Below are 123,041 nucleotides of genomic sequence, written 5' to 3' on the forward strand. Positions count from 1 at the left end.
TAATGAGACCCTATTTCATTAAACAAGATAGATGCAGCGGTGTGTGCCTGTAATCCCAGCTACTTGGGAAGTGGAGGCAGGAAGATTGTGGTCCAAGAGCAGCTCAGACAAAGTATAAGACCCTATCTGAAAAATAACTAAAGCAAAACGGTCTGGGAATGTGGCTGAAGTGGCAGAGCAAGCACAAGGCCCTGACTTCAAAACCCCAGTACCATAAAACAGGGTACATCATCAGCTTTACAAATACATTACGGACGTTATCCTGTATCTTTGACTGTTATAAAATCCAGCCTTATAAACATTAGCTATGAAATGTTGGCTAAGTTCCATTTGCATATGGTCTGGTACACTATCTCTTCATTATTGTCAATCTGTCCTGTAAAGTCACTCTGTGTTAACCATGACTTTGTCAATTCAGTCTCGAGTTTTAATTTGTTTTTACTTTATCTGTTCTAATAATTGCATTTTACACATAAGGGTTCATTGCTCATATAGATTTGTAGTGAAATTTACTTTCCACCAATAAAAAAATAAACCACTTGAAACTGCTCACACTCTAATTTGATACTAATATTGCCTCTGCATTTCAGGTTTTATTTACATTTACCTCATAGGCCTTTGTCCAGACCACTATTTTTCCACTTTTCCATATTTTTTTATTTTAAATGTAACTCTCACCAATAGATTTTAATTTGACCTTGTTCTTCAATCAAAACTGGAAGTCTAGCCAGGTGTGGAGGTACACACCTGTAATCCCAACACTTGGGAGCCTGAAGCAGGCAGATTGCAAGTTTGAGGCCAGCCTGGGCTACACAGAGAGACTGAATCAAAACATGACTGAAAGTTGTCATGCACACATATAGCAGTCTCTGAAGTGCTTCTTTGTTGTTTTCTTATTTTTGCTGAAAAATATTTTATTAGCTCCTTTTTCCTTCAGTAATTACAAAGTGTGAAGCTTATTTTTACTCCAAGTATGGTTATTTTTACATTCCTTTTTTTTCTCAAAGATCCTTTTTTTTTTTGAACTCATGGCTTCACACTTGCCAAGCAGGCACTCTACAATATGAACCATGTGGCCAGCCCTCAGTGTCTCTTCCCAACTAAAAAGGAATTTTAACACACATCTAACTCTCTTCTGTTTTATTCACCAACTTTTACTTTTATTGTTCAAGGGCTAAACCTGATAACTAGATCTAAACTATTTGCTTGAATCATGCATTTTTGCTCTCAATAATTTTGTTTTGTGTGAGGGTGGTTTTCAGTTATATAAAGAACTGTTCTCTAAAGTCTATGTGTTTTTCTATCTCTGCTGTTTGCCTCTTTCTTTGTGCTCATTTCTCCATCCTTCCATGACTGGCTACAATGTCTTCCATATACTCACCAGGAAGGCCACGTGACTGGTTTCTAGTTCAAGTTCTTTGCAAATCTGAGAATGTCCTTCACTGTATTCTATCCAAATCAATGTATGAGATATGTGCACCCAATGTGTGTCTGACACTTCTGAAGAACTGCAAGAATCTTGGAGTACCAGACACAATACATAGAACTCGAACTTCAACTAGATCAGGAAATATAAGTCAGGCATCACTAAACATTGTTTAGTGCATTGTTAGATGGTTTTATTGTCATGTGCACATCTCTTTCCAGGGGAAAGAGAATTTAAAATACGGCACAAGTCTTTGCAGTCCTTACCTTGGGGTTTGCAGGCTAACTAGGCACTACCTGACTGTGTGGGTAGAGAGTGCTTAGGTCAAATTATTTCTATAGAAGCTGCAAGCATTGACCGTTGTTAACTTATCTTTATTATTGCAGAAAAGTCGCTCAGCTATCCAATTTGTCTCAAGGTGCAGATTATCATGGGAGATGGAAGAACTGAAATTTTTCACAGATGAATAACTAAAAAAATAAATAAAACCGTTGAAAATCTTAAGCAGAACTGAATATGTGCTGTGTGTCTCAATATGGATGAAAACAGAGTTGTACTTCTTGTAGGCAAAAGAGACTCCTTGCATTTTGAACTTTGTTTCTTTGTAGTGAGTTGTTCTTCAGCCTGGATGGACACAGTCGAGAGCCCCAAAGTAACCCTCAGGCAGCTGTGGCCACACACATGCCATGGTGGCCTCACCTGGCTGCACTGCCTGGTGGCAGAGCTGTCTTCGTTTGTGTAAGTACTGTCTGTGACATGCATATGACAAGAAAACATGAATTTCCTAGAACATATCACCATCATTAAGTGACACACGACTTGCATTTCCTTTATATTTGAAATTCAAGTCCCACAAATTGTGCCTGGTATTCCAAGATTCCTTGTGACTTCTTGGTAAGGGCCTGTGGCTCTTTTGGGTTTCATACATTGACTGGCTCTCTTGCCTTCCATAGCTCCCGCTTTCTCCTTCATCATTTTATTTATTCCATTTCTTTGGTCATCTTCAACCTCACTAAATCAATTTTCTATAATCAACTGTCTACAACGCATTTTTAAATTCGAAATTATTTGTTCATATATAGCTTTTGAATGTCTTGCTTTATCCACCTTTAAAAAAATGCCTGGTCTGACTTTACTGGTACAAGGTCTCCGTAAATCTTGTTAAAAACAGGAAGGAGAAATTTTCTGGAATTTTCTACTCCTGTTCCTTTACTTCACAGAAGATAGTTGCTGCTGTGAGTCCTTCGAACTGCCTTGTCGGTCACCGTCCTCCTCCTATTCTTGTGAAGGAAGATTTATTTATTTTTGCCTATTGTTGAGTGATCTTGGGTCTGTCACTAAACAAATATTTTAGGCACAGAATAAAGGACACAGGGGAAGAGAGAGTTTCTTGAAACACACTTGCTAAGATTATTCACCACACAGTGCACAGAGAAGAAGCAGAGTTGGGGCCCTTCCCATGTAGGAACCATCTTTTGTTTGAAAAGCATTTGGGTTTGCTGGGAACCTCAGTCTTCCCACTCTCTGCCTGGCATGGCTGCTGTCAGGGTCCACCTGTGCTCTCCTCTGTCCCCAGCCCTGCCCCCTTCTGGCTAGGGTGCAGCAAAGAGGTTTTGGTGAGTCTTTCTGAGTTAGTTCTCAAAGGAGCTTTCCTTCCTTGGCAGGAAAACATGCTTGGGGTCAGCCCTTCATTCTACATTGTCCTGTCTGTAGAAAATGCAGACAGATGTCTTGAGATTTCTGTCTGGGCACTACTGCAGTCTCCAGCTTCAACTTTGGGTCTTCCCTACTTTCACACATTTCTGGTCCTTTCCAGGGAGTCTAGGTAGTAAGAAAGGGCAAAAACAGCAACCGTGAGACTGCCAAGGCACCCCCCAACCTAGCTGAGAATGAGAAGGTACTGGGTCTGTCTGGAGAGAGGAGGGGAGGTGACTTGCTGCCCAACTGCTGTTCCCCACCCCCATGTAGGAAAGGCCACTGCTGTGCACCGGGCCTGGGCAGGTCCTGCTTCCACCTGGCCCACCACAGGGGAAGCACAGTCCAGAAGCAGCTTGGCTCAGTTCTTCCAAAGGACGTCTGAGGAGAGCACTCCAGCCTTTGCCCCTGAGGTCCTTCCTGCTTCCAGTGCAGGGGCCCTAGCTCTCTGACCTCAGAAAGGAAGAAGCAGGAGTTAACAGGCTCTCTGGCAACACCTTCTGGCCAGATCCCAGACTCGGATAACCACCCTGGGCTTCCCCAGATCACTGGGCCCTAGAGCCTAAGTCAACAACCAGGTTTTCCTCATCTCTGCAGGGAAGGCCGGTCGTGCTTTATTAGGAAACAATTTTCCTTTAGCCTTCCTTTCTGACTCAAGGAGCAACAGAAGGCAAAGATGTGCAATTGTCCCGTGACCGGGAAAACAGAATTTCCTTTAGACAGTCATCAACATCCTGAGACCAAGCAGGTAAATATGTACTTCCCCCGCCCCCTCTGGTCTGTACCTTTGTTTTTGAGAGGCCCCTGTTCTGGCGGCTGACAGGAGCAGTGTGTGGGAACGCCTGTAAGTCTGCAGGCCGGGTGGGCTCCGAGGGCAGCTGCATGCTTTGGCTCCCATCGATCGCCTCTAATGAGCACCGTGCAGCTGCGACTAATGGTGCTCGGTCTGGTGTTAAGGGCAAACGTGGGAGAAGATTATCAACCCAAGGGGCTTAACGGTTGCTGGACGGCCTGAGCCCTCGGGGCAAGGATGCACTTGAGAGGTCACTGAATCAAATGAGGGGAAAGATGCAGTGCCCGAGGAAGACATGCAGCAGGACTCAGGTTTGTTTTTTTTTTTCCTTCCAACAGAGACTACAGGCATCAACAAAACTGTTACCTTCTGCTAGTCGTTAGTCCCTGACCCTTCGCCCGATAAGAGGGCTCCTGCTGGAGCCACCTCGTCCTAATTATGACTCATCAGACAGCAGCAATCCCACCCAATTAGTGGGGCTTAAGTGAGGGGCTCTTGATGGAACAAGGTCCAAGCCCTGTGTGAGCCAGGGACAGACGATGCCTGTGCCAGTGCCCTGCAACCTGAACGAGCTGCTCCTTACCTGGGGGCCAGGATGCCATTTGATCTGATGCGTTTGATATTTCATTCACCCCCCCCCCCCACAGAGATCTGAGAAGGGCCAGACGAGTGGCCATAAGAGGTGCGGAGGCCAGTGGCCTTCAAGGAACATCTAACGGCAGATCCTATAGAATGCTTGCAGTCAAATGTTAGCACAGACAGGGAGCCACAGGTATTAGACAAGATAAAAAAAAATGACTGGCAAATGCCTTCAGGGGTCGAGCATGTTGCATGTCCCAAACTTTAATAGCATAATGGAGTAATTGCAGCTGGGAAAAGAACCCAGGCCCAGTAGAAAAGAAGAGGATGCTGAGGCTGGGAAACAGGGCCTCTGGGGAGGAACAGGAAGGGACAAGACATGCCCTCTGCTTTGCAAAAAAAAAAAAAAAAAAGCCCCAACTGCTATTTATTTTAATGCTGTAAATAAGCAATTTAAATATTATCCTAGTTCCATAATAAGTAACATGGTAACATGATACCCTGCGGTTATAACAAATTATTTATTAGGCTTTTAAAAATTCTAAAGCAGCATCTTTGGAACCAGGAGATTTCTGTTGGGTGGGATCATTAAAAATAAGAGTATGGGTGTACCCCAGCCACACCAGGCAGAGAACATGATCTCCAAAATGTGACTGATGGCCACATTTTCTTTGTCACTTTTTCTATAGCTGCAGAAAGGTCTTTAAAAGTGGATAACCCACAAAAAGGTCACACACCCCCTCAGAAAAAAAAATAAAGTGCATCCTGCATGCTTCCTTCCCACCCTGCTTCAACATCTGACAGTGGGGACAGTCCAAAAGACCAGAGCTCATTGCCTGACAAACCCTTAGGTTGTAAGCCCTGTGTGCACATTAAAAATAATGGCTCTGAGTAGCAATGATTGCAAGTTTGTTTCTCGTGTTCCTGAAACAAGGTCTGGAGGGCAGCTCTAGCGAAGTCTGTGGTCAACTTTTCTAGGTAAAAAAGTCACAAAGAGCATTCTCTTTGACCAGGAAAACATAAAAGATGGCCATAATGAATGGGAAGAACAGTCTTAACTGTTCAGTCTGTAGCAGCACCCTCACGCATCTAGCTACAAGAACCCATTCCCTAGCCCGATGTGAGGTCTTCCAGATATTCAGAGAAAGAGAAGTATGAATCTGACCTCAGAGGTTTGGACAAAGTCACAGAACACGACAGGCCAGTTGTGATTAGGACCCAAGGGAGAGGCAGGAATGGAGCTACAGACACTCAGAGGGAGAGCCTTGCACACCACGATGACCAGGGAGGAAGGGCTGCAAGCACAGGTCCAAGAAAAGTGAGTTTTGGAGCAGGAAGGAGGGCACTGAGGATGGAAAACAATCCAGGTGGTAGCACAGAACAAGGAAAGGGACAAGGACATTTAAACAGGACAGTAGATAGTACATGAAAGCTGCCACCAAATACATTGACAAAAGTACACATCCACGGTTAGATAGATCAAAACCTACAAAGAAAAATACCGAGCAAGGTCTTTACTCTGTGTATTTTTCTTCATTTCTAAGCATCCTATAGTGAACATATCTACTCTTAGAATGAGAAAATTAGCCAAAAATCCTGCAGTGTAAACTGTCAACAGACATCTAGCTGCATGGGGATGACAAAGACTGACTGAGGCCACAGGAAGGAGGCTCAGAGCATCAGAGGCCAACTCGCAGCAGTGCCACATCCTTTCTGAGAGACAGGCTCACTGTCACCCAGGCCCAGGAAGTCCCACACAGTGAGACCCTGTTGAAGATGCAGCTAGTTTCAGAGGTCACCGTCTCCTCCACTACCCTGCAGGTGCAGAGTGACTTGGGTTCTATCTGCCTTGTTGCAGAGAGAAGAGACACAGACAATGGCTAGAAAGCATGGGATCAGTGGGGGCACACTGGTTAATACCTGATCAGTACTCAGAAAGCAAAATCAGCTTCAGGGTCATCATCTATGCAGAGCATCTCCAAGGGCCCAGCCCTGAGATGAACAGGGAAGCTTGGATAGGGGCCCAGATAGCCTAAGAAATTTCTGCTCCAGGCCCCTTCTGTTGCAGTGAGCCAGGTAAGCCCCCTTGTTCATTCACATCTATAATGGGACACTTTGCTGGCTGATTTGATTCTCGTCTGCTAGAGCTTAAAGTTGCCTAGGGCCCCAAGCATCCCTTGACACCCAGGTGAATCCTCCTGTGGCAGAAGATCTATCATCTCAGAAGTTCTGGAAGACTCCTAGGTCCATGGAGGGCACACCATTTGCAGTTGACAATAGATGCAACATGTGGTCTCATGATGAACGTAACAAGGCTGATTAGAAGACACAGTCTATCCAACAGCAGTCCTGCAAACTAGGAGACACAGCTGTGCAACAAGAAAGAGTGCTTCATAGGGCCTCAGGGGAGCTTGGAGCAACAGGCACCATTTAGACTGAGCCAGCCTACCTGGGCTCCTCGTGGTCTGCAAGTAATACATTTTTGCCGGTGCTGGTCTAGAGCTAAGATTCCTTCATTCCCTATGGTTTTACAAGACCACAAAATGAAAGGCCAAGAATAAAATGATAGCAGATGTATTCTATTGCTGTGAAAATTGTGTTTCATAACAGAAGGTCCTGTGCACAATGGAGTCCACCAAGTATCTTGGAATCTGGCTGTCTTCTTGACCAAGACAAACTCTGGTTACAGTTTTTAAAGAGTCCTCCTTCCCTGGCTCCTTTACAAGATGGATTCCCTGTGGGGAAATGACAGTCATGGCACTGGGTCCAAACTGTTGGCACTAACCAGACTGTGAGTCTCCTGAGGGTAGGGATAGCCTTTATTTATTTATTTTTTCCTACTTAGCATCCAACAGATGCCTAGTCTGTAGGAGATGCTAAATAACTGGTAAATGGCTAAAATAAAGACTGGCATATATTAGGGGCCTCCTGTATGCACATGACTCATTTAGTCTTTAATAGCAATATGTAAGGTTTGCATAATTTGCATGAGAAAATTTCGGCTCAGCGATTAGAGACAGTTGTGCAGAGCTGGTGCCTGTGGGGACAGGTCAGGGTGGCTATGGGGTACAAAGAAAGAGTCTTTAGGACAGGATCTAGGAAAGGTTGTAACAAAACTGCCCGCTTCCTTACAACAGATGCACCAATTTTCAGGATCCCTGATGAAATGCATGATCTTTTTTTATGATATGTTATTCTGAAAAGATGGCCAGAGAATGGTACAATCTAAAAATAACTACATTCCATGAACCATTTGGGTGCAAGCAAAAGAAAATCAATAGTTTTCAAAGAATGTTCATTATACTCCATTATTACTACACATCAAGTTAAGCAAATGTGAATGGTCTGTAGCCAAATCGACTGACAGGTGAGGAGCAGGCTGAGGGGAGAGATACTGCATTTCAACACAAAGAGATCTTTAGTATATATCAGAATAATGACCAACAGACAGTAAGATCAGTATAGATAAGTCGGAGTGTCACTTCCGCCCAGACATGGAAGTTGCTGTATCCATCTCCAAGAATATAACTGTGGGATCCCCAGCAGGTCTCCAGCAGGGTAAGGCCCCTGTGGTTCTGGGAAGGAGAGGGGAAGCTAGAATGCAAATTTTGACACCTGAAATCCTATTTTTGCATTGTCTTTCATTAAAAAAAGTGCTTGGTCCCCAAACAGTGACAAATCACATTTAAGAGCACAACAAAAATGTTTAAAGATTTTATTTTATTTTTTTTGGTGTAGAGGTATCATTGTAACACAATTATCCTATATTGTAATTGTGATGATCGTGGCACAAATCTGCAAAATGGCTTGGAACTAAACACAGAGACAAAGAAGTGCATGTAAAACTAGAAAATCTGAAGGGTTCATGGTGAAGGTCAATGCCCGGATGTGGTAATGGACAATAATTATGCAAGGTGCTACCACTGAGTGAAGGGTAGACAGGCTCTCTCTACATTGTTTTTTATCACTGGCATGAATCTGCAGCTATCTCAGAAAACTGGATTTTTCTGAAAAACCAGTCCTTATGCAGGTTAGGATTCTAGACACCAGAGTGCAAGGGACAAGTCAACTGAGTTTCACGTCCATGGCTATAATTGGTCATAGCCAAAGAATTGTTTTATTGTATATTGTACCCTGTGGCTCACTTCCTGTTTTTCCAGACCTTCCCTCCCAGGTTGTTAATGGATGCACTTACTCTGTAGAGTCCACCAAGTGTGAAAGCCAAGGCTAAATGGCCAAATCTTCCTTCGAATCAGGGCAGCCTGGGACACACAAAAGCAATCATGATTGAAATGAGTAGACTTCAGTGTACTGCATATCTTCACTTCTAAAAAACTAGTACCATAGGAGTCAAAGAAAAAAACCATCGTGTTTTTTAAAAAATTCTTGGAAGCGTCACCATCCTGGGGGTGTCATTTTAGTCATTCATTTTACTTTCTCTTCCTTCTGTCCTATCACTCCATATCTCAGACCCAGACCCCCTAAGTGCAGAGAGAAAGGTCCATCATTGAGCCTTTCTCTGCTCTGTGCTTTTTCTCCTCAGCCTGTGACAGAAAAGGCCAAGTCTGTATGTCAAGGACAGAACAGAAATAAATGTGAGAATAACCATGACCAGTGTCAGCTCTAGCATTCTTGAATAGTGCAAGTCACATATACCTCAGTTCTATCAACCTGTAAGTAGGAGATGGCACAGTGCCAGAACTCAAGGGGGCTTCTGTTTATAATCAAATGACAAGTCTGGTCCCTCCGTGGACTATGCTTCCAATTGCATGGCAGCTTTTTATGACTTGCGTGTTCATAAGCTAAGTGTGCACCTTAGTGAACAGATACTCAGATCCTTTGTCATTTCCGGTGCAAGTGCCAACTGCATTGGCTTCTCTTACAATCTTCAGAGTCTCTAGGCACTGCTCATGCTTCTGGAACATTTCTAAACCTATCGTTTGAATCTTCCACCTACTTTTGGCAACGAAATAATAAAAAAAATTACGCAGTGCATCTCACATGCAGCAAGAAGGAGTGGCTAAACCCACAGCTCAAATCAGCAAACATGAGTTCCCAGACTATCACAGACTATAAATACCATGACTAGGGTTTTTGGGAAAAGTTAGGTGTTATGGTTTGGATCTTAAATGTCCCCCAAAAGCCCATGTGTTGGTGACTTGGTGTTGCTAACAATGCAGCAGTGTTCAAAGGTGGCATCTTGGGAGGTGATTATTTCATGAGGGCTCCAACCTCATGAATGACTTAGTCCATTGATGGGTTCATAGCTTACTGGGCTATTGGGGAGTGGTGAAACCTTAGAAGGTGGGCCTAGCTGAAGGAAATGGGTCATTGGAATGTGCCCATGTATTTTGTCCCTGATCCCTTCTCTCTTCCTCTCCCTGCTTCCCAGCCACCACAAAGTGAGCAGCTGTCCTCCTACCATGATGTTCTACCTGAGATGAGTCAGGCCCAAGGCAATGAGGCCAAGCATCCATGGCCTGAGAGCTTTGAAACCATGAACCACAATCAATCTTCCTTCCTTTTAAATTGATTGTCTCAGGTGTTTTGTCACAGTGATGGAAAGCTGACCAACACATTAAGTAAACACTAAAATGGCTCCTAATCACAATGTAGCTATCTCTTTGGATCACAGGTAAGAGAGTGGCCCCATCGCCTTAAATAACAGGAACTCTCTAGGGGTAGAGTCAGGACTGAGTCTCATTGGAGCCTGAGGGCCAGTCATCAAGATCACACTCACCCCTCTGACTTTGCTTCCTTCTGCTTGGCTTACCCTCAAGCAGATCCCATCCTAACTCCAGGCGTTGGACCTTGGAGTTTATGACCCTAGAGAAAGTGAGCATCCTCCTGACAGCTCCAGTACCAGCCCTGGAGGACTCTACGGTGCCCAAAGCGGCCACAGGCCCATCTTAAGGCAGCCCCTGATGCTGTTGGTTGGAGAACTCTGATTAACCAGCCAGAATCTGGGGCTTCCCAATTGGAGACCAGAGAAAGAGAAGTGTCCCTTGGCTTCAGAATCTGAGCAAGATTATTTTAGGATGAGAAAATGGCTGGGTTTTCTAAGAAAAGAATATTGAGCAGACGAAAGAACATATAGATCTAGTAAGCACACTTACAATTCCTGAGGGGCGAAGAGAAGACTGATTTATAGGCTTTTCACATGTGGTTCTATTTTGAAACTTAAAATCTTCCAGTTTTGTGGTTCAAGTTCTGATTGCATAGGAAAAGAATACAGTTTCAGAGAGCTTAGTTTGCAAAATAATCACAAAGGAAAAGTTGAGAACCAATGCCACCTGCTTTTAGCTTTCAAGTGATACGTCTGGGCATCATGGTAGCTATCCTTACCTGTGAGGATTTCAGTGCTATAGTTATTGAAAAAAAGGAATATCTTTTCTCCCAAGCCCATTTATTTTACTCCTAAAAAGGAAGCATACCCAAAATACCAGCTGTGATTCCTCTCCCGTGTTTAAGAAGTTTTGTGTCTATTTGGAGATAAAATATTGCAAGAGATTTACTTACAGATCACTTAATGATGCAAATTTCCTCATTTGCAAAGAATCACATATACATTTGCACATGACTAACTCAAAGGACCAATTTTTTAAATATTTTATGGAACAATTCTGTTCACAATGCTTAGAGGGACCACTTAGCGCTTGAAGAATTCCTTATCTTCTGGACCACAGAAGTCTTCTCTTTCTGGAATAATACTTTAAAAGTGAGGACTCCTTAAAAACTCAAACTTTCCAACTTACTATAGAATCTTGGGATTCCTTATTCACTGAAGCCCTTGGTAACAATAACAGACAGAACTAAATCAAGCTGGTAGACAGAAGAGAATGCTTGATGGATGAAATTGAGAGGTTGTAGGGGTGGCTGGGGACAAAAGATCTAAACGCTTTGTAACCATCAGTTCCCTCCCACACTCTTTTATACCCAGGTTGGCTTTGCTCTCTCAACTAAGCTTCTCTACGAAGTCAGGACCAGGGCTTCTGGAAGCTTCTGGGCCCGTATCATCCCAGCCCTACAACTATAGAACAGATTTTCTTTAACTCTCGCAACTTTGATTACACTCAAATTAGACTTTACCACATGACAACACCCAAACCAATCAGGTGACCAGAAGAATGGAGTACGGTGATTGGTCCAGCCTGAGTCCCAAATCCCTCCCCAAAGCAAGGAGGAAATGATATGTGGAATGGAAGGAGGTTTGGTCTATGGCCTGTTGATCCAGGAAAGCAAACAGGCTCCATCCAAATCAGAGCTCAGCATTAGACGAGCAAGCCCCAGGAGGCACAATCAGGGGGATCCAGTCAGAGCTTCTGTCCGGAGGCCTGAGCAGCCCCTTTGCCAACCTGGGCTCTCGCAATGCAATGCTAGCTCTGGATTCGAATTTGTTTTCACAGTTGACGCTCAGGATCTCACCTTGAGCTCTCCTCTGCTTTCAGTCATGAAAGCCCCTCATGGACCACTCCGGAGCCATGCCAGAAAATTACCCTTGCTAATTACAATGAAATAAAGAGACACTCTGCGCCAGGCAGCAAGCCTATGCTATCTCTACAGCAACTGTCAGGAAGAAAGCAATCCAGAGTCACATTAAAAGAAAGAACTGAAGGTATTGTGCTCTCTCAGGAAATGCAAAGAAAATTCACATCTTTACTTTGTCTGCCAACAGATGTCTTTACCTTGGAGGATGCCCTTCCTGCCTGCAATGGGTCAGGCATAGGAGGGCTGCCTCATGCCAGAAAACCCACTTGGATTCCCTGATTCTTCAATCTCTCGGAAGAATAGTTAATCCTAATGATACTTCCTGCAGATAGACATTAATTCTGCATTGTTCCAGTCACAGAAAATGCCATGTTCGTGGACCACAGTATTAAGTATTCATGCCACGTCTTTCCGTTCTCAGATTGAGTCTTTCCTTTGTTGGGGACCCTCCTGTGTTACTGGTACCCCCACCTTTTTCAACTTCTGGTCTCTCACTGGGCCCCAGCATTTTCTCCTGCCATTACCTGGTGGCTGCCAAAGGCTTTGCTTCGCTCTTTTTTTGCCCATGGCATTACGGTGGCTCTGGTTGTACCTCATGCCAGCAGCTGGTTCCACTGGCTTGGTGCCCCCCAGAATGGCCCACAGCTGCCCCCTTCTTCCTAAGGGCTTTGCAACAGTCAGAGCCAATCCCAACAATTTTGTTCCTTTCTTAGTTCCTTTCAAGGGCCAGAGACAGAGAGAAAGAAATAGCACAAAAGTCTAAGACCCACCACGAGGTGGTCTGAATCCTCACTAACCAATTCTCAATTCTTCCTTTCTGGTATCTCAACTGCTTCAGGGTTTTCTCTCAGCCAGGAAGCTGTTCTGTGCAAAACAAGAATCACAAGAAAAGCATGAGGAACAATGCGATACAAAGTAGCAGTCAATGAACCCAATTTGTATAAAGTTCTCTCTGATAAGAAAGCAATACTTTCCTCATTTCTCAAAATCATTTGGAATAGAAGGCTGCCTGGAACAGAAAATCAAGTGCTGAATCATGAAAGGCAAGGGATCAAGGTCTTTCATCTAGGAAATCTTTAGCTAAAAAGAGAGCTAGCAAGAGAGAGAACATCAATCAGATATTATTTCCAATTATTTTTCAAATTGGAACAGAGAGAGAAAACACACACACACATAAGCCTGACATGGTGTTACTCGAGTTTGTTGCTGGAAGGAAAGTCCTTGCTTATATTGAAGTAAAGTTCTGAAAATAAGCAAAGAACAGATTTATTGATTTTGGGGGAGTCTGAGTGTAAAAAAGAGAAAGAATAAAGAAGTGCTCTTTGCCCGCTCTGTCCAAATGACATCCCCAGTGGCCTCCCTAATGGTGGGGGAGGGGAGGGGGCAGGTGCCTACCCGGGCACATGGACAGAACTGCCCTTAGGCTAGGGCTAATGGTATTGGCTGAGCCTGCTGTAAGCCTCTCTTTTCTAATAGCCAACTTTCTATGTGCGAGAAGACAGACAGATATTGATTGGTCCAAATGCCCTTGAGTTGACAACATCTGAAATGAAAATCCACAAGGCCAGTGCAAACTTTCTGCAAGTTCAATTTCTGGAATCTGATTATGACACTGGGTTGGAAAACCACTCACACATGGAAGAGGCCTCTCTTTTTGTACCCCCTTTTGGCACCTGTAATTGGAGGGAGTTAAGTGGCTTCATCAAGCTTGTTATTCAAATGTCCAACAGAAAGAGGCAACTGCAGGCTGATCTTGGGGTGACTGAAGGAAGAAATGTTCTCTCACTGGCACAGGGATAATGTCTGCAAACAAAGTGGACCAAGGCCTCACATTGCTCCCCACCTGAAATGGGAATTACGCACAGCTTAAATACACATTGTGTGGGGAGCTAATGCATAGAGCTGCTTTTGGAAAGTTACTTGGGACCAGCAATGGACAAGAGCCCTGATTTCATGACTCAGGCACACAGGGGCATGACAGCCTCATTGTTTGGTCTCTATTACTCTCACAATTAATTTTTTCCTTTTCTTTCCTCTCCCAAATAAGATGCTGAAGTTGCAACTCACAATTGCTATCGTCCTGGGAATAGCAAGGCTTGTGGCACTCCATCCGCTCTTATTAAAACACGCCTCCGTAATCTACAAATTCCTCCTGGTCAATACAGCGGCTGCAGGATACATCTTTAAATAAAGCGCACTGTACCTGAAGTGCACTCTGTACTTGTCTTAGTCAGTTATTTAGAAGCATATAAAGGCAAAACCTTTTGAATTGACATGGGGACCTGTGTGCCAAGGAACCTGCAGATGGAATATGCATTAAATGCATTTAGTCATTGATTGGAAATGCTGGTTCATTATGGCTTCGTGTTTCTTTCCTCATTAATCTTGGTTAACCCTCTCCAAACAATGCCAGCTTTGTCGCTCTGACCATCAAAAATCCTCCAGGAGAGAAGGCTGCTTTCTAAGAAGGTTTCAGTTCCTGGCATCTACAGATCAGTCAACACCACCCCCCCCCCCGCCCTTAGGAAATGCTTCTGCTATTTTTTAAAAGAAGGAACAACTTTCTGCTAGATGAGGGGGTGGGGGGAGGTAAGTGAAAGGCAGAAAAGAGGAGGAGACGCAACCCCAGCCAGGTGGACAGCCCACAGAATGGCCCTGCCTCAGCCAAGGAGATGGGCATGCCAGCTCATGGGGCTTCATGCAGCTCCTTTGATGGCAATTCACTGTCAGCACAGGCCCCATGTCACCTATAACCAGAACCAGGTGACATGTCTGGTGACTGCCACAGCTCAAGAGGACATGACTCCCAATCCAATATGTGTATGGAGTCTGGGGACCATACGCAACAACTGAAAAAAAAAAAAAAAGAAATACTCTCAGACACAACAGTTGTGTTCCCTACACTGTAATTTGACTGACTTATAGGAAAGTGAACTTTCCATTTTACTACCAAGCAGAAAGACCAAAGTTATGTGCTGACATGCCAACAGATGGCCCTAAACTGCCTTGCCGCCCCTGGGAACAGGCCACAGCAGCCCCGTTCTTCCAAGGTTCGCCACAGCCACCGTCCGTCCCAGCTTTTCTGTGTCTTTCGCTCTGGTCCCTCTAATGAAAGGCAAAGAGAAGGAAAAATGCTACAAAAACTTGAACACAAAATCTAAATGCTTCTTATTACAAAAGAAATGCGAAGTGCCTAGAAAGAAGTATTAATAATCACTACCTACTGCCATAGCTAAAATTTAAAATATTTCACATAGAACCCTATGTGAAACCCTATCTGCCCCATGAAGCACACCAAAAGTCATGAATGGAGCTCGGGAATGGAAAAGCCTTTTCTGAATTCATGAAAAGATCAACATCTGAATATATATTAAAGATAAAGTCTAAATACTTCATAATAGGCAGAAAAACACCAGCTGAACTTCCAGTGGGTGCAGGGCCACTGTTCCTAAGGGAAGAAGCAGAACCCTGGGGAAGTGTGTGCCCTTATTGCATCCAAATAGGCAGGGCTTTAAATGGCAGACTGGCTTATTGGAAAAACGTAAACCTCTCAAGCCAGCAGAAGATGAGATTTCAGCACAAAAGGGGGAAAATAGCCCATATTGAACACCAGGACTTTCCAACGAGAAACAAACGAGTTCTTCAGTCCTCAGGTGACTTTTCTCTAGGACTCTAGAAGTTTGAAAAGAGCTGTTAGAATCACTCCTGAGTGCTAGGATTTAGCACAGCCCAAGTGTCCAGAAGCAACCCTTGGCACAGGACAGGAATGGCATAAGACCTGGAACCGACTGGGACACAAGCATCATGTCACTACATGTCACCACCAATAGTCTACCATCTCATGAGATCTGTCAGACTTCACCCCCATCCAAAAGCAGGTTGAAGAGCAGTTAAAGTGACAGCACTGGCTCTGAACTTGAACTTGGCTCTGCTGTTCTCAACCCCAATGACAAGTCCTCAAATCTCTCCACTCCTTTACTCATGCTGCTACAAAGTAGAGATCACCATGTTAGGAGATGTAAAGCCAGGCTCAGAGGAACAAAAGTTGCATATTTTCCCTCCTATGTGGATGGCAAACCTAAAAGATAAATGTATATGTAAATACATATGTGACCTACATGCATACACACACACACACGTGTGTATATATAAAGAGAATATGATTGCAATAGTGGTTCTGCATGAGGTGGGCAGCCAGCTTCAGCTCTGTCACTGTCATCAGGAGGGCCTGGGGTCTGCACAGTCACCCTCAAATAGCATCTCCCAAAGCTGGGCATGAACACGACCAGCCTTTCTCAGCTACTGAGCAGTAGTGGTGGTGTGACCAGCTAGTCTGAAAGTGTGTCCATTGTGCCCTTCATGCAGGGTCAGCTTAGTATGGGGACCAGACAGTTCACAATTGGCTTTCTGCAGAGGAAGAAAATGCTTCTGTGACTGAGGACTGAAGATCCATTGAATGCAGCCTTTCTAATTTTTTGTGAGCTGTAGACAGATGGAGAGAAGAGCCAGGGTGTGCCTAACCCTCCTGCCTCTGCCCTGCCTCTGAGGCACCTCCCTTCTGACTTTTCTGCCAAAATCAGGCAGGTGGGTTTTTCTAACTGTTACAGTAATATGGGAGTGGGGGGGTAATACTCATAAAAATACAAAAAGAAAATAAAATTTCAAAATAGCTATAATTATCATCATCCTTTCCAAAATAACCATGATTTGGGGTATATTGTGCTAAGTTTTCTTCTAATCACAAAAGAAAAAATTTCATTCTAATGTCAAGAGTGTGACTATACATAGTATTTTGTATAACCTGATTTTTTGGACTTTATCAGCATAATATGAACAGTTTTCAAACAATTAAATATGTCCCTCCCGTGTCTCATGAAGAATGCAAAGCTGTAGCATCCTGAATCACCCAAGCACCCCTGGTGCCCATTTTGACAAACACGCTGTGAGGACCATCCTCACCTGGCTGAATGTTTGCCATTCCCACAGCTACTTCTTTGGAATGAACAAAGAAGATAAATGCAGATGCAACTGACTTAGTTTAACCACCCTACTTCATTTTTGTTTAAAGAAAAATTCTTTTATAAATCAAATGTGCGCCGTAAATAGCTGCTTTGTGAGTTAGCAAATCGCCACATGGTTTTCAGGGCATGTTCCCCACCGAGTTCCTTGATTTTGCCTCTACCCTCTTTGTACTACCTTTCCCAGTGTGGCCAGCACTCTTTCTGCATCTCAATATGGCAGGAACCACCATCAGCAATGCCTTCCACCTACGCACAGTCTCTGTTCTCCAGTGCCAAGAGGAGAGGGCCACAGCACCTAACAGGAGGGGACACTTCTACAGTTGTCATTGCCTGCCTGGAGTCACTTTCCCCTACATCCTGGGAAGTCCACTTCCAGAGCTGCTGCTGATGTCCCCAAAGAACATATATCAAACTAAGGGTGGGGTCTGAGAAGGTGGTCAGGCTCCTGAGTATTTAACTCAGGCGGTGGAAACTCAAATTAGCATGTCTAAGCCTTCTCCCCTTGGGGCTTCCTCTTCCCTGAGATACTTTTCCAGTCTTCTCTCTCTCTCAGCAACCAATGGCATGATTGGTTACAAAGTCTGGTGACTCTGCTGTGACTTTCCTACAGGTGCCATGACTCTCTGACAGGTAGAACGCTTGGCACAGGTTCTGGCAAAACCATTTCCCGGATTACATGCCACATCGTACCCACTCACTGCCACACACAACCTCCTCTGATAGCTCTCCTGCTCCAGCCTTACTTTACACAGATCCCAGGTTGGGGAGAGGCATACAGAGAGTCTTTTAAACTATCTGACTGCTTACCCCGACTGCTGAAACCCTTCAGCAGTTCCTGTCATCACCCACCAGAGTCCCCTAGCACCCAGCATCTCATAACCTCTCCTCCATCAGGATCAGCTCTACTTCCTTCCCCACTCTATACTCACTACCACTGTATTAGTCTATTTACAATTGCTGTAACAAAACACCTGAGACTAGGTAATTTGTACAAAAAAAACTGGTTCATTTTGCTTACAGTTGAGTTGGTCCAGCAGCATAGTGTTCACATCTGCTCAGCTCAAGTGAAGGCCTTCTGACCACATTACAAATGGCATATGGCATCATGGTGGGAGACAGGAAGTAAGAGAGAGCAAGCCAAGACAGCCAAACTCACTTTATAACAACCTGTTTTGCAGGAACCAATTCAATCCCATGAGACCCATATCAATCTGTCCCCATGATCTTATCTTCCACCAGGCCCACCCTCTGACACACCCACCACCATAACATCACCACAGTGGGGGCCAAGCTGACCAGACATGAACAATGGGCGACAGACTCAAATCCAAACCACCTATGCACACTGTGCCCTGGAGAGGAGCCGCTGGCCACTGGCATCCAGAGTTAAATTTATATTAATTTAATTGAAATTCATTCATGAGATTAAATCTTCAGTTATTTGTTTGCACCAGCCACACTTCACATGCTGCTGCCATCTTCAAAAGCACAGACAGAAAATCTTCCCGGTACACATGTCCTACTGGACAGCCCTGCTACAAGCCTGGAGCGCATGGCTTGAGCTCTCCAAAGAGCAGTCTCTCCTGAGTTCTGCCTCCACAATAGGGGGATCTGGAAAGAAATCAGTGACTCAGTTCTCAGGATCACCACATAACAAATTTGTAAGCATCATTCTTCTTAATGTATTGGATAAATTTGTTCCTGAATCGTTTCATCTGCTCTTGGATAACAGATGCCTGGTGTGATAAGCTGATTACCCTTAGCTGGCCTGATGGCAAATTCTAATTTCCTGCATGTTTTCTAAAGGAAACCTCCCTCTATCTTCTTAATGCCCCAGAGTCTGTCTTTATCGGCATTCCCGTGGGTCTAGGGGCTGAGTAAATCACATGGGGGCCTCATCTTTCTGAATACCACATGGAGTCCCATAATTCCCAGTCTCTTCCCTCATAACACACTTTGTAGCTGCAGTTAGAGCAGCAGGGATGGGACCAGTCACCTCCCATCCCATCAACTAGATCACCCTTGCTGAAGCCAGTCCCAGAGCAGGCACAGCTCAGTGGGATACCCATGGCCATCCAAACCTTGAAACCTGGAAAGGAGAGGAAGTCCAGAACATGCCCAAGTGGCATGCCTGAAGTTTCACAAGAGGTGGTCCCTCTTGTTAAGACATGAAAGGCTCTAACAAGTATGAAAACGAAGAAAATGTGATCTAGGAATGGAATCAAGCCAGCAATCATCATGCAGTAATTCCTAATTGCCAATTGGCACAAAAGCTCTTGATATCAACATGGAGAGGAGATAGCATCAAGGTTCCTTTGGTGAGCAAGAAGAAAGAAGAGGGAAGGGTAAGAGGTAGAGGGAGGAAACTCCAAATCCACCAGCTGCCCTTGCCCAGTGACTCCCAAAGCTTCTGGATGCTTCTCACCACTGATTAATCAGCTCCCAAATGGACAGCTTAACAAACCCCAGAAGTGGACGGGAGGGTCTTTCTCATCCCTCTGGGAAGAAAGTCAAACTACAAAGAGCAATACTAGGGAGTCATTCCTACCCACGTCCATCATCACACAGGATCACCTGGCAAAGGATCCTATCTGCATAGAGGATTATAGGGTCACCCCCACTGCCACCTGCACTGCCCTCAGAACCCCAGGCTGTAGCACATCTGGTTCTGAGACTCTCTTTACCTTCACTTTCCAGCTCTATCTATGCCCATGATATTGGAATAAACTAAAGAGGAACCTATTCGCAGGCTTTAAGTACTAATAAACATTTCTAAAACTAAAAACACTGTAGGATAAGAGAGCCTGTGTACCTCTCAGTCTGTAGCATTTGAGCCAGGGTTACATTTGGGTTTGATTTAAGGGTAATCTGTACAAGAGAATTTTTTTAAATCCTTAATCTGGAGGGCTGGAGGTGTGGCTGAGGTGGTAGAGCACCTGCCTAGCATACATGAGACCCTGAGTTCAATCCCCAGTTCTGCCAAAAATCCTTAATCTGGTTTAAATTGTCAAGATGAAAAATTTCCAGAAGTAAAGATTCTTTCTGATTATTCTAAGGGAATGGGGAGACAATGAAATTGTTTAAGCAAAGGTGCAGCACAAAGATAAGCACCACACCTCACTCCGGGAGCCACCTTGAGCTCCAAGGACACCCCAGCCTGCTAATGCAGGATGGAACAGACAGAGCCTATCCTCAGGGGGCTTGCACTCCACCCAGGAAGTAGGAAACAAGCAAGTGTGGGAGTGCTGGGAGGAAAATGTGGGATGGGCAAGGGGCCACCTGCCCTGCCCAGGGTATGATTTAAATGACAGTGAGGGGAAGGGCATCAATAATCCGGTTCCCTTCTAATACTCTGAACTTTTACTCAGGTGTGTCTCTACCTGTAGGGGCCACCAGCAGGGGGCAGAAGAGGGACTGAAGTGGAAAGACCTCCGTGCAGTATAGGCTATGGGTCTCCAGGTGACACAGTTAGGGAGAGCAATAATCTGAATAGAACAAAGGCCATCACCTTCAGATCTGCAAGGCAGACCACAAGTCCCAATATTTACAGCCCACCTCTCCCGTGGCTCCCCTCCCACCTAACCTGCACACCCATCTCCTGGAGTCTTAGGAGTCTTAAGACGCCACAGCCCTGTCGCCACTGCAGGTCCTGGCTCAGGTCAGTGCCAGCCTGTCCCGCAGGCAACCTGTCAGCCATTCATCTGAAGATGTTCCCTGGACATCAGAGGTGTTAGGCATTAGGGAAAGGAGATTCCTGGGAAGAGCAAGTGCAGACCTCTGTGCACACATTGAGGTACTGTAGGGTGCATACAGTCAGCGAACCAAGGAGGGTACAGTGTGTAAACAAAATCCAAATTCCAAAATCCAAATTAGAAGACCACAGAAAGTTTCAAAAAGAGATTACACAGGACCTTGGGTTTTGAAGAATGAATGAGAGTTTTTCAGGCTGAGACAGAAGGGCATTCCAGACGGGAAGAAGCACAGATGCAAAACCACAGAGGTAGGACGAGTCCAGAATGACTAAGGATGGCTCAGTCATTCAGCGTGGCCGGAGCATGGTATGTGGGAGGAAGAACAGAGATGAAGTAGTGGAGGGTTGTGGGGACTGGATGATAAGACCCTTGCTGGACAAAGTAAGGCCCCGGGCCCTCCCCACAGGTGGTAGTGTGCAGGGCAGGTGCTATGGGAAGCAGCCATGGCCCTTCCTGGCTGTCACCCTGGCCCAGAAACAAGTCTCTACCCTGCATCTATCCGTGGCTCTGCCAGTCCTTGTAGACATACGCAGAAGCTCCCCACCACCTCTTGGTAGCATCTCTCTGACACTCAAACGTGCCCAAGTCACTGCAATCAGCAGCAAGCATTTAGATTAAGCTTTCTTACATGGTAAATGTTCTTAAAGTGCTCTCACCTCACCTGTTTCTCTGATTAGATAAAAGGCAAAACAAGTTGCCAAGCAAACTAAAGGTCATTTTCAACCACACAGCCCAGCTAAGTATTTTAGTATGTCCTGGCATTATGAATCCCAGCTGTTGGATGATGGGGAGGTAGATAGAATTACACACTCAGGCCTGGAAGGAGCCTGGCTAGTCCAAGCCCTAATTAGAGAGATGAGAACACTACAGCCCCCAGAAGGGGTGTGACCTGCCCAAGGTGAGATGGCAGGCAGCTGAGGGCCCCATGCCTCTGCTCCCCCAGGCTGCTCTATGTCTGATTAACTCATAGCTGAAGGCGGAGCTGTTTCTCAGACACCTGACAAAAGTCGTTTCCAACGAAGGGTTCTATTTAGTCCTTACACATGACCTGTGTATTTTCTCTCCTGGAATTTGATATCTCGGGAAACCTGCCAAGCACTATTCACCAGGGAGGGTGAGTATGTAAAAGAAAATCAGAGCGGGGAAGGAAGGTGCTGGCAGAGAGTTGCAGGCTGGATGGATTTCTCACCCTGCCCTGGAAATGGGGCCTTCGAAACTGTGCATGACCCCAGGGTTGCAGGCCACAGGCTTCACCCTGCCCAGTCCCTACCACGGAGGTGGTCTTGCTGGGTGGGGCGGGGGGGTCCTCCTGTCCCTCTCCCTCCACCCAGGAGTGTGGGCCATGTCCACTGGCTATTTCTAATGTTATTTAATGTTGTTTTAGAAGCAAATTTTCCAAACTCATCAATCAGTAAACCGATGTCCAGAGTGATATTAATAGCAATTATCACTATCAAGGCCCTTTAATTTTGTTCCGAAGGATGACTTAATCTATTACACTGTCGTGGATCAGGATGGAAGTCACTTATCATTTCTGAAAACTACACGACACATGTAAAATAACAATAAAATGTGAGACAAGGCCCTGGCTCAGATTTATAGCTTGCCTTTCTCCATCCTCTCATTTGTTCCTTCCTTCACTCGCTAAATGCCCTGTGGGTACAGGACACTAGGGCCCAGGTGGCCATGACAGCCCCCTTCCTCCTGATGGCAGATAATAGCAAGGAGCTTGCTGCAAATGTGGGTCCTGGGTTCACCCCACACCCTTGGGTCATGAATCTTCATCATGTCATTTTGTATGCATCCCTAGTGAAGGCCCGAGATGCCCAGACCTTACCACTAGGAACTGTGAAATCTGCAGGCGGTACGCTCCAGAAGAATAGAGACAGGCACAGGGAGAGCAGCATTGCCCAGGGGGGAGTAGAATCTGAGCCATGATGAAGGATGTGGAAGAGTTGCTGAGTGGGGAGGACAGTCGGGACATGCAGTTCAGAAGGTCCATGAAGTGGACCAGAGGAAACAGCAGACTGGGGTGAAGAGATCTCACAGGACAATGGCCAGAGAGTGCAGAACAAGAAGGCAAGGAGCTCCCGTCAGGTGGGCCACAGGTGCCATAAGCACACGCAGGGCTGACCACGGAAGTCAGCATTTGTCCTGTTTGGTGTCTGCTGTCTGGAAGAGAAGACAGAGAGAGGCAAGCCGAGGGGCAAAATGGCCTCCCCATGTGCCACTTAACCAGTTCCCTTATTTCTTGCTCCAGTTCTCTGTCTGTTGCTGTCCTGAGCCAATATTCCCATCAGAAAACAGAGCCATCATAAAGCCATTTCTACAACTGAGTTTATTTAGCATGGTCCAGTCCCAAACTCAAGATCCAAGGAGACACTTAAGTGAGTCTCCACACAGAACCCAGCAGGGCACGAGCCAGAGCGAGGCCCAGATCCCCCGAACATCCCCCAAGCTGGTTAATTTATTCTACATACAATCTTCTCCCAGTCTACAGGGAATCCAGCTTCATGGAGGTCCTAGTAGCCAGGATTTATCAAACCAGAGTACAAGCATGGTATGTACTGAGATCCATTATCTAAGCTGTTGGTTTTAGTCAAAATGTCAAGAAATGATCTAGTATAAAATCCGTCACAAAAGCATTTATTAAAAAAATCTTTTGCTGCTCTTCATCTACAAACATTTACCACCCTGCATACAAATGTCAGCGGCTCGGCCTAATATACTTCTTCATTTATTTACTGTTCACTCCTTCTGGATAAAAGCCAAATGCAAGGTCCCCCATGGACTGCAGCATGGTGCAGACTAGAGAACACACCTTCCCACCTGATGTCATCCAAGCCATGTGACTGGGGTGCGCTTTCACAACAGCTCCCCATCTGAAGGTCTTGCCTTCGATAAGGAATAGAGTCCTCTTCGTATAGAATTTTTTGCTTGTAGATGGAGACTTAATCAATATATTACTAGGATTTTCCAGAGTAAATAAACAAATTAAGTGAGGACAGGAAGCCAAGTAGATCCAATTATGTCCAACATGCTCTTGTCCAATTGTGTAAAAAAAAATTGATTTGCTAGTTCCCTGCCTCCATTGGTCCTCCTGAATGGTCTCCAGTGAGCTCATCTGGTGTTGACCAAAGTCCCTAAATGAAGGCAGTTCCATGGCCTCACAGAATGCCATTGTCAGGAAAGAGGTCATCCGATGATCCTCTCTCCTTTCACAAGGAGAAACCTGCGAGAGCTCCAGAGAGCCTCGGCCTGTCAAGGTCACACAGCTGGCTGGTGACAGGAACAGCCCCAGAACCTTGGATTCATGGTTTTAGATTAAATGGTTGTCATTTGGCCCGGCTGGAGGGGAGCGAGAGGGGATTCCAACAGCAGAGAGAGCAGCCAAAATAAGCAAACAAACAGAGGCAAGGGAGATCGGCGGGAGCTTGGATTTCAGAGCCTCAGTGGTAAGCATGGAAAACCGCATTTCACCTCCACGTAACCCTCATCTGCTTTCCATCTCCCAAATCTGCACTGTCACGCCATCCTTCCACTCTATCAATGCCTTCGTTAGGGGACCCAGGTACTCTAAATTGGCAAGGCAAACCTCCAGCTGTTAAACACACTCCGAAGAGGAATGGATCACTGACAGCTTGCTCCAACCTGAAGGCAGGCCAGGCAGGCTGCCCAGCTTGCCTTGGCCATGGGGACTTTGGCTTTGATGTATAAATGCACCTCCAGGGCCAGCTTTGCAAACCCAATGGTAAACAAGCTCTTGACTTGAGCAACTGCACTAGTGTGCACACCCCAGCCTACCCCAAATCTCAGCAGTTGGGAGATACCTAGCTCAGTGTACCCATGCCCAGCTAGGTGCACCCTTCAGATAGGTGTGCAGAGCCAGGAGAATGGTGCTACTGCAGAGCCAGAAGGACCCAGGCAGTGTCCCTGGCCCCAGAAAGCTTCCTTGATGTCTCCCTGGATGAGCTGGAGTAGAAGAGTGTGGGGCTGGGGGAAGGCTTGGAAGGTAGAGGAAGGCAGGCTCTAAGCATGTGAATAAGGGTGGGGAAAAACCCCAAACCCACCCTCTCGCCTCACCAGCTCCTGGGTTCCTACCTTCACTCCTTTTCTCTGGTTTCATATTTTGCTTTTCTTCCTCCTCCTTCTGCCCTGCGTATTAAAGACAATGATGATATCACCAATGACAGGAAGAACAATGGCCACGCTACAGCCTGTGGTAGGAGGTGCTAACTTACATGGAGCACACCTCCACCCTTTGTGGGGCTCTTTGCTGTAGGAGCTGATTCAAGGCCCCCAAGGACCCTGGGAAGCAGACACAGTTGTTGAGCACATCAGCACTTTCCCCTGCCCAATACTTCTATGTACTCCTTGACTTCTTTGCCGGCTGCCTCCACAGCCAAAACGCAAGCTCAGTAAACCAGACCTCTGTCTGTCCTATACACAGCTGTGCCCCAGTGCCCAGTGATCCCCAATAAAAGCTACTGAAGGTAACAGTGGCATCCCATGTCACAGATGGAGAATGGAGGCCCTGGAAAGTGGCATGCCAGGAGGTGGTTTCAGGATGAAACTGCAATGAGGTTAGACATGTCCCTGCTTCTCTTCTCCTCCAGGGCCAGCATGCCCCCAGCCTGTCTCCCTGGCAACTCGAATCCCACACTCACTCTCCTTGATATTGGGGAAGACAATTCCCAGCTCCAATCATGAATGAGATCCCAGCCCTTCCCACCCAGTGTGTTCTGGATAGAAAGATGTCCAGGAGTTGATGCTACCCTTGTGGCAGATGTGCCCTGCAGCCATTCCTGGCTCTTTCTCCTCCATGCTACAGCATCTTGGCACCTCTGCCACAGCTTTCACTCACAGGCTTACTCCTAGCGTGAAGTACATCTGTATCACTTAAAGGGAGCAAGCTCAATTATTTAACTCTACCTAGATTTAGTTCAAATATGAGAGTTACAGTGTACATCTGAGACTGCTGGGAAATTGATTTTTCTGCTTAAGATCATTTCATAGGGTTTAGCATGAAAACCAAATCGGGCGCAAACTGATCTCCTTGTAGATAGTGAGCTTGTTTCCTTTTTCTTAAGAACTGCCAAGGCCAAGGTGCCGTTCCACCCCCACAGTGCCATATGTGGTTCATCGTCTCACAGACCACTGACAGGACCCACCAAGAGCCATCACCGGAACAGCCACACCAGCATCTGTCATCATGGCACTATGGGGTTGGCCGAGCCCAGGGATGTGGAAGGGTGGGGAAGGGCAGTTAGCGCGTGGCCAACCTTACATCTGCTGGAGCAGACGGGCCAGAGGGTGGGCAGGTTGTTTCCAGTTTCTTCTCATTCTCAAGAGAGCTCTTTAATTTCCTCCTAAGAGTAAAGCATTGATTGACCAGCAATTTTAAACTGAAACCTCTCACCAGATAGCACCGTGGGCAGCTCTGTGACGGAAAAGCATGCGTGCAGCTCATCTTCATGTTTTAAATGAAATCAGTGGTCACAGTTCAGCAAAGATGCTCTGTGTTTAACGTGAACTGTTTTCAAATTCCTCTGAGGGGAAAGAACCTGCCTGACCATATGAGAACAAAGTCTTAAAGAACTTTCCAAGTCAGGCATGTAATCGTAGCTACTCAGGAGGCAGAGATCAGGAGGACTGTGGTTCAAAGCCAGCCCAGGCAAATAGTTCGAGAGGCCCTATCTCGAAAATACCAATCACAAAAAAAAAAAAAAAAAATAGGGCTGGTGGAGTGGCTCGAGGTGTTAGCCCTGAGTTCAAACCCCAGTACTACAAAAAAAAAAAAAAAGAAGAAGAAGGAAAAGAAGTGTTGAGCTTTTAGATGGAGGGTATCTGTGAGTCCAGAAGGAAAAGTAAAATCAAATGCCATTGACACATCATCAAAGAAGCCAAGTCTACAGCACACTCATCCCTGAGTGACTTTCTGTGGGGAAAACAGCCTACATGTTAAGACTAAAGAGCTATAACTCCCCAGTAATCAAGGACACATGAGATGGGCAGCTCCAATGTACTTGGGAACCAGCTTTGAGAGAATGCAATCAGAATGGAGTCCCATTACTACCATGGGCCACCTGGCAGGTGCCACTCTGGGCCTGAGGATTTCAGTGGGTGGGGAGAAGCACTGTAAGTCCTGTCCCCTGGTGAGGGGGCAGCAGGGACACACAGGATAAACACAAGGCCTGGCACAGAGAAAGCACCTGATAAATAATTACTATTTACTATCATTAACACGTGTAAAATGTGCAGCACGTGTAAAATATGACTGGCATTTGTGCATAAATAAAAGAAACAAATGCAGCTCCCTGTCATCTTCCTAAGTCCAATGAAAACTAACAGCTTGCCAAATACGCTGGGTGACCAGTGCGAGGACCTTGACCTCATAATTAGCCACACAGATGGGGCTCAAGAACAAGGCCAGGGGATTCCAGGACATTAAGGACAATGACAGGTGTCGCTCATTTGGCCAAGGCAATGTGGACATGCTTGGAACCACGCTGGAGAGGAACTACACTGGGGAGGAGCAGAATTTTCTGCACTAAGTAGAATATTCCCCTCCTGTGCTGACCAATGGGGCAGCCACCAGCCACAATGGCCGTAAGTACTTGAAGTGTGGTGAGAAAACAGAGGAGTAAGTTTCATCTAATTAATTAGTTTGATGAATTAATAATTAATCAATTAATTGATTCTTTTCAATAGCTACACATGGCACATGGGAGCAGTACTGGACATCACAGGACACACCCACACTGTTGCCTGGAGGTTGGCAGGGCCCAGGCCAAGGTGGTCAACAGGTGACTTGAGTCTTGACTGAATCTCTTGTCCCCCTCCTTCCCTCCCACCACAGGCAGACCTCCTCTTTCTGGACTCCTGCACACACAGACTGCCCAATCACTGCACCCCCAGCACCTCTTGCTGGGGTTAGCCCAGCCCTGGACAGAGAGCATGGTGCACTCTCACCTTCCATGGCTCTGGCTTGTCACCTGGGCCTTCTGTGTGTCCCCTGAGCAGCTTCTGCCACCTGTACTGCTGAGCTGGCTACTCCTCCATTGTCACAGGGAGCTATAAGGACTAGACACAATTTCACTCACCAAAGGACAGCACCCTACGTGTGCAGAAGAAATAGTCTGATAAGTCACTTGGGGTGTGCAGATGAGACCCCTAAGTCACCACTCACGTGACAAAGAGGGTATGAGGCTTCTAGAGGTCTCTTCCTTCCGCTGAGTGCCAGGGAGTGTCTGTAAGCTCCAAACAGGAGGTGAGGCAGAGCTGAATTGCTCTGATTAAGGAGAGAAGACTCCAGATGCCCAAGGATGGCCCTGCAGAAGGAAAAGTTACATGAAGAAGGGTCCAGAGAGAAGCCTTAAGAACAGGAGGCAGGAAGAGGATTAGGGGAATGTAAAGTTGTTCACTAGGACCCAAGCAAGGCAAACCCCATGCATCTTTCTTCCCCAGGTGAGCACCTACCTGACGCACCAGTGACAGTGTGAGATGGATTGTTCTAGAGACCCTGAGGCAGCTCTAAATGTCTGGGTTTTGCTACAAGGGAAAAACAAGGACAGGTCTAGATACAGAAGCCATGCAATAAAGGAACAGCTGACATCTGGACACAGTCTGCTCACTCAGCTGCCTATCTGTTGTGGGTTAAACTGTGCCTCTCAGAAAGATGTGGCCAAGTCCTGACCACCAGTACCTGTGAGGGTGACCTTGTCAGAATATAGGGGTTTTATGGAGATAATCAAGTAAAGACTTGGATGGGGCTGAATCCAGTGATGGGGTCTGTATAAGAGGTGGGGCACAGACACACACACAGAGAACGCCCTGTAAAGGTGGAGGTAGAGAGTAGAGTTAGGCACCTGCAAGCCAAAAGATGCCCTTGGACACCAGCAGCACCAGCCACTGAACGAGGTGTAGGACAGGGAGAATGTGGTCCCACAGAAGCTGGAAGTGCAGACTTCAGCCTCTGGAACTAAGACAGTAGGTCCCTGCTGTTTTCAGCCATCCTGGTCTGTGCCTGTCTGTTTTGGGCATCACAGGAAGCCAGTACCCTGCTCCATCAGCTCAGCATGGGCTTGTTTCCCTCTTCAAGTTTATTTTCCAATGTCTGGCACTGGCCAGGCATATGCAATAGGTGCCCAGAAATCCTATGGAAAAGAAATGTGCGTGTGCATGAGGTAGGGAGAATGCATGCAGTTCTGTAGACACACTCATCAGGCTGAAAGTGCTCCGACAGCTCTGTCTCTCACTTTCTGAGCTGACAATCTTCAAAAAGGGCCTAACCTTTCCGTCTACCTTTGCTTGTCCTTTTCCTCAGTTTCCTCTTCCTCCCCATCTCAGCCCAGTCCACTCCAGCCACTTAGCACAGGGCTCCAGATTCATTCGTATGTCATAGTTTACATCCAGAATTCATTTAATCCTTTGATTTAAAAAAAAAAAAAAAAAGTTTTCCCACTATCTGAAGCCTGTTGTTGAAACTTCCAAATGAATCATCCTAGTAAATGGTCAACACTTGCAGCCTGCTGTAAGGCAAAATTCCAGAAATGGCAGCCAATGGTCCTTATCCTTACACGACCACCCCCTGTGAGTGGGGTAAGGACTGTGAATACAGTGAGATATGGAACTCAGTATTGTAGTTCATGGCAGAGCAGCAGTAACTTCATAGATGTGATCAGCTGACTAATATAGAGAGACTCTGGGTGAGCCTGATCTAATCAGATGAGCTCTTTTAAACTAAGAGCTTTCTCCGGCTGGAAGCAGAAGTCAGTTAGGTAGCAGCTGTAACTAGGATAGGCACCCTTACTGTCCTGAAGATGAAGAGGCCCCCAGCTGAGAGCCAGCAAGGAAGCAAATCTGAGTCTTCCACTGCAAGGAACTGAAGTTCACCAACAACCAGGGTGGTCTCAGAGCAGGTTCCTCCTTAGGGCCTCCAGATAAGAGCCCAGTCCAGCTAACACCTTGACTTTGCCTGTGTTACTCCTAAGCAGAAGTCTCAGCCAAGCCCACTGGACTTCTAGCCCACTGCACTATGACATAATAAAAAAGCCACTAAACTTGTGGCAAATTGTTATTCAACAACAGAAAACTAATAGAAGCCTAATATTATCTAGGAAGTTCCAAATCTGTAAAAAAAGAAAGAAAAAAGTTTCTAAAGAAAAGAAAAAGGCTTTGTTCCCTCCCTCCAACAAAAGCAGCACTAGAGTTAAGAAGCTAGAACGGCCAGGCTAACCTGGAAAGCAGGGTGGGCGAATTATAGCCTCAGGCCAAACCCAGGCGCTGGCTGCTTCTCTACAGCCCACAAACTAAGAATGCTTACTACATTTGTAAACAGTTGAAAACAATCAACAGAACAATAATATTTCATGACACATGAAAATGATAGGAAAATATCAGTGCCCATAAATAAAGTTTGGTGGGAACATGGCACTCTCTCTCACTGAAGGTTGTGAATGGCGGCTTGCTTTCTCCATCAGAGACAGTGTGCCTGTGAGCCTAAGGGACACACCCTCTGGTCTTTTATAGAAAAGAGGACTGACCTTGCTTTAGACCAGCTAAAGAGCTTTCCAAAGTCCCATTGTGGACCCAGAGACCCCGGCTATCCATGAATGTTAGGAGTCAGGAGACTCCTAACGTCTTCTTGTACCGTGTAGTATACAGTTAAAACAATTCACACACACACACACACACATACACACTACTCTCCCATAGAAGAGAAAATTAAAACTATTTTATGGCTTCTAAATTACAAATGAACTTATTTTCAAATTAGAAATATCAGAAAAAGCCTCTGGATATTTGGGACTCTGAATCATGATCTCTGTCACAGAGAGATTTCCACACAGTGTTGGCATTATCTCGGGGAAAGCCACAAAGTCACTTCAGACAAAAGACCTGGGAGCCCATGGGGAAAGACCAAGGGCTGGAGGGGTCTCCTCGGACCACCAGACAGCCACGAACTCCACCCAAGAAAAGCATGGACAGGAAACAAGCAGTTTAAAAACAGAGGGTGAAACACTCGTCAAAGGGACTCAGGACAGTCCAGTAGTGTTTCTTTACATCTTTCTGTTTTATTATTTGACCACAAAAACAGAATCCCGAGGGGTCAAATCAGGCGGATAGATCAGGAGTTACTTTCTTTTGCAATCTGAACAAAAGGCATTTCTAATGGAGGCAAGCAAGGAGGGGAAAGAAAGTAATCCAGATAGATAGAGCAGTGCACACATAGACGTGCTTCATGCAAAATTTCAAATGGCTTAGTGACAGCTCTGAGAACCTGTGTAGGGATAATTTTCTGGAAAAGCAGTCACAATGATATCAATTAGGAAAGCAAGAGGATGTATGTTCTGTCACTTTCAGTGGGAAGATGGCTGCTTGATTTTCCTTGGCATGCTCCTTCATAGCCACTTTGAAGACCTCTCAACTGAGAAGAGGAACCCTCATTCTGACAGGTTTCCCCACATTTCTCCCATCACTTATACCTTCCTTCTTTCATCCTCTGCTAAGTGGGGCACTCTGAACATGTGTTGGTGCAGGGAGTAGAAAGGCTTGGTGCCCTGCCTTCCCCCAGAGCCCTTGAGGTATCCTTGAGCAAGTCTTATCACCTCCTTCCTCCTGCCTCAGCTTCCTTATCCACACAATGGGGATGAAACCCAGCCTTTCCTTCTGCATGGAGCTTTGCTGAAAGCCATTAAGGAGGTGAGAAACAAAGATGGATACTGTCTCTGAGCTGTAGCAAAATGAAGCCCAAAGCAGGTGGGAAAGCGTGTGTGTGTGTGTGTGTGTGTGTGTGTGTGTGTGCGTGCCTGTGTGTGTCCACGGCAGCCCAGGGGCTCTTGTTAATCTTAATTACTTCCCACATGGAAGCCAGGGCTATGAGAGTAAGACACGCACACACTGAGCACCTTCCTGGTCACCGATCCCCCAGGAAAGTGTGAAGGGTCTAGAGTCTGTGTGATTCTGTTTTCCTGCTGTCTCAACCCAGAAAATGCTCCCAAAACAAGAAAGTTACATTGACAAAATCCCCATGGTAGAACAAGAGAAAGATTTTGATGGGGAGACAAGAGGAGAATGTGCGATCTTCTTAATGGCAAAGGTTTCTATCAACTGAGTGTCTCCAACACACAGTTAGAAAGGCAGCACTGGAACATCGCCTTGTTCTTCATGTTGTTGCAGGCAGGAGAGTTTGTTGGCCTGGCACGTGGAGGGGCTCCCACCTCCGAAAGAGCAGCCCAATTCTCAACTGGCAAGTGCTATTGTGAGCTAACACGAGCTAATATCGTATGAATAGAGATGTTTTAAATGTATTAAACATTGGTCCTTTTTCTTTTAGAGATTACACTGACAGAGTCTTCCTTAAACATTATTTGAATAAAGCCTCATTACTCACAGCCCGAAGAAGGTTCATTAGGAGGAGATGGCTTTGGAAAGGAATCAAGGAGCTTGCCTTTCTTCTCAGCAGTGAATTACATTAGCTACTTCCTAGTTATTTAAATCTTGAAATAAAAGATGTAAACGCTACAGTGACATCTTAAGATCATTGCGAAGGCAGGTCTTGCATGCACAAAAATGCCCAGCTGGTCTGCAGATAAAACAGATTGATAATTAGTTGCAAAATGTAACATTTCATCAAGAATATTTTGAATAATCCAATTTATCTTTGTCAGATATGCAGCACATATTTTTCTGGGGAGCAGCTTTGTTCTTTAACATAATATTATAATTTCAGGCTGCTAATGAAGGCGCCCGCCGGCCGGCCGGGCCTTGATGTGCGGCGTGGCGGGGAGCGCGCCGCGGCCCGGGGACCCGTGCGCCCGAGCGCGCCGCGCCCCGCTGCCGCCACCTGCCCGTCGCGGCGCGGGCTGCGAGCTGCGGGCCGCCGGCCGCGGGCGATCAAAGGGCCGGCGGGCGGCGGGGAGGGCGCCCCTGGCGGGCGGAGCGCGGGCCGGTGGGCGGGGGCTTCACCGACTGGGCTTCTAATTAACCGAAGGAAAGGCGCGATCGCGCCAAGGGTGGCGATGGCAGAGGCGGGCAGGCAGCGGGCGCGCGTGTAGGCTTGTGGTGTGGCTGCTGGGCCTTAGGCTGCCCCAGGGGGCTCTCCCGGGTGCACCCCGCTTGGTGCAATCTGGAGAAGTAAAAGCAGGTTGCAGAGCACTGGAGTTGCTGCACTCTTGAGCCCCCGGTACCAGGAGACAACTAGGACCCACGTTGCTGGTCCATCCTCTCTGGGGGCAATTTATCATTTTAAATGAGGTCTGTTTGTTTGCTCCTTTGCGCGACAGCGACTTGGCATTCCTCTGGTGAGCTCCAGGCCAGCCCATGACCGAGCCTCCACTTACCTGTGAGCCACCCTCAAGCTCTGCCAAGGACCTTGATTGAAATGCAGAAGCCTCTCAGAAGATCCTTACCTCCAGTGACCACTCCTCCCACACACTCGAGCTAGACTGGTCAGGGTACAGGGTATGGCTGAATGGCGGAACAATGGTGGCACAGTTGGAAAGTTGCTCTTCCCAAAGAGAAGAAGTTCGGCAAAGCAGAGTAAGCTCCAATCTCAAGAATGCCCTTGTTGCTGGACGTGGAGGTGTGCAAGGCTATAATCCCAGCACTTTGGGGTGGAGAATGGGGGAGTGGCAAAAGCAGGAAGACCGCCAATTCAAGCCCAGGCTGGGCAAGACCTGTCTTAAAAAAAAAAAAAAAGAAAAAGAAAGTCCTTGTTTATATCTTGTGCAAACAGCCATCAGGTGTAATCCTAGCTACTTAGGAGAATCAAGGTTCAAAGCCAGCCCGGGGAAATAATTCGAGAGCTCCTATCTCGAAAAACCCTTCACAAAAATAGGGCTGGTAGAGTGGCTCAAGGTGACAGCCCTGAGTTTAAGCCACAGTGCCACAAAAAAATAATATAAATAGTAAACTTCAGTGGATTCAGAAAATTCAGAATACTTTAAAAACTTGACCTGTTGCAAGTTTTTCTGGCTTTAAAGATTCCTACATAAGCAAGGCACCTCTTCCTATGGTTGTTTCTGCTCCTGCCATGAGGGGCTTCACCCCCTTTTCCAAATACTTCACAATTCCAAGGACATAGCCCATTAGGCTGAGCATATTGGTTCAAACACTTCCCCATCTGGGCAGCTCTTTAAATCCACTGGGCTGCGATTCTGCCTCAAGTGCACATGCTCTTGACAGGGGTCCCGGACAGTGGAGTAGTTCTGCTTTCATTTCTTCTAGGTGATGTCACAACCCCTCTATGTAAGAATTTATCTTGTCCACACTAAAAGGTCAGGCCAACATGACCACACACCCAAGCCACTCTATTCTAGGTCAACTCCAACTGTCTGGGCTTCCTCTGGGCCTCCTGTCCAGCAACATTACCCTTTGGACTTCACTTTATCTTCTTTCCTCTCCTTTCTCCATGAGCTACCAAGACCTCTGAATCATGCACAGTCCTGGCACAGGATGGCCAGGAAGCCAGTGTGCTCTCAGGCTTCCCTCCTGGCTCACCTGCCCTGCAAGCTGTCATCCTGTGTCTTTCCTTGCAGGCCTCTCCTCTGAGTTCCAAGGAGGAGAAAGGACCAGGGCCCATCTCAGTCAGTGACACCCTGTACTGGCTCTTAGCAGCAGGCTGATACTTTGCTTCTCACAGGACTTGCTGCTGACACAGAAGTGTTGAGTGGCCCACCCAGGACTCAGCCACCTGAGCCGAGACATATGGGCTCCTCAGGACTCTGACATTCAGAGGATATCAGAAAGACAGGAAACACCCAGGGCCATTCAAATGACCAACTGTCCTCCAAGAGTCAAGACTTGCTTTAGCCAACATGTGAGAGCAGTCCTGTGGCCCAGTCCCCTGCCTCAGAAAAAGACAAAGGCCCTGAGGTGGCCACCCACTGGTACCTAGGCCCCTTGCTATCCCACTGGACCAGGGTTGATGCTTCACAGCTGAGTGTCCCTCTAGGCTGGGGCTGAGGTCACATCCCCTTGTTTCTGATTCCCCTGGGCTCAGAACAGACCCTTAATAGATGAGAACTGACCAGAACTGCACTCCAGAACTGGACCTGAACTGACCAACAGACTCCAGGGATGGACAGAAGCTGGCTCAGCCATGTTGCCTTCAGGCCAATCCACACCAGAATGGCACAAATATGAATCCTGATGGTCCATGGGCTCCTCTGAGGAACACTTACTTTTGCCCAACACAAGAGCTACATGCTCTCTGCAGGACCCTGTCACCAAACCAGCAGGTACTGAGGGGTGGGGGGATGGCTGCTCACTGTGGGTTTTATTCCTCCTGCCCAGAAAGGGTGCCACTCACTCACAAAGAGGCTTCTTAGCCCTTCTATCTTCCTACCCTCTTCCCCAGAGTCTTTCCTTGTGAAAGTCCTAGTGACTCCCCAGCTAGAGTCAAGGACCCAAACACTGCTGGCCCTTGTCACCCTTTTTTGTTGTCTCCCCTAGACTTAGATGAACCCTTGCTTGAGAAGAGCTATTACCCCCGCCCCCACCTCTATCTGCAAGTTCTCCACCTTGCTATGTCTCTTCTAGCTCTCAACCAATCCACGTCCTGCTTGTTCTTGAAAGCCAGGTTCATCTTTCACAAACCTGAGAGTCTCACCACTGTCACACCCCTCAGCCCTGGCACACAGTGTGAGTCTGGTTGATAACTTGCTCTGGTGCACAGAGCAGGTCGTGCATGGTGATGCATGCACTCCACCCCCTTCACCTGGTACGTGTACAGAGTGGCCCATGGCAGACATTCAGTAGTGTACTCTGTCTCTGACCTCCTTGGTCAGTGACCAGCCAAGGGAGGCCCAGCCCATGCCTCTGCGGATCCAGAAAGCAATGACTGGAACAGTGAAGTCTGAGGCATCTGGCTCAACCATTGGACCCAAGTTGAGCTTGGCAAGTCTTCAAACTGGAGCTTGAACCTGGGAAGGGAGGAGGTCTTCACTGTGCTCATCAACTATGCTTATGCGAAAAGGTGGAAGAGACCCCATCACCGAGAAACTCAGAATATGTGTCCCATTGCTCTTGATGATGGTGCTGCTAAGAGCTGTCCTATCTCAGCCAGGGAGTCTGGACTGCTTCTCTGTGGGTGTGATGACCCAATGTCGAAGAATAACCCATCCACTGGGCTTTGGTGTCAGTTGGGTGTGATCCAGCAGCCCTAAATAGAGCCCAACTGAATCAAGCCTCCCAGCTCATCACCACTGTGGGACCAGTGCCAGTAAGAAGGAGGCAGTGCAGACACATGGAGCAGATTAGAACCTGAGGAAGCGAAATCCAGAGCAGGCTCTGTCACCCCGTGGGTCCTCAGACTCCTCCCTCTGCAGCCTGTGAGTGGGCCTGGCCTCTCTGCTTCCACAGCGCCCGGCACACAGGAAAGGCTTGATGCCTGTCCCAGGGGCCGCGTGGGTGCCAAGGAGGGATGAGCAGGGCAGTGAACAGGGTGAGTCCTGGCTTAGGACTCGCCCCAGTGCATGGGGCCTTCCCTTCTCTGAGATGTGCATGTCAGTATGTATGTGCATGTATGTGTGTGTATGTGAGAGAGAGAGAGAAAGGAGAGAGAGAGAGAAAGCATGCTAGATAGAGAGAAACACTCCTTGGCCCATCATTGTCCCTCTCTTTTCTTAATGTCAACTGTGTCCCTAAACCAAAGCTCTCTCTTATACCCCTCTCCCTGAGCCCTAATGACTCCCTGTCTACTATCTCCCACCTTCTTCTCAGGTCCTGGGGATAAAGTTAGGGATAAATAAATGAAGCCCTGTTCTATGGGTTGGGTGTGGTTTGTCCCTACCAAAATTCACATTGGGGTTTAATTCCCTGATGTAACAGTAGTGAGGTCATGGGGGCATTAAGAAGCCTTTGGGGTGTTAGGCACCCACCCTCATGGATTAATGTTCTTCATAGAGATTGGCCAGTTCTCTCAAGAAGTTTCACGCGACTTGATTAGCATGAGAGTAGGTTCTTAAAATATGAGATTGGCTATTTCTGCTGCCTCTCTTGTTTTCTGTCTTGCCATGTGAAATCTCTCTCTCTCTCTCTCTCTCTCTCTCTCTCTCTCTCTCTCTCTCACACACACACACACACACACACACACTCATACACATGAGCTCCCACCATGTGACACCATCTGCCATATTTTAATGTAGCCAGAGGGCCCTCACCAAGATGGAAGCACCATGCCACTTGGACTTTCCAGAACTGTGATCCAGACAAACCTCTTTTCTTTAGAAAGCACCCTGTCTCAGGTATTTTGTTACAATAACACAGAACACCACATCCCTCAGCCTAGCCCTGGGGCCCTTCCCAATCTAGCCCAAAACTATCTTCTGAGCCTTGTCTGGAGGGAGCCTCCTATCCCCGCCTGGCCTTAGCCACACTAGGTTCCTGCAGCTCTGCATCCTCCCTACCCAGACCAGGGACCTCTGCCTGCAATGCCATTGTTCCTCCATTCTCTGCTCCTTGATATCCTACCCACTGTCAGTACCACTTCATCCAGATAGGCTCCCAGGAACTCACCTGCAGGAACTCATCGGCCCTCCACAACAGTTCTCATCAGCTACTTGGCTCTTACAGCCTGTCTCCTACTGTAATTATCGGTAGGATTTTCTAATCCCCGCACTGATGTCAGCTCCATGTGGGCAGGGAACAGGTCCCTGCTTTCTTAGCACACCAGGGGCTCAGTTAACACTTACTGGAATATTAGATAACTTATCTAACAAGTGAAAGCCTTGAGGCCAGTGTCATGCAAGGTATCCATTTGCATCAAACAATCTCTAAATACTAAATAAGAAAGAAAAATGCAAAGTGTTTTGATAGATCACAAAAATAATAAAATGCTGAACTCAGGGCCTTCACCTTGAGTCACTCCACCGCCCTATTTTTGTGAAAGGTTTTTTGAGATAGGGTCTTGTGAATTTCTTGCCTGGGCTGGCTTCAAACCGTGATCCTCCTGATCTCTGCCTCCTGAGAAGCTAGGATTACAGGAGTGACCACCTGCACCTGGCTAAATGCCTGAGTTTGGGTATAAAGGTGAACATGATTTTTCTTTTAATGAGAACTAGGTAAAAATATTTTTTTCTGGGATACCATGCAAATTCCACCAGAGATTTCCTTGGGAAGCCCAATATCAATATACTAAATAATAACTAGCAGACTAAACCTTACTGAGGGTTTCAGTTTTTTCCTTCTGAACATGAATTTCTCAAGATGATAGGCTGGCATGACACGTCTGTCAGACAAGGTCTCACAAAACTAGTTAATGAATTTCTGTGTCTCCAAGATGGCTCTCTGCCCAGCATAGGAACCCCCCTCCATATGTGGTGACTTGGTAGGGACCACCAGGGTCCCTGGCTCCAAGGCCTTCTGCCCTTCACCTAGGGTCCTATTGACCTAGAGTCACAGGCACTTCATGGCCAAGGCCTGGAAGACTGTCACATGCATTGGCACTTTTCACAGAGCCAAAAGCAGAAGAAAACCTCGGGGAAATTCTATAAAGGCTGGCGAGTGTTGAGGTTCTTGTAATGTTCCAGAAGGTTTCAAAAGTAAGGGACCATCCGTATGTAAGCAGTTTGCTTTCCCCAGTGATCCAAGCCCATTGCTCCTCTGCACTTGCACCTAGCACTTCCTCTCATTTTCCTTCTAGTAAAATCCACTCAGCCTCCCATGCTTACATCAGATTCCACCATGACTGGGAAAACTCCCAAAATGACTCCTTCCTCTGCACCCCAAAGAAAGTTTCACTGGGCCCCCTGAGCATGGGTGTGTATCAGCAAGGTGTCACCTCAGGGACTGACATGGCAGTTGCCTCGGGAACTAGATGGAAGGGCTTTGTGGAGACGGGGACAGAGATCCAACAGTATGTGATTCACAGCACATGCTCAGAAAACATGTCTGCCATAAGAGAAAAGGAATTCCTCACTCATAACAGACTCTTTCTTCCTCAGTTCTATGTAATTCTTGTTTATCTAGCTCTGAAATTTTTATCTTATTTTTTAATCCCTAAATTTTATTAGAAGCAACAAGAAATTTTCATAGATTTCTGTTCTTTTTTAAAACAAATTAGTATATTTTCTTTATTTTTTAGATTGAATGTATTTGTATTTTCTCTAGGAGAATGCTATATAAATGATGAAAATATTTAGACTTCCCTGCCCCTATCCCCAACTATCCACAAAGAGGTGACACCCAAACATCTAGTCTTGAAGTTATTAGAAAAGTGGACAGTCACAGCTTGTGCACAGGGCCAAGCCGAGACAGTATTAACGAGGGTAGGCCAGGTGCTGGGGAGAAGGGTGCAGCTCAGGTAAGTGAGCGGAGACAGGAAAATGGGGCGTCTCAAGTCAACCCGGAGTGTGGAAGGCAGGAAAGAAGCAGGACGGTGTCATGGTGTGCAGGATCCTAGGGACAAACAGGTCAGCATGAGCTCTGGTGCCCCCAACAGTACACTTTCAAAAGAAGAAAGGAGAGGGAAAGGACCGGCAGGCCAGTGCTGACCAGGGTGGCCTGGGAAGGGGGAAGAATTCAGTGTTGACTGAACTCCTGTGACTCACGCTCTGTCAAGGCTGGGATTCATCCCGTTTCCCTGCTGCCCTTCCCTGCTGCCCTTCCCCCAGGACTCCTTCTGCTGAAGAGAAGCAGAAATGCTCCTTAACAAGGAGGACTGGGGCTCGCGGTCTATGCTTTCCTGCTGCCCCTCTGAGATCCCCCACAGCAGGGACCCTGTTTTCTCTTGTGGTGTGCCTATCACAACTGACAATTGCTTATGCATATGATTTTTGCTTCCTTTTCCAGCTCTCTCTCAATCCACTGTGAATCCACTGGGTGCAGAGGCATGTCTGTCTTCTCTGCCCTGCTTTGTGCATAGTAAGTGCTTAGGAGCTATTTACTGAAAGGACTGCAGGGCCACATTAACTGGTGTCCCACTTAGCAACCTGTGCAGCAAGGGACAGGGAGATCCCAGAGAGGATTAGGTGATGGCTCTACCATTCAGAAAGAAATAGAAGCAAATCCATCCCTCTCGTGGACAAGTAATTTCAGCCTATCTTTAAAATAGACTTTTCCAAGCTAGGCATGGTGGTTCATACCTGCAATCCCAGCTAGTTGGGAGGCAGAGGTAGAAGGATCAAGGTCCAAGGCGGGCCTGGGCAAAAGCCTAAAAGCATAAAGGTTGAGGTTGTGACTCAAGTGGTAGAGTGCTTGCCTCGCAAATGCAAGGCCCTGAGTTCAATCCCCAGTCCTGCCAAAAATATATATACATGCTATTCTTTTTCCAGATACCAATTGGTAATGCTGTATACACAGACTCTGTCAGTTTCCCCACAGATGCTGAGAAAGGAGTTGATAAGAGCTGCAAGTCCCTAGGAAGGGGGGGTTCATAGATGACATAGAAGTCACCCCCAACCAGGTGACTGGTGAAGCATTACTGGTTATGCAGGTCTTCCTCTAAGTAGAGAATTACCTTGATTTCCTGGGAAAGCTAGGGCTCTACAAACCTACTTACAAACAGCTGGATGTACGATAAACAATGCATAGACAGCCACAAACACCAAAATTAAAGGACTCTCTCTTCCCAACAATTCGGTCTGCAGCTCGACCTATCATCTGGGGATAAATCAATTTGCAGCAGCTGTAGACAGCCATTTCCGCGCAAGTCCTGCTCAGCTTAACCAGAGAAGCGTGTTAAAAGTCAAAGGACCTTCATCACATTAAGAACACGAATTTTTCTAACCATAAATTTATTTCACTGGATTCCTGAGCTATAAAGTCACCCTACACTCTTCCTCATAAATCGGGGGTGGGGAGGGTAACCCACTTCCTGATGTGTGCCAATTTGCTGTTTTTCCTGTAATTAGGAAAAAATGCAAGTCACTAGAGTTACAAGCCCCAGAAAGGGCACCAGACTGAGGTGGTGTTTAATATCTGCCTTGATTCTATGGGCATGTCAAAGGCTAACACATGAATTATTATCCAAACACACGATGATGAGACCCAGATCAGACAGGGTGGTCTTTTCTCTTGGGGTGGCAAACCGAGACATGGACTTGTGCTCCCCGTAAGGGGAGGGTGCAGACCTTGGGAAAAATAAGTGACTGAAAACAAAACTAAAGGTTCTGGGAGGGAGGCTTTGTCTACTTTCAGGTGTGTGAGAAAAACTCGGATTAGGACTTGAAGTCACTGCACCAGAGCATCACATGGGATCCTCTCAGCAAAGCCATCACTGGATCCACAACACTCTTACACGGTAGGAATTAGGACACACCGAATGCAGGAGAGGAGCCACTTCACAAATCCCTAACTGCAACTACTAACAGATCTCCTCATGCTGCTTTCATTTTTCTTTAAAGTGACAGTGGTTTGCATGTATCAATTTTTTTTTTCTTTTGGGATATACCCCAAATTCAATTTTGTGGTGATACTGGTTTCAATTTTGAAAATATATTTTTCACTAAAATCAGCTGTCCACATAGGGCAGTATTACATATTGCATAAACAAGCATGCTATTTTATACTTTTGATTTCAATATAGGTGTGATTTTATAGGAATTCTTTCCATTGTTCTTGAAAAACACATTGATATTCATAATTAAAATAGTCACAAAAAGATAAAAGCAATAAGAGCTTGTGGTCAAAATAGCCCTTTAGCAATTTTTTAGTACATGGTGTGTGCTCAATAAATATTTGAAGAATTAATTTGAGATGAATTGAGTATCAGACTTTTTTAAAGGGGGGGTTATAATTCCTACAAGTAGAAAATATGCCTATTTCCATTCATCTTTTAAAAAAACCAAAGCAAGAACAACAAGAAAAGCCAAAAATATTCCTTGACTTTTAAGCAGGAGATAGCACAAAGCCATTTTCTCAAGTGCCGTTTTGAGGGAGGTGACATTTCCCGTTAGAGGAGGTCTTCTTCTAACTCTCACTCCTCAACTCCAATTTCAGCCACCCAATAACTCTAAAGGTGAACAAAATGGACCCTTGTATCTAATCATTGCAATGACCCTGGCCTATGTGAAATGTCATTCACAGATAGTTTGGGGCTGGCAGCTGCTGGATGGAAAAGAGCAATAAATAATGCTACCACCATTTGCACACAGCCCGCCTGCAGAAGCCGCAGGAAACGCATTTCAGCAGAACACCTTGGGACCCACTATTGGAATGCCACCCCATTTGATGCCAGGCACCCCGCACATCAGCTTTTAGGAGGGAAGTGAGGAGCAGCTTGCCCAATTGGAGTTGCAAGGGGATTTAGGAAGACAGAATGTAATTACCTGAACTGGAACCCGGCCAAGGCACTAGGGCTGTTAAAAAAAAAAAAAAAAAAGTCAAAGAAAAAAAATAACCTTAATTCTCTTAGCTGATAACAAAAGCCAAATGTGAGCTTCTTTCTGCTTATGCATTAGCAGTGTGGGGTGTTTAAATCATCACCGAACAATAAATAAAAATAAAACTTGCAAATTTCCAGCAGCCCTTTCTGAGACACCAGTGTGCCACGCTGCTCACAGCAGATGCCTTTGTCCGTGCGGGGACGGTGTCTGCTGAGCACCGCGTGGCAGCTTCCTGTTCCCGCTCTACACCGCAGCCTCTGCCCACTGGCCGGCCATGTCAAGCTCTCCAAAAAGCAGACACTTTATCCAAGCCCACTGGGAGGAGGAAAAGTTACTGTTTTAGCTACTTGCACAGCTAAGGAGTCTCTTCTAAGTCTGGGCTTAATTCTGATGCAATGAAATAAATAAAATAATAACATCTCCCCAGGGGTGTGAAATTCTATAAGGACCTTTAGCTGGGAAGAGTTTTGGATTCTTTTTTTTTTTTTTTCCAAGAGGGAAAAGAAGACATGGACAAAGAAAGAGAGAGAAATTTGCCTCCAACGTTCTGGGGGTCATCCAAAATCTTAAACTCTCAATCAGTTGGCTACAGATCCTGCTCAAGAGGACATAGTGCCAATCCTGTACACGAGCGTGCAAAGACAGTCTCCCAGGAAGATTTGTCACGCCCCTCACTCCTTAAAGAACAGAGGCCAATGTCGGGGCTGTTTTGGGGACTCTCAGCTATTTTATCTGCTTCCCTTCCTGCCACAACAGTCAACTGCTAACGATCTGATGCTCTCACAATAGCAGGAAGCCATCAACACAAAAAAACCAGTTCGGCTGTGACTTATGTTTTTCCCTAGAGGGGCAAACCACACAGTCCAATGTGACACCCCAGACTTTTAGGGGTAAGTACACAGTTGTGGACCAGTATAGCAGAGATGTCCTTGGAAGGACTGTTAAACAAAAATTCCAGTCTGCTAATTCATTTTTGAACTGGTATTTTATACAATTTATATTGGTGTCAAACCTGTAGGCACCAATAAAATTAAAGTGGAAAATTTACCATCGCATCTGACTGCCTTTACTTCCGTAAGGCTGAAAACCTCAATCATCACAGAAACAATTTTTGACTTTTTCCAGCAATCTAAAATATCTGCACAAAATTTTTAAAGCAAAGAAAAAAAAGATAGGCTGCCTGTAAAATCTGAGTGTGAAACGAAGGAGGCAGGGGGAGGAACAAAAGCAAGAAAACCGAAAGCTGTCGAAGGCGTTTCTGTGAACACTTTGGCTTATCCAAACACCAGGAATGCTCATAACAGCTAAATTAACCAAGCCCCCATCCTCACTGTTCAAGTTTGCACAACTATAAATATTTCTATGATCCTTAATAGAATTAGTTTCAAATTTTAAAGCAAAATGCTTTACTCGTGTGTTTATATTTCTACAAAACCTAGCTAAGTGACACAGGAGAAAGATGACTTTCCTCAGCTGGGACTCCAGGGTTGGCTTCCTTAGGGGCCATGCGGTGAAGCTAGGGTGGGAAGGACCTGGTGGTCTTCACACTCACACAGGCAGAGGGGGAGTCAGAGGAAGAAAGCCTGAATTCATTCTAATCCATCCAAAAAGCTACTGCTTCCTAAACTTGGTCCTCCTGCTTCAAACCTGAATCCTTAAGACATGGTAGGCTCACCCCCTCAAAGAAGTACCCATCCAGTTTCCAGTTGGAATACACACAGACAAGCCCATCACGGCCATTTATAGTGCTGTCTTTGTTTAGCCATGGCTCCTCCATTGTGTGTTTGGTGTTTGAGGTGTGTCTCCTTTTCCAGACACATGGGCCCCACACATGCATCACCCCAGTGGCCCAAGCTGCTCCCCACTTGCATGCAATGAGCAGCAAATGAATTTAACAGACACCCCAACCCACGCCAACTCCCATAAAATCAGGGTGTGAAGCAGGGGGGGAGGAAGGGCGTCTTATTAATAATTCATTCCAGGCAACCCCCCGGAGCAGTCTCACTGTGATGTGCAATGTGCAGTGCTTCAACACACTAATTAATATTTTCAAAGTGTTCTGTGGGCCCCTTTTAAAAGCATTTTTGCCATCCATTGAATGTTCTGCATTATAAGTAAAAGATCAATCCTGTCCCCCCAATCCTATTGATGAGCTGTCTAACCAAAGCAGATATTAGAAGGCAACAGCAGGGTTTTTTCTCCCTTTAATATAAATCCTGAATGGTGGGCTGGGAACTGGGGTCTCTTCTGAGACCAGTTGTTCCTCCCAATGGTATGTGACACAGAAAGGGGATACAGCAACAAGCACTGCCCTGAGCGTGGTCTCTGCCTCACATGGGCTAGTGTGATGCCCAAAACAAGGATCCAGAGGACAACAGGGTCTCAATCCCCAAGTACAGTGGCAGATGACCTCTCAGGGGCCCCAACAGACTGTTCCTCAGTGCCCCCTAAGCTTCTGATGGAGAGACAAGCCCCAGAGGAAGAGCCAGGGCACCATGCCCCCAGGGCTTGACCACTGATCAGGGACTCCTCCCCAGCACAGCATCATGGGGGGTGGAAGGCTTCATCTTCACTGTTCCAGAGCTCCTGCATCTCACAGTGTCAGGGTGAGAAGGGACTGTGCAACTGTGACCTTTCAGGAGCAGAAGCAGCCAGGGCCCTTCCAGATCATCACCAGGAGGCTGTACTTCCCGCCTCACTGACCCTGGCCGCATGGTGGAGGAGGTGGTTAGAGTCAAAAGCCTGTCCCCTCCAAGGGCAGCAATGGTCACTCCCAAAGTTCCAATCTCAATGATTCTTCCTAAACGTTACCTGGAGACTATTTCTCAATTCTACTCAATTGTGCCTATTGATCTGTGCAATTACACGAAGAGGAAAGGAATCACTTTTGCCCTTTCCTCGCCTGCATTCAAGAAAGTGATTTACAGAGTCAATGGGTCAACTTGGAAATAACCACTTTCCAGGGTGAAGCTTCCCTCCCAGAAGGTCTGCAGGGCAGCCTCTGAGGGCCACCAGGGCCTGAGTCTCAGCGTCTGTGGACATGTGCTATCCTCTCTGGAAGCTGTGGTCAAACAGTCCCTCTGCAACTGACAAGCGGGGCCCTCTGTGCGCACAGTATGGAGGGGAGTTATTTTTATGGAGGTAAAATTCACATAAGATACCATTGGCCATTTATCACTTCTATCGCGATCTGGCCCATGGACTGGGTCACACGAGTGTAACTCATGGAGAGCTTGGTAGAGATGACATGGCTTGGCTCAGGGAAAAAGTGCTGCTACTGGCGGCAGGGCTGGGAGTGGGCAGTGAGCAGGGGCAGGCAGCTTTGTGATAAGCCATTTAAAGGTTGACAGGTAATGCCCCCACTGGGAGAAGAAGAGGAGGGAAATTCGCGTAATTCATTTGCTTTAAAATCTATGTTATCAAGGGTCGAAAACACAACCTCTACCTCCACCTATACCCTGACCTATACATCCCTACCCTGACCTAGAAAGCCCCACCCAGTGACCCTACGAAGCCCTCTTCAAGCTCCCTGTTCACTCACCAGGCTTACCACTCAGAGATCCCTCACCCCCATTCTCTGACTTGAAGTCTTCACACATATTATTCTCTGTTTCGAAGATGGTTTTCCCTTCTCTGCCCCGAACTCACTGCTTGAAAACCCCTACTCATTCTTCAAGACCCAGCTGAGATGTTCCCTATCTGGTTTCCCTCCTCCACGATCCAGAACCTTCACTTCCATACCACCATGACCAGTGCCTGAGAGAGCAAGCACGGAATCCCTCACCCGGAGATCTTCGCTCTGCTTTGTGTTTGGTCACTACAGCTGTGAAATACACGACAACACACTCATACTACCTGTGTGTTTGTTTGAAAAGGATTGTCAAGAGTGCTTAATGAAATGAACAAATAAGGACTATGAAGCCTCTCACACTGTGCCACAATAGACCAGGCTACATTCAACACAGCACTCATTTCGTGGTCTTCTACTGGCTTCATCTATTGCTGTTTTTTTCTAGGTGATCATGAGCACCCAGAACCAAGAGCTGTGCCTTTTCTCCACTAGGTGGGGAGTGCATAGCTCATGAAAAATGCACAAAGAAGTGTATCTGTGCAACAAAGTAACGAGTTACTTAATTTAAAGAACAGCAAATGTTGACAAGGCCATCTTTGTGCAACATGGGTTTCTGCAGTTCCAAAGCAATGACTCAGCTCCTATGGGAGTGATGGTTCCCCAAGCCACACACAGGCATCAGTGCTCTGCTGTCCCTGTACCTGTGTCTCAAGAAAGGGCAAAAAAGAAGGCAGGACAAGCTTACCACCGTGTTCTGGGCTGCCTGCATCCCTCAGCTCTCTCCCTCCCAAGAGCAAAGGGGCTCTGTGATAACGAGGCTTTGTGATAAGCCATTTATATAGGAGTAGATGCCCTTTCTTGCACACGACAATGACGCACCATCCCTACAAGTTGTATCTATGACATGTCTAGAATAGAACGCTATGCATATGAGTCACACCTGTGGCATGCACACAACAGATTGCTATCCATGAGAGTTTTATTTTGGAAAAGTACCCATGAGTCGGTTGAGCAAGAACACCTGTCAGACACGAAGTCCAGTCATGGCCAGAGCAAGGCTATTAAGGAAAACTACGGGACATGCCCTGTACTTCTGTGGCACAGTGAATCAGAGTCACACCCACGTTGGTCATTTCTACTTCCACCTACCTTGCTCTCCTTCACTTGCACTACTTCACCTGTCTTCCCACTGTCTTAACATCACCTGTCTTCCTGTATCCACCTAAGCTCCAACTGCATCCATCACACTCCCTTGGCTATCACCAACAACTGGACTTCTACCGATCATGCAGAAGATTCCTGCCGATGACCTCTGATGGCTAGGTAACTCAGGATATCCTTCCTTCCCAAGGCTGATTTAGTCTCCCTGTGGGCAGAGGCCATGACAAGTACGTTTGGTGTTCCCACAGTACAGGGATCTTCAACTCATACACTAACAACAGACAAGAGATTCCTCCTGATGAGTTGCTTAGGAGGAAGTGGGAATAAAACCAAAACCACCAAACATCAGAGCTTGGGAAGGACCTCAGCTTTGGTGCAGCAGTGACTGTGAACTTACAGTCCCTAAGTGTAACAGAGGTACAGGACTGCGGAACTCCCCACCCACTGCTCTTTGCAGGGATAAGGCTCTGAAAAGGTCTGCACTTATTCGTACTGCTCAAATAATTTGAATTATAGAACAACCTTTCCTCTTGACTGCCATCCCTTGCAAAGTCCTGGAAACACAATTAGGACAGTGTTAGCTGGATGCTATCCATAGCAGCATAGGACAAAGCAGTCAAATTAAGAGTGAGTTATGCAGTTTGATGAGATTGCTTTTGGGCTGACTATCAATTCTTAGTTGGTCAAGTGAAGTTGATTATAAAACTAATAGGGAAACTCCAGAGAGATAATTGCATGACATTGAAGATTTAAAAAATTAAGATTAAAAACTTTCCACCGGATCAGAAAAGGGGCTGAGGGAGTACAAACCAGGATCCTTCTCAAATCAAAGCTTTTGTGATTGCATTGTTGCTTTTCAGGTGAGAAAACCCAGATTCAGGGCAAAGATTTGTCCAGACAACAGAGCCAAAGCACCCTCAGATCTGAGTGAATTCTCTGTGTTGCTGTACCTGGGAACTGGGAGTACAGGAGGGTAGAAGTGAGAGTGGCGTGGCATGCTTGTCAGGCTTGGCATTAGATTGTACTGCAGCCTGAGAGTAGGTCACCAGGGAGGAGATGCCAACTCCTCCCTATGGCTCTGTCTTCTTCCTTCCCTTGCTGGGAGATACCAACTTAGAAGACAAAACGACATCTACACTTTGGTCCAGACCAGTAAGACAAACCTTTCCAAAAAATGATCAAAAAACCATGACAGAGGGATCAATGCCACCTTTCAGAGCAAAGTGCCATTAACAGTCAGAGAAAAAAGGAGGACCACCAGGGCCCACCCTGGCTGACAGGCCTCTCTAGCTGTACTGATGGGGTCTTTCTACTCACCCAGTTCTCATGTATCCAACAGTACCTACCAGTACACACCACAAGTCTTCAATCAAGTGAGCATTGCTCCAGCAGTCTGAAGCCATGTGTAGGTGGCCTTGACTACGAGAAGACTAAGTGAATTAGGGCTCCAGACAGACAGACACAAAGGACAAGGCAGCAGTCCTGCTGTCAACCAAAGTTTCAGCCACTACACTCATTTATGAACAAAAGTCATACGAGCTGGCCTACAGTGGGCCTCAGTGTCCACTGATGCATTCCAGTGGGTCTCTAAAAGACAGTCATGAGGTGTGGACACAGCAACTGCACATAAGAGTGATTAGTGAGGCAAGGAGGTACAATCTGAGAAAATCTCACGGGTGGAAAGTGGAAGAAGGGACCGGACAGCAGCTACCACGTGCAAAGGGCCATCCAGTCCATCTCCACATTCTCCAGCCTAATTGCATCTTGACAGGAATTTGTGTGCGTGTGGTACTAGAGTTTGAACTCAGGACTTCATGCTTATTGGACAGGCTCTACCACTTGAGCCATGCCTCCACCTCTTTTTGCACTGGTTATTTTGAAATAGAGTCTCACCTTTCGCCCAGGTTGACCTGGACCTTGACCCTCCCAATCTCAGTCTTCCAAGGAGCTAGGATCACAGGTGAGAGCCACCATGCCTAGCTGGAAGGGCCATTTTCATCTCATTCGACAATAAACTCAAAGATGTTAAATGATTATGAAATATCATCCAGCAAGGAAGAGGCAGAGCTGGGTGGGAACCCATTTCTAAAGCCATACTGTTCCCTATGGTCTTAGCTGTTACCAGTGCTTTCCAAACTGTCAGACTTCCTGGCCTCACATACACACATGTGACCCAATGCACACAAGCTGTGTGAGTTCCAAGATAGGCTAAAATAGAGGATTCTAGACAGAGCACTTATCCTAATCGCCTGATATCACCTGTGAATTTTCTCACTCACTTTGACTGGTGACCCAATATTTGAGACCTGCCATGTGTCCAGTGTCCCACATCTCTGGGGCAGGTGTCCACCACTCCTCACACACCTCCTGACCCAGGCCCCAAACTCCCCCTGCTCCTCCATGAGTCCCAATCCCCCTTCTCTTCGGTTCCTGAGTCACAGAACTGGTCACAGGCCTCTGACTCCAAGGCTTTCCCAGTGAGCCAGCACTTGCCCATCATTGACCAGCAGTTGGCCCTGGCAGGCCCCTGTCCTCACAGGTGGACAGGTGGTTAATCCCATTCAAGGAAGATGCTAGATGCAAAACCAGCCTCTTCTCCCCACCCGGAGTTCTGGGAGTGCCTCCCACGGAAGGGCTCTGATGTACTCAGGGTCTCAGCCCTGTGCAGGGGACCCAGGGGCCTTTCCAGAAGCCCAGAGACCCCACTGTGACTACCACTTCTCTAGCACAGCTGGACCAGAATCTGCCACAGACCACAGTCTGGTAGGGGCATCCCAGACACTGGAGACTGGAGCCATGTCCTCAGAGTCTGGTGGTATTCTGTGGGTCAGAGCAGGATTTTTCAGAGTGCTGCCTCCTTAGTCCTCATTCAGGAGACAAAGCCTGAGAGTCCAGCTGTGCTGGGCCTTCCAGGACCACACCAGCAATTCCTGGGCTTGACAGCCACGGCTTAGCCCAATGCACCTCTGGGAGCCCATGTGGCCTCTAGGAGAGGGAGGCAGGAACCCCCACACAGTGGGCACCAGGAAGGGGGCCTCCAAGTTTCCTCCCTCCTCAACAGCCTCTCAGGGAGGAGAGGCTGGGCCCAGTGGAATGTCACATTTCCTGCACTGAGCTCCCAGCTCCTTTGAAAGCTTAAGAGTGCCATCTTGTGCGTGGCAGAAGTAACGGCGACACAGTTTCCAAGTAGCTCTGGCCCAAGCTGCTTGCCTTCCTTTCTTCTCTCCTTTCTTCCTCTGACCCAAGGCTTCTCAGCCCCTTGCAGGTCTCCCACAGCCAGAATGTTCTCTGGCCTGAGGCGAGATCACAGAGGTGCCCTTCTAGGAGCAGCCTATCCCCTGTCCCTGCACCCAAGGCAGTCCTCCTCCAGCCCCCAGAGGGCCCCATTCAGCCCTCCCTGTACAGCTGTGCTTTGTGGAGCTGCCAGTGTGCCCTTCCTCAGGGACCCACACATTCTGCTCTGCCCCAGGAACTTGGAGGAGAGTGATGCCAACCAGAAATTCGCATGAAAGAAGGAAAACAAAGGAGAGAAAGAAAAAGAAGGAAATTTTGGAAAAGAAGGCAGGGAAGAAAGGAGGACGATGGGAAAGAAAGGGGAAAGGGACAAGCTCGCTGCACTTGGCTTTCAGCTGGGTGCAGCTGTAACATCCAATTCCAGAAATTCTATTTTGGATTCACAATGCTGAATGGCTCCCAAAGATTTGGACACTTGGGAGATTGACCCAAATACAGGAAAACACTGCTTTCCTTGGGTGGATAATTCCCCTCAGAGGCCTCAGTTTCTTTATCTGTAAAGTGAGAGACTTGGTGAGGGAGTCATGGAATTCTAACTCAGCAGCCTCCTGACACAGAGTTCTACCTTCCTCCCTCCATAGTTAACTGACAGGCCTACAAAAAAGCCTGCTTTGAGTCTCAACTCCGTTCCTTTCTGAATCTTAGATTAAAATATTTTCAAGTAGGAAAAAGTGAAGTAAAGAAGGAAAAGTAGCGAGGTCCAATGAGTCCCTGCTCAAAACCAGACTAGGATCTTCACCTCAGTTTCTGCAACAGCAAGGCGAGGAAATGGCAGGTGTGGTGTCACTCAGGGATAGACAGGGGACAGTGTCCACTCCACTGGCTGTCCTCTCTTCAGGGACACACAAACCATCCTCTGCCCAGCTGGCCCAGCCTAGTTGGGGAGGAGGAAGGCACAGCCCCTGAAGCTGATCACTGTCTATCAAAAGTCTGATTAGGAATACATCCACTTATGCATGTAGATCTTGAAGACCTTGGAAAGTGACAAGATTAAAGCATTTTGTTAATAACCTCCTTGCTTTCATGATAAACAACCCAGGGACATAAAGATAAGGGATTTTGTCTAAGGTCAGGGTCACATGTGAGGGGAAGGACCCGGGAATCCTGGCCCCACTTCTGCCCTCAGTCCAAGTTTGTAAAGTCCTGCTGGTGAAAAGCACCGGATGAGAAATGAGGCTGTTTTGTGTTCTGGTGCCGCAAAGCAAGCCTGAGCCCAGATTGTGCAGAGATGTTGTAATTGCGTCCTGTGCTACTTGCAAAATTTAAACCAATTCACATTTGGAGGAAAGAGTTCTGAGGTCTTACAAAGCAGTACACAATAAGTCTCCACTTTCAGCAGATTGGGTAAATGGGTGTTTTTAATGCAAATTAGTTCAAATTGCTATCAAGAGTAATTATTGTAAAAGAAAGGCAGCCTTTCCGTCCTTCCCTTGTTTAGTTCTTCTATAGTGTCTTTTAAATAACTTAGCCATAAAATTTCAATTGACCACTGGAAAAAAAAATGCTAGCAGCATGGGGAGATGGAGGTAGGAGGAGGAGGGATCCCAGCAGGGTGAGAGTCCTCCCTGGGACCTACAGGAGCCTCCTGCAGATCAGGTCCTAGGTGATGGGGGGGTCCTGAGCCCCCTGTGTCTCCTTAGGGTCTTTGCTAGCCAAGGCACCTGGAAGGAACAGGGCAATTTCCCCTGGACTCCCCTCCTCCCTCTGAGGGTCAAGAAATGCCAGAGTCCTGCAGGGTGGGAGTGGGAAAAGCAGGGAGACCCCGTGGTGCACCCCACCGAGGAGTACCTCACTTCTCCGCCTGTGCTGGTCTACTGTTGGAGCCAATCCATTATAATAATATTAGGTAAAGCAGGCGAGCATATGAGGTAGAAAATTGCATCTCATTTGTTCTAAATTTGCCAAAGACTAAATCTTAAGGGAGGTATTTTTGCTTTACATATTTGTTAATAGGATCTGTTTCTTATTGCCCCAAAATGCTTAATATACAAAAGGAATCAGATTCTCTTTCTGGCCTTAATTTATCATAACACACAGAAATAGAAACTTGATTTCAAATTTCGCTCTGCCTGGTGTCTCCAATTCATGTTTGCGGCATCCAGTCATTCATAGTGTCTGGAGGAACCCTTTTATTTACCTGTTATGGCATCATTTGTAACATAAAACTGTTGTGTTCTCTTTTCATTAACAGATTCAGTTGCAAATGCTGGGGGGAAAAAATTACAAAGAGCCCCTTTTTAAAATGTGCACTTTTATTGGGATTATTAAATCACGGCAGCTAATAGTGGTTGTCACCAACTTAATTTAAAAAGCTGATTATTACTCAAGCCCTATGCATTCCAGGCCTGATACTGTATAATTAGTAGTTGTGATTATTTAGTTAATTTGCAGATTAGGAACAAGTGCCTATTTTGAAAAATGTGGCCACTCGACCTTCAGAAACAGAGAGGAAGTGAGCCAGCCCCTCTTACCGGAGAATGAAAGTATCCTGTCAAATCAATGCATTTGGATGCAGGTCTACAGGGGCCCGGGAATGCTTTGCAGATCATCCGCCCACATCCTCCCAGCCAAGAGTCCAACGCAAAAGCCACTCCAGAAGTGTTTAAAGTAGCTGCCTCCCTGGTGGAGGCAAATCAACTCAAATAGCACATTTGGAGCCTGAACAAGTTAAAAGATGGTCCTGGTGGGTAGTAATCACTAAAGCAATCGTAACTAGACAGAAACGTCCTAGTGACCCATGTGCAATAAAGATTTAGCCAGGAAGACCAGTCCGAAGTGGAGAGCCATCTGAACCTGGGAACAGACCCATCTCAAATGCATTATCTCTATGACTGCGTTCGTCATCCGTCATATAGTGGTAATAAAATTTGTAACTGTTTCCCTTATACCGTGCTGCGATTTACCTCCTGTAAGAGACAATGCAAATGCTAACAGGCACATATACATCTTCATTACAGAAGCCCGGCCGGAGTCACTCTCCTCCAGAGACAGTTTTATTCATTTTTACACAATTTGCCTACTGTATGGTACAGATGGCTTCTATTAAGTAAAATATCTGTTTTCTTCCAAATTTTTAGTTTTCATGATTAAATTACTTTAAAATGATGGTACATTGTATTATCTTCTTTCATGACTTAATTTAGCTCAAATACTCCCTGCATAAACTGTAAGCCCAGTTTCATCCACTCAGAAAATTACCCACATACTGTGGTTTTTCTAGGGATTGCTCCGCCCTGGCTGTGTGAGATTTCTAGGCTTTATCAATTCCTTTCACTGGAGTCTTAACAATTTGGATTGTTTTCCAGAGATAAATTCGAATCTGAATATAAATGGAAACTCTGGACTGATATTAAAATAGGATTTTGCCCCTAAACTACTTAAAATTTGAGCTGACACTCTTTAATAAGCAAGTTGTGTTTTTGGTGTCCCCGCTGTGTAGCAGTTTGCAGTGTGAACCCTTCAGAGCTGCTGCCCCCACGTGGCGAGCCCTGGAGCCCTGTTCTCTCTGCAGCCTCCCTCAGAGCCCCACTTGTGAAGTGGCTGTTGGCTCCTACCGCTCACTACAGCGGTGTTGTTCTGCGCCCCTTCCCATGCTGGAGCCCATGCTCTGAGTCTCGGCTGCACTGAATGAAGGGAGCTTGTTTCTGACCACGTGGAGCCCACTGGCCTACTTTTCTTACTCTGTTAATGTGATACCAGGCAAACTGGTACCCAGGAATTTCTCCCTTCTTACATTTTACATTCAGACTTTATTCTGGCACTCACGCTTTCCAACTTTTCCCTCTGGAATATGACTGGCAGCCAGGAATCTTCTCCCTCCCTCCAGGTCCTCACCATCTCTTCTTAAATGGTTCATCAGAGCTGGGCAGCAAGCCATACTCCCTGGAGAGGAATGTCAGGGAGGAAAGAAGGCAGCATCACTCAGAAAAGGAAAAGGGTACCAGCAAGAGCAGACCAGGCTGGGCAGAGGGGGAGATGGATGGCCTGGACTACTAGGAACATCCAGCGAGCCCTTGCAACTCACTCTGCAGAAACCTCCCAGTGTGTGGCCAAGGAGGAAGCCCAGGCCTTCAGAAATGGGCCTATCTTTCAGCTCCATCAGAAGAGTGGTGCATCTGCCTGGCTCTCAGTAACACCAGGCAGGCACAGAGGCAGTGGGTGCCTAAAAGTATCTCAGTTAGTCCCCGAAGGGTGTGGCAGGATACAGTCCTTCCAGAGATGAGGCTAGACCCCGGTCCTATTCCTGGAAGCTCCCACCTGTGACCCCCACCTCAGACAGGCCTACTAACCTCTCTGGGACTCCTGTTTGGACAGTATTATGACAGTCAAATAAAAAAATAGGCCTGAAGTGACTTTGAAACAGTCCAAGGTATCAGACAAATGGCATGGTTTTTTACTTCAGTGTTCGATGTAGTCAGACTTGTCATTCTGTCACACTAAACCAAGAACAAGTGAGATTGGACCAGGCAACATCTTCCAGAGATTAGTTCCTGACTAACAAGGGACATTTTTACCAAGGTAAAAGCCTATGTCTCGACCTGGGCAGGCATTTCTTTCTAATCCCCTCTCGTGGATGACTTTTCATGATTCTACTTTGAGTTAGCAGAGTTTAGCAAGCTTGATATATCAGATCTGAGCTAATGAGACCAAGAGATGAGGGAATAAGTCATCTTCATAGTCAACAGTTTGCATCACAGAAAACAGAACAGGGGAGAAATCACCAACCCAAGGCAACCCCAGAGGCTCTGCTCCACCTCTCATGCTCACAGTTATCCAAGCTCCCATATTTGCTCCAAAATGGCCATAGAACCCACCAGCCATATCTGTATCAAAGGAGGTGGGGGGAGATAGAGATGACCATGAATATGTGGTTAGTTCTACTACCAAGATGCACTTGGCCTCCATATTGTCTGGACAATGGTCTTAGCCTCTGCTATCCCACAACTCCTGAGACCCAGCGAGGGCCCTGCCAACTCCCCCAACTCATGCTCCCAAGGCACCTGATACTTTCCTGCCAGGAATCCACATCCCACTGGGGGTCACCCCACCATGCATGACCATCAGAAGAAAGTCTGGTACACATAGAGATGGGAACAGTCAAGAATGGCAAGAGCCAAGCTCAGGCTAACTGGTGTAAAGTCCTACAAGAGAATCAGGGTCCTGACATACACTCCATCCTCAGCCAGGCTGGTCACTCTCCCCCTCCTTCTCCAGCCCCCTATAAATGCCCACGTTAACCCTGGAAAATCATGACATCCCAAACCACAGGCAGACTGGAAAGCAGTCACTCCACTCCTGGGGAAACCCAGGCATCCAAAAGCAGCAGATCTGTTCTTGTGAGGGGGTCGCAACCCAGGGTAGGAGTGCAGAGGGTAGGTCACATCACTGATGTGACTTGTGAAAATGATCAGATGCTTCTAAGAGCTGAGAGCATCTCCTTCTTGCCTACACAGGACAGAGAAATCTTGGCAATGTTAGACCATAATATTATTTCACTCAGAGGAAGATTTAACCATTCCCGAATGAATTTCAGAGTGTAGGAATGACAGCAGGTAATACAATAAAGTCATTCGGAGATCACAGGGCAGCTAGACAATAGACTCAGAAAACACATTATGCAGTCACAGAGTACTTTAGAAGAGCGGGTCCTCCCTTACTTGAGAGACAGCACTGTATTGATGAGTGAAAAATGCTTATTGTGCGCTCTGGGGACCACATTTATTGTCTGGCCACATACCTGGTCCTAGAAGAAGAAATGAACGTGAGACTCTGGAGTCCTAACAAAGGTGGGCTCTACTTCTGACCCATCCTTGACAAGCTCTGTGAACCAGGGCTATAATTCAAATTCTCACCAGGCCTGTTTCCCGCCATGCAAGATGGAGGAAATCACAAGATCCTTCTCCTAAACTTGTGAGGAGGATTCAGGAGATCTACAAGGGAACGTGTGGCATCTGGCACATCATAGATGCTCCAGAAATTGCACCCCCTTCACTAGCTTAAGGGACACTTGGAACATCCCACCAGCTTCACCAGCTAAAGAGCATAGGCAGGACAGCTAGCTGCTTCCCTGGCTAAGGGGCATGCACAGAACATCTAACCACCTTCTATCACAATCGTGTAAGCTTGTGGGCTTCAGAGCAAGGGTCTACACTTGGAAAAGAATGAAGAACACAGAAAGGCAGTTGTGACAGATTCTAGGTGCTGGGGGAAGTTGAGAAGAGAGAAGTTGTGTTCACATGGGGAGGTTGGAAGATCACATGCAAAAAGTGTCCAAAGGCGTGCAGAAAGAAGCTAGCCTGCCCTACAGTCAAATACCCAGTGTCTGGGCACTGTGCCCAGGTCTTAAGAGAATACATGTTGAGAGAAAAAAAATGTCACATAGCTGGGAGCAAAGTGTAGATACACGCATTTAAAAACTAACACAGCAAAGGTCAGCTACGGTGACTGGTGCTGTGTTATTGGACTCGTTGGATTAGGCTGACCTGGAAGCCATTATCAAGTGGTGGTTTGAAAGGTTCTATCAGAAATACCTCGAGGGGAGGGTGCCCATAAGAAACTGTCAATGATGCCATGAGATATGTTATCATATCAGGACAAAATACCTGATTATGGACCTCTTTTTATGATTTTTCCAAAGCTGAATGCAGACATAGCAGGAGTGAGAAGCAGCAAGATCAACCTCCACCCGTTGCCTACGAGATCACAGCTGGTGCCTCTGGACCCAAAAATCAATTCCAAGAGTGAGTCTATCTCAAGATATCATCACACAGAATTACGTGCCGCTATCCCTTCCACATCTTGTACTAGGAAACTTACAGGCTCAAGCAATTAATTTCCCAATTGGATTACTTAGACAGTCATATAGGAAAGGCTATGGCTATTAAAAGCTATTAAGAACATTTTAGAGACACATACGCTAATCTTTTTACAGAAAGGATAAAAATACAAATCCATTTCCTTCATAACCTTTTGGCCCATAAACAAGAACAAATATAGAAATTTAAAATTTTGCACACAAAGAAAAAAATATTTTAACTCATGAGGGTTTATACTTGCTGCTCTCTGGGGAATATTTTCACCAAATTTTATTTGGAAGCTACAATGAAGACCTGGCACATGGCCCAGACTGCCTTCAAATTTTGTCAAAGTTTTGCCAGCATTGCAGAGACTATATAGAACCTGGGAACTTTATTAAAGAGATGTTATCTGAGATGACTTCTACATCCAATGACAGGAATGACATTTTTGTGGCTAGAAGGCCACAAAATGAACATGATATCTGACTGAATGCTGTGTGCTAAAGACTGAATGGGAAGAAGGAACTGTCTCAAAAATAAAATTGAATGTGACTTAGTCTAAATGCAACATGGGATTCTGGGTTGGCTTCTGGAACAGAAAAAGGACATTCGTGGAAAAAAACTGGCAAGTCAAAATAAAGTCTATAGCTTAGGTAATAGTCTGTGTTAGCGTCCTTGTTTTAACAAAGGCACCGTAACTACGTAAGATGTCAACATTGGCAGTAACCGGGTGAAAGGCATGCAGGAATTCCCCTGTACTAATTCTTGATATTTTTTTCTGTAAATCTAAAATTATCCCAAAATAAAGAGTTCCTTTAAAAGAATGGACTAAGGAAAGGAAATTCTATGTCAGTGCTTTTTCATCTAGGAAAAGTTTGTCATTGGGGGGAATATCCAATGAGTTATGATTCACACCCTATACCATGGGAAAGACACATAGAAGCAGATGAGGAGGGCCATTGCTGTTCTACACCAAGTGCTCACTCGTGAGAGGAACACCTAAAAGGGCTGAATTAACACCACTCAAAATAAAGTTTGTAGTGAATGATGTCATCATACCACACAAAAGGCCAGTGAAAACATTACCCTGGAAGCTCTTTCTAGAAGGAAGAACCTAATATTGCATAATTGGGCAACTCCCAATGTCTAATCTATCCGAAGAAGGCCCAAATGGGCCATGGCAAAATGGAGGGGCTATCAGACCCTAAGTTATCTTTGGCAAATGCTGCTGGACCCTGCCCTTATTTGAACACGCTCTGGAGAGGATAGAGTCTTAAGACCAGCTGTAGCATGGACAAGGAGTGGGGCAAACTGTACTATCTGGTGCACCAGGAATAGATTTTGCTCCATGGATCCAAGACTTCTCAAACATCAAATTAAATCTGACTCCAAGTATCCCTCCCCTGGGCTGGCAGGTGTCGATCTTGGTAATTACTTGTGAGCTCCAATCCTTCTCCAAGTTCACATAAGAGTGCAGGAGGCATTGAGGGTTTCTAGAAAATGGACAAGGGCATGCATCACAGGCTTTATAGATGCTTGTCACTCAAGTCTAGTAGTTTCCTTGTGAGCTGACCTGGGGACAGGAATCCTGGCACAGTTGAGAGCCTCCAGGCTAGGAACCAGCCTTCCTGAGTGTACCATGCAGACCTCCACCTCTAAAAAACAGGCACTTTTGTCAGGAAGCTGTTGGAACTGCTTCCCCCAGTCTAAATTCTTGAGGAGTTCAAGGTTTGGGAAACAAACACCAGATGGATGAAGTCTGCAGTCAGCATTCTTCTTGGGCTGAAAAACACAACTTCTAGGGCATGGAAGAGTAAAGGGCCTGAGGATCATTTAGAAGACTTGACCAAAAAAACACAAAAACAAAAAACCCAATGTCTGTAATGAGATCATTAGTGATCTTATTTTAAAAGAACTCCCAAGACAGGAATTCCCAGAGATCTGACTCAATAATATGAGAAGACCCAGCTCCTTCAACCTTTCCTCATTCATCTTCAGGGAATCAGCCATGTCTTCCCTCATGGTGGAAAAATGGATGCAGCAGTGCCAAATATCACATCTTATACAACAGTATCCTGAGTAGAAGGGAATTTCACCTCATTCTCTCTTTTTAACAAGGGAAAACTTCCCAGAACTCCCTAGAGAACTCCTCATAGGGCTTATTGAACAGGATCATATAACAACCTGTACACCAATTACAGCAAAGAACAGAATTACCAGGAATGGCTTAGCCAGATATGTTTACTCTCTGGAGCTGACCCCCAAAAGGTCAGGGTTCTGTTAGCAAGGAAGAAGCTACTGTCTGCTCCCTCATGGTACCAGTCAAGGCTGGATAATAGAGTGGACAAGAGCATCAGAAAGGGAAAATCATAAGTCAAACACAAATGAATGCCTACAAAAACTACCTGTTATAGGGGTGAAGTGGATGACCTTGCACGCTGGAGAAACGGGTGCTCATGGGAGAATCAGAGTGAGGGCATTATATAGAACTCCATTAAAGACACCAAATGCAGAGCAGGAAGCCCAGAACCAGCCCCTGTCCTGGCCTTGGCCTTCCAGGGTGACTCCTCCAGGAAGGCTACAGGGCTGAGTTTGGGCAGGAGCCCTGGGCTAGTTACTCAGCACTCCCTTGAACACACCAGGAGGCCCAGGACCCTGAGGGGGACTGTGTGCTGACACTCCAGGTGGCTCCCTGTCCTTGCAAATCCACCTAAGTGGTTGTCCTAGGATCCCCAACACAATGACCCTCATCTCCCAACAACCCAGGAAACAAATTCCTCAGAACTCCCATCCTTCTAGATGAGCCCATTCTCTCCCTCACTGTGAAATGGGGGCAGTGGGTCAGTCCTCACTACCTTCACACAGTTCAGAATATTTACTGAATACGTGCCTTTATGTATGCACACCTTTTACTGAAAAAATCAACCACTTTCGCCTTGTCCTCTCTATTTTACCCTCAGGTGTGAAATCATGAATGTGGTGAGCTATTTATAAGCAACAAATGACAAGTTGGTAATTATTAATTTAATGTTCATCTGCAAATTGCCAAAAAGCATATTGTATGCACCCACAGCACACTTACCTTTTTTGGGAGACTGACCAGAAGAATGGCAATCTAAGATCCCTTCTAAGGCTAACATGTGGGGACTCCACAAATGCAAAAGAGGCCTCTATGACACCCTGCTATTTGTAACTGAGAGCCGGGGATAATGGTAGAGCAAAACATCCATCCAAACATGGCTGATGGAGTTAAAAGTGGCGGAGAGGCAAGCAGAGAGATGAGGAAAGCAGGGGCTGTAGCTGGGAAACAACACCAAGGCTCAGGGCAACACAGGAGAAGCTGGGCACCTCTGTTGAGAAGAACAAAACAAAAACCAAGAGGAAAAGGCATCATGTCACCAGAGGGGGACAGAAAGAAACATGCTTCTGGGGACGTCATCTGGTGGGAAAACAAGAGGAATGTTGGAAGCGAGCTGAATTCCAGCAAAGGAAAGTCAGCATAATAGCTTCGGGTTAAGAGATTTTTCAGAAAAGAAGAAAGTATGCTTTAAGCTATCTTTCCAAAAAGTGCTGCAAAACAGTGTGAGAAGAGGGAGTTTGTGAAGCATTGAGAAGCTGAATTATTTTTGCTGACGTCCCTCTAGCTATGACACTATTTAATAGACCATTTAATAGACAATTACAAATGCAGTTGTCTTCATTATAGTAAACAGACAAATGCCCACACAATGGTGCAATTTCGTGGATCAAACTGTTGAGGACAAAAAGGTGAAACCCCGGGGGCTGGAGACATTGTGATTCACAGCACAAGGATACACACAGCAGGGGCGACACCTGGCCAGAAAGAAAATTCCAGAGCCAAAATCTCACCTCTAGCACAAGGCCTTGGTTTAGTAAAGAGATAAATTCTTCCTAAGTCAATCACAGCTGGAAGGCACCAACAAAGACTGGGAGAGGTGACAGAACCTTGCCAGAGGTTCCCAGCCTTCCTGCTCTGTCTGGTATTTGGTTCAAACCACACCCCTGGGGTCAGCTGGGTGGCTCCCACTCAAAGCCCATTCTGCCTTTTCTTGGCCCATTGAATGTCCTACAGACAGGAATCAGGATGGCATCCCTGCCCTCAGAGGCCTTAACCACGGTGTGTATTTATTTACAGTCCCCAAATCACCAAGCTATTGAAGTTCAAGGAGAGCCCCCAATTTCAGGCCCGCCTTGCTAACATAATCCTCCCAAAACAGTGAAAAGATTATGAGATGACCCTTTTCTCATCACACACACACAATCACACACACACACACACACAAAATCACACACACTCTCACATCACAAGCAGGCCAGCTGATTTTTAAACCTATCTGGATTAGAAGACAAAGTTAAATAAAGATAAATAACATTTAGCAATCTAAAATTGGCTTCAGGCAGGTCACAACTGGGGCCGGGTGGACAGCCTTGGTAGCAATCACCCATGTGAGTTCACAGACTACCCCAAGACCCACCTCATTCCTAAATACCATGATCTCTACTGCTGCACCCTTGCCAGGGTCCCTGGAGGGAAAAGCCCAGTGAGTGTTGCATGGGATCCACTCTGGTCTCATCACCTATGAGCCAGAATGTCACCTCCTGAATTTGATCACAGTCTTTCTGCAAGACAGGAATTGTCCTCATGATGTTGTGACAGAAGGGACACTTGGGACAGGACCAAAGCAGGACCAGGGTGCAGCCTCTTCCTTGGCTGAAACATGACTTTCTGGGTAGCAGCCATCAGAATGAAACCGACCCCTGCCTTGACAAACAGCAGGTCGGTATTAGGGAATGAGCGAGAAATCAGGAGTCTAATCAATCATTGTTTCTTCCATCCCTAACAGAGCTGCAGTCATAGTAATTCACAACCAGAACAAGTGTCTTGAATCGCATTGGAAATTGACATTATGAGTGTAGCCCTGTGCTGGGGGGAGGAGAACTGTCGGAGGCATAGCTCCAAAGTCATGAGCTTTTAATTTTTCTAAAATATTTACTAAAGCTAAACATCCGAATAAACATCCTCGCTTTGAAAGTGCCGGCTTCAGGCAAGGCCAGGACTCCAAAGGGCTCCTCTGCTCAAAGCCAGCCTCAGGCCCCACCTCTGGAACTGGGTCAGGATACATTTATAAGTCCCCTGACATCCAGGTCACACCTCAGCTTCTGATTCATAAACAATATCCTTTGAGTCACCACCCGAATACAGTTTGGCTGCTTAACAAAAGCAACAATGACTCTCTCTCCAGCTCCTGTTTGTCAGAAGGAAGGCTAATGATGGCAACCACACTGGATGGAACGACGTTTATGAGTGCTCGGAGCCCCTTCTGCAGTGTGTTTAGAAAACACGCAAACGACTTTTCAAAATCCGCCTGCACCAACACATGCAGGCATCACTCGTCTCCAGCCCCTCAGTTCAAACGCTGGCCTGGAATTTCACAGGTCAGAAGCCTTGTGCCCGCAGTCAAAGCATGTCCCAGACTCCAGAGCCTTCTGATAAAAACGCTTTGAGTCCAGGCCCCTGGGGTCCAAATGGGGGATTTTTAGCAGGAAACCTCCTGACCTCAAATAATGGTCTTGAGTGTCTTAGTTTCACTGTGGTTCCAATATTCTTCCTTCCATTTGGGGGATACAGAGGTTGTTTCTGTTTGAAAGCTTCGCCATTCTCAAGAGCAGGCATTTTGCTGTCCTGTCTTCAGGTACAGGAGTCACAGACAACTCAAGTAACATAAAGCCACTTCTTTAATGCAGTGACAAAATAGCTCATAAATGACAACCGCCTCTTAATGCCTGGTGAAAAGGGACATGTTCTCTTAAAGTCTCCCTTGATTTTTATTCCAAAAGGGAGACTTGTTTTGAAAGTGAGTAACCAGACCCTCCCCCAACGCATATATGTGTTGCCATGGTCTCAGCTATGAAAGAATTGCAAAGAAACATACAGTGCAATACGGTTTTTCTACTGAAAAGAAATACTTTAAGTAGGCAAGACCTGATCGTCAGTTGATTTTGACTGCTAAAAGAAAAAATACCTTTGAAACTAATCTTTTTCCAAAGAATGAATATTCTTGTCTTTTCAAAACAAGGAAGACTTCTTTCTCCATAACTGGAAAAGCATCTAGGAGGTTTTCTCTAGAAAATACTTGTCCTGAAAATTAAAATACCAGCTAATCAAACTTGTAGTTACGTCTTTCTTAAAGTGTAACGTAACTTCAGGCACAAATTCCATGTTCCAGCAACATTTATGAAAGAGATGAATTACTCGAATAAAGGAAGAAGGAAGGTAATGAACCTGTTTGCAGAGCATCAGGCCTGGGTTAGCTCCTGTAGACAAGAGTTTTACTTTAGTGGTTCTTGCCATCAGAAACGTGGCCATGTTTTAACCTCCATTCTCTCCCAAACTTTATTTCATTAGAAATAAAGGTGCTAATATAGAACTGTGTGTAATAAAGGTCTTCTAACACCAAGAGAGAAAATTAAAACAATTATGAAAGTAGTTTCTCATAGTGGTCAATGATGTACAACTCCAATTTAACTACTGTCCTATTAAGAAGTGGCATTTATAACTTACCCTCTATTTTCATTTTGTTGTATAAAAAACACTTTTACAGTTTATGTAAGTTTAAAAAAGAAAGTTCTGCTTTGATTCTGCCTTTCCTTGAGGGTGATCATGAAAGAGCTACTGAACTCCCCAAGGAAGATCGTCCACAGTGCATCTGAGCCCAGAGCTCCTACAGTCATTCTCTGAAATCTTCCCTGGTTCCTGGGAGACAGCTCCCCAACAGAGACTCCAGGTGGCTTTCCAAACCCAAAAAGAAGCCAAGGGTCTCAGATGCCTTAGCCAGCCTAAGAGTGGTTGCCCAGGGACAATTGACAGACTGCAAACACAAAGATGAAAGGAGAAGATCCTGAGATCACATATGCCAGGGGACATGAGCCCAGACACTGAAGAATCACAACTCAACAAGATAATAGACCTCACTAGAAGGATCTGTCTACACTTGAATAGCACATGACTCTGTTAACAGAGGCAGAGACGTTTTTACCAAAAGGATGGGGACTTGTGAGCTGTGGCTGAAAGGGTCAGTGGGAGGGACAGAAGGTCTGGGGCAAGCCACCACAATGTGAGACTTCCCATACATTTGGTAACTGAGTCTGGGCAGGGCAGGTCATGTCAGCAAGCAAGTGCTGTGCCTGTGTCTGTCACCCAGGCATGATGACACTTAAAGCCACTGTGTACAGGGCTCTGCTTCTGTCTGCAGCAACCAGAGTTAAACAACATCTCCTGGAGCTACAGGTCTACCAGGAAAGATTCTCTGCTGAGTTTGTTAGTGAAATGAGTCCAGGGAGAGAAACAAGTGTCTTCTCAGGACAGCACTGTGCCAGGAGCCCCCACACAGGTTACCCTGGGGTTTTCCCGGAAAACAATGATGGAAACAGGTATCAGCAAGGACTAGGCAGAGGGCATCTTGATCCAGATCTAAATGTGCCAGGCAGGGAGCAGTGGCGCTTCCTCACATGCATCAAGGGACTCTGGAAAACATGTTCCATTCAACCAGTATTGTTCGGTCCTGAGCTAATTCCAGGTGAGTGGGTATGTCAAAGAAAAAATCAAATCAAGACAGACAAACAGCTCTGCCTCCACGGCACTTAAATTCTAAATCATGCACCTGTTGAATTCATAAAGGTTTTGTGCTGATGAGTTGCTTGTTTGGTTGGTTAGATTTTAATGACACTACTCATGTTCACAAGGTTTCTGTGGAACAGGCACATCAGTTCCTGATAGGGACAGACAATGGAGAAGTGTGTAGCAACCTGGATCAAAAAGTATGGCTGTTATTTATATTCCCTGACCCAACAAGCCCATTTCTGTTCTTCATTTTAAAGAATATCCCTAAACATAGGAAGACTTTTCCACAAAAAGATGTCCATCACAGTGTTACTTACACTAGGAAAACATCAAAAACCTTTTGTATCCAATAAGCAGTGAGGGAAGGAAGAGTTAAGCACACTATAGTAACTTGACATCATGAAATACTTGTAAAGAGTCTTAAAATAGTTACAATATTAAATAAATAAATATTAGGATGGAGAATCATATATACACAGCATCTGATTATAGAGGTATAACAGGAAAACTACTTGGGAGGAAAAAACACCAAAATGTTAACAGTTAATACTTCCTTGGACTGTGAGTGATCTTTCTCCTTCTCTTACTTTTCTACTGGTATACAAATGCTTTTAAATAAGAAATGAGCACATACATGCTTTTAAATAGGAAAAACAGTAAACCAGAAAGAAGGAAACCTGTATACGCAGGGAGGGGAGAGGGTTTGGAGGACAAAGGTAAATGCCTGTGCTGTGCCAATTATTCAAGTGATCACTGGAATTCCATGAATTCACACATACTCTTGGGGGGTTTGCAGCAGGAGCCAGCTAACGTGCTCCCAGGATGACACTAAGGATGAGTGTCAGAAAGCCCCAGCTAGGACTAGCCATGTCTAGAGAGAAAAATCTTATCACCAACTGATGGAGAGAGTATATACTTAGGCATTTCTGTTCTTTCAGAGCTAAAGCGATTAACAGTGATGACCAATGAGCTTTTAAACAACTCTTGCTTTTTACTTCTTACTCCTTGGGCAGAAGGATGACCTCAGATATAGTTGTGTCTCTCTTCACCTCACAGTTGCCTCTCAAAACCAGGTCCCTGACTCCTACTTCATAGCTTTCTAGCACCAGGACCCATCTTGAAGAGTTAATCACTCCAGCCCTGCTGTACCTTCCACCCATGAGGCCCTCTCAGTTGTTACACACTACTGAAAGCTTGTCCTGATGTGTCTGTGTCCTTCATAGAGGGCCATAACAACACCTCATTCATTGGAGAAATGTCCTTGAAGAAATGAGTGGTTATGTGGAGGAAAAAATCAATGACAGTTCTCTTTCCTGAGCTTTGAATCTTGGTTTCTGGTTGCTTGCTAGTCCTTCTCCAACATTAAGTGAACAAATATTGAACAAATACAGGAAGGTTAAAATGGAATAAGCAAAGATTTTGTAAGGTGATGCTACTTTCCTTCCTCACTCAACAAACTCAGCATCCCTCCACAATCTTCTACCCAGAGCAGTTCTATGAAATAAACAGACAGAGAGAGGTACCACTATCTCTGTAAGTACCAGTCCTGAGAATTTTCTTCTTAATAAGACTTTAAACACTGATGTCTGAACCCAGAGAACATTTTCAGACCTAGACAGCCAAAATGAACTGGCAACCATTCTTGGGGGGAGGGGAAAATCACAAAATCATTTTTGTTTTAAAAAAAAAAAAAAACAAAATGGAGTTGTGTGGTATTTACCCAAAGCACAGCACACTCCATGATATGGGATTTAGTTGATGTCACAATCGCTGGCCTTATCTACTTCCCATTAATTAAATCTTTAATTTATCCATGAGAGAAAGACCATAGTCTCCTTGGAACATCTATTTTTGTCTTTGGAAATGGCTGGAACAGATCCTCTCATGATCCAAACTTTGAAACTTCTCAGCCAATGAATCATGGTATTGATCAATAGTGCAATCAGAAGGCTTGTTTTGAATAAATTTCTAGTACATTTAATTAAATTTTGAAAAAAATAAAACACCTCTTTTCTCAGAGTCCTAAGCATATACAATTTATTACCACTTTTCCCCTTACTGTAGATTATCTGGTACCACCCAAAAGACAGTCACATTTTCCATCAGGTTATTTTAAAATAGAAGTCATTTAAAACATAAGACAAAACCAACACTTGCATATTCCAGAATTTCTTTGGAAATGCACATGTTTGAGCCAAAATCTCACATGTCGAAACTGGCAACTAAAGCACGGGTGGCAGGAAGTGACTGTGAGGGTCACACCTGCCCCCCTCCCTGAGCTGGCACATGGCTGCCTGCCCAGCGTAGGGCCCTTTCTTAACTCCAGTGGTCTCTGACATTACATATCTGCTGTCCTCTTTTACAGACAGGGAAGAGTGATGTGCAGGGGTAAGGGCTCTATCCCCAGGTGGCTTCTTACTCTTCAGCCCACCCTTTGCCTCTACGCCTTACAGGAAGGCCAGGGGTCCCCAAGCTCCAGCTGTCAGAGGCCAGAGCCTCACTCACATCACCAGAAGGGACTCCTGCATGAGAGCCAGTCATCCCCCTTACACGCAATAGTTTAGCTTCCTCCCTTCAAGTGGCCAGCAAGCCTCTTTGCCATGCTTCAAATGAAAGCACACATCCTTTCTCCCCACCGCCAAGCCCCCAAATGTCACCAGCCTCCCTGTTCATGATCAGCCAACTTGCCAACTTCTGGTACCCATAGACTTGCACACTCCCCCTGTGTTTATTTGTCCCAGTGGTGGTTCATGAAGGTTACCATCTTCCTCTAACATCTGGAACTCATCTTGGCTCTGCTAATGACTCAGTGGTCTGCAGAAAGGCATGCTGAGTGCAGATGTGCTGGTCCCCAGGCTCAGTGGGGTGCAGAGAACCGGAACCAAAGGTGCAGGATCCACCAGGAGGGGTGCAAAGACCAGGCAGGCCAGAAAGCAGAGTGTGAAGGCCAGGTTAGAAAGCTGCAGAGGAAGTCACAGTGCTTTCTTTCCAGGTGCATGCAGTACTGTGGGCTCTGCCCAGGAAATACCCTGGCTGGTTCCCTAGTCAGGCAGGAGTGAGGACAGCCAAGCCCAGAGACCAGTTTGGAAGCCCTGTCCCCCAGGCTTCAGCCTGAGCATGCAGTGGTGGGAGGCAAAAGGGACAAAGTGCTGGCTTGGTTGGTGACCTGCTCAGGAAAAGCAGCTGATACTCAATTTGGTCACAGCCACTCCAGCATCAGCAGCAGGGCAGCCCCAGCAGGAAAGGGATTCTGGGTCCCAGCCTTCTTCTCCCACCTGAGCAGGGCCACCTTTTTCTCCCACTCTCCATGTCCCCATCCTCCTGCCCTTCACTGATTCTGTCCTTATGGTGGCATGGTGGAGAGCCTTCTCCAGCCCTCCTGCCACCCTCTCCCCCATGGGCATGAAATCTTGTTGCCATTCTTAATATTACTTATGCTACTTACAAGATATTTAAAGTTATTAATAAATGAATTTAATAATGATGAATTAATATCATTATTTGGTAACACAGATTGAAATAGCATTATCTCTTTCTGACAGTAGAAGGGGGAAATCCACTTTAAACAAATGACCCACCCTTCATGCATTTGTACTGGATCTATTTCCATAGTGATGGGTGCAGCACAACTGCCTGAAAGGCAAGGGCCCAGCATGTCCCCTGGAACTTGAAATGCACATGCACACCATCAGAGATGCCGTGGACTTCCTTCATCCCATCTTTTCAAAGCTGGTTCAAGTGCACATTTCTAGGGTCCACCAGAGGCCTTATGGACCAGAAGCTATTGCATTTTGAGCAAGTTCCCTGGATGATTCTGATATACACAGATACGCCTCTGTGTCATGGACTCACTTCCCTAGTGCTAACCTGGGACCAATGCAAGGCAGTGGATTTAGGGCTGCTCACTGCCTGGGAAGGAAGGTGGGCCGTCAGAGGCTGGCTCTCAACAGAGGGCTAGGCCTATAGGTCACTGTCACCCACCCTTCTCCTATCCAATGCCTGGAGCCCCTTCCCTGGTCCATCTCACTCTCACTAACCTCCACTCATCTTTTCATCCTCTACAAAGCCAACCATGGTGTCCAGGAAAGCCTTCACTGCCTGTGTCTCCACCAAACCCTAGCACTGCCAACCAGCCACCTCCTTCTCACCTAACTTAGATGCAAACACTTAACTTGTGGTTGTTCCTCTGACCTCATGAACACCTTACATGTTCAGAACCAGCTTCATCTTTCTCTCTAGCCCTCAGTCCTTGCCTGACTCCTGATGGTGGAGCTCAATTGCAGCCATGGAGGACATGACCAATGGAGTGAGTCTGTTCAGAAATGAGCCCTCAGAACAAACTCTAGAGATGGGGAGAGGGATAGAATCCAGTCCCCTGGGACCAGGCAGCAGCATCAGTCATGCCTGAACTGAACATCAGCTCCACCACTTGCCCTTGTGGAAACTTGGGCAGGCAAGATTTTCTTCATCTGTAATGTGAGGATAAACCCTACCATATACAGTGGCTGTGTGATTCCTCAGTGGAGAAAAAACCCTCTTCAGAGTTGCTGGCTCAGGTGAGTCCTAGTGACAGGCCAGGAGGAGGAGGAAGAGGAAAAGGAAGAAGAGGGAGAGGAAGGGAAGGGGGAGGAGGAAGAAAAAGGAAGGAAAGTAAGGAGGAGGATAAAGAGGGAGAGGAGGAGGAGGTAGAAGGAAAGAGGGGTAAAGGAGAGGATGAAGAAGGGAAGGGAGAGGAGGGGAGGAAGAGGAAAAGCATGTCCCTCTCTTGGGTGGTGATATTTAGTTTCAGAACATGGGCTTACGAATTTACAGAATACTGTCTGGGTACTTTTTTTGTAACAGTTTAACAGAGACAGAAACTGGAGACCTTAACCCTGTACCTTCTTGTCACAAATGAGGGCACAAAGAGGGGGAGGCCCCCTGATATTCCCACCCCAGAGGGTCAAAGGACAGGGACCCCAAGGGAGGAGAGGGGTCACACCTGGCTGCCCCAGCAGGAGCAGGAGCCATGACCTGGACTTCTGCTCATCGGTGGGAAAATGAACCAACACCCAAAAGGAAAGCACTAGACTACGCAATTTTACTTTCTTTCTCAATGAGGAGTTTCGGGTTTTAAAGCTACTTTCCAAAAGAACTGACTGTCACAGTCATCGCTTGTCACTGGAAGAATAACTTCTCTAAGGACAACATCTTGCAGAGTGTTTGGATTGGGTATGAAGTCTGACCGAACTGAGTTTGTTCATTCAGAAGCCACTGGTGGATTGGCAGAGTGGCTCAAGCAGTAGAGCATCTCCCTAGCAGGCATAGAGGTCATGAGTTCAAACCCCAGAAGCACCAAATAAAAATGTTTTTTTTGCAGAAGCCACTGGTGTGCACCAAGTCTCTGAGGATGACCAGGGCAGGCTAGGGAAGCTGGCAGCAGGAAAAACAAAATGAAGATAGAATACCTTACAGTAAGGACAGAGCTGGGAGGGTTGGACCTGACCTTGCTCACTGGAAGGACCCCTCTAGCCAGGTCCAGGGGATCCCAGAGAGCTTCCCAGGTGAGGCAGTGCTACCCTAAGACATCAAGGATGCATTAACCAGGTGAGGAAAGGGAAGAGGCCCAACAGGTGACCAGAGAAAGATGTCAGGACAGCGGCCTTCAAGGGCAGGAGAGAGGAGACTGGAGAGGCAAGGAAGAAAGAGCTGGCCAAGGGGCCTCAAAGCCACCTCCTGTAGTCTGGGCGTCATTCGAGGACACTGGGATACCAATGAACTGCATATGGCACATGAGTGATGGGCCCACCATGGTCCTCTGGCTGTACTGTAGGGACTGAAAGGACAAAGGGGGACAGAGGAGGAGGCCATGGCAGGTGCTTTCAGAAGCCAGGAAAGTTGAATATGATGCAGGATGGGGATAGTGGCAGAGGAGTCAGAGGGCCTGGTACAAGGTTTTATGACTAGATATGTGTGGGGAAGAGAGGAGGAAAATGAAAAGAATCCAAAAGACTCCAGGCTATGGCTGCTCCCATTATGCACCTGACACCATGAGATAGCCAAAAACCCCATGTAAGGACAGAAAGGGGAAGAAACCCTATTCCAGAAATGTCCCAACCCCTTCCTGGAATTCCCTACCTTTTTCCCATCTTACATCATGAATAATCATCTCTCTGTTAAAGTTTGACCATAAAACCAGTTGTCCAAAATCCCAGGGGACATGACTCTCTCCGGAGAAACCCACACTCCTTCCTGAGTGTGACTTCCACCCTGAAATAAGATTTCCTCTGTCTTCCTTACTTTGTCTCACTCATCTCTGAATTCTTTCTCTGATGGTGACAAGAACCTGGGAACACTAGGAAGAGGTCTCTATTTGGTCTCTGTCTCTGAGATCTCTCCAGCCTTCACCACCACTACAGGACCATGGGCCACTCCACTGGAGACAAAATCTGAAACCAGGCTGCTCCCTACACAGATATAAATCCTAAAACTCCTTCTTCAGGGACACCACTGAGCCCAGGGCCAAGACCATCAAGGTGCACACCCTTCCTAGCTTCATCAACATGGGCTGAGAACCCTCCACCCACTACACTGGGACTGGGTGAGCCCCTTCCTGGGGCTTTGTGAGGAACAGTGGCCCTCTGAGGCACTTCTTCTGCCTGAGGGTCACATAACCTGTGTCCTTCTCCAGTAGACCAATACAAAGTTCCAAGACACCAGGGACGTTGGCTGCCCCAGGGATATTTTTCTAATTAGCCCTTCCTCTGAGATTTAAATTCCCATATTTTTTTTACCCATCTGGTCAAAACATCAAGGGCTTTCTGTTAAGCAGCAAATAAAGTAACAAAGAAGGCTGTTATAACAAATAATTTCAGGATTTTTTCTAAGTTTTAGCAAGGATTTACTTTAGTTTAACAGGATAAAGTGGGGAGAAGAAACATTTCCTGGAAATAGGAGTAAGGACTCCTTTTTTTTTCTTTTTTTTTTTTTTTTTTTGGTAGTACTAGGGCTTGAACGCAGGTCCTGCGTTTGCCAGGCTGGCCCTCTACCACTTGAGCCATGCCCCAGCCCTTGAACAGTTTTGAATAAGTTTATTAGCTAGGTACCTGGCAGAGAGAGAAGGGACCAGCCAGGTCAGGAAGAGGATCAGCACAGGCTGTTGCCCAGGAAGGGCCAAGACAACTCAGTGCAAGGGTGGGCTGTGTTCCTCATAACTGGGGAGGCCCCAGGGTGGTTGCAAAAGGGGGCGAGGCCAAGGCAGCACATGCACACCCCAGCTATGCCCACGTGGATGAAGTGAACCCAGGGTTTCGATCACTCAAGGACTTCCTCTGACATAAACCAGACTCAGGCTGATGTCTGCACAGGATCCCAAGTTCATTCAGGAAATGCGTCTGAGCTGGGCCAGCCCTCTGCCAGCCCCAGCTCCATGACCCTGACTCACTTTTCTCCAGCACCTCAGTGGGACCAGCAACCACATCCTGAAGCCTAGCTAAACTCCTCTTTGAGGCTGAAAATAGTGCTTTTTTTTTTTTTTTCTGAGCTCACCTTTTGGCTTCAGCAGGGAAATTAACAAGTTTAGGTCTAACAATTTAGAGGGTTTTCTGGCTTAAAAAGTAGAAAATGCATCCTGTAAGCCTGATTTTAAACATGATAATCTTATTCCAGGCCATCAATGGCATGGCTAGCCAAGCTATTTAGCGCTGTTAAGGTTTTTTGTTTTTTGTTTTTTTAGATTGCCAAAAAGATTAAATCCTAAAATGTGGACATACAGACTTTTTCAATTTGAATTTTAAATTATTCAGATCAAAGCTGCCACCTTGCATATTTAACAAGCAAGCATTTGATGGACCATTTTCACCTAGCAAAATGACTGGATAACTAAACAAATGGCACTGAAATACAGAGGCTCCTATTTTTAACTTCACCATTCTAATATATACACTATGACTCGTGTACATACAGATGTAGATATCTGTGTGTAGAGTGCACACAAACACACACATGTACAAAACACAGTAACATACCCAAAATATTGTATCTGTATACCTAATGTGCGTACACCCATTCACACACAAAGACACACACCATTTTAACTAGCAAATTAATTGCCAGATAATTGGGTAGGCCCCGATCAAAAGCATAATTGTTGTCTTATTTTAGCCTTTTCTGTCTATTTTAATGCACACACTTGCAGAGCCACACAAATAAACCAATCCATCTTTTATTACCCATCACCACAAATTCTTAATTCCTAATTCCCTCTTAAACGTCCCCGGTGACTTGGCGCTGACAGCAATTTGTTTAAGATAGATATTTACTGCTGGGCCCCGCGTCCAGGCCTGCATGTCAGAAGGCAGAAAGGAAAGAATCATACTCCGTTAGATTATTTGTGAAGGAGAGCAGACATGATGAATGATGCACGCTTGTGTGCAAGGCACCGGCCACGCCAGGGCTCAGGCCGCTGATGAATGGCAAAGCCAACATCCAGGCGCCGGCTCCCCGGCTCTCCAGCTGATGGGTGTAGGGACACCAATGGCCCGGCTAGAATGGCAGGATCATATATACCCCAGCCAGTCAATACAGAAAGGATGACTCCACTCTCTCTCCCTAAGCACAAATGGCCATTATTGATTTCAGCAGGCTGACCAGGGAAGGTGGAATCCCCAGGGAGTCACAGCTTGGCTCATTCACTCCCAAAATGTTTCTTAAAAGATCTGATTTGACAATTCCATGTTGGGAGGCATTTTGCCAAAGTGTATCTGGCTGCAAGGCCTCTGCTGTGCCTCCCATAACCTCCACACCAGGAAGGAGAGCAGGGCTCCAGCCTCCCTGCAAACTCAGTGGACAGTCCTATTTCCTCCTCTTGGGCTCAGGCAGGTGTTAAGGGTGATCAGCCTCCACCAACCCTGAGCAGCCCCAGCTGGCTGCCCTGGTCAGCAGTTCCTAAGCTAGCTGCAGGCTTTGTACAAGATCAAGATGCCAAACTGAGCCTTCTTGAAGAAACTAAAAGCCATAATGGTCCAATGACAAGATTTTAAACTGGATATTAGTCAATCAACATTCGCGGAGAATGTACTTTGGAAGTTTTTTTTTTGAAAATAGAGCGCCATGCATGTTATAAGCAAAACAATGCAAGGCAGAAATTCCTTAACAAAGACATGCATTATAGTTGGTACTACAGGAGCTGGTTGTTCAGTGGAGAACACTCACCTAATGTGCACAAAACCCTGGGTTCAATCCCCAACACCAAAAATAATAATAATAATAGTAGTAATCGTAATAATTATAATAATATCATGTAATAATATAATATATAATAATATAATAATTTCATGAAGAAGCAGCTTTTTGCTTCTTCATAAAGTCAACAACACACACACAAACTATAATGCTAGAAAAGCAGTATAAATATCATAAGACTAGGATATCTCTGATGCGTTGGTCATTTTTAATAAAATGCCCTGTGCCAAGAAAAACAAATTCATAATGAACCAGACCAGGAAGAAATGAGAAGCAGGTTCTCAGATGTACCTGTAACCTTATAAATGGGCTTCCCCTCCCCTGGCACACAGCCTAACAACAGAGGCGTGGGTAGTAAATTAAAGGTGGCCAGTTCACCAGGGTCGGACTGTCTGCTTCTCTCCAGCTCTGCTGCCCCTCAGAGAGGGAGCCCCACCTGCTCCCCCTCCCGCCTCCACCTTTTATTCTTCATTACACAACAGATGACCTATCTGATAGACGTCTTCTCTCCTGCAGGTTCCCGTGGCCAGCCTTCAGTGAGAATAAAGCCGGCAACCCTTTTTATCTTCATTCTACCACAGCTCCCATCCTCTGTTTTTTTCTAAAGATCGTTTGCCAGCACTGCTTGCTCCGTTGTACCCAGTGGAATGAGCAGCATCTTCTGAACTGACAGTTCTGACTTTTTGCTGTGTGTGATTTTTCTAAAGCATGACAACCGCTCGCATGAAGACAAGGTAAACCTTTTCAGAAAAGGAGGCTGAGTAAAGAAAGGCCTTTCAAGAAGTGGAAGTGGTGACTGCAGGAGCCGAGCAAAACAGGTCTCCTATGGATTCATTTAATTTGGCTGCACCTTGCAAGAGCAATTAGAATCACTCCATCCGTGAGTTCATGTGTGCATGTGGACATATCTGTTTTCAAAGAGCCCTTCATGTGGACAGCCATGAAGAAAAAGGGTGGCATCTGCCACCTAAAACCAGAAAGCTCCGTCTGTCCCCTAGCTATGCATATATCCTATTGTGACTTATTTGATATTCATTGGAAATTACGCCTAATTTCAAAGCCAAATCAGTTTCCTGCCACATAGTTCTGTTACATGTTTCCTCCTTCAAAGAACCTCAAATCAAAGTGTCATTTCTTCCACACAGGTGCCTGGAGAGGGGTCATCTGATGGCCTGGAACTTAACATGATGACAAATGGAAGTTAAAGTAGATGTCCAGTGAGGATGTTCTATTTAGTAAGAGCATGATTATTTCAGCGCTACCAGAAGTCAGCATTATTTTGGAGTGATAGCAGTACAGTGTCTTTTCAGAGCCGTATCAGAATATTCCTGGTACCTGTGTCAAATGAATGGATCTTTGCCTGTAAGAGTCAGACACAACAGATCCCATAGACACCAAATAGTGGATACCAGGTATTCACTGGCTTTTCTCTGCATTCCTGAAAAATTCTTAAGTGCTACCTGGATTTATTGGAAATGTATTCTGGAACAAAGAGAAAACATCTTAAGAAATTTTTGATTCCTCATGTCTTAAGTGCTCACATTTAGTGTCCATTTTCCTACAGATTTAGATATAAACATCTGTTCTACTAAATTCAAATGATAGTAACACCGACAACTTACCGGACATTTAGGTCACATCAAGTGTGCGGTCCGATTAGGGTTAGCGGACTGAAGACATGGCTCAAGCAGGAAAATACCTGCCTAGCAAGTGTGAGACTCTGAGTTCAAACCCCAGGACTACCTCAACCCAAAAAAAAAGAGGACAGATTAAAGTTAGCAATTACAACATAAATTCATCTTAAAACTCACAGCAAAAACAGTGCTCAGCCCAGGCAGGGAGTCAGATGTGCTGTGAACCTAACATTGCTCTAGAAAACAATGGGGAGGCTGAGGCAAGAGGATTGTAAGTTCAAGGCCAGCCTGGGCAACTTTGCCAGACCTGACTTCAAAAAAATTTTTTTAAGAACTGGAGGTATGGTTCAAGCAGTAGAGCGTTTGCCCTGCAAGCTCTAAGTTCTGAGTTCAACCTCAGTACCAACAAAAAATTTTTTTTTTAAAGAATTTTTTTTTAAATCTGAGAATGTAGCTCAGTGGTATAGCACTTGTGTAGCACAGGCAAGGCCCTGGGTTCATCCACCAGCAGAGAGAGAGAGAGAAGGAGGGAAGGAAGGAAGGAAGGAAGGAAGGAAAAAGGGAAGAAGGGAAAGAGGGAAGGAGGGAGGAAGGGAGGGAAGGAAGGAAGGAAGGAGCGAGAGAAGGAAGGAAGGAACGAGGGAAGGAAGGAAGGAGAGGAGGGACCGATGGGGGGGAGGGAGGGAAGGGAAGGGAGAAGAGAAGGAGAAAAAATAAGAAAAGAAAATGAAGGGAGGGGAAGGGAGCAGGGGGGGAGGGGAGAGAAAGGAAGGGAGAAAGGAAAGGAAGGAAGGGAAAAGAAGGGAGGAGGGAAGGGAGGAGGGAATGGAAGGAGCTTGTACATAATAAAGAACTAGTAGTCTTCCCAGCCAGGCACCTCCTTCTCCTCCCCTTCTTCTTTCCCTCCCCTCCTCTTCCTCCCCTGGATCCTAGCTGACCTGGTTAATTGTCTTTCATCATGGAGCCTCTGCTGGAACAACTAGATGCCTGTATGGCTTCTCTTCACCTTACATCCTCCCTCTCTCCATCCCCTCTTCCTCCACTGCCTGCATGGACACCAGTATGTGCATAGGTGTGTCCGTGTACCTACAGGTGCACAGTTGTGTGCATGCATGTGTGCACACGAACATGTGTGGTCAGTGTGTGCATTGCACAGGTACATTGTGCACATGTGTGCTTGTGTGTGAATGCATACGTGTGTGTGCCTATGTGCACGTGTGTGCATAGATATCTGTGTGCCATCTCTCCGTCCTGTCTGTGTGGTGCCCTCCTCCTGCTCCTTCTACTCACTGCAGGACTGTGTTGTCAATCTCAGATTCATTCACCCCATCCCCGCTGCTCTCACTGCCCTCCCTGTGTGAGTGGGCTGTGTACCCACTTGAGAGTGGACCTCTGCAGGGCATGCAGAACAGGCAAGGGCACTGAACACTCCCTGGGCAGCCAGCCACCCTCTGGGGCCACCTTCCTGCTTCTCAGAAAGAGAGAGCAAGCAGGCGGGTGGTACACCTGATGTGGGGCTTGGTGATCCTGCATGGCCATGGAGTCCACGCCGCAGCCATTGGAATCAGGCAAACAGTCCTCTTGACTTAACAAAAATAGAAGAGGACACTATAGACACAGGCTCTTCTGTTCCTCATCTGTATAATGAGACAATAACATCAAATACCTCCTAAGATTATAGGGCAAACCAGTGCTTTCATCTCATGCAGTAGTGTAGGCTCTGTAGAACAAGGCCTGTAACCTACTGAGCACTCAGTCACTGTTAGTACTAAAGTTAAAATTACCTAATGTTCTCTGAAATTATCCAGACTGAACAGTAATTTTTAGAATTATCAATGAAAGTTTCCGAAGCTCAGAAAATGTCAATCAAGTCATATCATTAGTAGTAAGTTTTCTCAGAAACACAAGTGACCAAATGACAAGTTAGTATTTCTTTTGAATGGAATTAGATTAGCACTGTGCTGGGTGGTCACCAGGCAAGAAGGCCCAGGTCATTTCTGCTGAGGGGTAGAACCTGCTTGGTCCATGCTGGTACAGTTGGGTGACATGCATGAGAAGATCTGGGTTACATCACACCTGTGAGGACCAATGCAGAGCCAGGACGCTGCTGTTGGAAATAGTGACAGCTTCCCAAACAATAGCACCAACTTAGAACCAATGCAATGAGCTCTCTTCACTGTCAGGAGACCAGTCAGACCTTCCGCCAATTTCCCAAGACCCTTCCAGGCAACTCAAGAAATGAAAATAATTAGAGCCCCAGCTTCTGACCCTCCAGATCCTGCCTGTCAGAAGGCAGGAAAACTAAAGGGTGAAATCAGAGGCTCCCTAGGGCTCCCAGTCTGAACCAGAAATTCCCTCCAGACTCATCAATGAAGCATGACAGGGATCCAAGAGAAAGGCTAGAATTCCCCTTCACCCCTTATGTCAGCCCTGTCTCTCTACCACAGCAGCTCTGGGGAAGGGCCCTGCATTCCAGGCCACCACTTGGCACCTGGCCCCAAGGCCATTCCACAATGACCACTCACCTGCATACCATAAATTCTGCTCTCCCTGTTTCTGTGGTTTCCCTACCAGCAAGAAGCAAGAAAAAGATTGGTCTCCATTGCCCCATCTGGGACACCAGATAGTCCCCAGAGATGACATTTACTATGCTGGATATTCTGGGTTGCTATTAAATTTTTTTTCCAGGTTTCCATTTTGTCTTCAAACTCCCGGATGAGTTTTAGGGTTCTTATTAAATTTTCTTCACCAAGCTTTTATATTTTAAGTACCTAGGAACGGTATTCTTGCTTTAAGATCTATATAACATCACACTCATGACATCTGACAAAAAATAACCTGACCTCGTCAATGCTCAGAACCTGCCCAGAAAGCAGACATCAAGGTCCAGATCCAAGTGTGTGGAAACATAGCTTTTCGGTCACCTCCTTCCCCTACACTTCCTCCAGCTGAACAATTGCAAGTCTTGTAGATCTTTCTCCAAAATTCTTTGAACCATCAACTCCCCTCCATACCCATTATTGCCCTATATTTGCACTCACCTTTCTCTTCAATGACCACTGCCATCATTACCATTATATCCCAGTGTCCCCACAAATCTCCCTTCACCCATGTCTACTTGATATGACCTAGGTCCTGGACTATGTGGCTCTGGCTACCTGGAGACCTCTGCTGATTTCCTGGCTTTGCTCCATAGGATGCTGTCCATCAAAAAGCCTTCCCAGTCTGGCTGTAACCACCTGCTAACCTCATCTTTCACTACTCTCTATGTCCATTCACCCCAACTAGGGTCCCACAGGGCAACTGTGCAGCACTATCTTGCGTTAGTGCCTGGAAAGACCCACCCCTCCTGTCTCTGTTCTACTGGCAGACTCTAGATGGTACTACTGGCAGCCTCTTGGTGTTCCGCCATTTTGAAGTTTACTCACACATGGACTTGTCTTGGTCACACGAACTGCTTTGGCCAGTTTGACTTAGCAAGAACAATTTAAGTATAGTCTTCGTAAGTACCGTCCTCTTGGAACTCTGCTTCTTGGAGTCCTGAACTGCAATGTGGAGGAAAAAAAAAAAAACCCAACTACTCTGCTGAAGAGAACATAAAGGAGGGCCATGAAAAATGCCATGTGCAATGAAGATGCTCAAGTTTGCATGAAGAGTAGAGAGGTCCAGCCTGGCCAGGTCCCTGTCAAGCCACTTGGGATCCTATTCCAGATATGATCTGAGGACATCTGTGAGAGACACCCCAAGTGAGGCAAGAACCACCCAGATGAACAGTCAGCTATAGAATGTGAAAGCTAATTTAAGCCATGAACTTCTGGGGTGGTATGTTATGCAGCAGGAGACGATTCAACAGTAAGTCATCACTCGGTTCAGGTCAAAACACCAGGAGCATGTGAAAGGAAACCTAATATGGGTACTCATAGGTATTGGTAAGTGAAAAGAAGACATGTACCACTTCCATGAGGGAGTTGCAGCCTAGCCGGACACTCTCACCCAGACATCCTTTCAACAAACATTGTTTTGAATACCTGCTATGCATTACATGTCACAAAAATTCCTTGTCTCCATTCACCTTGGGTTCCCTTCCCTTTGCCAGTTGTTTTCCATTCACACTTAACCTCCAGGGCTGCAATCAGCTGATTGTGTGAGAATGAATGCACCCCAAGCTCTCCCTGAAGGCCCAAAGCTGGAAACTCTCAGGGAAGATGGTGGGAGTCCAGGAAGATCATCTCACTTAAGGGAAATGCCTTGATTAGCAACACAATCATTAATGCTGCTAACCTCTCCCCCGGTGTTTTGGGTCAAAAGGGGAGGCATTTCTTCCTGGTATTTAGAGATCCATTAACTTTTTCTACTTACTAGAATGTGGAGTCCAAAAAGACAATGCCATTCCAAGGTTAAGCAGTGATGGCATTTGTTAGCAGGATACAGCACAAGGTACAGGTTCATGCTTTCCAGAAATCTCCTTTGTATCCGCAAACTAGTGAATAGCAATGATGCTGACCAAGACTAAGGACCCACCCCCACCCCATGAAGATGACATTTAAAAAACCCACTTTACCCTCCTTGGTTTGGGTATGCTCAATTATGGAATTACAGAATTATATCATATTGTCTCTAGGTCCTCATGACTCTTCCATCAGTGCTGTACGTGAACTGTACCCCAAGAATCGCAGGAGTGGCATGAGTTTATGTGTGCAGTTAGAATATCCAGGTTTTTATTTCCAAACACAAATGAACACTGGCCTGGGATTCAGGACAAGTTGGTACTAGTTCCAGCCCTGTTCCAATCAGCCCTATAAAAGCTGACAAGTCTGGTGATCTCAAAAGGTTTCATCTGTAAAACAGAGTCACTGGTCCTCAATCTTCCTGCACAGATAGAGCGGAGAACGGGGAGAAAGAACCCCCAGGGAAGAAAGCCTCTGAGGCCCCTTACTTCACTCCAATTAACGGATTTGCCTATGGATTCACTAAACAAATAGTTCGATGGCTTATAAAATGGAAACTGGTTTTGTCCCAAGAGTTTTTCCTCACTCTTTAATAGAAAAAAAAGTCAATATCTAATCCAGTTCCAGTAATAATTACTCAAGTATTTTTGCATTAATTTACAAAATACCTGAATGTCTTCTCCTTGCGAGTACAATGCCAAGCACTGTGAGAGAGGCAGACATGGATGAAGCGAAGACCCTTTCCAAGGCAGCAGGCAGGGGAAGTAAAACACAGATAAGAATCCAACAAGGCAGTGAATGAAATGTGCAACAACTGAAATACAGAGCTATGGAAAGTTCAGACAGGTAGAAAATTCAAATAAGCAACAAAAATGTCCTGGAACTAAGAAGTGACTACAGCAAGTTTGCGTGATATGGGTCAATATACAAAAGACAATTACTTCTTACGTACAGAATTGAACAATTGGAACTTGAAATTTAAAACATGATATCATTTAATTAAATACCTAGGTATAAATCTAATGAAATATGTACAAGATCTGTATTACGATAACCACAAAACTCTTTTAAAAATCAAAGATCTAAATAAGTAGAGAGAAATCCCATGTTCATGGATAGGAAAATCCATACTGTTAAGATGTCAGTGCTTCCCAATTTAATAGATTTTCTGCTCTATGAAAGACACTGTTAAGAGAATAAAAAGGCAAGTCACAGATGGGGTGAAATATTTACAAAATGTATATATTGCAAAGAGTTTGTTTCCATTACTTACAAAGAACTCTTAAAACTCAAAATAAGAAAACAATCCAAGGTAAAAGTGGGAAGATCAGAACAGACACAAAGGAAGAAATACCAATGGCAAATAACCCTATGAAAAGATCCTCAATCTGAGGTCATTAAGAAACTGCAAATTAATGCAACAAGGAGTCACTATACACTCCAAGGAGAAAGGCTAAAATCCAAAACACTGAGAACAGCAAATGTTGGTTAAAATGTGGAGCAATAGGAACTCTTATTCATGACTGATGAAAGTGCAAAATGGCTAGCCACCTTGGAAGATTGTTTTACAGTATTTTTCCAAGGCTAAACACAGATTTACCATATAACTCAACAATTATGTCCCTTGGTATTTATCCAAATGAGTTGAAAACTTACATACACATAGAAATCTGCACATGAATGTTTCTAACACATTTATTTATAATAACCAAAAATTAGAGGCAACCAGATGTTCTTCAGTATGTGAATAGATAAACTTTGCTATGTCTATACAGTGAATATTATTCAATAATAAAAACAAATGAGCTAGCCAGGCACCGGTAGCTCACGCCTATAATCCTAGCAATCGAGGAGGCAGAGATCAAGAGGATCATGGTTTGAAGCCAGAAGCCAGCCCACACAAACAGCTCAAAAAAACCCTTCACATAAAAGGGCTGGTGGGGTGGCTCAAGATGTAGGCCCTGAGTTCAAGGCCCAGAACTGAAGGAGGAGGAGGAGGAGAGGTTGCCAGGTATTTGGCGTGGGAGCGAAACAGAGAAAGATGAAAAGGCAGAGCACAGAGGATGCTTAAAAACTATTCTGAACCATTACCGCACATGATGTTACACAAAACCCACAGGACTTTACAACACAAGGAGTAAATTCTAATGTAAACTGTGGACTGCAGTTAAGAATAAAATGTTGGTGCATTAATTATAGCACATGTTAACAGAGGACATTTCACAGCAGGCAGGGGTGGAATGGTACCTCTGAGTCTTCTGCACAATTTTTTTGTAAATCTACAACTTCTCTGAAAATAAAGCTTATTAATTTATAAAATATAAAATATTGCTGAAGGAAATTAAGGAGCATCTAAACAAATGGATTGAAATTTTATGTGCATAGGTTGGGAGACTCATTGATAACCTGATCTCAGTTTCCCAAGTACCTAGGATTATAAGCGTGAGCTACCAGTGCCAGGCAAAGCCTAAATTAATAGTTATTAATATAGGTAATAGTTATTCACTGATTTTTAGTAAATGTTCTAAGATAATTCAATGGGGGATAGAATATTTTTATAAGAAATGGGGTTGAGGCAACTTGATAGCCATATGCAAAAAGATAATTTAGACCATTACTCAAAATAGATAAAACACAAACCTAGAAAACTCTAAGAATAAAACAAAGAAGTAAATCTTTGTGACCTGGAGTCAGAAAAGCTTTTGCTTTGTTTGTTTTAGATATAATATCAAAGCACAAGTGATAAAAAGGTAAAATTGGACTTTGTCAAAATTAAATTTTTTTCATTCAAAAGATACCATTAAGAAAGTGAAAAGGGTTGGGTACCAGTGTTCACGCCAGTAATCCTAGCTGCTCAGGAGGCAGAGATCAGGAGGATTGTAGTTCAAAGCCAGCCAGGGCAAATAGTTCACGAGATTCTACCTCAAAAAAACCCTTCACAAAAAAGGGCTGGTGGAATGGCTCAAGGTGTAGGCTGTCAGTTCAAGTCCTACTACTGCAAAAAAAAAAAACAAGAAAATTGTGAAAAAGACAAAATATAGGCCCCTGACTCAAAGGAAATATTTTAAGCTGCATATCCAATATAAGAGACCCATATTGACAATTCATAACAAACTCTTACATCTCAACTATAACCCAGGAACCCTAGCAAAATACTTGAAGAAACATTTCAGGAAAATACTTGTAAAGAAGTTCACTCAAAGGTGCTCAAAGTCACTCTTCATCTGGGAAATTAAAATTAAAATCACAATGAGAGATCACTTCCACCCAGAGAATGGCCGTAATCCAAAAGCCAGACAAGAGCAAGTGCCGGTGAAGATGCAGACAGAACTCCCACACGGGAAATATACAATGGAGTAGTTGCTTGAGAAACAGCTTCACAGTTTCTGTAACATTAAACATAGATCTTCCATGTAACAGCAATTCCACTCCTAGACATCTTTCCAGGGGAAATCAAAACGCCATCCACAAGAAGACTTGCTACAAATATTCACAGAAGCATTACTCCTAACAGCCAAAACCCAAAAACAATCCAAATATCCACTCAACAGGGGGTCGATAAGCAAAATGCAGCAGACCCATACAGTGAACACTACTCAGGGTTAAACGAACAATGTACGGATAGTCCTTGTAACAGGAAAAAAACCTCAAAAACATCACGCTGTATTTTTATCATTGCTTTAGATAGAGATTCGGCCTATCAGTGCAAATGTGCAATATTTACCTCTTTGAGTCAGCTTGTCTCACTCAATATGATGATCTTGGGCTCCATCCATTTCCCTGGGTAGTGGAGGGGGTGAATTTGACCAAAGAATATATGCATGTAGAGAAAAAACACCATGAAACACCTTTGTACAATTCATTTGCCCTCATGCCTCTGGGGACAGGACACCCCACCTGCCGCTCAGCGCCACCTCTGACCCACTCCGTTCTCCACCTTCCAAATGACCAGTCCAGCTCATACTGGTCAGACTGCAGACAAATCTCCATGCTCTCTCAGGACTTGTGCTTGTGCGTATGTGTGCGTATGATTACTGTTGTTCAGCCTAGACAAGCCGAAAATGGAGAAATGAACCCAAATCCAGATCTTCACACATTTACTAGGAGAAGCATCTTCTTGGTGACTTTGCGCTTGGATTACTACAGTGGCGGTAACTGGTCCTCCTTTTCGAAGGGTTCGTGGGCTAGTAAGATCTGACAACATTTGCAGTCTATGGCCTGTGAGCTTAGGAAGTGTTCCTTTTATACTCTTTTCCCTGAAGGAATCCTTCATCCCCAGCCCCAGACTGTCCTGCCCGCAGATTCAGCACAGTGAAAAGGAGAATGCCTTCCCAATCGTTCCTCCATCTTTCCCCGAATCACTGCTGTCACCACAGCACTTCATTGCTGTCTTTAATAGCTCACAAGTGGCTCCTTCTGGAAGCGACGTGGAGCAGCCCATGGATCAGCCGGCGGGGATGCTGAGGCAGCAGGGTTGGCAGGAGATGCTGGAAGCTGCGGGTGCTGCACTAAGTGCCCACTGGCCTGGGATCCGAGGGCTGGGCTCGGGCTGCCTTTGATCCCAGTCATCGGCTGCCAAGTCTCAATTAGACGGCCTGTAATACAGTTGGTTCTGGCACAAGTGGTGAGAAAAATAAATGAAAGGGTTCTCCCCAATAGGAGTGAGTCCCTGACCACTGTATCGGAGAGGCCATGGCCCTTAGCTCAGGGTCATTAGCACAAAAGCCCATCGTCAAGCCCACTGAAAGCCATGCCCTAAAAAGATGTCGCCAATATGTGCCTAGACTCTGGAGTTCCCACACTTAGCCGCTGCCTAACGCATGCCAATTGCCCAAACAAAAGGGACTTGAGTGGCTTTCCAAGGGCATGGCACAAGTGCTTGCCACATACGTCCTTCCAGGGGACAAAGGGGAGTGTTGGCTGCAGAAGCCGTGGGCAGAGCTCTTGCCCAAAGCCCATGCCTGCCAGCTCCTGCTCTCCGCACTCTTCATTCAGAAATTTGCAGGATTGTGTTTAATAGGAATGTGAGTCACTTCCAATTCCTCAGTCAGAGGAAGGCTGGAGCAGAGCATGCCACCTCCTTCCCTGTTGCTGCGGCGATTTCAGTGCCAGCCTCACCTCTGCCAGCCTCAACTCTGGTACTATTTATGAGACTTTCCTTCAAGTGACTGACAAAAAGAAGACCCTTGACAGGCTGCGGGAAGGGAGAACTATGCAAAACACCCAGTGCTTTATTAAAACATTCTTCACCTATTTAAAGGATTTGAGGCACACTACATCTCAGTGGCTGTGATACTGTTTCATATGCTTTTCTGAGAAATACAGGGGATTGGGGTGAGGGGTGCTGGAGTCAGGGCATGATTTTCAATCGCCAGTTCTAGGTTGGGGAGGTAATATGGCATATGGTAGAATCAGCCTTTGGGGACATTTAAGAGCTATCTCCCAAGTAACCCCTGAGAAGGTGCATGGCAAGAAACTACCAGGTATGGTGGGAGGCCATAAATGGGAGGACCTCTGTCCAAGGCCAACCCCAGGCAAAAACATGAGACCCTATCTAAAAAATAAAAACCTAAAGCAAAGAGAGCTGGAGGGCATGGCCCAAGTAGCAGAGTGCAAGCATGAACCCCAGTATCATCAAAAAACAAAAAGCAAAGACTCAGTTTGGGTGTGACCAGGATCAGTAGGGTTCTGGAGATACATGACAGTTACCAAGTGCTTTGGCGAGGGTTCTGGAGATACATGACAGTTACCAAGTGCTTTGGCGAGGTGCTTTAGTAGAGGAAGTCCCTTTGATGGATGATTTAGCCAGGTGACTGAAGGCTTGCTGTGAAAGAAAGTGCAAGCTTCAGGGTTGGAAGGTCTTATTCAAGTCGCACCTGGTCCTCTGTGTCTGAGACTTTGAGGGCGTCCCGTAGGGGGTGTGCTGTTGGGAAATGGAGATGAGACTGGCTCACAACAATGGGAGAGTCTGGGTGGCAAGACGCATAGGAAACCCTTTCGGCACTTCCAGCTGAGTTGATCCGTTAACTCTATGGTACTGGAATCAATCCAATTAAGATAACAGAGCAGGACTACCTTCCAGCTACAATTCCATAAGATCTCCTATTCTTGTCTGATTAGCAAAGCTCTTTTCTTTTTTTTTTTTAAATGATTTGCCTGTGGCAGGATAGCTCAGGCACAACCAGTGGAATTATAAATTGCTATAATCTTCCACAGACAAAATAACAAACAAATATCAACATTATATTCAAAGTAAGCTTGATTCACAAAGGGAACCTTTCCTATTATGACATTAAATCAGTCACACATGTGTGTCACCTTATAGATGTAAATATCTATATCACAGTCAGCACCCTGCAGCCCATGTACCAGGTCCCCACTGCCTATCTGTGAAGCTGTATGGGCACAGCCCCTCTCGTTCACTTATGCACTGGCCAGGGCTGCTTCCTCCCAGGACGAGGGGAGCAGTCCCCAAGAGATGTGCAAAGCCTGAAGTGTCTAATATCTGAGAAATGTTCCTGTTTATTTACAGTGGCTCCAGGATGCAACATCCTCATAACTTTATACACAAGTTTAGAAACTGCATGGTGTGTGGGGGGCCTCCAGGGTACTCAGGAAGTGCTAATATGCAGAGGCAAGGAAAGGAGAGACTCATGAAGAGGGTCAAGGGCTTGCAGAGATCCTGAAGAGGGTGTGGGAAGATACCTTGTTGGGGTGCTGATCACTGGAGATATCCACCAATGTGGAAGTTCTGACATGGTTAGCATGAGATACTGGGGCTGTAAACATGGTTACTGAATACAAGAAGCATGTGGGGGAAATTAAACCCAAGGAACAGGGGAGCCAAAATGACGTTTGTCTCCAGTGGAAGGAGAGTCGGCACTGTTGGAAGGTAGGACGGTGGAAAGGGGAGCTAGGTGGGTCACACAACGCAAGCTCAATCAAAATTTGCAGATGTGACTGTAAGGGTGCAAGGGCCTTTAAAATTAAAAACCATTTTCCATGTAAATCTACTCGTGTTTGCTTGCTTCTCAGATTCATTTCTGGCAGTACGTTCTGCTTCTTTCATTCCCTCAAAAAATGGGACTTTAAAAAAAAGTCAATATTTCTTGGTAAATAGACCCAATACCATTAACTTTGCTTGCCAAAACTGAGCCCTTTTAAGACGCTAAGGGTAAAACAAGCTCAAACAACCGGCTGCTCAAAAAAGGAAGTTATTACATAAAGACGTGTTGTGAATTTTTTTCAGGATGTGAAAATATACACTTTAATTTCACAAGTTAGTAATTAGTATAGTAGGATAAAGCCATAATCCAAAACAATAATCTTTATTACCAAAATAGAGATTAAACACAATTAAAATGAACAATATTACCAGCCATAATTGCTAATCAATTAGCTGAGAAGCTATATTACTGCAATCTTCCTAGTCTCCAATTTGCCCTTCCTATATTTTTTCACTTTTTATAATATAAGATGGAGACTAGCTAAAAGAATCCACTTGCAAAGCCCTTTGTTAATTATAGACTCAGTAGCCAGCCACATCATCCTCCATGTGACTTCCACCCACCAGATGCATGGGGGAGCATCCCCTAATTGTGAAGGTCAATGCCAGTTATGTCAAGCACTTCCCAGTTGCACTGCACTTGGTCAATCACGCTCATTAACAAAACCATAAGGTAGCATCTAGTTCCCCCACTGCCTTTGTGTCGCCCCACTCGAAACACCCCAACATAAAGCAACACTTAGACACAGCCCCCTTTCAGACAGGCCAGGCTGCATGGTGTCATGGAGCCTGAAAAATAAATGGCTTGACTTTCATCACTCGTGACAAACCGTAGGGAAGAACAACCCCAATGCCAAGTGACCCAGAACCTAAAATACTATTGAGTTGTTTCAAGCATTACATTTTTCTGAATGTGAAAATGACATCTGCCATTCATAGCAAGAAGGTTTTGAAAACTGAATTCCATTGCTCACCTTGTTTTCTTCAAAATATGGCTATAGATTGTTTCTGCAAGAGAGAGTGAAGGAGGGTGAATACCGTGGAAGTGCATGAAAATGGAACATCGAGACCTGTTGAAACTCTTCTAAGAAAGGGAGAAGGGAGGAGAAAGGAAAAAGATGGAGGGGGCAAATTTAACTAAGATACATTGTAAATGTACCTTAATGACACAGTACCCCCCGTACAACTGTAATATAGAGTTGCTAATAAATAAAAATAAAAATCCCCAAGCTGCTATGCTAAAACTACTATTTATGAGGTATTTGGAGGTGGCCTCTGGAATGTGAGTAGAGTGTGAGGGTGGATCCCTTGTGGTGGGATTAGGGCCCTTATAGAAGACCATCCTTCACTCTCCTCCGTGTGAGGATAAAGCCAGAAGACCCCATCTATCAGCCAGAAAGAGGGCCCTCGTCAGAACACCAAACCTGTTGATGTCTTGAACTGGGACTTGCACAACTATGAGACCTGTTGTTCACCAGCCTCCCCGTTTAAGGACCTTTGTTATGCCAGCCTGGCTGGGCTTGAATTGGATACGCCCCTGTAGCAGAAAGAGTCACCATGGTGAAGGGAGGCAGGTGAAGAGGGCTTCCTGAAGCCACTCCCAATGAATGGTTTTCTGTGCTCTGTGAAACTCTGACAGCAGGCAGGACAAAAACAGGCACACTGGTCCCCACAGCTGGGATGGAAAGGCATTCAGTGTGGGTCTCTTCCTTCCTAATGCCAGCCACCACAGGCAAAACAAGATGGGTCTTCATCCCTAGTGGTGCAGGGAGGCGCCTCTCAGCAGAAATACAAGGGGTCTAATGAGACCAGCCAGGGAACAGGTGTCACAGGTGCCTTGTGTCTGACTGATGAGCAGCTCTCTGCTCCATCTGCTGACTTCGCTTCTGAACTGGCCAACAGATTTAGGACAAGGTTTCCATTGTGTGCTAACTCCTCCCATCCCCAAAACCACCAGGAGGACAAATCCACTGTCACAGAAGGAAGTCCCCAAGGACTTGTAGTTGCTTCCTGGTTGAGTTATAGGGTTGACCAGTTGCATTCACTATGAGAAGCCCTGGGAACTACAAGGAAGAAGCCCAAGCTCAGGAAGGAAAAGGGGCTTGCTGGAGGCTACATAGCAGGTCTGTGGAAAGACAAGGCCTTGGTGTCTTCCTCCTGCCCACCCTGCAAGTTGCCTGCACGCTGTGAGTTCCCAGGGCCTCTGCTTCTGACCCTCCTCCTGCTGCCTGGCCACCTCAGGCCATAGCTTCTACTTGCACACAAGCAGGACCTAGGCCCATGCTGCTCCTGGGCAGTCCTGGCCACAGGTCCCTCCCACCGGTGCCATATTCAAGCCCCACCGCTGGCCAAGGATTTCCTAGGAGACCCCATTCACCCCCAACATGCAGCTCAGAGCCCACAGTCAAAGTGTTCAGGGAAAATCTCACCCACACATGGCTAATGTGGAAGGAAAGACTTTGGATTGTCTCTATGCATGATAAAGGAGAGGTGAGTAGGAACAAACTCACACAGGTCAAATCTGAACTACTCCTTGGATACGGTGAAAAGCAAACTGCATTCTTGTCTAAATCAAACCAGAAAATTCATTCCTAGTACCCCGTGTCTTCCTTCTCTGAGACTACAAAATACATACCAAACCCACCCTGGGACACCAATCAGAAATCCAAGGAGAAAGAGTGAATTCATGTACTCAACTCTGAGTACAAAAGGCTTTAGAGAAAAATACATCCCTTGAGGCACTGAATTATTTTTGTAAGGGACAGTCCATCACATTTAAGTTCAATTTGAATTGTGGTGGGATCCTTAACATTGTTTACTTACTTTTTTCCTGTAAGGAGAAGGAAGTAGAATAATTCTTTTGAGGAAAAATAAATACCTGAGGACTTTAAAGGCCCAGGAAGCCTGACAGGACCAAACAGGACCAAAGGCACAGTGACTTTCTGGACAGCTTCTTTCTCATTCCTCCCTCTGCCTAGTCTCCAGGGGCCTTAGTATCTCAGATCAAGGTCTCTGCTAGTGGACTTTGGGGAAGAAAGGAATGTGAAACTCACAGAGGAAGGACATGACCTTGACCTCAGAAAGTCCTAGCTGGACCCTCCATGACCCCATGACAAATGACCTGCCTTTCTTGGATTCCTACAGACAAGGGGCTCCCAGGGCATCAATTCCCAGAGCCTGTGGGGTGCCATCTTGCAGAACAGGTGCAAGGTGCATACAAGGAGAAGAGTAGAGACAGCATTTCAAACTTTGCTCATAGATATTCTTGCAGCGATGTGGAATCGGCTCCCTTTGTTTGTTCAACAATGGATCTTATCTTTCAGTGAGGGCTGTGTTCCGGACTATTATTACCCTATATAAAAGGCTCGCCGGCTTTCTTCCCACTTGTTCAGCAGCACCGGAGTGGCATAGCAAATTTAATCGAAGACCCAGCTCCTGGGAGAGTCTTCTGAGAGGCTCCGGTCCTCCTAATGCTGTTATCTTCCCTTCCTTGTGTTGAGGAAGCATAAAAATCACAAAAAAGTCATTCTGAGTATATTCTTCGTGATAATTATTGTCAGACTCGGAGATAAGTACCCTACGTGATGTAATGTGTGTCAGCCGGGCCCCCTGAATGCAAATCCTGCTGTGGCCTCAGGCCAGACAATGGTGGCCGACATCGCTGGGGCCTCTGTATTTTGCCACAGACAAGAGAGCGCTTTGATTTTTTTGTGTTTTGATAAGGCACAATCTGGGGGCCTTTATCTCAGCTGTTATATTTAAAGATGACTTTCTAGCCCTGCGTTCTAGCCTATTGTTTGACCCTGATTATCACCAAATGTTGTTGTTTAGTCAAACTCACCCGCTTAATGAAAGGCCTGCTCCTAATTTAAGGAAAATTATTTAAATGCAGACTATCCTATACACTGCAGTTTCACAAAGAACTAGGTGGTTAATCAAAAGTTAATTGTATAATTCTCATGCAGATTAGGGCCTCTTGCAAATGAATCCCAGGTTGTGATTATTAAAAAAAAAAAAAAAAAAAGGAAAGCACAGAGCAGTGCACAGGGGCCTGCAGTCTGGTGAACAATCAGCCCGGCTTAATTTGTGGTAAACAAAGTGATGATACACGAGGGGTCTCCAAAGGAGAAAAAAAGGTGAAAATAAATTAAAGCACAACATACAGATAGGATCTTTTTGTTTGAGGCCATCTTTCAAAAACATAAGCTAAACGAATAAAAAGCAACCCATTAATATTTACCGGAAGCTGAGAAACATACAAAGATGACAAGTCCACGATTACACTGTGATTCTAGGCTGGAGCTTGGGGCAGCAGATGGCTACTGTCCTCTGACACAGTGACTTCTGTGGCTGCTCCCTCCTTGTGAGAAGTGACACAACGCCACCCTCCCTTGCTGAGGTCTAGATTTGCACTGATTACCTTGTTTTGTCTTCCAAGTGAAGGGCAAATGCCTGCCCTGCCTGGGAATGGCTGTAGGGACCTGCAAGCAGGCCAAACTCCCAATAGAATGTGGGGGAAGGGAGAAAAAAAAGAAGACTATCATCCCTTCCCCTGCCCTCAAAATCAGCTTCTGTCCTTTTCGGGCTGGGGCAGCCACCTCTCTGGCTGAGTTGTGCTGACCACAGCCTCTCCTGAGTCTTTAGCAGAGTGAGTACTGTTCCAACAGAAGGCCAAGTAAATACCGTTCCAACTGTCCATGTTGTCTCTGGATGGTTACTTGACGTCGAGACGAGGTCCTGGATGGGTGTGACTACAGCTTTCCAGGTGAGGGAGGGTCTTCAGAATGTTCTGCTTCAATGGAGCAGATTTCCAGACAAAGCCCCAGAACAGGTTGGAGGCACAATTTGCCAGGACGTGTTGTAGAAGTCAGCTGTGCCCCGTGCACTCCCGTGCTCTCCTGACATGCTACATTGATTCATATATCCCCCGCTCCCAAATTCTGGCCTGAATTTTACAAGATTGAAATAAGTGTCCTTGCTCTCTCACTGATCAACATCATCCCTGCTTGAAGGAAATAACTCTGACAATCATGAAAAGAGAAAAGATGCAGGCTGTGCAAGGGTCGCTCAGTGCCACCCCCCACCCCCAGAAACAGCTTCTTGTCCATCCCTCCACCCACCCGCCCAGGCCATTGCTGCCAACACAGGAACATGCCATTGCTTCTGTTTCCACCACTGGCACAGAAAGTAGGCCACAACCGGCTGACTCCCAGGAAACTGCGCCTGTGTCTGCAGCAAACCACACAGCGTACCTCACTCAGCTGGAGGCTGCTCTCAACTTACAGCTCTTCCATGCCACTTCCTTTCCTGGGCCTGCCATGACCAAGTCCACAAACTGGGTGCTGAAAACAGAAATGTATGCTTTCACGGTCCAGGGGTCTAGAAGTCAGACACCAAGGGGTCTGTGGGGCCACTCTCTCCGAAGCCTCTAGGGCTGGCTCCTTCTGTGTCTCTTCCAGCTTCTAGTGGCTGCAGGAATTCCTGGGCTGTTGTTGAGTCACTTCAGTTTCTGCCTCTATTGTCACACGGCATTCTGTTCTGTGTCTGCATCCTCACACAACTGTCTTCTTACAAGGGTGCCGTCATTGAGTTAGGGGCTCACTCTACTCCAGTGTGCCTCATAGTAACCAATCACTTCCACAAAGGTGCTATTTCCAACTGAGTCCATGTTCCCTGGTGCTGGGATCAGGACTTGGACACATAGTAGGGGAATGAAGAGACGCATTTCAACAGAGTGGCTGGGCTGTAGCTAAGTGTCCCTGTTTCTCGCCCTGCTCGACTTCATCTCACACCTCCTCATTCATGTGCTCCATTTTTTCACGTAAGCCACAGTACCAAAAGAATGCCCTTCCGTGCTCCAAGTGGAACTCCACTGGGATGGGCTCAGTTGCTGACAAGTTCTGGGGCAGAGGAACTCAAGAAGAGAAAATGAAGGCAATTCCTCCAAGAATTGCCACCTCCTGGTGACCTCACCATCATGCTCGCAATTACTACCGGACCAAAGCAGCCACCATCACACACCAGAAGAAGCTGCTGCCAAGGCTCAATGGGGGTCAGACAGCCTTCCAAACACTCTGGGCTATGGAAAAGCTTCAGGAGCGCCAGCTAGTGGCCCTGCTGGGAACCACACTCCTGTTCAATGCCAAGTCCGGGTGAGTTCCACACACCACAGTCTGGGAAATATCTGGCCATCACTGGAATAATGAAACAGTAGGCCACAGACTGACTTTTCAAACCCACCATTCCTCTTGGTCAATATTATACAGCTGTTAATTCATGCAAAGCAAATCACTGCATCTCAATAACACACAGAGAGGAGCCTTGGCTCGTAAATGGGATTGTAGATGTTGAAATCACTGGGCAGTACCACTACCACAATTTCATTGTTTAGGACTTTCACACCCACCCAGTCACACCACTGCAGCTAGCTCATAAATCTTAATAAATCTTACATTAGAGAGAAACCTTTGAAACTAAATTGTCCAATCAAAACACATGGGAGTCTTTAAATATTTACAACACATAAATAAGGTATGTTACCTATGTAATGCTTTTCATCACCTACACATGCCACACATCTATTGACACATCTATTGACACCGAATGTCAATATTGATGTACGAATGAAATGTAAAGCTTCTAAAGAGATGTCAAATCATGCTGACCTTGTCGTTGGAAAGAAACATTGGTCTCAGGGCTGAATCCGAAGGCAAGGTATTTGCCACCTCTTTCCTCAAGCCATAAGTCACCTTATCCCTAACCATGAGGGGCTGGTGAGAGAGGTCGAATACCCAGGACGGGAACAAGGGCCGGTGGGCATCCCCTGCAGAGATGGGAGAAGGAGGCCAGGCAAGTTGGGGTGGGGAACTCCCACATCTATCTGTCATCCACAGTAGAACCAGGACCTCACCCTGGCTGCCAACCTCAAGGCTGTCAGGCAGGGCCACATCAAACCAGCAGCCACAGGAGCCTGAGGAAGGACGGTGAGAATTCTTTGTCTTCCTGAGATGGCCGGACAGACTCAGGTCACATTTTTGTTGTACTCTCACCCAGCTGTTCCTGTCCCACCCAAGGCTGCTGTGGACTCCTAGGAGAGGGTGCCATCTTGAAACCCCAGACTGGAGTTTCAAGAGATACAGGCTCATGGAAGGGCCTAGAGGGTAAGGTGACCTGAGGAGAAGGGGCCAAGAAGGCCATCACTCAGTCAGGCAGGGCCACATTGGAGGGGGAGGAACAGGAGAGCACAGGACAAAATACCTGACTAGGAAATCCCCAGCCATAAGTTCACAATAAATGTTATAAGTGGCAGTGACATGGTTAAAAACATGGAAATCATCCATTAAACTGCCGTGTGAAACCATCAGGCCAGAGTCCTGACTACTTACTGCTGACCCCTCCAGCACTGTCAGAGCGATGTGGATGGGAATGGGAGGAGTCACCACCATTACACAAGGAACTTACAGAAGAGCCATGAGAAATAGGGGACCAGGCCAGGGAAGGGACTAGAAAACACTCTTCACTAGGCCCTTCTGCCAACAGAAAAGTGGCACCACCTTGCTGTCCTTTACACATGAAGAAACTGAGGCACTGAAGGCATTCAGGGGAAAGAACAGAAGCTCTCATCAGGAGCCCTCTCCAGCCCCACATTCTCCCCACAACACATTATTGCCCTAGAGCACATGGGAGTTAATGGGGCATCCTCAGGCCTGGGCTGTGCAGCTGTCAGCCTAGCCCCAGGTAACAGTGGAAGCCTAGGCCTAGGGACACATGCAAGCCCTCTGAGCCAGGGTTACTCAGAAGCAGCAGAGCCAGAGTGCATCCCCCTCCAGTGGACCTGTCCACAGTGCCAGCAAAGGCAAAGAGCTAATGACCTTCAGGGGTGCTCAGGTGGGAGGGTCACTACACGACCACAGCCTTGACAAAGCTCAGCCAAGCCCAGGATGGATAAGTCCCCAAAAGCCAGGGGAGGGTGGGTGTCTTCACTGTGTGCTTGGAGAAAGGACCCGTGAGGGAATGGCTCACTCTAAAATTTTAGAGAAAGGGCAGAGGCCAGCCTGGGCTAGCTCAGGGCTTCCAGTGGTTCAGAGGCCAGTGCAAGGCAAGGGGTGCTGCTCGCCCTCTGGTGGCCAGCCCTGAGATAGACACCATGCACGTTGCCTGGCCTCCACTTTCCTACATCCATCAACCAAACAGAACAAGGTCAAATGGAATGTATTTTTAAATGCCTCTTCTAGGTTACCATGGCAACTGGAGAAATTGTTAAACCCAAAGTATGATTAAGCTGCTCATTGTTCCATATTAATTTGGGTAAGAAAACAGCTTCATTTCCACTTTTTCACACTCCCACTTTCTGAAGCACATATTTTGAGCCCAGCTTTCCTCTCACTGGCGGTCCCAGGAGTTTTCTGTGGGCAGCGTGGAGTTCAGGCAGCTTTGGATGTGATAAACTGGTCTGAGAATAGCTCACACCTCACTGCTCATTCCTCTCAAACAGAACTTAAAAGATTACCTCTGAGGGAAGGGTCTGGAGCCACCTGCAGCTCAGTCCTGGCTTAGCCACCCACTTTCCTTGGGGCCTTGGGCCAAGCTCTTCAGCCCATGATACTCAAGTTCTCACAGGAAGAAGATGAAAGACACCACAGTACTCTCAGGGCATCTAAGAGAGGAAGGGATGAAAGTCACTTTAGGACATGGGTTTCTATTTACAATTTCTGCTTAGCAGCATTTTACAGGAACGACTCTGATAGTAAAGAGGCTCTTCCCAGACTCTCCTTCAGCTGAAGTCCACATGGGTCTAGCACATTTGGCACAACCGATGGACCAGGCTGATGCAGTGTCACTGACCAGAGCCCACACTTGACTGGTGTTTGCTCAGCCTCTTCCTAATGCCTTTCTCTGTCCCAGGATTCCACATCACACCCAGCCTCAGACCTCCTCAGCTGTGGTCATTTCTTAGACTTTCCTTGGTTTTCATGACTGGTAGTTGTGAAGAAGGCTGGTCAGATATTTTGCAGATAGTCTCACAATTTGGGTTTGATTTTCTGATGTCTTTTCGAATCATTAGACTGATGTTATGGGCTTTGGGTGCCATTCTTAAGACATCATACATTACGTTACCTGTTGATACATTGCATTTGACTGTCAGTGTTGACCTTGCTCATCTGGTTGAGACAGTGCTTGTCAATTTTCTCCATTGTGAAGTCTCTGTCCTTTCCTTTCCAACTGTACTCTGGAAGTGTGCTGCCCGTACTTAAGGAGCAGGGAGGGAGGCTCCACCTCTTTATCTACATACATTATTTGGCATTCTTCTGCATGAAGAAGACTTGTCAGTTCTCCCCAAATTATTCACTTATTCAATCATTTATTTATATCAGTTACTCCTAGATATCTCTTATACTTTGAATTATAACCCAACACATTATTTGTTACTCAAATTGCTCCCACTTTGCCCTCTGAGAGCTCTTTCCTTTGGTTGCTCTGCCCCTTTAACACACCCATGTCATTTTGCTTTTTGAGCACTCTCTTACTTTCTGCAACCAGGAAACATTCCAGGCTCCTGTTATATATTTCCTCCCTAGCAAGAAGACTTGGCTCCTTTCATGAGAGAATGATGTTGAAAAACCCAAAATCAGACTTTGGGGATGGCCGGCTACTGTTGGGGAGTCATTGCTTCAAGAGGCACTTTCAGGAATCCAGCACACAGCAACTGTTCAATAATTGCTGGTTATTAATAGCATAGCACATAGATGTCATGCTAAGGTCGGGGACACACCAGCATATGGCATCAGTCCTTCATGAACTCACAGCTGGGGCAAAGACGCATGTGTGAAATATCACGCTGGTCTCTGAGAAGGGCTTTGATGGATACTCAAGGTGGTAAGGGGTGCAATGAAGTGGTATTAAAAATGGTGCCACAGAGGGTAATGAATGTGAATTATCTGTAGTGCTCAGTAAAACAAGCAAGCTAAACAGCAGCATGGGTTATAGGATCTCAGCTTTGTTATATGTGTGTGCATGTTACAGTAAGAAATTGCCTTTTTTGGCATTGCGTGTTGTTTTTTGTGGAATTAACTTGTACACTAGTTGGAACATACATATTTGATACCACTGTCTTCATCTTTGAGTGCTGCTATTACAGGTAATTTATACTTTTGCTTTTTTGTGCTTACCTAAATTTCCTAAAATAAAGTCATTTCCATGTTTAACAATTCTGTTAAATGTTCAGGAGTGGAGAGAAGAAAGCAGCTGATTTGCCTTGAGAAGTCAGGAGGGCTCCAGGGTGACTTCTGAAACCCAGCACAGATGGGAAGGGGTCCTGAGTTTGGGTGATGGGAGGCTGAGACTTGGTGTTTTCCTCATCACCTTGCTGCCTGCCCACCCTGGTGAGTGTGAGGCCATTAGTCTTCAGGGGCTCACACACACACTAGGGGATTGTCCACCCTCCGCGTGGCCTGGCATTATTACTGTTTTGCACACTGCTATCTTCAGGGCTCAGGAGGAGCGATCAATAAACTTCCTTAAGAGCTTCTAGACATCATCAATAGCTATAGCAAAGTAGCAGGATATAAAATCAACATAGAAAAATCATTAGCATTTCTATACACTAACAATGAGCAAACGGAAAAAGAATGTATGAAAACAATTCCATTTACAATAGCCTCAAAAAAAATCAAATACCTAGGTGTAAACCTAACAAAAGATGTGAAAGACCTCTACAAGGAAAACTATACACTTCTGAAGAAAGAGATTGAGGAAGACTATAGAAAGTGGAGAGATCTCCCATGCTCATGGATTGGTAGAATCAACATAGTAAAAATGTCGATACTCCCCAAAGTAATCTACATGTTTAATGCAATTCCCATCAAAATTCCAATGACATTCATTAAAGAGATTGAAAAATCTACTGTGAAATTTATATGGAAACACAAGAGGCCACGAATAGCCAAGGCAATACTCAGTCAAAAGAACAATGCAGGAGGTATCACAATACCTGACTTCAAACTATATTACAAAGCAATAACAATAAAAACAGCATGGTACTGGCACAAAAACAGACATGAAGACCAGTGGAACAGAATAGAGGATCCAGATATGAAGCCACACAACTATGAGCAACTTATCTTTGACAAAGGAGCTAAAAATATACAATGGAGAAATAGCAGCCTCTTCAACAAAAACTGCTGGGAAAACTGGTTAGCAGTCTGCAAAAAACTGAAACTAGATCCATGTATATCACCCTATACCAAGATTAACTCAAAATGGATCAAGGATCTTAATATCAGACCCCAAACTCTTAAGTTGATACAAGAAAGAGTAGGAAATACTCTGGAGTTAGTAGGTATAGGTAAGAACTTTCTCAATGAAACCCCAGCAGCACAGCAACTAAGAGATAGCATAGATAAATGGGACCTCATAAAACTAAAAAGCTTCTGTTCATCAAAAGAAATGGTCTCTAAACTGAAGAGAACACCCACAGAGTGGGAGAAAATATTTGCCAGCTACACATCAGACAAAGGACTGATAACCAGAATATACAGGGAACTTAAAAAACTAAATTCTCCCAAAACTAATGAACCAATAAAGAAATGGGCATGTGAACTAAACAGAACTTTCTCAAAAGAAGAAATTCAAATGGCCAGAAAACACATGAAAAAATGCTCACCATCTCTAGCAATAAAGGAAATGCAAATTAAAACCACACTAAGATTCCACCTCACCCCTGTTAGAATAGCCATCATCAGCAACACCACCAACAACAGGTGTTGGCGAGGATGCGGGGAAAAAGGAACCCTCTTACACTGTTGGTGGGAATGTAAACTAGTACAACCGCTCTGGAAAAAAATTTGGAGGCTACTTAAAAAGCTGGACATCGATCTACCATTTGATCCAGCAATACCACTCTTGGGGATATACCCAAAAGACTGTTACTCCAGAGGCACCTGCACATCCATGTTTATTGTGGCACTATTCACAATAGCCAAGTTATGGAAACAGCCAAGATGCCCCAGCACTGACGAATGGATTAAGAAAATGTGGTATCTATACACAATGGAATTTTATGCAGCCATGAAAAAGAACGAAATGTTATCATTCGCTGGTAAATGGATGGAATTGGAGAACATCATTCTGAGTGAGGTTAGCCTGGCCCAAAAGACCAAAAATCGTATGTTCTCCCTCATATGTGGACATTAGATCAAGGGCAAACACAACAAGGGGATTGGACTATGAGCACATGATAAAAGCGAGAGCACACAAGGGAGGGGTGAGGATAGGTAAGACACCTAAAAAACTAGCTAGCATTTGTTGCCCTTAATGCAGAGAAACTAAAGCAGATATCTTAAAGCAACTGAGGCCAATAGGAAAAGGGGACCAGGAACTAGAGAAAAGGTTAGATCAAAAAGAATTAACCTAGAAGGTAACACCCATGCACAGGAAATCAATGTGAGTCAATGCCCTGTATAGCTATCCTTATCTCAACCAGCAAAACCCCTTGTTCCTTCCTATTATTGCTTATACTCTCTCTGCAACAAAATTAGAAATAAGGGCAAAATAGTTTCTGCTGGGTATTGAGGGGGTGGGGGAGAGGGAGGGGGCAGAGCGGGTGGTAAGGGAGGGGGTGGGGGCAGGGGGGAGAAATGAACCAAGCCGTGTATGCACATATGAATAATAAAAGAAAAATGAAAAAAAAAAAAAACTTCCTTAAGTGAATTTGTTGATAACCAGTAAAATGCTGGTGCTGACAGTGCCATGGTCAGATGAACAAATTGGGTTTCTGGAGATAGAGGGCGGTTCTCAAACATCTGTCACTTACCCTCAACTGAGTCAAGTTCTACCTACCGTCCCTGTGGCTCTCCCACTGCCAATATAAAATAAATTATCCCTTCCTAGCTTGCATGATCTAGTGCAGCCTGGGGGAAGACTGCCTTTGCTTGCTGTCCCTCCACCCTTCCCTGCCCTTAGCATTCAGCTCTCAGCCCCAAGACACAGACAGGGAGAGAAATCATGGGACTCTCTCTGTTTTCAGACTCCAGTTGGCCTGCCTTGGGGTACAGCAAGAAAAGCAAGTCATCCTGGAAATAAGGGTCTTTTTGGGCTCCGGACCAACTCTAACCCACCTCCATGCTGGAGAGGACTTGGGCCACTCCCAGGCTGCTGTCAGCCCGTTGGGACTAACCAGAGGGCAGGATTGAGGCTGGAGCTGAGCAGAACGGACTGTCACATGGGGTAGAACAGGGCAGGAGGGCTTACACAGAGGGATACTGGTGTTCTGAAGCTGCCCTGAACTGGGTTGAGGTTTAGGACAGAGCTGGTGCACAGGGGAGATATGGTTCACCAGGGCCACTCACAGGGAAGCCCAGTAGGTGGCAAGGACACCTGGGGTGTACCCACAGTTCTTTGCACATAGGATTTACAGCCAAAAGTAATCCCTGGTGGGAGGTGGAGACAGAAGGATTGCAGTTCAAGGCCAGCCTGGGCAAAAACTAGAGAGATTCTATCTCAAAAATGAGCCAGGTATGGTGGTGCACACCTGTGCTCCCAGTTACTCAGGAAGTAGGAAGATCACAGTCAGAGGCCAGACAGGGCATAGTTAGCACAAGACCCTATCTGAAAAACAAGCTAAAGGCAAAGGACTAGGGGTGTGGCTCAAGTGTTAGAATGCTTGCCTACCAAGTTCAAGGCCCTGAGTTCAATTCCTAGTACTGCAGAAAAGAAAAGTAAAAAAAAAAAAAAGATTCCCCAAGCCTGCAGAGGGATGATGACAATCCCATCCCTTAGATGAGGTCTGCAGGGCAGCCAGACCTGGGGCTGACCCACATGGGGAGAATGACAGCTTTGGGGGACGGGCCTGTGCATACTTGGATGAGCACCCCAAGTGTGAGAAGATGCAGCCCAGAGCCCTGTTCTGCAGGTCATTTTGGTGTGAGCAGAAAAAAGCATTGTAGACGCTTACTCTGTGTCCATCTCTTCTCCTCTCACCTATTTATTTTAGGTCCCAGAGAGAATTCTTTAAACCTCCACCATGCCAGAGAACAAAGTTTTTGGCATAGCATAGTGACCACTTGTGTTCACTTCACGCAGAAGCCAAGAGGCACAAAAGAGAGACCCGCTGGCTCAGTTAGAGACACAGCATCTGACACGGCTACCTGTTGTCTGAGGCCAGTAGCACACAGCACAGACCACATTTTACCTGAGGCCAGCAGCCCTCACTGTCATCAGGCCCATCATGCAAGCTAGGAAGGGATAATTTATTTTATATTGGCCATGTTGTAAAAGATTGTAATGCTCATGTTTGTAGCAGGTGTTTTGTCACACTTGTGATTTTCACTCTAATTTTGCTAGCTGTACTTGAGATACAAAAGTTTTTAAATGTTTGTAGCTAAATCTATTGCCATTTTTCTTCAGGATTTTTTACTGCATAGAAACTCAACTTTTCTTTGAGAAAAGTATCATAAAATTCAATTCCCTCCCTCACACCATATACATTTTAAAAGTATTAATAATAAAAAAATTAAGAACTAATCAATTTGTATAAAACAGAAAGACTGAAGCATTTACATCTGTTGGAGTGGGGAAGATCTTCTAAAAATAAATAGCACTTAAAATAAATAAAAAGTTGGATAGAAAAAAAATAACAGATTTAACCCTGTAAATGGTGAAAGACACTCTTATCTATATACATCACCAGCAATGAGTTAACATCCATTCTACATAAAGCTTGTGATCTGTCCCCTTGGTTGGAGTTCTAGACTCTGGGCCTGTGTCTAAATAGGAAGGTAAAGTGGTTGGGCATAATCCAGTTAATTCCCGCTGGGACAGATGTCCAGATGTCTATCAGATCTCCCAGCAGGCCTGAGACGGATGCAGCTCACCTTCTGCCTCAGACCACACAGATCCTGCAAGAACAATCTGGCTGCCCTGATGCAGCCACCTCTCTGATCATCTCTGCTACTGCAGACAAAGGTTTTCCTTGGGAGACTGATGTACCCAGAAGGCAATGGGCCTGCCTATCCCTTCCACCTGCCTTGGCAGGGCTGGGCCTGGCTGTCTGTAGGGAGGAAATGCTGGTGGCAGGTAGACGGCATCTAGATCGGGAGCTGTCTGGGCACTGACTGGAGTGTACTGCGCCTTGGTGGTCAGCAGAAGCTCTGCACCCTGAATGTAAGTGCTGAGAACACAGGAAAGAATAGCATAATTGGATGTCCAAGGGCTCGATGCTCAGCCCATCCCCACTGACACCTTCTGAGTGTGAATAACGAAGCCTGACAACATGTAGGGAAACTAGCACGCTTGCAAGTTGCTGATGGCAATGCAGAGAAGCAATGTGACCTTAGTTAACAAAAGTTCATGTGTTTCCTTTTGCTCCAGCTAGCCAACTTCTGGAATCTTCCCTAAGAAACACCTCCAGCAATATAAAAGTAGAAATGCAGCATTATACTGTAAAATATTAGAGGCAGCCTCGTGGCTATGTGGACAAGAATGGCTGAATGAGCTACGGTACATCCATTCAGCAGAGTGCTATGCAGCTGTACAAAGGAGGTGGCCCCTAGGAGCCCTATGATAGAGTTTGTTACCAAGTGAAAAAAAAGAAAGTACAAGCAATGTATATGTACATTTGTACAGAAAAGAAAATAACAAAACATACCTCACTTGTGCATAAAAGGAACAGAAAGGAAAAGCCAGAAACCAATGAGATTGGCACCTATAAGGGGTAGGAAGGAAGGACATAGGAGAAATGAGGGGATAGAGTTAGGGGAGGGAAGAGGGGAAGGGACAATCCCTGAGGATGACACCAGTATTCATTTGGCTTTTAGAAAAGTGTTAATTCACATACTCATTAAAAAAAAAAAAACCAAGGGAGAAAAACACAAAATAGAATGCAAAACAGATGAGCCAAAGTGCATTTCATAAATAGCACAGCCGCCTGAGGAAAGAAGGAGAGAAGAGCTAACCCAAGTGACTTTTAAACACAGCATTTGTTCACAACTTGGCACTTCAGGCTAAAACCAACACATAACACAACAAAAAATCATAGAAACAACAACCAAAAAAAGCCTAAATTCCAATTAGTAAATTTGTTTTTCACAGTGGTAAGAGTTAGCAGTTCTAAAACTACATTATGTGTATTTTAGGACTGAACAAACAGAGAAACACAGCAAATAATGAGTCAGGTTTTCACTAAGGGAAAATGAAGTTAGAGGGTGGAAAGAAGGAAAGTTAGAAGGAAGTTTGTGGGGTGGAATTGAATTTGAAGTTACTGGCATGGATGGACAGATGGATGGATAGATGATAGAGATATATAATGGATAGATGATAAGTAGATGATTGATAGATCGATAGATATACATTTGCAATCTCTGTCTGCTCTTAAGAGGGTCCAGAAGAAAATAGCTGTGATGAGTACACCAAACCCATATGTTAATCTCTAACTACCATCCTCCGATAAAATCAACTGGGTCTCCTTAGGGAAGTGACTGACTTCTATTATTAGAGTAGTGAGGGACAGGACAAGTTAGCCTGGAATATCATGTTGTGCCAGAAATTAAAGAAGTGTCCAGAAAATGATGAGAGAATGTCAAAAGGATGCAGAGCCAGCTTACAGAGTCCCAACGGGCAGATCTAGGACAATCTGAGCACAAAGCAAATAAAATGATCGTGATAGGTTATGGCACATGGAAAACTCTAAGCCCCCATAAGTCAACACAGACACAGATGAATTAAACACAGTAAAGAAGGAAAACCACTTCCTAACAGTAGAATTTTAACTAAATGCAGAAGAAATGGCACATGGAACTAAAACTCATGTGTTGGGCAACCAACAAAATAACCATTTCAGGCAAGAAGCTTGGAAAGGTACTATAACCCATGGGTAGAAACTTCATAAGAAAAAGAGAATATGGAGTTTCAAAGACCCATTCCCAAGATGCTTAATAATTAGACATAAGTGAACAAAAACAACTTTCCAGTAGAGAAGTCTAGCAGATACCAGCCTAGCCAGTTGTCCTGGTGGGACAGATGGGTATATTGCTCTTCCCAATAAGATGCTCTGAGAACCCATCACTTCCCTTCCTGAGTATTCTTGTCCAGGTGTGCAACCTGACCTTGGTCATGGGAGACAGTAGACAAACTCAGAGTTAGGGATATTCACTAAACTCACCAGCCTGTACTCCTCAAAGCTTCACAGTCATGACAGACAGACAAACAAAGGATGGTTCCACCGTAAAGGAGGCTGAGGAGATAGAATGGCTCACACAGTGCAGGCTTCTGGACTGGCTCATGGGGAAGGGAGAGAAGGGATGTATGCTGGGAAGGACATCTGCAAGAGGAGGGTGAAGTTTGAGCAAGATCTACAGACTAGAAAATATTATTATCTCAGTGCTGGCTCCCTTATTGTGGTCATGGCACCATGGGAGGTACAAGAGAACATTTTGTTTCTACAAAATACACACTGAGCTATTTAGGGATAAAAGGCAACTTGTCTACAATTTATCCTCAAATGGCAAAAACAGCAAGATTTCTATAGAGAGAGAGAGAATAAGCAAATGTGCTAAAATATTAACATTTGGGGATTCTGGGTAAAGGAATCCTTGTATTATCCTCAAAAGTTTTTGTGATTTGAAATTACTCCAAAAAGAAAGTGTCTTAAAAATGTAGGTATCTCTGCATATAGTACAGAACAAATTCCAATTAGGCTTCTAAACTGACATCTAAAAATAACCTGGTCCTTCTTACAAGGTCTGTCCAGATTAGAGGAGCCATAGGAGCTTCCACACCCTGGAAAGGCTCTTTTCCAAAATCCCACAGTAGAACCTTCTAGAGCATCCAAAGAATACCCAGCCTTCTTGTCTTATAACCCTAGACATCCTCCTTATGAGATTGACTGAATATTAATTTCATAAATGCAATGAGCTTCCTGTAAACAGGATAAGAGAAAGAAAGCACAACATACATGGAGCTGGCTAAATGCTCAACTTGTTTCCTAATTCAGAGGCTTGCTTTCCATCCCCTTAGAGCACCCCTCGGTCCTGCCTCTGATGACATCGGATGACTCTTTTGTGGGTCTGTCCTGTGTGTTGTAGGATGTTTGACAACATCCCCTTCCTCAGCCACCAGATGCCAGTAGGACAAAGTCTGCCCTGGTGTGAACTGCCATTGAGGAGCCATCAGCTCAGCAATTCAATGCACAGAAACCCAAGTTCTTTTCCCTTTGAAAATATTTTCTAAGTACATAAATTCCAGTTTGATGTTGTACCTCATATTTGGGGAAAAGTTGGACCAATGTTTGGCAGCATTTTAGATCCAGAATTCAGTTGGTACCAAATAATGTACATGCATTTCTCATTTAATCCTCAAGTCAAGCCTGAGAGTTAGGTTCTCATAAGAGCCTCATGTACACATTAATAGAAACAGAGACAAAAACCACTTGATCATCTCAATAGATGCAGAAAAAGCCTTTGATAAGATCCAATACCACTTCATGAAAAAAGCTCTAAGAAAACTAGGAATAGAAGGAATTTACCTCAACATTGTAAAGGCTATAGATGACAAACCAATAGCCAACATCATACTTAATGGAGAAAAACTGAACCCATTTCCCTAAAATCAGGAATGAGACAAGGGTGCCCACTATCCCCACTCCTATTAAACATAGTCCTGGAGTTCCAAGCAAGAGCAATTAGGCAAGAAGAAGAAATAAAAGAAATACAAATAGGTAAAGAAACTGTCAAAATATCCCTATTTCCAGATGACATGATCCTATATCTTAAAGACCCAAAAAACTGTACTCAAAAAACTCCTAGATACCATAAACAGCTATAGCAAGGTGGCTGGATACAAAATCAACTTACAGAAATCATTAGCTTTTCTATACATCAATAATGAACAATTCCATTTACAATAGCCTCAAAAAAAATCAAATACCTAGGAGTAAACTTAACAAAAGATGTGAATGATCTCTACAAGGAGAACTACAAACCCCTGAAGAAAGAGATCAAGGAAGACTACAGAAGGTGGTAAAATCTCCCATGCTCATGGATTGGTAGAACCAACATAGTAAAAATAGCTATACTACCAAAAGCAATCAACATGTTTAATGCAATTCCCATCAAAATCCCAAAGACATTCATCACAGAGATTGAAAAATCTACTCTAAAATTCATTTGGAAACGTAAGAGACCACGAATAGCCAAGGCAATACTCAGCAAAAAGAGCAATGTTGGAGGTATCACAACACCTGACTTCAAACTATATTACAAAGCAATAACAATAAAAACAGCATGGTACTGGCACAAAAACAGACATGAAAACCAGTGGAACAGAACAGAGGACTTGGATATGACTCCACACAAATATGCCCACCTTATTTTTGACACAGGTGCCAAAAACATACAATGGAGAACAGACAGCCTCTTCAACAAATGTTGCTGGGAAAAGTGGTTAGCCACCTGCAAAAAACTGAAACTAGATCCATGCTTATCACCCTGTACTAGTATCAACTCAAAATTGATCAAGAACCTAAATATCAGACCCGAAACACTGAAGTTAGTACAGGAAAGAGCAGGGAATACTCTGGAAGCAATAGGTATAGGAAAGGACTTCCTCAATAGAACCCCAGCAGCCCAGCAACTAAGAGAAAGGATGGACAAATGGTACTTCAAAAAATTAAAAAGCTTCTGCACAACAAAAGAAATGGTCTCTAAACTGAAGAGACCACCCAAGGAGTGGGAGAAAACATTTGCCAGCTACACATCAGACAAAGCACTGATAACCAGAATATACAGGGAACTCAAAAAACTAAACTCTCCCAAAATCAAGGAACAAATTAAGAAATGGGCAGCTGAACTAAACAGAACTTTTTCAAAAAAAGAAATTAAAATGGCCAAAAAACACATGAAAAGATGCTCACCATGCCTGGCCATAAAGGAAATGCAAATCAAAACCACACTAAGATTCCACCTCACCCTGTTAGAATAGCCATCATCAAAAATACCACCAGCAACATGTGTTGGTGAGGATGTGAGAAAAAGGAACCCTCGTATACTGCTGGTGGGACTGCAAGCTCATGCAACCACTCTAGAAAACAATATGGAGGCTTCTTAAAAATCTAAACATAGATCTGCCATATGATCCAGCAATCCTACTCCTGGGGATATACCCAAAGGAATGTGACTCAGGTTACTCCAGAGGCACCTGTACACCCATGTTTATTGCAGCACTATTCACAATAGCCAAAGTTATGGAAACAGCCAAGATGCCCCACTACTGACGAATGGATTAAGAAAATGTGTTATTTATATACAATGGAATTTTACTCAGCCATGAAGAAGAATGAAATCTTGTCATTCTCAAGTAAATGGATGGAACTGGAGAATATCATCTTAAGCAAAGTTAGCTAGGCTCAGAAAACCAAAAATCATATGTTCTCCCTCATATGTGGACTTTAGATCTAAAACAAATGCAGTAATATTATTGGACAAGGGTCACACACTAAGGGGAGAACACATACAGGAAGAATAGAGAAAGATAGGAAACCCAAAACTTGAAAGTATTTGATGTGCCCACTGCAGAGGAGCTAAGACAGTAACCTTAAAACGACAGATGTCAGTATGGGAAGGTGACCAGGAAGTAGTGAAGAGGTCAGGTAGAGATGAATCAATTCAGGTTGTAATACACTTGTGCATGGAAGCAATGCTAGGAATCTCTCTGTACAGCTATCCTTATCTCAACTAGCAAAAATGCTATGTCTTTTTTATTATTGCTTACGTCTTCTCTTCAACAAAATTGGAGAAAAGCGCAGAACAGGTTCTCCCTGGAAGCAAGGGGGTAGGGGGAGAGGGAAGACGAGGGACGGAGAAATGACCCACACAACATATGCACATATGCACATATGAATAAATGAATAAAGAAAACAAAGAGTCTTGTGTACAGAAGAGTAAACTGAGGCTCAAGGAAGTTGAGAGAAAAGTTCAGTCAACAAGGTACCTGATTCTGAAACCTGGGCTTTCACCTCTAAGGGTATGACCTTCCAGAGGTTGAATAGCAACTGAACGAAGTTAGGCCTAGCCAACTCTCATAGGTTAACTTATTCTCCAGGGCTTCAGAACATCACTTAATATTCTAGATTCTAGGTTACATCCTCAGAGGGTGACCACCTTGTCCTTGTTTGCATGGACTTTCCCAGTGTTGGCACTGAATTCCCTTCATTCTGGGGAAACCAGGATAGCTGGTCATCTTGCTTATCCATGACCCATCTGGCCAGCAGACAACAATCTCACAGCTGTCCACACAACTGCAGAGCAAGGACCCGGAATGGGCTGGTGGACATGCAGCACCATGCAAACATCACCATCCAGAGGTCGTTTACATGGGGCAGAGCTCACTTGAAACAGAGAGCTAATTTCACAGACACCAGCCCAGTTTTGCAATCACTGGTCCTCCAGATTAGAGAGGACAGGGTGTTGGCCAGCTGGAGAAGCCAGGGCACAGCCTCGAGGCAGATGCCTGCTGCCAGGCATTTTGTGCAGTAGGTGACCAGAACCAAATTCACTCCCCTCAAATTGTGGGTATAAGCAATGGCAGCTTTTGGCTGGCTTCTCTGCTGATGGAGGAAGGGAATGTGTTTCCTGTGGCCTCACTCTCTGCTCTCTGTTCACATTGGTGACATGTCCACCCCTCAGGTGAATGAGCATGGTGAACCTGTCCTTGTATTTCCCAAATTCCAGTCAACACTATTGCTCCTGTGAGGAGTCTATCATCTTAGGCTGGCTTTGGAGAAGAGGCCCCAATACTTTTCAGCACCTCCCCTGGTTGTTACCTGGGCCTGCACCAGCTCAGGAGGCTCAGCATTGTTCTCAGCCTTGACTGAAAACAAAGAGTTACAAGCAACTGGTGTACCTACCACCATACCAGCAGACTCTTAGGATGCTTCCACGAGTGTAGCTAGCCCTGGGAGGCATGCATAACCCTGAGGCATAAGTAGCAAAGCCCACAGACCTACCAAAAAGTTCACCCAATGCTGTATCCACACATGAACAAGAGCAAGTCTCACACTCTCTTCACCAATCCACCATGACTCAACAGGCTCAAATCATCTTTTAACCTTTTCACAAGACAGACCAAAAATGACATAGCTATTCTCTTTTGCAAAGACAAAAATACATTTCCAAAGAATTTGTTAGTATAAGGCAAAAGAATGTCAGCAAACCTTCTATTTGTTCAAGGAACAACTAGTAAATTCATTCGGTTTTGTGAGCCATTGGAAGCCATTTCTACAATTCTGCTATCCTAACATGAAAGCAGCCATTGACGATGTGTAGATGAATGAGTGTCATGTGTCTAAAATACTACTCATTTCTCTTTCTTTTCCCCAACCATCATGCCAGGTGACGTGGCTCATACCTGTAATCCTAGCTACTCAGGAGGTAGAGATCAGAGATCGGTAAGATCATAGTTCAAAAAGTTCAATAGACACCCACCCCACCCACCTCTACCATAAAAGTTGGGATTGGTGGTATACACCTGTCATACAAGCTACCTGGAAAGCATAACTAGGAAGATGGCGGTTCAGCCCTGCTTGGGCATAAATGCAAGACCCTATTTTTAAAAATAACTGAAGCAAAAATGCTGGGGGAGTGACTCAAGTGGTAACACACCTCCCTAGCAGCACAAGACCCTGAGTTCAAACCCCAGTACCATGAAAAAAAAATTATTTTAAACATTACTTCACAGTCAATCCAAAACCAGGCAGCTGAGCTTGACCCCTGAGCCAAACGTCACTGACCCCTGGCTTAAAGAAGAAGCATCTTCTTTCCTTCTTTTTTTTTTTTTGTCCTTCATGTAACTTTTTAAATTTTTAATTAGCATTAAATTAAAGGCTAATTAATTGTACAGGGGGGATTCATTGTGACATTTCTGAGTAGTCTTAATTGTACATTGGTTAGGTTTGCCCCCACCATCTCTCCCCCTCGTCCATCTTCCCGCCCCACCAAAACAATTGCAAAAGGTTTTGCTGTTCTGTGTCACGCATGTATACAAAGCACATCAACCACATTCACCCTCAAGAAGAAACATCTTATCCAGACAGAGCAGCTCCAGTTAAGGATGAAGAGAAGTTGGACTCAACATACCGATTCCCGTCATGAGGCAGGCTTGCAGAAGAAGTACTCCATAAGTGAATGTGATGGAGAAGATCAGAAAGCAGGTGGGGTCATCGTGCCCCAACACTGCCCCATGGCTGTGGTCCACCCAGGTGAGTTTCCTCAGCCCAGGTTAATTCCAACAAGCCACCTCCCTATTTCCAAGTAAGCGCCCCAGGCACCATCTCTGAGCAGACGAACTGGCTTTACAACAAACGTGCATGTGAGCACCTCTCCACGTGAGTGCAGGGCTGGATTCTGTAGCTAGAACCTCAGAGAGATGGAGGGGCACACGTCACGGAGGGGGGATTGTTACGGTTTATGACTGACAGGGCTTGGGTAGATGGTGCATGGCAGTAACAAAATGCAAATGACTGTGAGGAAGTCATACTGGACGTGACTCTGAATACCAGTGGATGCACAGCGAGCTTTCTCCTCAGAGTTCTGCTTCCCACTCAAACAAGCAGCACTCAGGAGCCCCTAAAAGTGCCCAGAAGGAAAAGGAAAAACAGAGTATTCCAGCCTGCTGTTCCTTTAGAAGGGAGGGAATTTACAGAAACAAGTCAACTGGGTTTTCGTCTAGAACTGCAACAATCAGAAAATTGAATGAGTTGTGTTTACCTTCTGTACCTGAGGCATCATATGAGATGCTTCCAACACTAGGAAGCACTCTAACAATACCAGTATCCTGTAATAATAACAACTCATAGAAACAACTCAGATAAGACCCCTGAGTACTTGCCAGCATGGTCTCATCAGTCCTTGTAACCCTAGCAGGCCAGGCTTCACCTGCCCCATTTTACAGGCAGGAGACTCCAGCCCAGAGATCTGCTACAAGCTTGCCTGAGCTCACATAGCAATGCTGAGCCAGGACTCAAACACGGGCTGCCAGGCTGAGAGCCTGGCTCTGCCCGGCTTACGCACAACAAAAAATTCCTGAAACCCAGGCTCCTGCATCAGAGATGGGATTAGTCTTAGAGAGTGTTGGTGTTAAATACATTTCATCTTCTCTTAAATATGATAATGATGAATTCTAGTTAACCAGGGGATTCCACCAGCTATAACAGTCCACCTGCCAGCCCTCTGTCCACTCATGTGTGCATCTTAATTCAACCCCATTTCTCAGCGCACAGGAACAGAAGGATGTCACTTTTAGAAGAGGAAAAGACAGAAAAGTAATTCTAGCACTGGATGTTACTGTGGGAAAATGATGTCCAGAACAGTATAGGTATAAAGAAAAAAAAAAAAAAAACTAGCCCAATCCAAAGAATTTAAGGAAAGCAACAGAAAAGTACCATCAGAGTGATAATCAAGAGACAAGTAAAATTTTTTGCAGAAGTAGAAGGTGAAAAGAATGCCCCAAGAGAGGGGACAGCTGTGGAAAGTACATGCATGATTAAGAAATCACAGCCACATCTGACATCCTCCAGGGTGTGGCTGGAACACAGGATGGGGCAGGGAAGGTCATCAGCAGAGACAAAGATGCAGAGGGAGATGGAACCATGCTGAAAGACTCTCACTATGGGAGGACTTGGACTAAGGTTACAAGGAGCCATTGGAAGACCTGAAACACGAAAACTGGGTTTGTGCTGTAGGTTGATAGACTGCTCTGCGGATGGGGCAGAGAGTCAGATGGGAAAGACACAGAAACCCAGGCAGGATCAAAAACTGAATTAAGGCTGTTTTGCCAGTGGGGAATGAAGAGAAATGAACACACTCACAAAAGAATGTTGAAATGTTAAGTACTATCACAAATACAGATACCCTGGGTGAAAAATGTATTTGCCCTAACTAACAAACAAAAGATTGATCCTTGGCCAGGGACTGTTAGGGGTCTGGCTCAAAAACCCAATGACTTTTGAGGATGTCAGAGCTGGAAGTTACAAAGAAGACATGTGAGCTGGTAGCCATGTTGGGTCAGAAGTAAGAGAGAAGGCAGAGAAGCATGGGGGAGGGGACAGTCACAAAAGAATGACAGGAAGTGAGGCCACGAGCTAGAAGAGAGGGCAGGTTGAGGGGGTTGCAGCCACAGTTCATGGGAAGTCCAGCTGCCTTTCTCCCTGGCCCCATCATCCCACTGTCTCCTCATCCAGTTCTCTCTGTGCTAACTTGTGGAGGGTGTCTGCCTCCTGTATTCCAAAAGTCTTAATTAAAACAAGTCCTTTTAAAAAACAGTCAAAAAAGGAAAACACCCCAATAGAAAAATGGACAAAAGACATGAACAAGCAATTCACAAAAGAATACAACTGGCAAATTAACATATGAAAAAACATTCATCCTCACTTGTAATCCAGGAAATGAAATTTTGGCAAACATTTGGAAATGTAGAACTGAGAATGTCATTCATCTGCTGTGGAAATGCAATTTAGTATCCTTTCTAAAGAGTGATTTGCAACATGTAACAAAAGCCTTAAGATTTTTCACATCTTTGACCTGTCAAATTCATTTCTAAGAATTTAGCCTCAGGAAATAGTAAAGCAGTTCTCAGTGGATGCTATTTATGATCCAAGCCTGAACTAAAAAATTACAGAGATTTAAATACTTAAAAAGGGATGTTCACTGCAGGAGTTGCTTATGGAAGTTAAATTCAGAAGCAACATACATGTTTAGCAATAAGGAATTGGTGTAATTATTAGTTATGAGATAGAGGGATATGCTACCATTAAAACAGTATTTAAGGAAAACATTAAATGACCTGGATGTTGATGCTATTTATTAGAAAAAAAGATATATATGTAGGTATATTTATATGCATTTATGTATATAAACTATGATCCATTACATATATGCAAACATCATCATATAAACATGTTTATATCACTCTTGTATTACTCTATATACTCTAATGGAGTCATTTTAATATACAAACACCATGTACAGCATGTATATGCATGATATATGTATTATATAAAATTAGATTGTAATGATACATTTTGATACACACAAAATATATCTTCATATATGTGTGTATACATATATATGTGTATATATCAGAGAAAGAACTATACACATTGCTATATATGTGTGTGCCAAAAATACTAGAGTGGTTATCACTTAATGGTGAATTAGACAAATTTTTATTGCTAATTTTTTTTCTTCTATATTCTATATTCTACAAGAAACAACGTGGCACTTTCATAATCAGAGTTGCTTTTCTAAACACTTGAATTCAAGAGGTGCCAGAACGCAGGTGGCTGCAAGGGCAAGTGAGCAATCCTGGCTCCCTCCCGGATCCTCGTGTCCACCACAACCACACAGCACCACATTCATGATTGTGCCAGCATCTCTTGGCCTTGGCTCTTCCTCTCCACCCTTGGTCCTCTCCTTCCTCCAGTATTGCTTTCTTCCTCTTCCAAGCCATCACCCACCCTGAAGCTAGAGTCTCTTTCCTACTGTACTGAAAATCTGCTCAGAACTTCCTTCTGCTAAGGAGCAAAGTCTGCCAGCTTCTACACAGTTTGAAGAGTCCTCATGCACCTCTGTGACTTCATCCCAGATGTGGTTAAAGGTGCACACTCCAGACTCTCTCATCAATTTTGCTCACCCTATCTGTGCCTCAGGTTTGCCCTCTGCACCTGCCTCATCCAAAGCTGTGAGATCAGTGCCTGGCACCGACTATGTATGCAACCAAAGTCTGCCAACACTATGAGCTGGAAAAGCCCTTGCACATTGATTATTGGTAAAGGAAAAGGATCAGCCCAGAATGACTGCCAAGTTTCTAACTTTGTCACTAGCTAGAGAGTGGAGCTGTTTACCAAAACACCACCTTCCCCAACAGAATCAGGGTTGAGGAGTGCAGTGTTGGACTTGTGGAGGCATCTGCTGGACAGAATTGGAGCCAAGAAGGACACGCTGCGCAGAGACTGAGCTGAGTTAGTGGTTAGCCAGTGGTTGTAGCTGCTATTAAATGGGCAAGATTACCCAAAGAAAACAGGGGAGCAGTAGGAAGACATGGTTGGAAGCAGTAGCAACATTAAAAGAAAGAGATGAAAGAAAAGAAACCCAGGAAGGAATTAGGAAATATTCTGCAAGGATAAAAGCAAGAGGGTGTTGCTCCAGAGCGAGACAAAGGAGTGTGTGGAAGAGAAAGGATTGACAGATAAAGAGCCAGCACTCAGGCTCAGCCATCCTAGCCCTCCTTGGCTGACTGATGCATTCATGGTACCTGGGTGTCAGGAATCAAGCTTATTCTTCTCCACTGTGCAGTCCCTCCTGGTGTGCACACAAGCATTTCTGTGTGCCTGGCACAGAGTTGGCATTTTCTGTTGTTTGGGGAACACTTTTTTGCTTAAATCACCCTTTCTTATGAAGCATACCTGAGCTGTCCTAAACAGGCTGCCCCTGGCCCCTCCATCTCTGGTACTCTTGATTCCTCAGTGTGTCCTGTGTCCCTGCTTTCAAGAGCACTGTCACCTTCTAACATGCCCGGCAAGACACTGTCTGTCACCCCATTCTCTTCTGAGTATGTCTGGCTGCCAGAGGTGGTTTCCTTTGACAGGCTCTGAGCCCTCAGGGCAAGAGAGGCACCCAGTGCATGCACAATAAATGTTTGTTGGAAAAACACTTACCATATGACTGAGGACCGCACAGTCAGCACTCACAGGGGGTGGCTGGGAAGGTGGCTCTTTACCCAGAACTTTCCCATTTGAAAAACTCTTTGTCAGCAATTTCAGAACCACTCCTCTCTCTTACCCTTAGCAGATTCCAGTGAGAACAAATGCCTCTCTTTCCTTTCCATCTGATGCTGCTGCGGCTGCCTCCCCCCTCCCCTAGATGCACTTGAACTTGAGGTCCGAGCTCTACAAAGCCTACGTGGAATGACCCAGGGACACTCCTCAGAGTCCTTGTCCTGTGACATTCCTGCAGTGAGTGGCAGCACTGAGAGAGGTGTCATGCATGTCACTCCTTGTCCCCAGAACAGGGTGCAGGATGAGGATCTTCACCGCCACCTCCATGGCTCCACTAGCTCTCAAGATGGAAAGCAGGCCTCCAGCGATGTTTTTAATGGGACACGAACCAGGTTTTATCAAGCTATAGCAGGGCAGCCATGTGCCTTTTGTAAGAACTGATTTCAGACATCAGATGAAGGAGCTGGGGAGGTCAAGCTGCATTTCAAATCCCCTCAGTGTCTTAGGTAGGGAAATGTTTCTTGTTACATTCATTGAGAGTTCACCACCACTCGATAAAAATCTTGAGAAAGGGCATGCTTGTTGCTAAGTTAGCAAAGGGACAACTTGGAGAAAATAAATGTCAACTTACATGCCCCAGACTTCCACAGTGGGATGACTGCAAGGGGGCTTTTGAAAGGGGGGGTTCCTCTAGTCAGTCAAAGAGGCACCCCAAGAACTGAAATGGGCTGGCAATCTTCATGTTATTATAACAATTAGAACATGTTTGCCTTCACATACCACTTTACAAGTCACAGCTTGTAAATCCTATGAGCTGTAAACCCCATCCAAGACTTTTAAACTCTCTAGTCATTTTCAATCATTACTATATTGGTCACTCAATTATTTGTATGATAAATACCCATGGCGGCCAGGCCTCTACTCCAGGCCAGACATAAAATAGACACAATGCCTGCCTCATGAAACAAGGTCTATTACAGAGGGACAGAAACACAGCAAAGCACATAGTTTCCAAATATTTTAAAATTTTTAATCATCCAGAATTACCCTCAGAGATAAGAGCTATTAACATTTTAGTAGAAATTCTTTCTACACTTTTTATACATAAAGACAGAAGAAAAATGATGGTATAAAAAAGTTAAATATTATGCATCCTAGGGCAGAGTCGATTTTTCTGTGTAATACTATTTGTTTTATTTCATTAAGTATTCATCTGCAAGAGCTTTTGTTTGTTTGTTTGTTTGTTTGTCATTGTGGGGCTGGGCGTGGACCCAGCCTCACTCATATTAGGCCAGGGTTCTATCTTGAACTACACCCCCAGCCTGCAAGAGCATTTTTAATGACTGCATGTCTCAAATTATTTTACAGTGTTTTCATTCATCAGTCAGTTGAGAATTGCTTCTTTTCAGCCAGACATGGTGGTGCATGACTGTAATGCTAGCATTCAAAAGACTGAGTCAGGAAGACCATGAGTTCAAGGACAGCCTGAGTGAGACCCAGCCATAAAAAGAAAAGAAAAAGAATTGCTTCTTTTCAAAATTACAACTACATTGCTAGAAAGACCCTTTGTTAGGCTCTACAGATGCCAGGAAAAGCAATGCAGACTGCACTTTGGGGAGAAGGCCAAAAGTACCCCCATCTCAGCTCAAAAGAATGAAAAGAAAAAACAATTAACTCATGTATGTAATTGTATTGGAAAGGGTGTGTCAAAGTGTTAGATAAACATTACTAGGAAAAGTTAGGGAGATCTGTGACCTATACCCGAGGTTAGGTTTATGGGTATGAACGTTCAAGCCTCCCAAACAGCTAGCGTTGCAAGCGTGAGCAATCAGTGCCCAGCTGGGAATGTGAAGAATGAGCAGGCTCAGGTGTTGCCAGCCACAGTAAATATTCCTTCTTCCAAATTCCAAGTGCTAATCAAAGGAACATGTTGCAGAAATCTCTGAGTTGACACAGTTGCTTTCAAAACATCTAAGATATATGGCCTGCTCCCAAGGGTTAAAAAAAAAACAACTTGGAAGAAAGACAGTGAAATAACACTTGGATGAGTCCCCAAAAGGTGCCAGTATGGCCCCACAATGCACCATCAAGGGTCACAGTTCTGAAACATGGGTATCTTTGGCAAGGTGTAAAAGCTGGGTCAGTGTCAAGTCAGGTCCCAGGTCTTCTAAGAGCTAAAAAGCTGTGGAAGTTCTGTCTGCTACATGCCTATGTGCTGGAAGGAAATTCAGAAAGATGTGATGTCAAATGAGCCAACATGGAAACTGCCCATCAAGGGAGAGAGAATATGGGGAAAGTGGTATAGACATATGGTAATATCCTCATTAGTCATTAAAAAGGGAAGGAATTGTGACACAAAACACAGCATAAGTGAACCCTGAAAACACTATGCAAAGCAAACTAAGCCAGTGAGAAATGACAACTATTGTATGATTCTACCTTATATGTAAGAGTCACCTACAGTATTCAAATTCATAGAAAAAGAAAGTTAGACAGTGGTGGTTTCCGGGACCTGGGGGAAAGAGATAAACAGCCAATGAGTGTATGATTGGTACGGAGTTTCAGTTTGGGAAAGTGGGGAAGTCCTAGAGATGGATGGTGCTGATAGAAACATAACAATGTGACTACTTGAGACCACTGACTGAAACAGAAATGGGTCTATTAGAATGGTAACTTTTATGTCGGCCGTATTTAACCACAGCTTTAAAAATTGACCATCCAAAAAAGTTAGCTAGAAGGAAGGAAGCATTTTGACCATGCCAAATCTTCAGAGAACAAATAAACTCCATACCTAAAATAGAAAGAGTAAGCAGAGCTCACAAGAGCCTGTGCAATGCTCAAGAGAAGTTCTCTTTCAAGCAAGGAAGCCCCAAAATGCAACTCATTTGAAGAGTCTTAGGCAAGGGACCCTTCTTCTCAACAGCATTGAAGTAGAATGTTTTGTATGGTTTGGATTGGTATTGGAGAAAGTCTCTTAATTCATTCCTTTGGGATCTCTAATAGGTCCTAAATCTTTTGTGACTCGAACATGGTAACAGTGGTCACCTAGCAATGAGGTTCTCATTGAATAGAAGATGAAGCCAGTACGTGAAACTGGTATCAATTTAGGGAGCTCTTTCTAAAATACATTTTGCATTTGTTCTATGCCGCTGTGTTAGCCACACATTTCATCACTGTAGCACATACCTGATCGAAATAGTTTAATGGGGGAAAGATTTATTTTGGCTCATGATTACAGTTTCAGCCCATGGCCAGCTGGCTCCATTGGCTTTAGGCCCATGGCAAGGCCATGGAAGAAAGGCATGGCAGAGCAGAGCTGCTCACATCATGCAGCCAGGAAGCGAAGAAGAGTCAGGAAGATCCAGAGCAAAAGGTACAGTAAACCTGCCCAAAAGACAAGGTAAAAGATAATGTTCTTAATGTTAAAGTGAAAATTTGAGATTTGTTGAAAGGCGACATGTCTTCAGCAGAAGTTGGGTGGTGTTTTGGGAAAATGAATCAAGCATCCAAGGTCCAGTCCTGAACTATATGCAGCTGAGCATTCATGGTTTTTCTTCAGCAGGGGTCTCCTTAGAACCATATGCCTGCAGATATCAAGGGCCTATTGTAATCTTCAAAGACGTGCCCCAGGGACCTACTTCCTCCAGCCAGGCCCTACCTCCTACATTCCATCACCTGCCAATAATCCTTTCAAAGTTTGAATCCATTGATGGATTAAATATTGGTTAGATCAAAGCCCTCTCTAATCTAATCACCTCTGGAAATCCTCACAGTCACACCCAGAGGTGTGCTTTACTAACCCATAGGCACCTCTCCATCCAATCAAGTTGACATCAAGATTAACCATCACAGACATAATACAAAGCCTATAGGATATAATTTTCTTCAAGACTCAAGGTCATAATTTCACCACAGAAATAGAAATAAGTGGTATAGGGTATCTGACAGACTCTGGTCCCTTCCCCTGCCTCTAACCTTGTAGGTACACATGTGTTCTTGAATTTAATTAGATAATGGAAAAGTCTGGAATTTGCTTCCTTCAAAATGAATTGACTTCTTATCATTTACTCTTTTTCATAAAACTGAAGCAGTACTCGAGGAAATTTTGTAGAATTAAATACTTACAAAAAATTTGGGGTGGTAATGGGATTTGAACTCAGGGCCCATACTTAGAAAAATTTAAGATCAGAGATCAGTAATCTAAGCTTCCACTTTTAAAAACTGGGAAAAAAAAAAGAAAAAAGAAAAGGCCAGGTACGGTGGCACATACCTCAAATCCCAGCAACTCAGGAGATGGAGACAGGTGGAATGAGAGTTTGAGGCCTACCCAGGAAAAAGTAGTGGTGAGACTTTGTCTCAAAAAAATAAATATATAAAAAATAAAGCCAGGCCTATAATCCTAGCTACTTAAAGAGGTAGAGATGCATAGGATTGTGGTTCAGGCCAGCCTGGGGAAGAGGTCAGACCCATCTCAACCAATGAAAAACTGGGCATGGTGGTACACGCCCAGCTATGTGTGAAACATGAATAAGAGGATAGTATTCCAGGCTGGCACAAGCAAAAAATCAAGACACCACATTTGAAAAATAACAAAGAAGAGTTGGTGGTGTGGCTCAAGTGATAGAGTGCCTGTACAAGGCCATGAGTTCAAACTCCAGTACAGTCAAAAAAAAGGGATTAAGAGGGAGGGAGGGAGGGAAGAAAGAGGGAAGGAAGGATGGAAGAAAAGCAAAAATAAATCTAAACAAACAAAAGGAAATAATAAATATAAGAATAGAATCCAGCAAAACTGAAAGTATGAAAACAATAGGGAAAAAAATCAATGAAGTGAAATGGTGGTTCTTTAAAACATCAATAAAATTGATCATCTCCAAACCCGAGTGACAAGTAAAGACAAAAGACAAAAATCAGGAATGGAGAGGATATCAATACAGACAGCACTAGCAGACATTAAAAGGATGACAGAGGAACACTGAAGGCAATTATACTCATACAAACTCAGCAACTTAGATGAAATGAGGCAATTCTCCATAATCGACTGACAAAACTCACCCCGGATGAAGTTGGTAGTCTGCGTAGTCATCTAACCGTAAGTAACGTGAATTCAAGGTTTAAAACTTCCCACAAAAGAAACCTCCAGACCCAGAAGATTTATTTGGTGACCTCTACAAAGCTTTGAAAAAGAGATAACCAATGCTACACAAAATAGAAAAGTGGGGGCCCATCTCAACACATGTTTTCTGAGATCATTTTTATCCTGATAACTAACTAATTCAAAGACAATGCAAGAAAAGAAACCATAAATTAATATCCTTCCTGAACAGCAATGTAAAAATCCTCAATGAAATATTATCAAATCAAATCTAGTAAAACATAAAATAAATGATCACTGAGTGGAATTCATGTTGATAATACAAGACAGTCCAATATTTGAAAGCCAAGTAGTATAATCCACTATATTGACTATAAAGAAGAACCACACAATCATGAATTCATGCACAAAAAAAATTGACAAAACTCAACATGAATTCATGACTTAAACAAAAACTCAGAAAAGTTAAATCAGAAAGAACCTAACTGCAGGGCAATGGTGCTCACCTGTAATCCTAGCTACTCAGGAGGTAGAGATCAGGAGGATCATGGTTCAAAGTCAGACCTGGGCAAATAATTCGTGAGATCCTATTTCGAAAAACACTTCACAAAAATGGGCTAGTGGAATGACTCAAGTGGTAGAGCACCTTCAGAGCAAGCATGAAGCCCTGAGTTCCAACCCCAGTACTGCCAAAAAAAAAACAGAATTTACTTAATCTAATGCAAGGCATCTATAAAAATATAGCCATCAAATATTGCTTAATGATGAATAATAAATATTCCTTCAAATGGTGACAAAAGGAAGATGTCATCATCACTCCTCTTCATCATACTGGAAGCCTTAACCAATGCAACAGGAAAGAAATGAAATGAAAATATGGAGTAGACGTTTGTGCTCTTCCAAAACTCATATGTTGAAGCCTTAGCGCTGATGAGACTATATTTGGAGATGGGGCCTCTAAGGAGGTGATTAGGGTTAAAAATCAGTGCCCTTATAAGAAGAGACACCAGAGAAGGTGTCATCTATAACCCAAATAGAGAACTCTCACCAGACACCAGGTCTGCTGGCTTCTTAACCATTTCCAGCCTCTAAAACTGTAAGAATGTTTATTCTTGTTGTTCAAGCCACTTAGTCTGTGATATTTTGTTATAGTAGTGTAAGAAAACCAATACAAAAGGTGTATAGATGGGAAAGAAAGAAAATTCACCTTTTCATACACAACGTGATTGTCCACATGGAGAAATCCCAAGGATTGCAAACACACACACACACACACACACACACACACACACACACACTCCTAAAACCAATAAGTGAGGGTTCAGGATACAATGTCCACACACATATGGTCTGCTGCATTTCTGCATAGTACCTAAATAAAAGGAGCCATAAAAATATGCTCATGAGTTGGGAGGCTCAATTCTCCCCAAAGTGATCTCTAAACTTAATACAATTTCAATCAACATCTTAAATATATAGACAAACTACTTCAAAAATGTGTATGGAATGGCAAAAAAATTGGAATAGAAAAAGCATTGAATAAAAGAATAAAATTGGGGGAAACACACTACATAGTTTTAAAATTGATGATAAAACCATAGAGATCAAGGCAGTACGGTATTGATGCAGAGATAAGCCAATGGATTAATCAATGAGCAGTATCAGTCCTGAAACAGACCCACACAGACATGGCTCATTGTCGTTTGACCATGGTGCACAGGCAATCCAAAGGGGGAAGGATGGGTTTTTGATTTGGGGGGTTGGGGTGTTTGGAGGCAATGGGAGTTGAACTGAGGGCTTTGTGCTTGCTAGGCAAGTGCTTTACCACTTGAGCCACTCCACAAGCCCAAGGATAGGGTATTTAAGAAGCAGGGTCGCAAATTACTTTGGCCAACCTCACATCTTATACGGCCATAACTCAAAATGAAACATAGGTCTAATTATAAAATATAGAATTGTGATATTTTAGAACAAAACATAATGCAGAGTTAGGCAATAAGATGTAATACCAACAGCTCAATCCATAAACAAAAAATACTTGCTCAAACTTTAAAACTTTTTACTTGTGAAAGGCAGTCTTAAGAAAATGAAATCACAACTTACAGACTCAGAGATATTTCAAATCACACAACCAACAAACGACTTGGGTCCAGGATATACAAAGAAAATTCCACAGTAAGAAAAGCACAACATGATTCAAAAGTGAGCAAAAGACATGAATAAGACACTTTACTAACAGACCATTTGTGAGTGGCAGTCAGCATTCCAAAACATACTGGACACCCTTAGCCCTCAGGGAACTGCGAATTAAAACTCCACGGAGCTGGCAGTGGTACCATAGCACACACCTGTAATCCAAACACTCCAGAGGCTGAGGCAGCAGAATCTCAAGTTTGAGGCCAGCCTGGCTATATAGTGAGACTGTGTCTCAAAAAAAAGAAAAAAAAATACTTCAATGGAATACAAACCTAGTACTATGGCTTCACCAACACCAACCAATAAAAAAAAAGTGCTGATAAAAACACAAAGCAACTGGAACTCTTATCCATTGACATTGGGGATGCAAAATGGTTCAGCCACAGTGAAAATTTCTTCCGAGCTTACACACATGCTGAAAACACACACGATCTAGCAATTCTACTCTGAAAACAAAAAAACAAAGCTCCTCAAGTAATGGATGGGTAATAAACTGGGGTACCTCCACAGTGGATGACAACCAGAAGCAAAAAAAGAGTTTCTTGGTGTTCAGAACACCTCAGATAAATCCAAGGGTGCCATGCGGGGTGAAAGATGCCCATCTCAGAGCTGGGGGCATAGCTCAAGGGTCAGCACCCCTGCCTAGCAAACACAAGGTCACGGGTTCAATCCCCAGCACTGTAATGATAATAATAATAATAATAATATTTTTTAAAAGAAAAAGCCAGTCTGAAAAAGTTTAAATTCTACTTGATTCTATTTATTTGTCATTCTCCAAAGACATTAGTGACAGAGAACTTCATTGGTTGCCTGGGTTCAGAGGAAAAGAGTGATGACTTAGAGAACGGACGGCAGGGAGCAGAGTTTTGGTGTGACAGTGCTATTCGGAACCCGACTGGTGGGGGAGTCACGAGAACCTACACAATGTGTTGAAACTCATGTGACACCTATAAAAAGACACATGCAATGCTATTGTATGTCAATTTGAAAGCAGTTTTTACAAGTACAACAGGCCTTCTTCCTCCAAAATGGATGACAGGCTGAACATTAAGACAGTCTGCTGCTCAGTTGCCTCCTGGCTCAGTCCTCCCTTTTCGCTACCATTTTCTGTGTCTCTGGTATTTACCAGGATTCA

At 45.1% G+C, this 123,041-nt stretch overlaps 1 long non-coding RNA gene across 1 annotated transcript; it reads right to left on the bottom strand.

The window, feature by feature from the left end:
- Window positions 1–32,082: 32,082 nt before the first annotated feature.
- On the bottom strand, window positions 32,083–110,161 carry LOC141424597 (uncharacterized). The gene is made up of 4 exons (XR_012449470.1): window positions 109,982–110,161; window positions 95,368–95,514; window positions 33,168–33,438; window positions 32,083–32,341 (listed from the first exon to the last, which is right to left on the bottom strand). It is a non-coding gene; the product is annotated as an uncharacterized lncRNA (long non-coding RNA).
- Window positions 110,162–123,041: the final 12,880 nt, after the last annotated feature.

The sequence above is a fragment of the Castor canadensis genome, chromosome 7 (assembly GCF_047511655.1).
Source record: "Castor canadensis chromosome 7, mCasCan1.hap1v2, whole genome shotgun sequence".
NCBI lineage: Eukaryota > Metazoa > Chordata > Mammalia > Rodentia > Castoridae > Castor > Castor canadensis.